This window comes from Ahaetulla prasina, chromosome 10 (assembly GCF_028640845.1).
Source record: "Ahaetulla prasina isolate Xishuangbanna chromosome 10, ASM2864084v1, whole genome shotgun sequence".
In the NCBI taxonomy this organism is placed as follows: Eukaryota; Metazoa; Chordata; class Lepidosauria; order Squamata; family Colubridae; genus Ahaetulla; species Ahaetulla prasina.
The window spans coordinates 21,870,571-22,014,292 of NC_080548.1; the positions used below are offsets into that span (position 1 = coordinate 21,870,571).

Sequence of the window (143,722 nt, forward strand, 5' to 3'; positions counted from 1 at the left end):
GAATAAATACATCAGTATGCACCAGAAAGCATTTAGCAAGGTCTGCAACTGACCTAATCCAGTTATTCCTGCTGGGAATTCAGACTTTTCATTAATACCTACAGGTAGTCCTTGATTTAACAAGCATTGTAATTGAGCTAAAACTGTCGAGGTTTGTCAGCTGTGGTTTATGGCTTCCTATTCCACGGACCTATCTCTATTTATCTGTATCTCTATATATACATTCTGTATATATATATATATATATATGTGGCTGTGGTGCAAAAGGTGGCTATATATATATATATATATAGCCACCTTTTGCACCACAGCCACATATGCAAAAAAAAAACAACTTTGCCTCAATGCAAGGGGGGGGAAAAAGTCCCACCTGTCAATGACTACTTCAGCTTCAACCACAACAATACACAAGCAAATAATAGATACAAACTCAAGGTAAACCGCTTCAAACTCGATTGCAGAAAATATGACTTCAGCAACAGAGTGGTCAATGCCTAGAATGCACTCCCTGACTCTAGTTTTTTCCCCAAACCCCCAAAACTTTAAGCTGAAACTGTCTACTGTTGACCCCACCCCATTCCATGCCCATAAGGGGCATGCATAAGTGCACCCACGTGCCTACCGTCCCTGTCCTAATATTCCTTTTTTTACTTACCCTTTTCATGTATCCGAATTATGTTTATACTTTTACCTGTTATCTTATATATGATTGACAAATAAATAAAATAAAAATAAAATTAAGGGGTGTGTGTAAGTGCACCCGCGTGCCTTCCGTCCCTGTCCTAATATTCCTTTTTTTTATTTACCCTTTTCATGTATCCAAATTACGTTTATACTTTTACCTGTTACATACGATTGACAAATAAAATAAATAAAAAAAAATAAAAAAAAGTCATCCGGCTCAATGCAAAACCAAAAGGAAAAAACCTCTGTCAACTTTGGCATGTGGTGTGCCAAGACAACCTCAGGGGTGTGAAAGGTGTGTTGATTCAGCCTCCATGCTCCCTTTGCAAGATAGTCCCGGCCAACCAGTCTCGAAGTAAACAGACCGGAGGAGGAGGTGGAGGAGGGCAGGCTATCCTTTTTTTGCTTATTTGTAGCCTATGATTATCATTAAGTGCTGTATCATTAAGTGTTAAATTTGTACCCTATGACCATCATTAAGTGTTGTAAGTGTTGTACCTTGATGAAGGTATCTTTTCTTTTATGTACACTGAGAGCCTATGCACCAAAGACAAATTCCTTATGTATCCAATCACACTTGGCCAATAAAAAATTCTATTCTATTCTATTCTATTCTATTCTATTCTATTCTATTCTATCCTTTTGGCCTGTTCCTCCCAAGCAGAGAAGGGAGGCCCGCTTCCGAGCCGGGCGGGTTACGGGCTGCGCCTTCTCTCCCACCGGGTGAGTCCCGCCTCTCCTCCGGGGAAAGCAGGCCCGGCGGCGGGAGAAGCGAAGTGGGTGGGTTGGGGAGGCCATGCAGAGCCCGGGGCCGCTGCCGAGCCGCTGCCGTCGAGGAAGCGAGTTGGAGCCCCGCTTTCCTCGCTCCCTCCAGGTCGGAGGGGGAAGGCGCGCGGACCGGCTCCCCGCAAGAAGGGCCGGGAGTGAGTCCTTCCCCGGGGCGGGGAAGGGGCGTTTGCAAGGCCGGAGGAAGAGCCGCTTCGGAAGGGAAGCCTGAGGGGAGGGAATCCCGGCGAACTTTCCTACTTTGCGCTTCTTTAGCGGACGGCGGAGCTTGACTCCTGCCGGCAACCCGCGGGAGGTGAGGCGAGGCGAGCTTCTGCAAGGGGCAGCAACTGCTCCGGAGGAGCCAAAGCGGGCGGGCGGGTGGGCGGACGGACGGACTGCCCGCGCCCGGAGGAACCTCCTCCGGCCCTCCCGAGGCCCTTTTCCCTGCCGTCCAACCGGGACGACCATGGCTAGGAGCGGCTGCGCTCCCGGCTGCAGCCTTCCCCAGCCGCCGCCGTTTCGCTTTCTGGACCTGGCCTTCGCCCTGGTGGGCACCCTGGCTTTCCTGCTGGACTTAGTGGCCGATGTCTGGGTGGCTGCCAGCTACCTCCGAGCCGGCCGCTTCCACTGGGGCGGGTTGGTGCTGGGGCTGCTGCTCCTCTCCTCCCTGACGACCCAGTTCTTTAGTTGGGCTTGGTTCCGGAGCGACTCGGGCAAAGAAGGCCTCGCCCAGCCATCCGCCCGGATTTCGAACCTGCTCCATGTCCTACAGCTCGGCTACCTGTACAGGTAAGGCAGCGGCGAAAAGCAAAGGTTTTTTTTTAAACTACCGGTTCGGTGGGCGTGGCAGGGGAAGGATACTGCAAAATCCCCATTCCCTCCCCACTCTTGGGGGAAGGATACTGCAAAATCCCCATTCCCACCCACTCCAGGGGAAGGATATTGCAAAATCTCCATTCCCACCCCACTCTGGGGTCAGCCAGAGGTGGTATTTGCCGGTTCTCCGAACTACTCAAAATTTTTGCTACCGGTTCTCCAGAACCGGTCAGAACCTGGTGGATTTCACCCCTGAGGTAAGAGCAAGCTGGGAATGCTGCTGTTCATTGACTCGGGCAATTGCACGCAGCGCACTCTTTCCCTTGAGTACTTTACACACCGTATGTAAACAAGCACTCCTTTGTGTGTTTCACCCTGCCAACCGGACTGAACTCCAGCGCTTTTTATCCACATGCCAGAGTCCACATCACAGCACCAGACTCTCAACTAACTTGGTTGGCTGTGTTGTAGAAGGATGGACGCGGGCCTGAGTCATAAAATTGCAAGGATGGGAGCTGGGGGCATTTGGCCAAAGGAAGCAAAACACGAATTAGCCTAGTGGGTTAAGCTACAGTTGGCTGCAGGAACAGTAATGCTTAGAAGCCCTTGAGGCTGCATTATGTGTGAAATTTAATGATCCGGTTAATTACACTTATCTTGCATATTTCCTAGAATGAGAAGAAAAGTGAAGTTTGTTAGAATTTAGAATGACAGACTTGGAAGGGATCTTGGAGGTCTTCTAGTCCAACCCTATAAATGATTATTCAATCTCTTCTTAAAAACTTCCAGTGTTGGAGCATTCACAACTTCTGGAGGCAAGTTGTTCCACTGATTAATTGTTCTGTCAGGAAATTTCTCCTTAGTTCTAAGTTGTTTAAGTTGCTAAGACAGGTTGTAAGTAAAGGACTAACTGTAGATAAGTCTCCCAGGGCTGCCATTTGGGAAATGTTCCCACAGCATGCTTTCATAATTTTAAATCTTGCCTCCTGTGTTGCCTTGCACAGGTGTCTCTATGTCCTGAAGGTAGGTTTTCAGGCGTGCAAGATGGAAGATGCAACAGCAACTCATCAGGCCTTTGCCATTTTCCTGTCACACGATGTCAGTCTCTTGCGCCTCTTCGAAACCTTTCTGGAAAGCGCACCTCAGCTCATCCTGGTGATCTACATCATCCTACACACCAACCAAGCTGAGATATTTCAAGGTGAGCGCCGGTTGGGAGGGGCCGGTTTTGGAGGAATGTGAGCTTCTGCCAGCATAAATGCCTGCTATTTGCAGTATCCATTTTATTTGTCAGCCACTCAGTCACGTAAGGGAGAAGGGCGATGGAGAAATTTGATAAATAAATAAAATCCAGCAATGGATGTCAGCATTTTTGTAGCCAGATCTTTAGCCTCTTAGGAATTCAGGGTTTGTAGAGATACAAAAACAATGTGGAAAAATAACAACATCGGTTAAACCTTGTTAATTTGTTCAGTGAATTGGAAAAGGATGTTCAAAATCAAATCAAAATCTATCCATCCATCCACGCACAAAGTAACAATTCAATGGAGATCTTAATATTAATTTAAGATTGAATCTTCAAACTTTTCTCAAGCAATCAGTCCTAAGTCAAAGACTACATGTAGGTTCCTCCTTGGTTTTACTGTCAATGTGTAGAGCAGGGCTGCAAACTTGTGGCCTGCAGATCAGATGCGTCATGTACTGGCCCCGCCCATGCCTGGTTTAGCGGAGGGGGAAAGAGTCATGATATGTCATGTGACAACGCCGTGATAATGCGAACTTGATACCCCTGGTGATGGAAGATTGCATAACACTTCAAAGAAATAGGAAATTCACTAGAAATTACAATAATTTAAATAACTGAATGATTCCTGAGTTAACAAAGGATAGAATTTATTATTTATTTATTTATTTATTTTGTCAAGCATGTATAAGTATAAACATGATTATGAATACAGGAAATGGATACAAATAAATGGGGAAATTAGGACAGGGACTGTAGGTACGTTGGTGTGCTTATGCAACCCCCTTAGAGACCTCTTAGGAATGGGGTGAGGTCAACAGTAGACAGTCTAAGGTTAAAGTTATGGGGGGGTTGGGGAAGAAACCAGTCAGGGTAGTGCATTCCAGGCATTCATTCTGTTGCTGAAGTCGTATTTTCGGCAATCGAGTTTGGAGCGGTTTACCTTAAATTTGTATCTATTGTGTGCTTGTGTATTATTGCGATTGAAGCTGAAGTAGTCATTGACAGGTAGGACGTTGTAGCAGATAATTTTGTGTACCTTTTCGAATTTTGCAATGTGGGAGGTTCTTCCTCCACCTGATCTCTGTTTCCACTGCCTTCTCCCTTGTTTTCCTTGCAGTACTTGGGATTTGCACATCTTTTCTGTGTATCACCTGGGCCCTCTTGGATTATCACCAGACTCTGCGCAGCTTCCTGTGGGACAAACACAAGTTGGCCTTCCTGTCTTCGGTCCTCTACTTCCTGTGGAACTTCCTATTGATGTGTCCTCGCATTTTCTCGTTGGCGCTCTTTGCAGTAGTCTTCTCAAGCTTCATTTTCCTCCACTTCCTAGTCATCTGGTTGGCCATGCTTCTCTGGGTCTCCTTGCAAGGGACAGACTTGATGGAACATACCACCTTTGAGTGGTTTTATCGAGCTACGGTAGCCGTTATCCTCTATTTCTGCTGGTTCAATGTGGCCGAGGGAAAAACGCGCCACCGCTCAGCTATTTACCACATCTTCCTAATTCTGGATAGCATTATCCTGAGCGTCTCTTGGTGGTGGTACAGAATTCCCTCGAGCTGGGATTCCCAAGTGTGCCCTGCACTCCTGGCTGCCCTGGCCTGTTACGCTCTTGGCATTTTCTTGAAATGCGTCTACTACAAGTGTTTTCATCCTGCTATGAAAACTACACTCGTTACGGATTACGATGAAGTAGACAGCAATGAGCCTGGGAATGGAGATGCTGTAGTGTTCCGGCAAATGGTTATAGAAACCCCCGTCATCAACCATCGGACTTACAGACTCTCTCAGAACTTCTTTGCTGGCTCTTTGGCAGAGGAGACTCGGTACCAACAGAATGGGACTGTCAGTGATATGTATCTATGAGGCATGTTTAGGACAGCCAGGACAAAACTATGGTTGAATTAGATTCAGAAAACATTTGTACCTGTTTCCCTGTTGAATTCATGTTTATGTTTCTTCCAGAATTATTAATTAGCCATATAAGCTAAACCAAATAAGCTAGGAAGGAAGGATTGTGCTGCTGTCCTCTTCAAAGACAATCTTTCGCAGGGGATGGAAGATATGAAGCAACACCAGCAGATATGGCCAAATAGGGCCTAAGTTGAAGAATGCTAGGAAATGTAGTTAGCAAATTCAGATGTTCATAGGTACATCATTATTGTTTTTGATGTCTCTAATTCTGGATTTTATGACTTGCACCTTTTTGTGGATTGCAATACTTCTTAGTTCTGGCGCACTTTTCAAACTTTATACCTTTAATCTTAAATGCAGGCCTTCAGTTCTCTGTACTTGACTGTCCACCTGCCTGTGTTCTGATGTTACATGAGAAAAAAATTAGTTGAAATGGCCCTTGATCACATCACATGCTTCCCCTTTTCTTTGATGTGACCATCGGAAGGGTTCCAAACTGTCTTTTAACTAGTTCTTGCCATAGTAGCTGAACTATGACATCAAGGTTTCTATGGATGTCATAGTTTATCTGGGAAAACACATAATCCTTAAGCTATAAACTGACTTTAACATACCATTTTGAAGATGCACTATAATTTAGATTGAATTTGGTGTAGTGCTATAGTTCATGGTGCTGAGACTTTTCCAATCTCATTGAGATGAGGAAGTTTGTAAACCTGGTAGTTCACTGTAATTATCTATGGTTTGATATGTGGACTGATGGAAATTGAATTCCAAAATACCTGGAAGACATTAGACTTTGCTTTAATGCAACATCTGGGTTAGGTAGAGTAGCTTCAGCCCTTCTCCTCTGTTCTTGATTTTGGCCACCTGTGCCCAAATAGTTTATATTTCAAGAGTTTTGACAGTTTATATTTCAAGAGTTTTGAGAGGACAGTCCTTATTCCAATTTCCAAGTTATCTTGAAGGGAAGCTTAGAAAATATGCCTAACACTTCTTTCTGGATTTGGCTCTCTTCCGATGCCTTATATGGCTAATTTTAAAACATCAGTGTTACTTTAGGTTTTCACTATGATTCAGATTGACTGGAATCAGCAAAAATATGCATGGCAGAGATGTGCATATTCAACTTATTCAAGCCTCCAATACAGAAGAGTGCAAGTTGGAGTGGAAGGAATAGCAAAGCTCTAGGAAAGGATTTAGTATACATACTTAAGTATTTTAAAAAATTCAAATCCTCTCCTGCTTTTCAATTCAGAAAGTAGATACACTAGTCTTAACCTCTCTCCCTCCTTTCACTAAACTGTCTCCCAGTTCATTTATTTTTTTTTTACTTATAGCAATGCCAAATTCAGTGCAATTGTTAATTTATTGCCACTTCTGAAATATTTAGACTGAATAAAGTATTTCAGTTCCCGTTCATCTGTGTTATAGTATGGGGGTTTTTTTTTGCATATAGTAATGCCAAATTCAGTGGGAATTCACTGCAACAATTTATTGTCACTTCTGAAATAATTAGGCTGAATAAAGTATTTCATTTCCTGTTCATCTGTGCTATAGAACTGGTATAGGTCACCTGGTATAGGTCACCCAATGGGTTTACTAGTATGTCCCCAACATACTAGGGCCTGAGATAACTGCCTTACTCTGCTGAGTGTGTCTTCTTAGTACTGAGATGTCAGTTAAAATGCAAAGCCAAAAAATATGGCTACAGGTAACTGAGGGTCCTGATAAGAATTTAATCTTGTGCAAAATCCAGTCATTTCTTTGTGGGCAAATACACGAGGCCACCAAAAGGTCTGAAAAGCAAGATATATTCTTATCTGTTCCTGTACTTCAATCGTATGAGATTTCATGATTTAAGTATGTTAGATATATTCTGAGTGAAGCTTAGTCTAGAAGCGTGTGGGATCACTATTGAATTCCCAGATTCTGCATAATTGGCCACCTTGGCAGGAAGTACTGTGAGACACATTTGAAAGGCCGTAGGTCACTCATTGCTGCTGTTACTAAAGCCTTAACAACATTTTTAAACAAATGTGATCAAACTGTACATGTTTGTTTGGGAACAAGGAAGCATTATGTAGAGCAGGAGTCTCCAACCTTGACAACTTTAAGACTTGTGGATTTCAACTCCCAGAATTCCTCAGCCAACAAAGCTGGCTGAGGAATTCTGGGAGTTGAAGTCCAAAAGTCATAAAGTTGCCAAGGTTGGAGACCCATTTTAGAATCCAAATCTTAATTCTTGTGTGGTATTCAATATAAAAAGGAAATCACACCCATCTAGCTTTTGATGCCTATATTTATGGCTAACAAAATATTTGGAGGCAAAAAAAGTAAAAGAAAATAAAAACAGGCAGAATACCTGTCTCTTGGTAATCTCGGATATTGATATATATTTAAAAACAGAAAAAAACTTTACCTCAAAAAAAAAGTAATCTTGGACTGATGAGGTAACTTTTGCTGGGGAGAATAAGGGCAAAGCCAAGTATAAAAGCCCAAGATCCCACTGACACCACTTAAGAAAAGCAAGAGATTTAGATTTATTTTCTGTCTTACAGAAAACACCTTGAATAAGCCCTGGGGATCAAGTAGGGCAAAAGACAGCAAGATTTCCGATCTTCACTTATTTGAGAGAAATCACAATCCCCCAGCTATCCAAACTTGAGAGCAATTCTGAGAAGAATCTCCAAGAAAAGGGGAAACTAAATAAAAGAACAATCGAGGGGTTGTATAGAAAATAAAAGACTTTATTTTTTTTCCAGTTCACAGGACAGTTGCCATTACATAGAACATGATGTTTAAGGAATCTATATAGCCATTTAATGCCCTCCAATCACTACCGTATCATAAGCACAGCTGACACCAGGATGTTGACAGGATCCTGAAGGAGAATCCGCAACTGTCATTTACTTTTGCTTACAGCATGCAATTGCAGTTGCAGCCTATTTCTCACACTTGGTGGGAGATGAGAGACTTCCACCTACTTCAGATGATGCCAGTCCATCCACCTTTGCATTAGAAGGGGGGGAAAAAAACCAGGCATGCTTAAAAGCTAAACAGTGGGAAGGAAGGTGGCAACACACTGGTTTCCAAGTTCTATGAAGCCCCAAGAGAAAAGCAGCCAGCAAAGTCAGTGGTGCAAGAGCCGAATCGACTTTTGTAAAAGTTAATGCAGAAAATGTACCATCACCCTGAGTGGTTTAGGGAAACAAATTGGCCCATGTATATTGGAGAGGAGGCGTTACAAAGATCAGAACCTGATGCCAAAAGCTGCTCACATGGCCAAAGGTGTTTCCAAAACCTGCCAAGGGGCTTCTTTCTAGGAAAACCCCCACACACACACACACCTCTGAGCCAGTTTCCTGGGGGCTCAACATTCACTGGCTATGCTGACTGAGATTGCTTAAAAAAATAGAATCAAAAGATTAACTTTCAACACGGAAGGGGCTCTTCCATGCAAGGGTTGACGTTTCCAGGACTCCGGGAAGAAGTTAAGGCACAAGAGTTATTTCCAAAGTCAAGCAAGGGCCCCTCAAGGCAAATGACTTCCACACTTTTGCTGAGAAATAAAAATCTGCAGGAAAGCGATTGAACAGAACAGAGGCCCCTTCTATTCTGTATCTGAGAGGTGGGGGCAGATCTGGGAGGGAGAATATATTTTCATCCAATAAAACACTGCTAGGCCTGTCTTTTAAAGTATTTGTAAAAGACACCGGGCAACAAGGAGACTATGTATCTCCTCGAGCAAGGAAACAGGAACCTTTTTTTCTAACAACCGAATGTCACAGCATCTGCACCATCAACGTTTACCATGCGCTTACACCAAAAGGAATCGCCCCACTGCCTCCCTAACAAGGAGCCACCGTACTGGTCTGCCATTTAGTAACCTAAGGGTGACTTCCATTTCTGTTTACTATTTCAACAGCTTCCAGGTTGACAACCGAAAGAAAGGGGTAGGGGAGGGCACTTAGAAGTTGCAGGGGTGTGTGTGTGCAAAGTTGCTATCCAGCTACAGCCGAGATGACAGTACTGAAGAAAATTAGGTGCCATTGTCAAGTGGAAATAAGAAACTGGAGAACTACAGGAGGCATCTCTTAAAACATTAGCAGGCTGCTATCTCTACCGTCAACTTCTGCAAAGGAGCTGAAGGGATCTCTTTTGCCCTGGGGTTGAAAAAAATATATATATATTGCAGCGCTGTAGTCCACCCTCACCCTCACCCGCTCCTTGGTACCTTGTTCTACCCAAATCCTTGCCTCAGAAAAAGTTGCAGCGCAAGTAATCGGAACAAAAAGGACACTATCCTTGGCGCATGGGAAGTTGGCAACTGAAGGGGACTCCTAGGGTGGATGGGCAGGGTGTCATCTTCGATCTAAGAAAAGGCGCTTTCTGGTTCCCCAATTATGCAGGTGCTGAAAAGTGGGATGGCATGGGACAATTAGATTCTAGAGTCTTGTCCTCACTTTAAAAAATATACCATGCTAGTCAACTGGGTGTATGTGCTAGAAAAAGAATTGGGGACAGCCATGGTGCCTCAAGGGAATGGTTGGATATTTTCGGTCCCTGGCTTACTAGGAAAAAGTAGAAAACTCCCCTTCATCCAACACACTTTATTTGTTATTTCCCACCCACCCACCCAACATACAAACAGTGCTATTTCTGAGCTTTGCAAGAAGGGAGACATGCCTGGACCCCTTTCTGTAAAAAAAAAAAATACAATAAAAACAATCCATTTGCCTTCCTTTCCCATTGAACAGCTTGAAAGAAGTCTGCAGGGGGCAAAAGTATTCTACCAAACTGAACTGCTTTTCTCTTTAGTATAATACCACAGAGGGCTACACAGGGAGAAAGGCCTTTGCTGCTGGAGATTCTGCACCTGGAAGTTTCCCAAAGTTCCCTTTGCCAAAAAAAAAACAACCAACCAAAAAAAAAACAACCAACCCCACAGAGAACCATTCGAGCACCGGCGTTGCATTGCCAAGGCTTTGTCGGCTCTCCCGGGAAAGCAGCGATGAGGAGAAGAACCTCTTGCTGTACACTTCCGCTGGCTGCATTACTTTGTCTGGATGAAAGAGAAAAGTCCCCAGACTGGATCCTGTTTAAGCCACGAGGTGACTGTTGGGAGCAGGGCCAAGATGCTTTGCACCCAGGTCCTCACAGAAAGTCTAATTCGAGGGCCTGGTGAAGGGACACCAGATCCGCATGATTTGTGATTCTCCAGAATGGCATGTTGTGCTGCAAAAGAAGAGAAACCGTCCTGTGAGGAATGGGGCGATCTCCCTGCCAAGGGGGACAAGGTGGGGTGCAAAGGAAGTGGCATAATTAACGCACTTTTCGGCACAAAAGAGGGCATTCTGGGTGGTATGAAATTCTGCATGCTGGCTTTTTTTCCTTCTTTCTCCTTTTTGGGGCGGGGGGGCGGAGCAGGGGAGACTTTGTAATTTTGGGGAAGTTGCACTACAATTTACAGCAACTGTTGCTGAAGGAGTGTGATGTACTTTGGATTCTCAAGATGGAGAAAATGTATCCCGAGAGTAGCAAGAGACAGCAAAGTTTAGTGCAGGAGGAAGAGTTAAGGCAACTCATCCCTACCAGATCTCTGTATTAAATGGTGCAAATTAGTCTGCTTTAGTTTGGCAAGGTTTTTGTCCATAGGTGGGAAACAATAAAGGAATTATTAGTGCACTGATGATGTTACCTACTGTATTTTTCAGAGTATTAAGACACACCTTTTTCCCCCCTAAAAGGGGGTAAAACTTTGGGTGCATCTTATACTCCAAATGTAGCCCCACCCACCCACTGGCCCCCACCCTTTGGCCTCTGCCTCCCAGCAATTTACCTCCTTGCAGCAAGCAGCAAGAAGAAACAGCCCATTTCAGCTTCAGCACAGCCTAATTAGCACAAGTTGATTGTCCCTTGGATCGGCCTCCCGACTCTCAGCTGTTTCAGGCTGCAGGGATTGCCATGGCCTATTGCTGCGCAGGCCTCTGCTGCTTGCTGCAAGGAGGTTAATTGCTGGGAGGCAGAGGCAGATTTCTTTTTCTTGTTTTCTTCACCAAAAAAGGTAGGTATGCCTTACAGTCCGGAGCATCTTATACTCCGAAAAATACAGTAATTTGGAAATAAAACACCTGCAAGAAAACCACCAAACTCAGAGAGCATCAAGGATTCCACAGATCAACCCTGAGCTACAAATATTCTCTTCTATCAGTCAATCAAGATGGACAGTGATTAATATTTATATGTATTTATATGTTAGGGTGTAGGTATATACGTATATATGTATATAATGTATCTCTATGTGTGTTACATATGTGTACACTTTTGAAAGCAGGCAACAGAATTTCATTTTTAATGTGTGCCAGTGTGCCCACAGAAAAAAAAATGACAATAAAGGTTATCTTAATAAAGGAGATTGCTTAGAACTACTTCGGTGTTTTTTCTTAATTTTTGAAGCCTGACAAGGAGTCCCAATGTTGAAAAAAAAAAGTTTGGGGGGTGGGGAGGGAGGCACACAAAACATTCAGATCCCAGACTACCTATTATTCCATTATTATTTATTGCCACTGTTATCATCATCACTATATCCCTATACAGTATAAAAACTGGTCACGAACGCTTCTGACCACAACCAAATCGGGTTCCGACCAAAGAATTCACAATTTATTTATTTATTGTGGCCAATTTCTCCTTCTGCGCAATTTTTTTTTTGTAAGTGTCAAATTTCCAAAATTAGGATCGGGTCACAACCAAATTGGTTTGTGACCAAAGTTATGGAACGAATTATGGTCATGACCAGAGGTTCTACTGTATCTCCGGTAGATCCGCAGCTCCCCAAACACGACAACCCTCTGATGTGAACTCAAAAGATTCCTTTATTAGGAATGCTGGCAGCCCCAGCAAAAAGACCTGGGGGCTGTTGACTCTCCATCTGAGGGGCTGACGGACGGCCCGGGCTCTGCCTCTGTCTCTCTTTCCGCCAGTTCCATTCCCTCTTCCCCACTTGGAGCTCCCAGGTTGCCCTGATACTGACCCTGACTCCTACCTCCTCCTCTGATTCGGCTGCTGGAGGGGCCGGCGGCTGACAGGCCACACCACCACCATCCTTCTGGAAACTCAAGATTCTCTGCTCGTTTTTAGTGCATATCAACCCAGTGAAATAAATTATGTATGACTAGCCCAATGTTAGCTGCTTGAACCAAGGGCAACATTTTAGCTACCACGCTCAGCCATCTTCATGCAGCAAGAATACACGCCCCTAATCTGAATGGTGCTGACTAATATGGGCAAATGTAATACTGTACTTTCCAAGAGTTGGAGTCAGTCAACAAAGCAAAGTTTAATAGCCCATCAGTCATGAAGGTATTTTCAGATCTATGGATGAGGGGTGGCCAAGGCACTAAATAGCTCTGATGTCGGGCCTGGAAGCCATCTTTTTCATTGGATCTTCAGGCCTGCCACATTTACTACTGTGGGAAACTGGGAGGGGGGATTGTATGGAGCCAGGGTGATATGTAGTCATAATAACATTCCTTTCTCAGAGAGTCAAGGACATCTTACCCTGCACCTGGAAGGCTGGAACTGGGAGGCATCTCCAGTTGGGGCGGTGTTTTGATTGGACCATGAAGGACTTGTAGGTGTGGGCAGGGACTTGAACTTGCCTTTGGATGGGGAAAACCTGGAAATTTTCAGATTCAGGTTTTCCCAGATGTGCCAATATGACATCTCTAATAAAATGGAACTTTGAGGAAACTCAAGCCTTGGAGTTTTCTTTCCTTGGGGGTGTTACTTAAAACCCTGACATATGAAGCAGAAGCTGCAGTCAAAGAGCTGGCAGAAACAGTCAACAGACCATCCTGGGTGCTAAGAGGAGCAAAAGAATGAAGCCCACAGTCACCTGCTTGGCTGCCAATTCTTCATCACGGCCATCACCAATCACCACATAGGTCACCTTCTTTCCAAATCGAGAGATAATTCGTTCAAAACAGCTCTCTTTACCTGCCAGGAAGGGACACATTTTTGTGATTAAAACAAAGAAATACTTGACTATGATGATTTCACACATTAAAGTCAGTCTTTCTTTCTTTCTTTCTTTCTTTCTTTCTTTTTTTCTTTCTCTCTCCCTCCTGCTTTCTCTCTCCTCTTTCCATAAAATTTCCAAAAAATTTTGCCCATGCTATCAATTTCTTTTACTTCTTCATCTTCTAATCTAATCTACAATAGATAAGAAATGATAATTTCTTAATCATTTTTTCATCTGTTCCTGTCAGTATCTCATCCAATTCTGATTTCCCCAAGTTAAAACCATATTGCCTACGACCTGCTTCAAACCTTGATTGTATTTGCAATCTTGTATACCAATCTGTCTCAATACCTTGACTCTCTAATTCTTGCCTTTGTTTCAGTTCTCCCCATTCTGTTAAAATATCCTTGTATCTAACAATATTCCCCATATTAACAATATTTGGATATGTCAATTCTTCTATTGTAGAAAGCCACATTGGTATTTTCAAATAATGTTCTTCTTTCACTCTTTCCCACATTGATAACAAACCATTTCTTACATAATGTCTCTGGAAATATCCGTGTATCCTTTGTTTCCACCCAAAAGAATCTGATGTAATTCACTTACCTATTTTTGTAGCACTATAAATATTCTCAATGGGGAACACTTCCCCAAGTCCATAAAGCAGGACTTTGGCCAGCGCTGGCACTAGCTGAGTGGTTGTTATCAGGACATTCACACAATTTTTTCTAAAAGAAAAGAAGAAGAAGGAAAAGAAGATATATGTGGGATGTATATATTTGCCTTCGTTCTGTAAAATATCTTGTTTACACAAACAACAACAATAAAAAATCTCCAAACCGATATCTAGATGCAGCAGGAAAAGAATAACAAAAAGGGAAGCTCAATTTAAATGTACATGTATTGCTTCTCCTTGCAAAGCCTAGAGCAGTGATGGCTAACCTTTTTGCCATCGCATGCCAAAAACGGGGGGAGTGCTGGGGGGTTGTGCGCATGCATGCCCACATCCATAATTCTATGCGCTCCACCCGCCCGTGCATGCCCGCATGACTCCCCCCCCACGTCCCCCCTGCTTTTGGCACGTGGTGGCATGGTGGACCTGGTAGGCCTGTTTTTCACTATCCCCAGGCTCCAGAGCCTTTCTAGGAGCTTGGGGAGGGCGAAAACAGCCTTCCCCAACCCCTCAGAGGTCCTCCAGAGGCCAGAAACAGTGTGTTTCCTGACTTCCGGTGAGCCCAGAAGGCTCGAAAATCAGCTATCCAGAGCTGAGCTCGCGTGCCCACCAATATGGCTCCACGTGCCACCTGTGGCACGCGTGCCATAAGTTCGCCATCACGGGCTTTGAGGTTTGAAAAAATTAGACAATGTTATATGCTAACCTGGAATTCTTGTTTGCTCTTTTAATAAGCTATGGACAAACCATAGCTGGCTTACTAGAGCAGAATTCTAAATAGCCATTCCAGAATTGTTCCCAGAAGAACAAACAAGAGGGTATCATCAGAAGGGTCCTCCATGATTATATCAATATTCTAAACAATTCTGGCTGATCTTGCTCAGATGCGGCCTTTAAGTTTGGGTTGCTCAATTATAAGGTTCTCCACTAAGACATGACCATCTCTTTAGAATTCAGGTTGGACGCTTCTAACACTATGCTGTTTATGAGACACTTCATCACACACCAATGTGGTAGCAGGCGCTATACCAAAATTATTCTGCTACAGGGGAGTCTCGTTTTTGTACCTGGACTGAATGAGCAGGAGGGATTTTAACGCTGTTCCCAACCAAGAATCTGTTAACACTTCTATATCTTCCCTTAATCGCTGTAGTGCTTCTTTCTTCTCAGGACTGAGGAGAGCTAGAGGGGGAAAATAATAAATGAAGTTGATCAGGAAATAGAAATGTTATTAGTTTCAGGCACCAACTTTGATTTCTGCATTCAATAAATTGTTTTTTTTCCCCCAATTCGGAGATGTCTTTATGAAAAGAGCAGAAAGTACAATTTTCACATACTCAATTAGATTATCAAGTTTTTAAACATTTTCTTTTCCAAACTGTCTTTCTGCGATAAGTCAAAACCAAGTTCAAATTCATAAACAGATGCATATAAAATATCTCCTATTACTCCAGTTGGCCTTACCCTTCTCTAAAAAAATTCTTTGTGAAATGACTTTCACAAATTCATGACATACGAATAGGGCTAGTGGTGGAAGTGGGGAGAGACAGATAGATAGATAGATAGATAGATAGATAGATAGATAGATAGATAGATAGATAGATAGATAGATAGATAGATAGATAGACAGACAGACAGACAGACAGATAGATATATTTACATGGGGAGAAAATAACATTTATAAAAAAAAGAGGATAGTTTTGGTGTGGTTAAAACACTCTGTGTGAAAGTAAACCCTCTGAAGGCACTGCACAAAAAATGGAATTCTGCATTTCCTGGACAAATCTGTGTAATGTGTGAACTTCAATTCCCAGAACTCTATAGCCAGCAAGGCCATGGGGAGTCCATTGGGAGTGGACTCAATCAAAGAGCTGAAGAGGACTGTGCTGGAAAAGATTTTTTATTTTATTTATTTATATTTCATGTTTCTAGACCACCACCTCCCTCAAGGAGAAGCATGTTATACCAAGGTTGTGATATATCCTGAGGGGTGTTAGAGGTGTCTTACCCCCACAGTATTTTTATCCAGACAGTAGGTCATTTGTGTACCAAGTTTGGTTAAAAGTGCTTGCGGCGTTCCAAAGTTATGCACACACACACACACACATATTCGTAGGTTTTCACGGGTATATGTATGCAGGTTTTGGTATGTTCGGGTCTTTTCCCATGTAAGATTGGAAGTATTTAGGCAACGCTTTGATGAGATCTTACTCATCATCTTCAGGCTTTGGCTTTGTTCTTATGTGAGCAAAGAACACATAAATATAAATAATTTCATGTTTCTAGACCACCACCTCCCTCAAGGAAAAGTGTGTCACACCAAGGTTGTGATATATCCCTTAGTTGCATTCCAGATGACTGTGCATGTCAAGTGTGAACATTTCAATGCAGTTACATCAATGCCAATAACCTTTCAAGAGGTTATCGAAGTCCTGCCAAAATTGCATGGACGGACTTATTTGAATAATATAGTTGAGCTGAAACCTACATACGTGGTTTGACTGGGATAAATGGTAGTTGGAGTGATATACTGACATATAATTTGCATTTTTATTTTATTCTTTTTATTTAGTCTGTTTCTTTTATTCCATTTCTGTCTTATTAATGATCTGTGTTTTATATTTTACATTTTGATATGGCAAAATGACTAATCAATAATAGAGTAACTATTGGCTGGCTGGCTGATTCTGGTTCTTTCCAAAAGATAACAATGTTTAATAGAAGAGTCTTGCCTGCTGTAGGAAGAGTGTAAGAAACCTGCTGATACTCACCAACAACATTGTTTTTGTATTTATCATAGACCTCGCGTACTTTCCGGTAGCGAAATGCCAGCTTCCTCATCCAGTCCACTCCTCCCTGGACTCCTGTTGAACCATGATTGGCATTACTTCCTGAGCCACTGAAGCCATCAGTGGAAAAATTGTAGTTGCTGGAATAGGGAAGGAAAGCTTTGGGTTATATGTATCTCACAAACTGGATTTTAGTAGTTATTGTTCAAAGATTCTAGATCAGGGGTATCAAACTCAATTTCACTGAGGGCTGCATCAGGGTTGTGTTTGACCTCGGCGGGCTGGGGTGGGCATGGCCAGGCCACCGTCACTCATGTTGGGAGCACCTGTGGTGGCCCAAGTGCTCTGCCAGCAAAAACAGGCTCCTGAGCTCCGTTTTTGGCTGCCATGGCCTCCTGCAACCCTCTGCCAGCAAAAATGGAGTTCATTTTCCCTGGCAGAAGCACCATGGGCAGTCCTTTGCTGTTTTCAGGCCAGCCCTGTAGGCCAAATCTAAGTAACCCGCAGGCCAGATCTGGCCCCCAGGCCTTGAATTTGACACCCCTGTTCTAGATCGCTTGCCCTATTTTCAGGGGATGTCCTTAGCTTGAACACCACACTTCCTATTTTTAGCATCCTGCTGAATTGTTTGTTTGTAAGCATTGCCTTGGTGCTGCCGATCAAGTGTTTTGAGGCTCTAAAACACCCTTATTCACAAGGAGGAATTAGATGTTGCTGAATACTCATGGTTACTCTGCTATCTTTCCGTCCCTTTTTAGTAAGAAAATCCAAAGGTCATACTAACGAACAGTATCTTAATTTGTAAATATTCAACATTGATATATTTTGCCTTTAGCATTATATATGAATATCAATATTATCCATATTAATCTGTGAGATCCCAACCTTAAATCCTGGCCATTGTCATCTGATGCAACATCTTCTACATGTACTTGGTCACATTCCTGTAATGAAAGAATAGAAAGAAATCTAGGATGCCCAGTCATGATCTCTGCTAACTGGCAATAGCATTCCATGTACTTTTCCCTGATCAGATGCCTGCTTAATGGATTAAAATTCCTAGCCAGTTAGCTTTGTCTCTGTGGATTAATATAAATCTTTACAGTGATGGAAGATGTCCGTTTGATCTCTATGCTCATTAAAGATAACATGATCAATGATAAAACAATAAGCCATGACACCCCTCAAAATTATACTTTAAAGCAATTTAGGGGACTGAAGCAAGACAAATCAGATCGGAGTTTAATGCTCTTTTTATCTCTAATAATAGAGAGGAGGATATCAGTCTACTGATTACAATTCTATGAAAAAAGGGAACTAAGATTGTAATAACACAGGTCTCCTACTGTTAATATTGACTAATTTGGAAGTTCAGACTTGCAACTTGGTTTCATTTCCTATTGCAGTCCTGACTAACAGAGATAAACAGCTTCGGGATGTGTTTTGTTAATAGATTTCATTATGACATTCCAAGATATGTAAGGTCAGAATTTGCCTACCTCCAAGTCATTGAAAAACAAATGTGTGTCAGCCACTTCAAAAATCATTTCTTCCATTGTTAATCCAAAACCAACAACTAAACTGGGATCCTAAAAGTTAGAACAGAGAGTTTTTCTGAAGGGATAAAGAGACATCAGAAATTCTAATGCAAAAAACACATTTATAGAAATTTGCAGCAAGTACAAATGTTATCCAGGTGAATTATTTGTTTTATTTTTATTAATCTACAGGTAGTTCTCAACTTATGACTGCAATTGAGCCCAAAATTTCCACTGCTAAGCAAGACAGTTCAGTGAGTTTGGCTCCATTTTATGGCTTTTCTTGTTGTTAAGTGAATCACTGCAGTTGTTCTGTTAGTAACACAATTGATAAGTGATTCTGACTTCTCTGTTGACTTTGCTTGCCAGAAGGTTGCAAAAAGTGATCACATGTCCCCAGGATGCTGTAACTGTCATAACTATGAGCAAATTGCCAATTAACTGCCTCCGAATTTTGATCATGTGACTGCGGGCATGCCGCAATGGTCATAAGTCTGAAAAACAATCATAAGTCAAAGACTACCTGTATATAAAAATACTTTTAGGCAGCTCTGAGGGACAGGACCAGTAATATCCAAGGGGATGGGATAAAAGAAGGCAAGATGGCATCCATAATCATCCAATCAAAGCCCACCATTTTTTTCATTTATTGTGACACAAAAAAGGGTGGGGCTTTGACTGCCACTCCCCTCCCCTTCACTTCCCCCTCCATACCTTCCCCCCCTGCAGACACTCTCGGATGGAACCTTTCAGGTTTGTATATATCATAAAAATTCTACTGCTATTTGCTGGCATTCTAAGATAGGTTGCTGAATATGGCAAAGTCAGAAATATACTCATACAAGGGAACCTCCAAATCAGAGGTGGGCAGCACATGAATTAACAACCAGTTCGCCCAGCACCGAAAATGTGGGCGCAGCCTTCTGTGCATGCGCTTTGCTCACACATGCAACTTGCATGCATGTGTGCGGCTTAAAAAATGCAGCTAAATGTGACAGCATAGTGCCGGGGCGGGCCCACCCCACCCACAGGTCGCAACTACCAGGTCACCCGAACCAGTCTGAACCGGCTAAATCCCACCCCTGCTCCAAATTCTATACATGCTGTCATGCACGGCCACAAGGTACTCTTGAGGGAGGCAGTGGTATCACTCCTCCCAAAGGAGCCCTTCCTTGACCCAGAGGGACTCACCAATTTTCACCTGGTTGCTAACTTTTTCTTTGGGGAGAATATAGCATTAATCATTCCTCTGGATCCGTGTTTCCCAACTTTTAGAAATTCACAAAGTCTGGACTTCAAATTCCAGACTTAACCTTTCGATGGCTTAACTTAAAGAATAGATGAAATCATCTATACATTCTACAGTAAATATAACAGCAGCAAAAATCAATACCTTCCCATATTTTTGGGCATATGAGCCTGTCAGAAGGGAATGAAATATTATGATGGTTTCATCCAAGTCCCACAGAAATACTCGCTGAGGAAAGAAGCAGAAAGGTAATAAGTTAATTTTGGTGGTGGTTGGTTGTTCCCCGCCCCCCAAGTGCCTCAAAAGCACCCCATCCCATCCTTCCTATTGTGTAAAAAAAAAAAAAAAGGCAGTTCAAAATTACAACAGTCTTAATTTTTGACAAGGGAAGGCATTTGTTTCTGGAATACATCCCCACCAAACTCTATTTTATTCTGTTAGAGGACACTGAGTCATTTGGGGGACTAGATTATGAACTTCAGAAATGCAAATGAACCACCGAAGAGATTGAGACAAATTTGTATTACATCAGCTCTAATCTCTATACTGCAATGTGACACCTGCAGATTGATGGTCTCCATTTTGAGGGAAACACTGGCATTTCTTATTCAACAGATGTTTCCCTCATCCTTATTGAGAATTTTCAAATCCTTTTAGTATCACAAAACTTCATTTGACATTCATGCCCCTCAAGTAACAATCTCGTGTTTCTATTTTAAGTCCCACTTATCTATTTCTCATCTTTTATAGCGATAAAGTTAAACAGACCAATTTTCCCATTAGATTATTCAGCTCGCAGACTACAATTGCCTAACTTTACTATCTTTCCATTAATTCAAATTTCCAAGACTTAAAAAAGAGTGAGAGAAGGAGAAAGAAACAGAGGGAGAGAAATAGCAAACACAAACTTCAAGCTCATTGTCCTGTGGTGAAGAAGCGTCTGATTTCCTCTTGCCTCTGTTTTTGGGAGTCATGTTTCTCCTAGATTGCTCATCTACATGTTTACTTGCAGTCGCTCTTGGCAATGATGGACTGGTAGATGGATCACCTAAAAGAAAAAGAACAGCAATTTTTATATATCATGTGCCTTCAATACGTATTCCAGTGCAGCTTATATAATTCAAATGAACAACCTTTAAATAAAAACTAATAAATAAAATGAAAGAAAACAAGCAAACAACCATGTAAACCTGGAAAAAAGATAATAAAAAGGGGCTTGAAATTAATGAAAGCATAAAAGGAAGTTTTAAAGACATTTTAGCAATAGCTCTTAGACTTCATAGTGATTTTCAGCCCTCTCTAAGCAGGTTTACAGAGTCAGCATGTTGACCCCAACAATCTGGATCCTCATTTTACCAACTTCGGAAGGATAGAAGGCCGAGTCGCCCTTGAGCCAGTCAGGATTGAACTCCTGGAAGTGGGCAGGGCTTGTCTGCAATACTGCATTCTAATTTTTCACATGAAAAATCCAGAAAAAGCACCTAGACTGCCCATTGGGAAAATATTTTTAGAATGAGATGCCATCTAAGGAGGCATTTTCCTTACTTTCCAGCTTTGGCATCTGCAGCACTTTCTAGATTTTGCTCTAACAGTGTAATTGCCTTCCTTAAAAGTACACCCACCCCCTCCTTTTCTAAAATGTTATCTTGTAATATTGCAAAGTAGCATGGAGAAACTTTAATCTTCTGGACTTCAGAACGAGCGCAGATGACAACCCATTTGGTCTGTGGAACAAGTCTGCAATGAACATCAAAATAATCTATCCTAATGGGGCCTCTGGGCAACACAATGACGGAAAGCAGTGCTAACTTTGAATCAGAACCTGAGTTAAAATTCTTGCTGGTTAACTCAATGGGAAACTCAATCTAGTCTCTCAATTTGAGGGGCCCTCTGACAGGAGAACTTTTCTTCCTGGTTCACTTCCAAATCATCAATAAAAAGAATAGGCACTGCTAGGAGCAACATAAATGCACTTCTATGGTACAATATAATATATAGTTGAGTCCCTATAGCCGTGAAGGTGAACCTATGTGTGCCAGAGGTGGCACGCAATATATGCAGTGTTATCTTCATTTTAGCTGTCAAAAGGGTTTGGGGGCTCCTGGTGTTTTCTTTTCTGAGGGAAACAGGTCCAAATGGCTCTTTGAGTGTTTAAGGTTGCCAACCCCCGCTCTAGCTCCAGGATATTGGCTGGGGGGGAATTCTGGAAGTTATAGTTCACAAATCTTAAAAGTTAATGAGGTTAAGAAATACCGATCTGAAAAGCATTTACAAATCCATTCCCACCACCATCACCACCACCCGAGTTTACCAGAGGAATGTTTCTGCACCGTCTGGGTAGGCACCATGGCATTTGATTTTTCAGAAGGATAAGTGGCAGATGTCAACGTGTTGGTCTCTGTGCTGCTGTCTGCTGGTGCTATCACGCCAAAACTTGAACTGGGATAATACGGCTGGTACTGACTTTGGCCAAGGATGGTGTATGTAGGATACTCCTTTAAGAAAAAAATTAAGAACTGAAAGAGGGCAAAGAATGGCGGAAAACATGCTAAAAGAATCTTAATGCCAGTCTGTATTAGGTAGCCTTCTCTATCTTGGTGCATCCCAACAATGGCAATTACAACTCTCAACAGCCTATATAGGATGATGCCAGGTTAGCTAAAGTGAGGGAGGAGTATATTGGTATATTGGACAACAACTCTTATGCCCAGCAAGGTTGTGGAAAGTAGCTGAATTGGAACACTTAAGGCTGAATCAAACAGGCCCGCCAGAGTCAAATTGCCGCGGCCAACTCACCATGGGACAAGAGTTACATTAGTATCAAAGAAATGGTGGAATAGAATCATTAAAAAAAAGGATGCAAAAGGAGGAACAGAATGAAATGTGAATGACAATGGTGAGTTGTCCTATGGCGAGTTGGCCATGGCAAATTGGCTACAGCAAGTTGTTCCATTGTGAAATCAAGCTAATGCTTCTCGATTCTTTTTTTCTGAAAATCTGAACTGGTCAGCATTGTGGCAAAAAACACAGGAAAAGACAGTGAAATCCATGTCTCAGGTTGGAGACTTACACATTTCATAAAATCAAATTATTGTCTCATATCATCCAGCTGCTAAATATACTGGAGCATGGGATGAAATATATTACAATGAACAGGGTAACTGATACTGGAGGATTATGTACCTGTTGAGAGATGCTGGCGGTGGCTGCTGAAATATTGACAGCAGGTGAGGAAGTGGAAATTGAGTTGGCATTGGTACTTGAAGCTGTAGGAAATTCAGAAGAAGACTGTTTATTAATCCTTGTCTTTAAAATGCAGAGGATTGTTAAAACTACCTAATTTTTTGGGGGGTGGGATGGGATGGAACATTGCCAGGATCTTTAGTTCAACCTATGTTTTCCTTCATCAAAGGAATTCACAGAAACATTGGACAAAATGTTGACACCACCATGCAGCTGTTCTTCCTTTTCAAAATAATTAAATGCCTTTTGAGTTTACATTTAAAAAGCACTATATGAATGTAATTTGCTCTTCTCACAAATACATACCAAAAAACCACAGCATAACCCACTAGTTGTATTAAATTCTGACATTTAAGTGTACAAATTTATACAAGTTAAACTAAGAATGACTGATGTATAAGTCAATGAAAACTACCTCAGCACAGACATCAATGGGAAACCTTTTCTAATTTTTGCTAAATGTCAGGCGATGTATTTTCTAAAGCATGGTGGAGATTTAAGTCTAAAATATGTAGAGGGCATCAGTTTAGGACATTATAATGTGTAGGATTGCACTGGTACTTGAAGCTGCAATCAGTCGCATTACTAATTTGTCCCATTGGTTTCAGTGGGACCCAGTGTGGCCGGTTTTGCTTTGATCAACCTCATTACCATTCTGCCTGCTTCTAAAAGGCCTGGAATTTAAAAGAGGGCCACTGAAAACAGGCGAGCAATGTCACTTTATGAGTAGGTCTTTTCAGAACTACTACCCCCCGAAATAAATCAACAGGGCACCCAAATCAGAAATGGCCTTAGGAAAACCAAGTGTGCTTAATAATCGTATCAGCTGGAAAAGAAAAATGGAATCCAGAAGACAGCTGAGAGATTAGTATGAAGGGAACCCTTTTAATAGGACAACTTTCCTCGTTAGGGTACAAAGATGCACTATGGTACACGTTGTTCCAGGTTGCACATCATGCTGGTTATTACGATTGCAACACACAACAGATTTGTTATATTTGTTCCATTCCAGATCCATGCCAGAGTTTGGGGAGCTCAAATCCACTGAAAGCAAAAGCACTTAAAAGATGGTCCACTCTGGATCAGATAAAATAAACGAATAAAAAACCCATCTCTTTGTGAAGAAGTTCAGTGCTGAAGTGGTTGTAAGATGGATACTAATGGAAACTGCCTCTTCATCCCAAACAACAGCCATTCGCAACTCACAAGAGGACTCTGAAGTAAACAATTTAATCCTTAAAATGGATGACCTACTTCAATGCAATATAGAATGACTTTTGTTTCATCAAAGCTATATCCCACTGATATCTCGAAACTTACAGTTCTTAATCAACTAATGAAAAACAAACATGCACGCACACACACTGTTGTTCCTGTCATTCTGCAAACTGACACAATCCACTTAGGGATGCTCCTCCTTTCAGGTAAGATGTACTACAGCAATCTGACTGCATTTCCTTCCTATTTTTGCATATTCAGAGTTGCTTGGGTGTTTAGTATAATGCCACAATGTCATAGAATCTGTCTGGAAAACACTCCAGTTTTTTCCTTGCCTGCAATTAGTCAAAGAGATCTGCTCAGTGATAGTTAAAATCACTTACTGCTATGTTGTATTTTTAAATGCAATGTACCATCACGTATATCTGAATCATATTCAGCCCATTCAATGAGCTGAGGTGGGTTTTTTTCTTTTTTTAATGACAATTGCTTATTAGAAACCTAAAGCACATTCTATTCCTTGCAATTTAATGGCAGGTTGAGTAAAGGATCTGAATAGTTCCGTCGCAACTTTGAAAACTTCTGATGGACTTTAATGTTGATTAAAAAGGGACTTGCAGATGCTTATTTGTTGAGCGAAATCAATGGTTACTGCAGGTTGATAAAGCTACAGTAACCTTTATATGCATTTCTGGTAACCTAAGCACAGGGCAAAAACCACTGCATGCTGAATAAGGAGGTTATTATCACCACTGGTTTTTTTTTTTACCATTTGTATACATGCACGTGTCCCATACTCCCGGATGGTTTCTCCCCATTTCTATAAGGGTTTTGAAAGCAGAGCATGGTAAAATTCACCTGGTAGAGAGCAGAGAAAGCAGGCAAACGGTGAGCAAGAGAGGTGGCAGAAGCAGAGCTCGCCAAGCAAAGAGAAGCATGCACAAAACAAGAGACAAAAACGTGCTGGCCTCTTTGTGGCTTCTTGACCAGGTTTACAGGAAGAGGTACGTAAATAAAAAACCATGCCGACCTTTACCTTGAATAGGATAAGAATAATGTGCTGGGCTGGATTGGCTTGTGGTTAACCCTGTAGTGCAGGTAAGAACACTGTGCTGACTTGGAGATGGAGTCTGAATTAAACCACTCTCAGGTTTCATACCTGGCCACAGTGCACCTGAATCAGATAAATTGCACCCATTATAAACAAAGCTGGCTGTGGTCAGCCAGGCCACCAAATCCTTCTCACCGATGTGAGCAAGTGACACAATTGCTGCTGACAGGCAGAGGAGCTGTTAAATGTGCAAGTCTGAGGTCTAAGCCTGGAGAAGCGGGGGAAGGGAGTGAAGCAGCAGGGGGTCAAGGAAGAAGAAAAAAAGAAAGCTAGACAATAAATCAGAAGAGATGCGATAAGGTTAATTCCCAAGCTTTCCTAAGAAAAGAGAATTGTGCAGGCGCTGCTGACCAGACTCTTCCTAAGCTGAATGCCTTTGGATTACTAGTGTTTTCCCTACAGCAAGCCATCGTGACTCGGTTGGGCAGTTTTACAAGACAGCTGCCTCCTTCCATAACTGCTCTGGGACAAAGAATAGGTGGGAGAGATTCTAAATTCACTCAGCTGATAATTACTGCTGCATGATATATCATAGATGAGTACACGATACTTATGTCTACAGGAGTACACCAAAGAGTACAGCCCCTAGAACAGCGGTTCTCAACCTGTGGGTCGGGACCCCGTTGGGGGTCGAATGACGATTTGCCAGGGGTTGCCTAAGACCATCGGAAATAGGGAAAGTATACTTGCGAGTTGAAGAATCGCGCTCCAATGGTTGAATTCACAAGCCAGCTGCAGGCTCTTCAAATCACTAGCTGAATTCTGCTTCAGGCGTGATCAATTAAAAAAGAGAGAAATCTTTGCTCTGATGTCTCCCTCTCAAGCCAGCTGCAATCACTCCCAATCGCTAGCCTAATCTGGCTTCAGGCGCGATAAACTTAATAGGGGAGGAGTCTCCGCTTTAATGCCTCCGTCCTCAAGGCAATCGCAAGCAGTTCAGATTGCTAGCCAATATGGCTTCAGGCGTGATAAATTCAAAACAAAAATAATTTTATGGTTGGGGGTCGCCACATCGTGGGGAATTGTATTAAAGGGGTCGCAGCACTATAAAGGTTGAGAACCACTGCCCTAGAACAAAACAGAACAAATGACACTAAATTGGCCAATTTATGCTCTATCACGTAAAATCCAACACAGCCCATTTCTCTTCTGCAATCTTCCTGAGAGCCGTGATGGCACAGTGGTTAGAGTACAGTATTCCAGGCTAACTCTGCCCACAACCAGGAGTTCGATCCTGACCAGCTCAAGGTTGACTCCACCTTCCATCCTTCCGAGGTTCGTAAAAGGAGGACCCAGATTGTTTGAGGCAGCATGCTGACTCTGTAAACTGCTTAGAAAGGGCTATAAAGCACTATGAATGAAGCGGTATATAAGTCTGAATGCTATTGCTATATAGGTTCCCTTCTATTCCTGTCATCTGTTGACAATTGTGGCTGGGTTTAGACATCAATTTATTTATTTGCTGCCATCTCAAGTGTCCCTGAGGGACTTTGGGCAACTTACACAGAAGTCGTCTGAGGAACAGGTAGCCCTCGACTTACAATGGTTCATTTAGCGACCATTCAAAGTTACAACAGCATTGAAAAAAGTGACTTATGAGTGCATTTCATGCTTATGCCCGTTGCAGCATCCCCCTAGTCACATGATCAAAATTCAGATGTTTGGCAACTGACTCATATTTATGACGGTTGCAGGTTGTCCTGGGGTCATGTGATCCAACTTTTGCCGCCTTTTGACGAGCCAAGTCCATGGGGAAGCGAGATTCGCTTAACAACGATGTCACTAACTTAGCAACCACAGCGATTCACTAAAGAACCGTAGCAAGAAAGATCATAAAATGGGACAAAACTCAATTAAGCCACGTCTTACTTAGCAACAGAAAATTTGTGGCTCAATTGCAATTGTAAGTCGAAGACTACCTGTTTCACCAATTATGCACTGCGCATGTTCTAAGCTTGTACATAATCAAAACGTACCTATTTGTAAATACAGTTATGTAAAGCACTTTAGAGAGGACACCTTACACGGAACAGCAAAACTTCTCAAGATGCCTGCAAGGCCCTATACAGATCCCGGCCAACCTTACCAAAAGGAGGTAGTCCGTAGGCTTGGGTTGTCTGGGGATAAACAGCGTATGTCTGGGACTGCGTTAGGGTTTGATATTGAGTCTGCCCAGAATAAGAGGCCATCGTCTCAGAAACAGGTACAGAAAGGACGTGTGCATATGGCCTACATAAAAAGCAAAAGAACAACAACCTTGTTGATATGTTGCCACATTAACAGGAAGAACTCTCATCTTGCAACGCAACAGTCCCTCAATTGCTATTAATCTTCTCAGCATTCCTATCACCCATCTCCTCCCACTTACGACTGTAACTCTGTTGCTGGAATCCTTGCAATTTATATTGATTGTTTTCTACTATGATTTCATTGCTTATTTGTACCCTATGACTATCATTATGATTCTTGACGAATGTATCTTGTCTTTTGATGTACACTGAGAGCATATGCACCAAAGACAAATTCCTTATGTGTCCAATCACACTTGGCCAATAAAAAATGCTACTCTATTCTATAATATTAAAACAGTAGCCATGGAAAGAACAAAGGAGAGGTGCAATCACCGTACCTCCTTTTCCTCTCAACACTTGATCTCTTGACAAGGAAGGAAACTGTAGCGGATTTGGGTAACATCACGGCTGCCAGAGAACCTAGAAATGACAACTAATGACAGGTCGCCTCCTAGATCTATTGCTGAACGCTCTGCCTTCCTTCTGGGTTCTGCAGAGACTGGTGAAGCTTTCTATATTCTGTGCCATCCCAAGCTCCATGAAGTCCAAATTACAGATTGATACCAGCTAAGAAATATTTATTAGACTCTTGCTTAGCCTTGGGTGTCTACGTACATGCAAGGCAAAGGCAGTCATGAAGGGGCACCATAACTGTTAGGTCAAATGTTCCCATCTAGTCAGAGAAGAAGGATGGAGAGGCTTCAAAGAACACAGCCAGTTCCTTTAGGGGCCTATGCATACAAATCAATGGTGGGTTTCAAATTTTTTCACTTCCAGTTCTGTGGGTGTGTCTTGGTGGGTATGGCATGGCTTGTTGGGCGTATTAGGGGAAGGATACTGTAAAATCTCCATGTCCTCCTGATCAGCTGGGATTTGGGAGGCAGAGAATAGATGGGGGTGGGGCCAGTCAGAATTTTTACTACCGGTTCTCTGAACTACTCAGAATTTCCGTTACTGGTTCTCCAGAACTGGTCAGAACCTGCTGAAACCCATCTCTAATACAAATGCCATAGAACTTAGGGGAAAAAAATTGCATTATGCAATTAAACATCTACATGAACCAAAGATCCATTAAGATTCCTGCTGTGACATTTTGGAGAAAGAAGCAACTTAGTTCAACTTACTTTGCAGAATACATCTGTGAGGTATAGTCATTTGATGACCTTGAGATGTAATCAGTGCATGGCATGACTGCAAAATACAATATTTAAAAATGACCTTAAAAGTTTATTTAACACAAACCGTGACATTAATGTGTGTGGCTGTGTTTAACTGTAATTTGCATTAGGTCTGTTGCAAACGTTCAAAAGAAAGATTTAAGGAAGACTCAAGCAAAACAACTTTTTAAAACTTCACGCAATATTTCTAAGAGCAAAACTTCCATATTCCTTTCCTTTCCTCTGCTCTGCCATGCAAAGTTTTAGAAAGTTTTGTGGCAGATATCGGTTCAACTCTTTTGGCATAGCTCACCCAAAGTTTTGGGGATTTGTGGTGATGAACACATTTCTCCAGGTAACATATGCCTGCCAAGAACTGAAGTGATATGTCCAAAATTTACACAAAAGCTTCTTCTGGCTTGAGCGGAAGAAGACTAGAAGAGGCATCTTTGCTTCAACAAAGTCAGTGGATATCTCATTACCCCAGCAAATTCAGGACACTTTGCAGAGATTTCATATGCATTCTGATGCACAGAATACATGGGGTATGCTTACACATGCTCCCACTTTGAAATTTAGGGTAACTTTTTCAATATTTTGGATCACAAGAAGACGACAACTTTAAAAACCCAGCTTATAAATATAGTTTTTAAAAATCATAAATCCATGATAATTGTAAGGATTTCCCCTCTTTTAGTCTGATTCTTCTGTTGCATGCCTTGCTTTTTATTGCATTCTTTATTTATTCTGTTTATTTTATTATGAGCTGCCCAATATTGCTCTGGAGGCAGATGATACCAAATCAAACAATCAAATAAAAGGGCTATGTTATAGACACAATTCAGGCGCCAAACGCCCATAAGTTCTCCTAAAATGTGGAAGATAAAGAAATCACTTACTTTGATTAGATATAGACAGGTTTGAAGCAAGACTTGAAGATTCAGGTTTTTGATCATTACTGTCCGAGCTGCTCACTTGCCTGAGAAATGAAGTAGAACAATGAAGTACTTATAAACTGTTGTCACATCCATTAAATATTGTTATCATCCAAAACATATGCTAATTGTCTTACAACTGTATGCAATGCCCACCTTTATAAGTATATTTTAGCCAAAAATCTTTAAAATTCTGAATAGTCATAAGAATGTTTTTCAATTTTTCTAACTGATTCCTACTGCTAGCAGAACTGGTTAAACAAATAAGAAAGTTCAAGTTATGGTTTATTCAACATTACCTATAATTTAATCATGATACTAAATGAAATTTAGGCATTTCCGAAATTCAATTCAATGTGAAAAGGCTCAAATCTTTTCTCAGTCCCTCATCCTCAGTGAAATATCAACTGAAGTACCAACTTTATAGAGCTGAGGATGATGATAAGGATTAACGGACTTGTCATGTCCAGTCCATATTAAATGAAAAAACTAAGAAAATACATTCCAAATCACAATTTGTAATTTTTTAAAAAAACCTACAGAAACCTAATTTCTTTTTTTAATTTAAAAATTGCACACCTTAATAGTTGTTCTCCTGATTCTTGCATCTTGGCCTTTTTTATCTGCAGAAATAAGTATATGAGATTATTCAATTTGACAGCAAATAAAAACTATGAGCAACAATATGAGTCACAAAAGCTGAGTTGAGACATAACAGGAATAAGGATTTATGACAACAATTTTTTAGGTCTGCACACTTCTCTCATTCATATACTCTTCCTTTTTCCTGAATGTAAAGGGACAGCTTCTATTTTTAAATTTAATTCCCAATAATATTTGTACTCGTTAGCAAGAATAAGCCAAAGTCTAACCAGGCATGTTCTTACTGACCAGGTTGCACAAATCACAATCAACAAAGTCTAGTTTCATGAAAAACTCTGCTTGTGTAAAACCCTCCAAAGGGAGGGAGTAAAGAGAATGCACTTGTCCAAGTTTTGTCATGGTTTGCTGTGATAATGGGAAACCAGAATTTCACAATGTTCAATAAAGTCAAAGCTTTCTTTGCTATTTTGGAATCTACGAAAGAAAGATCAAGATTTAGGAGGTTTCATATTCTGGCTTATGGACGACAGGTCTACTTCTATTTTGATAGGCTGCAGCTAAGGACCATTCTCTCCCATTATTTCCAATTGATTCTTAAACAAAAGCAATGCTCCACCATATGCTAAATATGGTCTCAAAAAAATCCCTGTGCTTGCATTGATATTCATATGGCCGTAATGATGAGTTGTTGCAAAGTAGGATTTTGCTCTATAGCAGGGGTCTCCAACCTTAGCAACTTTAAGACTTGTGGAATTCAACTCCCAGTTACCAAAGCTGGTTGAGGAACTCTAGGAGTTGAAGTCCACAAGTCTTAAAGTTGCTAAGGTTGGAGACCCCTGCTCTATAGTGATCAACTCAAAAGAAGGAAAACTCCCGCCAGCTTTTAACTGAAGCAGCATTTATCAACGCTGCAAAGTTCTTTTTTTGGCGATTGCATTAAAAAAAGACAGCTGTGTACCTATTTGCTCCCAAAATACTTCAGGTCCACTGCTTCTTCCTGTTCCTTTCAGAGTTGGATAAAGATCTGTTTGTTGTAAGGGGGATTTGAGGTGAAATACCAAAAGTCAAAATGTGGTTGCTATCGGTTTCCTCTTCTCCCTGGGACTTTTTACTGGGACAGCTGCATTGCTATTAACAATTGGTAAGTAAATATTAATTATGAAAATGGTTTTTCATTGGTATTTTAGATAAAATATTATCTTAATTCATCATGTTCCTTTATTATGACCAGCAGACAGGAAGAAATAGAAGCATTATTTATTTAGAAAATTTATTTTCCATTTTTCATGGTTAAATAAGATGCCAAAGAGATGATACAAAAAAGCAGTCAAAACACAAAAGTATAGATAGAATTTGCATTGCATCACTAGGGCTTTATTGATTTCATCCAAATCTTTTTCTTTTACAGAGGTTGGCAGAGATTTAGAACTCTGAGAAATTCAAATGATGGTATCAGTCAGGTAACTAGTTTTACATATGGAAATATTAGCAAGCCACTTTTTTTTCCCAATAGTATATCTGTGTTGCATTCCTTTATTTTTTACCCCTGCAAACAAAATAAGGTGCATAAGCTATTCTCTAGCAAATTCCATAGAAAGAGAAAAATCTTTTTTTCTCGCTTTTGTTGTTTCTTTTGTATACTCACTGGCTGTTCTGCTAAATCTTGTTGTACCTCTTCCATGGAGGCGAGCTTTTTCAAAAGTGCTCCAATGTGAAGAATGGGTGTCTTTCTCTCTGCCTTCAAAACCTGTAACAGAGAATATCCATGTTTTCGGTGAACTGCTTATCATTTTTGCTATCAGTCCCTTTAGCCATTTAATATGTCATTTTGTAGGTAAATGTTACAGAGAGAGAGAGAGAGAGAGAGAGAGAGAGAGGGAAATTACACTATCGTATGGAGAAAAGCAAGGATTTTCTATTAAGCCTCAAGCTACAGTGGATAAGATAATGCAAGTAAGGCTGCACCTCAATTCCATCACATTTGTTTTGTTACTTGGATTTCAAGTCACTATTCGTTTTTTTCTTTCTTTTTACTGATATTTTACTAATAAAATATCAAGGTAAAAATGAAAGCATTGAAAGGTTAAAGAAAAATAAGCCACAGATGAAATACAAATAAATGAAAATGAAGGAGTTTGGAAAACTTGTGTTTACCTAACTTTGTGCATTTAACAGCTGTTTTACAATACAAACATGACCTTAAGGAGAAATACAAACATCAGTATTTTTTCTATTTGAAAAACAGATTAACAAATAAAATATGCACCTCCAAATGTTCAAATATACAGAGAATCTCTCCTCTTCAGATTAAAAGACCAGAATCACAACAGAATAAGAATTACAAAACTGAACTCATCATGATATAACATAACCATCAGACAAACACTGCTTTTTCCATGATGGAAGGTCCTTGATAGAAGAAATGCCAGACAATACCAAGCTGCTTATTACATATCATACATATTATATACATATTATATACATATACATTATTTATATATATATATATATATATATATATATATATATATATATATATATATATATATATATATATATATATATATATATATATATATATATTCTTTTATGTACAATGAGAGCATATAAGATAAAGGTAAAGGTTCCCCTCGCACATATGTCCTAGTCGTTCCTGACTCTAGGGGTCGGTGCTCATCTCCGTTTCAAAGCCGAAGAGCCAGCGCTGTCTGAAGACGTCACCCTGGTCATGTGGCCGGCATGACTAAACTCCAAAAGCGCACGGAACGCTGTTATCTTCCCATCAAAGATAGTCCCTATTTTTCTACTTGCATTTTTTACGTGCTTTTGAATTGCTAAGTTGGCAGAAGCTGGGACAAGTAACGGGAGCTCACTTCATTACGCGGCACTAGGGATTCGAACCACTGAACTGCTGACCTTTCGATCAACAAGCTTAGCGTCTTAGCCACTGAGCCACCGCATCAAATTCCTTGTGTGTCCAATCACACTTGGCCAGTAAAAAATTCTATTCTATTCTATTCTATTCTATTCTATTCTATTCTATTCTATTCTATTCTATCATAGAGACAAACTGTTGTGGTCTGTCTGGGTCACAACACAAACTAATATTTTTACTTGGCCCTTTCTACATAAATTTATCTTTGCCTATTTCAACAACATTAAATGAAATTTAATGTCAAAATAATTTATTTCTATGACATTCTTCCTCAAGAAAATTCTAGGAAGGCTCATACAACGTAAGTTGAAAATGTAACTATAAAATGCTACAATATCAATATAATAAATGTTTAACAGCTATAAGCAAATGTGATATTACAATCCCTACTTTCAATATCTGACAAAATTGTTATAATACAGTGTCCAAAAATATTTAAGTGGGGGGGGAAATTACCTGATGCCTAAAAAAAGTAATGATTATAAGTGAACCTGCTTTCAAAATTAATGTTTCACAATAGAAGTTTTGCTCTTTTCACAAGCGTCAGCTGATGACTACAAACATTTATTAGAATAAAAGAAGACAAGAAAAATTAAAACCAAAAAAACAGCTTAATAACGTATCTGTTGAAAATCTTATTAATTTATACATTCACTTAAAATAATCCTTTCCTACCGCCAGCAGGATCGTAAGATTCCTTATCAGCAATATGCCATTGCATTAGGATCTTTACCAACAATCTACTTTTAAATTTTAATTCGAGAATACTTTTAAGCAGTTAATTTAAATCATGTTTTGTATTAAACTGTATTCAACACAACATTCAGTTTGGCTGATGCAATCCTATGCCTCTAGAATTCTTAACCCACCCCCCAAAAAAACACAATTCAAAACAAACCCAACCCAAATCCCAAAGATTCTTAACCATGAATCACCAAGGTTAATGGGATTTATTCCCAGATAACAACCTAACTGCATGTTATCACTTCTTTTACTGAGAAAGTTCTCATTAAAATAAGATTAAAAACAAATGTCTGAAAATTAATGTAGTTATCCATTCTTTGGCCTGAAAATTAAGATATTGCCTGAAATGTGATGGCAAGTAAATTCAGAGCTATTCACATTTTCATTCTTGTTTGCTTGTTTTATAATAGTCCCATGCTAACGGTTCAAAGACATAGAAAAAAAATGTGTTAGTGACTGCCATAAACAAGTTGGTAATATTTTCAAATTTTCAGTTGCCTGCACCAAATATGTGTTTCTTACTTATTCCAACATCACTGAGAAATTTCATTGAATCAATAATGCCCACCATAAAATATTCTTGAAGTTAATAAAACAGCAACCTACTCATCTAAAAGCTTGGAGTCAAAACCAATAGCAAATATTTAAAAAAATCTACTTTTCTGCTTCATGCCAACTTCCAGTTTTCTAAAAATATTTTTGTACAGGAAGATTTCAGTTCCTTAAAGCTCTGGCAGTAAGTTGAGTGGCCAAGGATAAAAGAGTATAAATTAAAAAGTCATAACAACACTACGCATCCAACATGTTTTTTACTCAATTGTTTTGATTTAAGAAGTAACAACATTGTGATGCACTAAGTGCTTTTATTCCTTCTGCTGAGACTCTGAAATCAGTACAGCCAATTTATCATTTGTATAAAAAGAAGAATACAGGTAGTCCTCGACTTACGATCGCAATTGAGCCCAAAATCTCTGTTGCTAAATGAGATATTTGTTAAATGAATTTTGCCCGATTTTATGACCTTTCTTGCCACATTTATTAAGTGGAACACTGCAGTTGTTAAATTAGCAACATGGTTGGTTAAGTGAATCTGCTTCCCCATTGACTTTGCTTTCAAAAGGTCACAAAAGGAAATCATACTGCAACCTGGGACACTGCAACCGTCATAAATACAAGTCAGTTGGCGAGCGTCTGCATTTTGATCACAGGACCATGGGAATACTGCAACAGTCACAAGTGGGAAATGGTCATAAGTCACTTTTTTCAGTGCCATTGTAATTTCGAATGGTCACTAAGCAAACTGTTTTAAGTGGAGGACTACCTGTATCTTGTTTTATTGCCTAAGACCCTGCTAACCCATAGTCATGCTTCAGTTCTAACAGACTGATAAGGTTGACTCAGCCTTCCACCCTTTATAAGGTAGGTAAAATGAGGACCCAGATTGTTGGGGGGGCAATAAGTTGACTTTGTAAAAAAATATACAAATAGAATGAGACTATTGCCTTATACATTGTAAGCCGCCCTGAGTCTTCGGAGAAGGGCTGGGTATAAATGTAAACAAAAAAAATAAAATCAGAATCTATAAAAGGGCAAATCTGACCAACTGGTCTCGGGGGGGGGGACACGATGGAGATCGGGATGAGCTCCTCAAAGGGTGGTCTGAGATACTGAAAATCTTTGCTTGCCCCTTGGCAAAGGTATCATAAAAAGATAATATAATAAATATAATAAGGTAAAGGTTCCCCTTGCACATATGTGCTAGTCGTTCCCGACTCTAGGAGGTGGTGCTCATCTTCATTTCAAAGCCGAAGAGCCAGCACTGTCCGAAGACGTCTCCGTGGTCATGTGGCCGCCATGACTCAACGCCAAAGGCGCACGGAACGCTGTTACCTTCCCACCAAAGGTGGTCCCTATTTTTCTACCTGCATTTTTTACATGCTTTCGAACTGCTAGGTTGGCAGAAGCTGGGGCAAGTAACGGGAGCTCACCCCATTATGTGGCACTAGGGATTTGAACCGCTGAACTGCTGACCTTTCGATCGACAAGCTCAGCGTCTTAGCCGCTGAGCCACCGCGTCCCCCTAAAATATATTATAAGAATAGAATAGAATAATAACTTTATTGTCACTTTGAATCGGCCTACACTGAAATGTTCGTTGCCTACACCTCTCAAAGGGCCCCCAGCTCCAATAGACGCCACAGAAACATGGCAAAATAAATAAATGCAAAATTATGTATATACTCACACATGTGACCTAACCAATTAAGCAACCCTGTTAGGCTAACAGAAGTCCAGGTTTTCACTTGAAAAAAAAACATCGCAAACAGACCTTTTCCTCCTCCATGCATTCGACTTCTCTTTTAAAGCCAGCAAAAACGGGGGGGGGGGGTTTGAGTTGACGGGGCGATCAGAAGTGTCACCGCATCACGTGGCAGTGAGTTCCACAAGTTGCGGGCACGTCCCGTGACGCGCTCCTCCTTCTCCTCCCCCTCCTCCTCCTCTTCCTCCGCCTCCTATCCCGGTGCAGCAGGAGACGAGCCCCTCCCAACTGCCCCTTCTCGTCTCCCTTCCCCCCCAATTCACGGAGGGGGGAGGGGGGATCAAACAGCCCCTGGGGGCGGGGCCGCGGCAACCGCTGCCCAGGCCACGCCCACCGGCCCGCGCGCCGATCGCGCGAGAGAAGGGGAAATGGGGGGGGGGACTCTTTTTTTCTCTTACCGTGAGGAGACCTTTGCGGAGCCGGCTTTGGCGCCGGGTGACATGGTGGAGTTGATGACGACAACCGCAGGTCCGGCGACCGGCTGGGTTCCCAAACTGGACAACAAATTTCCCCTCCCCCCCAAAAAAAAATAAGAAAAGAAAGAAAGAGAACGGAAAGGAACCCCTTTCGGCAAGCCTCCGCTTGGCTGGGACCCGGAAGCGGAAGCTCCTTGCCGGAAGTGACGGTAAAAGTGAGGCGGTATAGGATTGGTCGGTCCGTTTACCATCGGCGGTCGCCACTACCACCGCCGTAGCTTAGGCGTTCCTACCCGTGATTCAAAATGTCTGGAAAGGAGGGTGAGGGAAGGCACGAAAGGTTGGGCCCGCGCGACGAGGAACGGCCGCGCCTTTTTCTTCTTGCCATTGAACTGGCAGGTAAAAACAAAATGGGGCTGAGGCCTGAGGGCATTCTCGCTGTCTTTGCTCCTTACGAGTGCGGCCTCAGCGTAATTACTTTTCTCTGACGGTAGGGGGAGCCCGCCTCCTTTGGGAAGCCCAAATCGGCTCTGTATTAAGTTTGCCCGAACTTGTACATTGAATCATAAACTTAACTCAAACCAGGTTGGATTTGCACCCCACGGTGAAGAAGAAAAAAAAGCCACCCCCACAAAAATCAGAGTGAACGTTACTGTAATGACGCACGGCGTATTTTACAAATGCAGCTGCTGATTTTGAACTTAGGAACAAGGTGGTGTGCGGGAATAGAGCAGCTAACAGAGTTGGCTGCCTTCAAATGTAAATAGGCCAAGATATAAGAAAACCCAGTTTAAACCAGTGGTGAATTTTTTTACTACCGGTTCTGTGGGCGTGGTTCTGTGGGCATGGCACGGGAAGGATACTGCAAAATCCCCATTCCCTTCCCACTCCTGGGGGAAGGATATTGCAAAATCTCTGTTCGCACCCCACTCTGGGGCCAGCCAGAGGTGGTATTTGCTGGTTCTCCAAACTACTCAAAATTTCTGCTACTGGTTCTACAGAACCTGTCAGAACCTGCTGAATTTCACCCCTGCTTTAAACCATTTGGTTATACTATTACAATTATATGTAATACAAGTGTTATCATATTATTGTTACTGTTACTAGTTACTATTATGAGTTCATGTGTTAATCTTTTTTTTTTATTCTGGTCTTTCTGTAACTGATATACCCTGCATTCATACCCTGTATTAAAAAATGCCTATATATATATAAATAAAAGAATTGACTACCTTTGTAACACTACAGAAATGGGGTGGGTATACATAAATATATTGGAGTGGAGTCCACATTTTTTAACGGGCTTCAAAAATTAGAACCGTCATTAATTGAGACTACAAGTTTTTTGTATTTCTTCGTTCCCATCTAGTGGTTGGTTGTTTATATTATATCTCACATTTGTGGCAGCTCTAACTTATAAGTAAAATATTTTTTCTATATAGTTTATATTTACACATTGATATGAACTCTGCTTACTCAGAGTTACTTAACCTCTGATACAAAAAGATATTGAATAGATTTACACATGGTATTTAGCAAATTAAATAAGCCATAATTAATTGGGTTTCATACTACCATGACAAATTACATCTGACAATGTATGATTGGGTTTATAATTGCTACCAACTTGCCTTCCATTGAGGACCTGTATACTGCACGAATCAAGAAGAGGGCCGTGAAAATATTTGCAGATCCCTCGCATCCTGGACATAAACTGTTTCAACTCCTACCCTCAAAACGACGCTATAGAGCACTGCACACCAGAACAACTAGACACAAGAACAGTTTTTTCCCGAATGCCATCACTCTGCTAAACAAATAATTCCCTCAACACTGTCAGACTATTTACTGAATCTGCACTACTATTAATCGTTTCATAGTTCCCATCACCAATCTCTTTCCACTTATGACTGTATGACTATAACTTGTTGCTGGCAATCCTTATGATTTATATTGATATATTGACCATCAATTGTGTTGTAAATGTTGTACCTTGATGAACGTATCTTTTCTTTTATGTACACTGAGAGCATATGCACCAAGACAAATTCCTTGTGTGTCCAATCACACTTGGCCAATAAAAATTCTATTCTATTCTATTCTATTCTTTAGTTTAGTGTGATAGGAATCCAGGTCACCACTAAGATTTGTAAAGTTGCGTTTAAAATTTTAAGCAAGTTGACCTGTTCCCATAAAGATAGGTTCCACTGAATTTAGTAAAGCATTTCTGATATGCTAAATTGTTATATTTTGTTTTATTTAGAGAATAATTATTTCACTGCCCTATAGTTATCAATAAATGTTCTTCAGCTTGCAGTCTTATTTTAAATCAGCAAATAGCAGCACACAAAATACGTGCAGGAGCTTCACAATTAGAATAAAACTTCTGATGTGCTTTTAATAAATCTCAAGTTGGTACTAATTAAAAATGCAGGAGTTCCAAACTGAACTATTTGAGCACATTTTAGATAAAGATCATTTCTGGCAAGTGGAATGCAGAATCCAGACATACTCAGGGGTAACCTTACATGATAGTTGTCCGTATTATAAATAAACAATATAAGCCCAGAAAGAAAGAGATTGATGGTGGGAACCATTCCATAGCTGCTGTCAGAGAAATCAGGAGATCCAGGCAGTTTGAAAGGGTGTACAAATTTATTGCAAGCTTAAGTGGTCTACAAGAATTCGAACTAGCAGTTAAAGTAATTTGGCAGTAAATAAGGAAGTCAAGGTGGGCTGGACTTAGATCGCGTATGGGCACTAAGAGATTGATGATGCGTTTGAATCCTCCCTCAGCCTGGTCACTTTCTACAGCTGCTGAGTGTATCCTTCTGCTACCCTTCTCCCTCTGCCCATAACTCAATCACCTATTTAGCCAATTTTCTGCCAGAGGTATGATCCAAAAGGCTTTTCCAGCAACAGAGACCAAAAATTATATTAAAGTTGAAAGCCTGGAGAGCTTTAAATCTTGGATAATCTTTTCTGAAATTATGGCTCTAATAAAAGTGTTACCAGCTATACATTTCAATTTTTTTCCCTTCCCGCACCAACTAGGTTATGCTTGTCTTTTATAGTCTTTGGTACAATAATAGAGATACTGATACGTTTATATCTTTAAAAAAATGGACAGTATTTATTGGCTATAAATACTTTATTTGTCATCACTTTTTCATTAGTGAACCATACTCCTTCATTGCACAACATTATAAAAGTCATATGTCTACTAATTCAGAGATTTCATAAAACAATCATTACTACTTGTATTTTTGAACATTTTAAGGTTAGTCTATTACAAAGCAATGGATAGAAGTGAAATACTAGGCAACAGTTAGGTCTCCTAAGAAAGCCAAACATTCCTTATCATATTCAGCATTCTAAATCAAGAACAACCTTCGTGTGTACAAGAGGCTCACTCCAGAGAGCCAGTCCTGGAGTCTGGGGAAGGCTCGGACGAGGGCGAGTAGGAGGCAGAGAGGGGGCCAAGGCCATCTGGTAGTTCTTTGCTGCCTCCGGAGTCTCCAGAATCTGACAGTGAGGCAGAAGAACAGCGGGAGCCTGTTTCCAGTGTGCATGTGCGGAGAGCTGCCAGAAGACAGGAACAATTAAGAAAACAGGGTCGGCAGGAATAAGGCTTGGAGATGATTGGCCCCTCCCGTAAGACATAAAAGAAAGCTAACGGGATGTGAGCTTTTGCAGGAAGCAATTAGTTCATCTGGTCGTTAAAGCTTTGGAAAGTTCTGTTTGACTCTGCTAAGTTTAGCCTTGCCCTGCATTTGGCAATTAGTTCTCTGGCAACATTTCAAGGGAGATAGGGTGGGGGTTTGTAAACATTCCCCTGAAAGACTGTTTGAGAAGCCTTTTGGACTGTGAATGGTAATAATTCACAGCCATATGAATAAAAAAGGTTTGCTGGGACTAAGATTGTGCTGTATACTTTCTAAGGAAGCCTAGCTTAGAACAATATGTGTCAAATGATGGCCAAGAGTTTAGAAGTACTTCAGGATGAAAACAAAAAAAATACCGATTATCAAATATATATTACATCACAACTGTAACAATGTAATATCCATTTTTCAAATAAGAGATTCACAAATTCTTTCCCAAATACCCAAAGTCATCTCATTTGAGTTATGGCATCTCCTTCAGAGATCCTGCATTTGTGTTATACAGCCTCCGGTTTTTGCTGTTTTTTTAGACAAGAGTTGCAACCCTAAATTGTCAAGAAGTCTTGCTAGTCATTAACTTTTACTTGTTACTGATAAGTAAATGTTGTTCTTCTGTAAAAAAGTTATCATTTCATTCCACTTCACAATTTTCAATCAGAAGGTCTCTCAATGTAGATGTTCAGTCCATTTCCTTAGGGATGAAAAGTAGGCCCCAGAAGCTGGCCATCTTTAGTTAGCATCTGGGCAGCAAGTCAAATAGACACACAAAGTTCCCATTTATCATCTTTGCTTTTTATAAGGAAGCATATTGTATTTCCTAATTTGTATATGTATGTCCCTTAACATATGCAAATTATAACCAAATGTATGGTTTCTGGCCTTTTTTGCTGTTATGGAAGTACCTTCCTCCGTGCTGCATTCAAAATACTTCTAAGGTTTTGGGGATGCAGGAAAACAATCGTCTAATTGTACCATCCCTTCCATTCCAGTCTCAGTTGTGTGCCTGGAACATTTTCGACTGTCTTTTATGCTTTTCAAATTTTCAGAAAGATGTTTCCTGAATTTTTTTGTGAGAAAACAATAAATGATAGGATCCAAGACACAGTTGGCACCCAGAAGAACAAGGGTAACCTGGTGGATATCATTTAATAGTTTTTGCCTTTGGCAGCTTATGTCCCACATGTCCAGAACTATCAAAGTCCAGGGTAGATCCACCAAGTGGTGAGGCACGAAACAGAGAATGAAGACAGTCAAAACTGCGGTCACTAACCAAAGAGCCCGTTGCTTGACACGGGTGCTCCTCCGAGTTTGTGCTGGTTTTGAAAGCAATGTCCGGATAATGAAAGTATTGCATACCAAGACAAGCAGGAAAGCAATGAAGAAACAAATACAAATAATCACATGGAAGGCAAAAATAGGAGTTGTATTGGTGGTGATGTCATAGCGCTCAAAACAGCGAATCAGATTCCCCTCAGCGGTTGTGCCATCATCAACTAAAAAGTAGATGGAAGGAACACCTATTAGGACCCAGATAGCCAATGTAACATAAATTCCTCTTCTTCGTGTGCTGGATTGAATGGTTGAAATGGGCTTTGTGACGGCTTGGTAACGATTGTACGTTATGACTCCCAGGAAGGCCACAGAGCAGTATGTATTGACGAAAAATAAGTAGCCAGCTATATTACACAGAAAGCTGGGCATGATCCAGTTCCCTTTGTTGTTGTAATAAACAATCCACATTGGGAGTGTAACCAGGTAAAGTAAGTCAGCCATTGTTAAGTTGACTATGAATATTTTTATTTCATTTAATTTCTTCCTAGCATAAAGCCGACTGAAAAGCCAGAGCACGTAGATGTTCGCTACAAAGCCCAGAATGAAAATGATGCTATAGTACACAGTAAACAATAGATATCTGAACTCAGAATCCACATAACATGTCTTAGTTTGCTTGCGAAGTGCAAATAGGGTTCCATTTTCATCAAGTTTGGTTATCATTGAGGTAATCATGGTGTCCTCATCCTGGGAATAAAATGACAAAAGGAAATAGTTAATACAAGAGAAGAAAATGACAGGATTTCTTATGGCTAACTTGGAGCTGGCTATGTCATTAACACAATCTCATTTTCCTCACTCACACCACTTACTATGGAGCAGTCCATTGCCTTACCCTCTAGGAATCCCCTTTCCATGGATTCTCTAGGAATTGTGAGGGTTTTTAGCTAAACCTGAGAAACTATATCTTTCCATGTTTAACGACTTCCGCCTGTCAGGAGGTTGTACTTCAAGATTGCTCCTTTGGCAATTCACATTTAGCAACTGGGTTCGACAGTCCGCCCTCAACTCTTGGAATACCTCTATATCAATACCCTGCATTTATTCAGCATTTACATTAATCATCCATTTCATTCTCTCAAGCGTGACCACATTATAAGCATTCAGAATACTCCAATTTTTACCTTAGTTCAAGTAAACATATCATAAAGCTTAACAATAAGACTTTTTGCTTTTTTTAGCTTATTAAGTAAAATAATTACAGTTAAATGTCTAAAGGTTTTGGAGATCTTCCTAAGACACTGTTTACTTGGTTCTTACCATCTGTATATATATAACTCACAGAATCATCTATTGTAATGTCCTTCCTGTCAAAGACTACTTCAGCTTTAATTGCAATAATACAAGAGCAACCAATAGATTTAAACTTAATGTCAACCGCTTTAATCTAGATTGCAGAAAATATGACTTCTGTAACAGAATCATCAGTGCTTGGAATACTTTACCTGACTCTGTGGTCTCTTCCTATAATCCCAAAAGCTTTAACCAAAAACTTTCTACTATTGACCTCACCTCTTTCCTAAGAGGACCATAAGGGGCGTGCATAAGCGCACAAACGTGCCTACCGTTCCTGTCCTATTGTTTTTCTTTTCTTCTTCCTATATATATATATGCTTATACCTCCTTATATTTACTCATATAAGTGTTTATATACTATATAATCTTTTTGTATGATACCTACATATATTGTTGTGACAAATAAATAAATAAAATAAATAAATAAATAAATATCTTCAGTTTTCTCACGGTACGGCTGGATGGGGTATGAACAGAGCTGGTTCATTACCAGGAAATTACATGACTGACTTCCTTCTCCTTGCAATGTTTTCTAAAGCTCTTAAGGGGTTATAACAAGGCCATCTGTGCTCAATGGTTTCTCACTTTTTTCCACACATATATGATTTAAGGCTACTTAATCTGTTGTTTGTCTGATCTTTTTGTCTAGGAACCTGTGGCAAATGAAGGTATTCAACATTCAGCAGACTTAGGTATTGGTGTTCTCACTTCTTTTCGCTTGACTCTGTGGTTACCCTAAGAATAGTGAAAATCTGGAGCTCAAGCTGCATTAGTAGCCTGCAAGTTTTGGCAATGGGTGGAAATGAGTGGAGGGGAAGGAAGTGGAACTATATAAGAAAAGAGGAAGGAATAGGAGCTTTTACTGAGAAAAACCTGTGGTAAAGCAAAGGTTAAAGTTTAGCATAGCTTAATGCTTTTCAGTCATGGTGTCTCTGGCAAAAGCAGGCTTCAGCCTCTAGTAATAAGTTAGAAACGTTTAAGAATAGAGGTGAGCTAGGTGCAGGAGATGGTCAAGACTGGGTTTTAGAGTCGCTTCCAATGAGGGCTGGCTAAGACATATGTGTCGGCCAGGAGCTTCATCTTGAGTGTGTAGCTCTTCATTTTTATTTATTTTTTAACCTACACAAACCAGTTGTACTTCGAGATAGGAAATGGCTCTGGCTATGAAGATCTTGCAAGCTATAGGGATAAAATGATCTCCCTTCAAATAGAAAAACCTCCAGATAGCTGAGCTGAGTTGTGCAACGTTTGACAATGAGGACTAGCATTTAGATATCCTTTCCTTTTGTTTGCCGATTGAATTTTATAACTTCATGAAAATGCAAAGACTTCCGTTTTTCCTAGCTTTTCTTCTAAGTAGAAAGAACCCCAAGCTCTCTGAAAATTTAGCAATAGGGTGGTCTTTTTTTTTACTTCCCTGGGGGCAACACTTCAGTTATAATGTTCTGCTGCTTTCCTTTTACTCACTTCTTCCTCCTAGGCAAATAAGTGCATTAGAAAAGAGTTATTTAACTTTTATCAAATTAGTATCTTTAACTTCCTTATAATACAGCTTCAAGTGATATTTTCTAAATATTTTTACTGCATTTTTCTGGGTGCAGCTGCAATTATTTTATATGGAAGGAAGTGAAACTGGTGTAGGCATTCTTGAGAAATTCTACATAAACCACAAAAGGAATTGGGAAACATGAACCAAGGTTGAACATAGCTACAGATTTGTTTGTGCTTCCTTTCTCGATTTTCAATTGATTCCTGCTTTTTTAAAAAAATTCTAAAACTGTTAGGCATCTTGATTAAATCTAAGGGCAATCGTTCTCCTGTACTTGAGAATAAGCCTTACTTAATAACACCTATTCAGAACCATTGTTAAAGGTTGTGTAAAGATTATGTGGATGGGCATTTGCCAAAGTGTGGAGCCTAAGGGGCCCACTCCTGACCTGCGCCATTCCAAGCAAAGTATTTCCAAGCATCACTGATGCTTGCAAGAGGAGAGATGCCTTTGTCTATGATGGCCAAAAATTAGAGGGAGTCTGGTAGCACCTTTTCCCACTAAGTTTTTGTTACCATCACTCTGCTAAACAAATAATTCCCTCAACACTGTCAGACTATTTACTAAATCTGCACTACTATTAATCTTCTCATCATTCCCATCACCAATCTCTTTCCACTTATGACTGTATGACTGTAACTTTGTTGCTGGTAATCCTTATGATTTATATTGATATATTGACCATCATTTGTGTTGTAAATGTTGTACCTTGATGAAGGTATCTTTTCTTTTATGTACACTGAGAGCATCTGCGCCAAGACAAATTCCTTCTGTGTCCAATCACACTTGGCCAATAAAAAATTCTACTCTATTCTATTTTGTGTGGTGGTGGGTCCTTGGTGCTTTCTTAGTTTGATCGTTTTCTTGCAGATATTTCATTACCTTACCTAGTTGGTAAATGAAAGGCCTGCAAGAAAACAACTAAGCTCAGGGAGCACCAAGAACCCCACAGTTCAACCCTGATCTACAAATACTCTCTTCTATTGATACAGATTTGATTAAAAGGTGAAAGTTTTTCTGACCTGCAGTGCACTTTAACATATGCATAGAGCAACTGAGGAAGTATTGAAATTGGGGTGAAGTAAGAGAGGTGGCTGAACTAGTTTACATCAAAATATTTTCAGGCATTCTCAGAAGGTCTTAAGAAACAGACCCTTGTAATCTGTTTCATATAGAACTGCATGTGTATAACAGCTTATGTCTCCCTTCCTTTCCCTTTCAAACTACACTCCTGGCTTTCCAGAAGAGCCTAAAAATTTGGTTGTGCTTTTTGGCCTGGGGCCGCAACAGGGCCCTGCTACATTGGGGGTGGCTGACAGAGTAGAGAAGATCTGTAATGATCATCGCCACCCATCATCTTGGTTTTTAACTTCTCTAATTCAACTTTTCTAACTTTAATTTATTTTTAGCAGTTTTAACTTTTTACTGTATTGTAAGCCACCAGAGTCGCAGCTGATCAGTGAGATAGCTGGCACAGAAATTTAATAAATAAATAAACCCACTTTAAATCCTTCATCCGTCTAGCCACGCCTTGTCCCTGATGAAATAAACTGTGGCTCAAGAAAGATTACACCATTTTTATAAAGTTTGTTAGACAGGAAAAGGGGCTATTTGATTCCTGACTTCATAATTGGTGAGAACTATCAGAAAGAAAGGAACTGTGTGTCTTGAATGACTTGGTTTGCACCTCCGGAGTAATCTTCTTCTTTTCAGTTAAGGAAGGTCACTGGCTGTGTTGAAATGAAACTCAACTGCTAGTCATATTACAGGCGGAATGCTGGCTGACTTATGCAGCAAAATGCCCCAGGTATTGTGCTGATCTTTCATTTCCATCTCCTCCCACTTATGACTGCATGACTGTAACCTTGTTGCTGGTATACTTAAGATTTATATTGATTATTTCCTAGTATGATTCCATTGCTTATTTGTACCCTACGACTATCATTAAGTGCTGTACCTTATGATTCTTGATGAACGTTTCTTTTCTTTTATGTACACTGAGAGCATATGCACCAAAGACAAATTCCTTTTGTGTCCAATCACACTTGCCAATAAAAAATTCTATCCTATCCTATTATATTCTATTCCATTCCATTTTCTATTTCCCCGTGAGAGAAGTTTCTGTTGGCAGCAGAAATTTGGCACTTCTCCCAAATCATCATGAACAAACAAACAAAAAATAAATCCAGAAAAAAGATCCATGGTTAGGAGCAATTTAAATAGCTTCTTAGAGCCCCAGAGGGAGAGAAAGCGATCAAAACATAGAAAGGTGTTTATATCAGGCCCGACTGTGTTTGGCTGGCTGATGAAATAAAGCAACAAATTGTGGTGGAAGGGCAAAGAGGCAGGAAAGTATGGAGACCTTGCTTAAGAGAATGAGGCTTAAGAAGGCTCCTCCATAGTGATTCCAGAGTGTGTATGGTGGTGGGATTCTTGGTGCACTCTGTACTTGGGGTTTTTTCCCAGGGGTCGTATTCACTTACCTTCATTACCGGTTCGCAAATGGAAGCGCACGCACCAGCTCTGTGCATGCGCAGAACCTTATGCGCATGCGCATGCGCATGCGCAGAGCGTCAAAAATGGGACATGATGACATCTGGGTGAAGAGGTTGTAGAAAAAATGCTTTTAAAAGGCTCTGACGATCCCAGCTGAACCGCGCAATCATCAGAGCCTTTTTTTTTTACTTTTAAAAGCATTTTTTCGGCCGAAGAAAAAATGCTTTTAAAAGTAAAAAAAAAACCAACAACCTGATGATCGCGTGGCTCAGCTGGGCATGGGGTGAGCAGGGATTTTTGCTACTGGTTCTCCAAACCACCCGTCGCCATCACTACCAGATCGCACAATCCGGTCCGAACCGGGAGCATATATGGGTATTTATGCCCTTATGTGGCCTTTCCATGGCAGGCCTTTATTTTTTGTTTGTTTTCCTCAGTGGCTGCCTTTATTTTATTTTTTTTGTACCTTCCTTTTGATGACTAGGTGAAACAGAAACCACAAGAATGTTTCTTCTGTCGTTTTATATTCAAGAACCCTTGGTATCTTTTGCTGCAAACTTTCTATATGAAATCACTTATTCAGATAGGCTTTGTCTTTACCCAAGCTGAAGAGATCCTCTTTTCACCCTTGTGGTTTTTTGACCTTACAGCATCCTTTCCCAACCTGATGTCTTTCTGCTAATGCTGAGTTCCAGTTCTGAACATCATCAGCTTTGGTCACAGGGGATGGAAAGATGATGGAGTCCCATAATCGGCAATAGAGCAGGGCAGGATGGCTATTCTAGAGCATTGGTCCCCATTTGGTTGGCATCCAAAACAACAGTCTCAAACTGTTCAGGGCCAGTTAAATTGCAATCCCCTCCCTGATATTAATTCCCACCCAAGGTGCTGGACTCAAAATCAGATGACCATGAGTTCTAGTCCTTCTTTAGGCACTGAAGTCAGCTGTGTGACTTTCTGCCAATCAGTCACTCTTTCTCAGCCGTTGTAGCTTGTGATTGTGTGGAAAACGGGAAAAGCAAGAATTATGTACGCACTGCATTAAGTTGTAAAAAAAAATAAAGATGGTGCATAAATCTAAATAACAAATTAATAGTGTCATTCAGGGGCAGAAGGAAGAACTGTATACTAGTTCAGTTCAAGAATAAAAAACTTTGGACTGTGGAGTTTTTCGTTTTGAATGCATATCTCATACTAAGCTCTGCTTGGTTGATTTCCACATGGTAATAACATAACAGAAAAAAAGGAATGTACAGAATTTGCAACAACTAAGTGACAACACTAATGACCTTCGCTGGGCATGATCCAGCAAAATTCTTTTTTAACTTGTGAAATTGTAATTCCACATTCTTGATAGTTTCATTGGTATTAGATTCTCTATTTTTAGTATAATTCCACTGTAAATTTGCCAATTATGTAAAAAAAAAAATCAGTTACACCCTTTCCTGATCTGGTTGATTTTTCAACTTCCTGCTACTGGAAACAAGTTATTTTGAATGCTAACAGGATGCAAAATAGCAACAACTTATTGTTTGCCAAATTGAAAGAAAGATAGTGATTTAAGGCACGGCAACAAAAGTTGTGTGAATCAGATTACAATAAACTGGATCACTGCACAAACCTATAATACAATATAGGAAGCCTAATCCATTTTTGTCGTCATTTGTTTTTAGTGCCTGGTGGACTTAAGGGATGGGAATTCAAGGTTTCCGTATAATCCAGATGATTTGCTACAAACCATCTACTTCTGTCCTTTGAGACCAGTCGTTTACTGAAACTGAAAAACCCAAAGTCCCAAGACCATAGTCACAAATATAAATGAATTGAATTCTTTGAACGCCTCTCTGCAGAAGACTTGTTATTTAAGGTAACAGTGCCCTGGTAGGATTTATAGGTACTGATTAACCTTTTTTTAAATATTATTTCATATTTCTGCCTGGCCAGCTGTAATCTTGCCAAGCAGTTACGACACATGTCTGAAAAGCCCCACTGAAAATTGTCTACAATATCATGATTATTGGAGACATTGTGGATAGACACAATGGTGGACAACTCATAGCTGATCTGCCTGTTTATGATAAAAAAAAATTCTGGAGAAAGACAGCACCAATGTCAGAGGAGCCAATCAAAAGGAATTTTATCAGAAGCAATGCCATAGGTACATATCCAAATAGGAATTGTTGGATATCTATTGTGGCTCATAGATCCTCACAATCACAGCCAGCTCCTGGAGATTTCTGGCAATTTGTTTGTTTAATTAGCATCATTTAAAGCTAGAAGCAGGGGTGGGATCCTACCAGTTTAACAACCGGTTCATACACGTGCACAGTTTGGAAAAAACTCGTCTTCCGCCTTGCTGCCAGCAAGGAAAACAGCTGAGGCGTGGCAATCCACTCTGCCGCGCCGATCAGCTGGGCTTCGGAAAAAGAATCATAGGTGAGTATAACGCAGGGGCGGACGAGCGGGCCCACTTCAAAATCAGAGTGAACCAGTTCACTCATGGCTGAACTGGTCTGAACTGGTAGAATCCCACCACTGGCTAGAAGGAACAACAACTACCTTCTCATCTATGGTTATTCTAATTGTGTAGACAGAACATAATCTAAACAATGAAGCAGCAGGCAGGGAAGCCTGGATCTCCTGAGTATAGATTGACCAAGAATCTCCAAAATTTGCAACTGAGCTTATTTCTAGTATCTACTATTTCATAATCAGAATAATTATTTTTTATCAAAATACTTGTTATTGAGCCCAACCCCATGATGGATATTTCCGTACAAACAATTCATTGGCAATAAGTATATCTCTATAAAGTTCTTCTGAGTTTTTGGGATTAAAAAAGCCCTGATAACAAAAGCTAGATACATACTTAAATAATTTCATCTGCAAAAGCATCCATTCCTTACCGCAGCCATGATGGATGTTCTTGGCTGAGTCCAAGGTTTGGCCACCATGTAATAACGTGCAATGTCCATCAGTAGAAGGCCAATCTGTGGGAACGATGCCTCTTACATGCTGTGACTTGAACCGTTTTCACCGCAGGCTGAATTCCATAAACTCAACTGAAAACAACACAGGAAACCTACGTTGGGAATGAAGAAACCGTGTGTGTGTCATCCTCATTGCCAAACAGATGAAACGTTGAGCAAGTTTTGAGAGGAAGATAACTTGCTGCAAAAAGCTAGAAGACGGCACATACTATATATTTTATCCCCAACTGGAATGAGGCGGGCAATAGAATATATTTAAACGGGTGTAAATGTAGAAGTTGACGTTTCCGATCCAAGGAGCTACGGGATCAACACTGACAAATATGACACATGTGAAACTGAACGGAGTTTGGACTTGCTTTAACTTATTTACATACGGTGAGGATGTATGCAGTATGTAAAACTGAATTTAAATTCTGAATCATTGAAGGCTTACTCGGATCACAGTAGACTTGTTCATCCTGTGCATCCATTTTGGCAGTTGTCAATTGCATCATCACGAGAGCAACTGTGGCGTGGTGGTTAAATTTTCAGGCCAGAATTGGAAGGCCATGAGTTCTAGTCCTGCCTTAAGCACAAAGGCAGCTGGGTGACCTTTGGCCAGTCACTTTCTCTCAGCCCTAGAAAGGAGGCAATGGCAAACCACCTTTGGAAAAACCTTACCAAGAAAACTTCAGGGACTTTCCCGGGCAGCCCTCCCAGAACCCGTCCCAATTGAACAGAAGAAGAAAAAAATACACCACATGTTTGTTTATTTAAAAAGTGTTTGCACAGAAAGCTATGATGTCAGCTACATGATGTATAAAAAAACCAAAATGGGTGTAATGCAGTTGCCTGGATTCAGGTTGATAGAAAGCCAGGAATGGCCCTATCATTAGGCAAAAAGAAGGAAGTCACCTCAGATGGCATTTTACTTAGAAGAAAGTAAAGGCTCTCGAAGCTATCTTAATGACTTCTGGCACGTTCTATCACTAATGTTATACACACACATACAAATCACATAGTCCTTCCATTGAACATTTTGCACATATGAATGGGACCATTGGTTTGTCATGGCAGGCAGCAGAGGTGTGACCCAGCCCGGTTTCAAGGGAGTTTTATTCCGTTATGGAATAAAAGCCAAGTTAGATTTTTTTTCCCTTTTGAAAATATTAACAGGTTAGGGTTTCTCCCCTCCGCTATACATAAACAACCGATCCATCCTTTTAGGGCTGCACAGGTAAAGATCCCAGGACTATAAGCAGCCCTTTAAAAAATTGGCTCCCTTGCTTAGAAGAAAGTTAGGTTCTCTGCCTTGTTGGAGAATTCCCCAATTTCCTGACAACCCATGAATGAGACATAAAAGATTCAACTTAAAAGAGGGACAAGGTCTTGTGATAGCAACCATTGATTTTGTTACGCAGCATTATTTTCATGCTTGGTTGCTGTCACAAAGCATCAAACATAAGCGTACGAAGATCTGTTATGATTTCATTAGGCATATCCGAAAAGTATACAATCTATACAAGAAGGCAGCAAACCAAGGGCAGCCTTGAAACTACAGGATTTCAAGGCTTACTTAACATAGTTTAGATCCGAGCCATTTATCACCTACTCCCATGCAATCTATCCTGAAGTCTCAGCTCATTAGGATGGCACATTTCACAGATCCCGCTAAGGAAAGGCTTGGAATCCATGGCCAGTTTGGTCTTGTGCATGGCAGGGCCCATATTATGAGATCAATCGCTACCAAAGACGGCTGCTTCGTTGCTATAATTTATTTCCCCAAGCCTTTTAATTATATTTTGTTAGATTTTTCCCCCCTGAAAGTTTGTATCTGTAATACTTTAAATGTGTCATGGATGTTTTGTTATATAACTGTAATGATTTGGCTTTTCTCCCATGCATTGGGGCCAGGATTGTAATTTAATTTATTCTGTTAGCAAGAGGAATGCTTGTTATCAATGAATGAATGCCTGAATGCCAACTCCAGTTATGTAGGAGGTAGGTGGCTTGTAATTCTCGCAGTCAACGAAAAGCTTGTTGTCCAGGGGTTTATGTTAGGGAGGTCTATAGGATGGAGTTGAATCGGGTGAAATGTAAAATTTGTTACTACTGGTTCGGTGGGCATGGCTTGGTGGGGGGGTTAATGTGACTGGGTAGGAGTGGCCAACTTTTTTTTTTTACTTTTAAAAGCATTTTTTCTACAACCTCTTCGGCTGAAGAGGTTGTACAAAAATGCTTTTAAAAGCCTCTGACGATCCCAGTTGAGCCACATGATCATCAGAGGCTTTTTTTTTTTTACTTTTTAAAGCATTTTTTCGGCCGAAGAAAAAATGCTTTTAAAAGTAAAAAAAAAAAAAAACAACCCTCTGATGATCGTGCGGGTTAGCTGGGAATGGGGGGGGGCAGGGATTTTTGCTACCGGTTCTCCAAACCACCCGCCGCCATCGCTACTGGATCACGCGATCCAGTCCGAACCAGGAGCATTTCACCCCTGGGTTGAATGTTGTTCCTCCTATGAGATGGGTAAATGGCCAGGTGCCTCCCTTGTTGGAGGTTGGCTGGAGAATAGACAGGTAAGGCTTCCCTTAGCTGTTTCTCTCAAACATCTCAGCTCTGCCTTCCAAACGCACCCCCTGATGAGATTCAGGTGCCATCGCGCTGCCAAAATGAGTCTGGAATATGCAGAGAGCTACCATCGTGAACAACTTGCCCGAAGGGGGGAAATCCAAGAATGAAGCTTGTCGTTTCATTAATATCCCCTCCCTGCTTCTTCCACTCACATTATTTGAAATATGCCAATGTAACAAGCAGTGAACAAGTACAAAGAAATCCATATAGAGATCCTGATCTGTTCCGAAATAAAATTGAAAGGGACTTACCTCCATTCGTGGTTTTATAAATTAATCCAACTAGCAGTTGATGGGGAATGAGGACCTTTTCTTCTCATGTTTTTATCCCGCAAGTCCAGATGATCTCAATGTGGCTTCTTCAGAAGTGTCCACTGTGATTATTTTTACTCTTCTGGAGGAAAAAAGTTTCAGGACAACACTTAAGATCATACTGTATTACGTTTGTGGAAGGAGGAGTCTATTATAATATCACATGCAACAGAAGTGCTGGGAAATCCCAAAGGTCCCATATGTGTGTGCGTGTGTTCGTTCGTGTGCAATATATATATTCTGCAACTGTTTGAACTTATTTCTCAACAGCAGGAAACAGATGCTATGAGTGAGCAAGGTGTGGTCGGTCTCTCAGGTGAATGAGTCAGATTCTTAAAACAGTTTAACCTAATTTCTTTTTTCGTGGCTTATCCAGGCAAAAGCCTGATCTCCCAGCTAAGTGCATGTAATAGAAATACAGAGGAGAATACCTGGTTGCCGAAAATGATTCTGTGAAATTTGCACTGTATTCTCGGAGGAGTGGCAGCCTGAATATTTACTGTCTGAGATAAGAGAGTGCTAGTGCAATGGGAGGCGGGCAGGTATCCCGAAGTTCGGGAAATGAGAAGCAACTGGTAGGAAATTGCCATGAGGAGCAAGGAAATAAATTCAATGCTAGGAACCTGGATGTCCAGGGTTTTTTAATTACCTAAAGGCAGAACAGAGGGAAGAGGTAAAGATAAGCAAGCAGGAAATCACATAATTGGTTCATGGGGTGAGATAAAAGAGCTTATTGGTAGATAAAATGGATCTTTTAAAGAAATGGGGTGCTTATAATTCTCCATTGCTAGATAAAATTTTTAGGAATCCTGGACCTGAAGGAGAACTGGATCAGCACTGGATGAAGTAAGATCAGACTAGAACAGCGGTCTCCGATCTTGGCAACTTTAAAACTTGTGGACTTCAACTCTCAGAATTCCTTAGCCAGCTTTGCTGGCTGAGGAACTCTGGAAGTTGAAGTCCACAAGTCTTAAAGTTGCCGAGGTTGGAGACCCCTGGACTAGGAGACCTAGTGATGAAGCTGTAGCTTAAATATTTTGGATATATAATTCAAGGCAGGGCAAGGATCATTTGGAGAAGACCCAGATACTCTGGAAAACCAACCCAAGGGGATAATTTTTTTTTTTTAACAAAGATTCAAAGGAACAATTGCTGACCTACAGTAGTGTCCTGCCAAAAGTTTGTCAGCTAGGCCACAAAGGATCAAAAGTGTCTGAACAAGGTAGTATTTGCGCAAAGATGGAAAGCAGAGAAAATCCCTACAGAGGGTGAAGTAATTAAGAAAATATTGGATTGTGCAGAAATGAATAGATTGACAATCGAAGAAAGAGAGGAATCTGAATATTTTAAGATATGGAGACAAATTTTACCATTGGTTAGAGAAGAAATATATATAGGGTAATGTCATAATGAAACATGGGAAGAAGAAAGAGGAAACAGAAAATTGATAAATGTATTCATAGCAAAGTAAGAAATGTGGGAGAAATGTTACAATAAACGAAATGATGATATTATGAAATGATTTAACATTGAAGAACATGAGGAAGACACAAAAGATGTACTCAGATGAAGCACTGAACAATTGATTATCTATTGTATGTTTGTTTGTTTATAAAATAAAAAAAAGTTCAAAAAAAGTGTCTGAACAATTTGGCCATCTAGAATTTTCCAGCCCAATATGAAAATTAGTTCTCACACGTTCAAAAGTTAAGCAACTCCTACTAGGTTGGGCTCTTGGCACAAGAGACGGATGGAAATTGTATCTTCTGCCCAAAAGAAATGTATTTCTAGCTCTTCTCATAGAAGTGGGCATGTTATCAGAGAAGACTTCTTATAAACTTCTCCACAGAGAAGGTTTTGCATTCCAAGCTTTTTAGTTAAAGCCGCTCAGTTTCAATATTCAGAGACTGGAAGGCATGACGAGGCAGAAATCATGTTTGGGACTTGTTTGTAATGGCTTTTAAGCCTGTCTGGATTTCACTCTTTTTCCTGACACATACTAATGAGTTGTGTTTTACAACGTAGCCTGACTGATACTATAGGTAACAAGGAAGTTTTGTCCAAAAAATGGCAAAAGATACACTAATCAGATATATTCAGTAGATTTGGGCTATAAATATCTAGATGACCACGTTATAACAGCAAAGGGTTTTCTGTACGTGTTTGTGGGCTTTTAGGTTTTTGTTGGCCAGATCAGTTAGTCTAATAATACATATTCTTAAATAGCTTTAGATATTTTTCACTGAACCAGAGTAAAAGGCTAGAAATTCCTAACATTAATATTGCTCTTTCTAGGAATGCTTTTCAGGGGAAATAATATATTTTTTGTGTTTGTTGCTTTGTGTGGGCTGCTTTACAGAAATATGACTGGCTTTCCTTCTTGGCAATAACCATACAGTCTGACTTTGATCCATTCCATATTTATTTATTTATTAGCTATGTTTTTTTGAGTAGCTGCCTGTGGTTTTATACTTATTGGTCAGTTTAGCAGAAGTCTTAACAGAACCCATGGAATAAAGCAATGTGATCCTCTTGAGTATTAGGATTTGCCAGCCTTACAGTTCTGTGAAAGGGCTTTTTTTTATATATATAGCATGGGTGGAGAAGCTGTGATCTTTCAGATAGGCCCAAATCTCTCTTTGGGTTTTGGGGAGAGAAACAGAATTATCTGCATTATTAACACTGCGGAAGAGCAGTCTGGCTTATCCTGACCACGAGTCCCCCTCCCCCCAAAAAAATCTAGAATCAGTGTGGTTCTGCTGCTTCAGCAAAGCAAGCCACGGAAATCAACGACATCCATTTCAAATCATTATGTGCCGATGCACATGACTTTTAGCACTCCTCTTTTTGTTGAAATTCTTGTTCTATAACCAAGTATGACCATATGTAGATTGCAGAAGTTGCCCAGAAGATGGAGAGTGGGGAGAGCTGCAACTTCATTATGTTGCTGGTGCTATTCACATGTGATCTAGGTCACAGGGAATTGCACAATGCCTTTGGACAGAGCGATTGGTGCTTTAAATGTTTCTCAAAATGTTCAAAACCTCCACTTGCAATTCCATCAGTATATCTTCAAGTGTCTAGAAAAGCTATCGATAAATATCAGATCAAAAGGGTGGCTCAGGAGCTAGGACGTTGAGCTTGTCGATCGAAGCTCAGCAGCTCAGCGTTTCGAATCCCTAGTGCTGCCGTGTAACGGGGTGAGCTCCCGTTACTTGCCCCAGCTTATGCCAACCTAGCAGTTTCGAAAGCACGTAAAAATGCAAGTAGGAAAAATAGGGACCACCTTTGGTGGGAAGGTAACAGCATTCTGTGCGCCTTTGGCGTTGAGTCATGCCGGCCACATGACCACGGAGACGTCTTTGGACAGCGCTGGCTCTTCGGCTTTGAAACGGAGATGAGCACCGCCCCCCTAGAGTCAGCAACAACTAGCACATATGTGCAAGGGGAACCTTTAACCTTTACCTAAATATCAGGTCAATTTGTAATATGACTGACTTCATCTACAATTAAGTGATGGGCAAGAAAAAGGACGTACTAAAACTAGTTGGGCAAAAGAGATATCCTGCCCTGTTAAAAATATATGCTCCTAGGTTCTTCCTCAGCCATGATCCTCTGGGAAACCTTTTAAAAAAGTTTTATTAAGGACTTTTATTAAGGATTTTAACTATAACACAAACTGAAATAAGAAAAAGCGAAAAGAATAGAAAAAGGGAACTATACAGCGCAAAGAAAAAAGGAAAAGAAAGAAGGAAATAGGAAAAAATATTTAAAGAATGGCTTCTGATCTTCATCACAAGTACAAACAAACTTAATATTTATCCACCCTCTAAAAGGTTATATACACATATCACTTCTTCCCATAGCCTTCTCCTTAGTCAGTCACAAATTGATAAATTATTAATGTTTCTGTCCAGTGTCCAGATATCAGCAAAAAGTCGGTAAAGAGTTTCTAGAATTTTATATGTCTTATTTTGACCCTGATCATACAAACTGACTTCTGTATTCCTTCACTTTCCTTCTAACAGTTTTGATCCTTAGTTCATTTAGAGACTATCATAGGATTTAATGGTCCTTTAGTTTTTCTTTCTCTCATCTATAAAACTTTAAGTTTCCCTGGGTGCAGGTCCTGAGGGATATCAGTTTTCATTCTGTTTGGGGAAAGGCTCAAAATTTAATGGAGGCAAGACTTCTAATAGGGAATGTCTGCCCTGGCTCTCTACATGTGCTGACATGTTCAATCTGGCTTTGAATCAGAGCTTCAGTGTCTGGCAATATGCATGGCAAACGAGGGGAAAATGACAAAAACACTCAGCATTGCAATTACATATAGCAGCATTGAAGTGATGTCATCATTACACCTTCATTACATCTTCATACTACATCTACATACACATTACATCTTCACCCTCCTCTCCATAGTTGCCCAGGAATGCGCTACTTACATTAAAGGATTAATGCCCCACTGCCATTAATAGAACACCCATGACAACTTATAAGATTGTGTTCATGCAACAAATGAAGAAATGATTGTGAGTTGCTCACTAAGCATCCCAGTTACATTCAATTGAATTAAAGATTGATTTTCCAGGTTGTGAGTTCAGGCTTCTAAACAAATAAACATTAATAAGTTTCTGTTTAAGGCTTGGGAGCTCTTGAGAACATTCCATCTGTATCACTTGAGAGGGGCTGGATGCCAAAATCTTCAGCTTTTGGCTGGTGTTGCTTCCATCCAAACTTTCCTGCTTTGTAAATTATTATTTTTATGGCTTAAGCTAAACCACAGTTTATTATGCCACCTCAATCCAGTTTATTATGCTATCATTAAATGATATGTTCATTCTGAATTTGGAAACAGGCTGTCAGTCTCAGCTTTCTTTTGCTAGAGAAATTGTTGATTGAAAGGGAAACCAATGGTTGTTTTCTTAATAGTAACTGAACATACTGAATCTACAGTAGTTTCCTGATTATTGGAACTATCTCAATAACGCATTGAGTTACTTAAACATGTTTTCAATTAGCGAATAAACTTAAGTTTGGCCAGGAATTATCAGCACAAATCAATCAGCTGCAGAATGAAGTCTTATAAATTGAAGGTTATGGATCATTGGCCAGGTATGGGTAATAGGGAGATATTTTTTGCTCTCCCAATTTAGGGCCAAGAGTGATTTGCCCAAAGTCATCCAGTGAGTTTTCATGCTTAAGAGAGGACTAGAGTTTAGATATTCCTGCTCCCAATCCTGAGCAAATACACTGGCTTTTATAGAAACTGCTAACTTATAATATCATGGTTTAGAGATCATGGTGGCTAGGTTCATGCCACATGCTAATCCAAAACCCAGACATTACGCAAATGCATTATGCAAATGCAACTGTTTTCTTGATTTTGGGGACATTTGGTTAATTGGAGAGAAGGGAAACAAGCAAGTTAACTGCTGAAGCTGGGAAAACTGGGATTCTTTGCTGCCTTGAACAAAACCCTCTTTAACTTTATTTATACTTCATGTTCCTGATCCTTTTTCTACCAAAGGAAACTAAATTCTGTAATGCCCTTTTCCCACTTGGGAAGATGGTTCGGTCACAAGTTCTTCTATTAACGGTGTGTTGCTGCTGTGAAAAGCAAAAAAAAAAGTGCATTTTAAGGCTCCACAGAAGTCGTCTAAATATTACCTACAATCTCAAGTTTTGCAGCTATCTGCCGAATCAGTGAATTTAATGTCTTTTTCAAAAGATTCCAGTTGAATTCTGATATGGCTGCACAAGGAAAATGGCACTTAAAAATGGGAAAACAGGTATTTTCAATAAGGAGTAGCTTGGAAAAGATCAGAGCAATTCAGTGGTTATAGATTTTTAATTGCACTTTGGAGCGATCCAGAAATAGATCCCCTTTACCTACCCTTTGATACACAATAAGGTACCGTATGTTGAATTCATCACCTTGTTGAGACCGATTTTAGATCATATGAAGAAAACTTCAAAAGGCTAAACTATTACTGATTTTATTGTCAGTAGAAAAAACGAGAGTTCTATTTCCCCATAGTGACAGCAGAGTTTCTCCAGACTTATAAAAAACAAGCAAGCTGTCAAATGATGTAAAAGAAAACTTCCACCAACCCCTTTATAAATAGCATGACATTAAAAAGACAAAATGGTGCAGAGGCTGCGGAGAGAAAAATCAGGACAGGAAAGCCTATTAAGACTAGGGGGAAAAAAGCAAGCTTGAGTTATAACTTCTCAGAAAGCCATGTGGTTTGCAAATTACAGTGGTGAGTCTTAGCACATTGTGGCTTAGCATGTTGGGCAAAACACAGACAGTTGTGATTTAGTCAGTCAGAATTAACCAAGCCACAGCATAAGCCGATGACTCTGAATCCATTCAAATCAGGCAGGTAGCTATGCAGAGCTGGCAAACTTATAGATCAGGGGTCTCCAACCTTGGCAACTTTAAGACTTGTGGACTTCAACTCCCAGAATTCCTCAGCCAGCAAAGCTGCAGAGACCCCTGTTAGAGATGGCAACCTGGGTTCCCCTCCCCATTGAAATATGATTTATCCTAGATAGAGCAGGGTGGAAAAACAGCAACATCCTTAGCTGTGTTATTATGACACACTGAGCCATAGGCATTGGACTTTGCACAAAATGCTTGCTAAAATGTGACTTGCTGGTTTGTGGCTCAGGGTGTTGTGCAAACCCACTTTTCTAGTTACCATGTAAAAATAAGAGTGCAGACGGATTCGTCCTACTCCTTCCTTCAGATTGGCAGACAGCTCATTATCTTGCTCCGAAATCTTATATAGCCACATTATGTACCTTGTCGTATTAGCAGAAAATGAAAATCCCCCAAGTCTAGCAAATCGTAATGGGTGAATCATACATAACTTCCAGTCTCTTCTAGATACTTCAGATGCTTGCAAAAGGCGGCTCTCTTGTGGCATGTTGGTTAATGGCTAAAAGATCTGTGGCATTCCAAGAAAGCATGATGGGCGCATAAATACTTGGCAGCTATTTTTAGATATGCTTTAGCATTCTATTGCTGGTCTGATGGCGACTCTCGGCATTTGTCTTAGTATGAAGAGCTTGAAGTGTGATACAAACTAGAATTCCAGCAAACTTTTGTTTTCATCCTGAAAAGCATCAACATTCAATCAGTACAATATCCTCTTTGTCAGAACAGCAATTTTTAGAATAAGCATTTGAGAATTAAGCCTCATCTTTGTGATACCTGAACTAATAGTGTTCTTCTAGTGGGAATATCACAGAGTAGACCAGGGGTCTGCAAACTTGGCTCTTTTAAGATTTGTGGACTTCAATTCCCAGAGTTCCTCAGCCAGCTTTGCTGGATGAGGAACTCTGGGAGTTGAAGTCCACAAGTCTTAAAAGAGCCAAGTTTGCAGACTCCTGGAGTAGACCATAGGCCAAACTGTAATTAAGGTCATGCTTTTGTGTCTTCACTTTATAAAACCTTATAAACCTTGTTTTTTGTGACATCCAGACTCAGATAGGAACTTCACCGTAATTCCATTCCAGCTTCCGAACACAATGGGAGGCTAGGGTGGCTGAAAAGATCAGTCTTGGAGATTGGGGATTTATTCAGAATAAGGAAAGCTTGGTTTTATTTTACAGGAAGGTTAAAACAGGTGGCACCCCCCAGGAAAGGTTCACTCCGAGGCCATCGCAGAAGCCACAAATGCCAAAATGGACATCAATCAACAAATACGTATTACTCTTAATTTGCTGTGCTGTGATGATAGATCAAAGACTGTTTCCCCGAAAATAAGACATCCCCTGATAATAAACTCAATCAGGCTTTTGAGTGCATGCGCTAAAATAAGCCTTCCCCCTGAAAATAAGCCCTCCCAGAAAATATTAAAATCAGGTAGGACAGCAAGAGGAGCCCCATCTTGCTCCACGGGCTCCGAAATAATAACACCTCCTAGAAAATAAGGTTAAGCGCTTATTTCGGGGTTCAAAAAAATATAGGACAGGGTCTTATTTTCAGGGAAACACGGTAATTCGTATATGATGCAGTTAAAGCTCTACGAATAATATTAACCTACATAATTAATCATTAACACAGCACAACAACAGAATGTTGCTAGTTTCTGGATAAGATCCGTTTTATTTGTATATATTTCAATCTTGTATTTTATATTTTAAAAGTTACGTCATGGACTATGCCTTATTTTAACTGTAATGCTCCTGACAAGAATAAACAAACGTTGGCATGTTGAGATACAGAGAAAATGCGTTTCTTTCAACCAGAAAGATGAACCGCCAAGTTTTGTTTTGAATAATTGAGCCACTGTCATGAAAAACTTTTTGGGTAAAAATTTATTTTACATAGAGAACATTGCCACTAACTGCATATACAGTGCAAGGTATTCATTACTTTATTTACAGAGGGCGGGGGGTGGTGTGTGGTGATGATTCTAGTAATCAGGCGATCTGCTCACCAAGTTGCAATCCTGGATCACAGTTGGAAATTAGAGCGGGGGATGGGGGGGGGGAGAAACATCAGCTCCATGCAGCTGACTTTGAAAACCTCTTAACTAGGCAACTCAGTTCTAGGTTCCAGACTTCACCACTAGCAATTGGCGAAAGAGATGAAAAATGGTCTGCTGGATGAGGTGAGCAGGAAGAGACACCAGGCCCTGTTTCCGTATTTGCCTTATGGAGATACTGAACGGATGCTTCCACAAGTTACGGGCCTGGTGGCCATTTGAACAGCAATACCCTTGAAAATACAGAACATTAAATTACGGGGATTACAACTATGTGTGATGGTGGCGTCTCAGTTTCTAAGTTAGCCAAGGATTCTAAAAGCAGCAGGAGGTTTGGCCTGGAAATTCAACCACCAACCTCAGGGAATCAAGCAGAGGTTAGGATATTCTGATCTTCAATCAATCGTACTGAAAACAAAGATTCTACTGGAAAAGCAAGGAGAGACTTAAACATGGTAATACACAAGTGTCCACAGGAGCCTAGAATAGCCAGATCATTCACGCTGCTCCATCTTCACTTTGGGTGGTCTCAAAAAGGTCCTATTTTTCTTTTCTTTCTTCCCTTTTGTATTTGCCTGAAAGTTCCTCCAGCTGTCCACACGTCCATCCCGACTCTCCTGGATACAAAGATGATAAGCAGGAAGACAGTCAAGAACAACTATGAGAGCACACAGCTATCACTTCCTGTCAATATCCTAACAGAAAATGCCTCTGCAAGAAGACTGGTGGGAGGAGGGGGCAGAGGTTCAAATTAAAAGCACCTAAACCAACTCTGCTTCCCCAGGGAAACTGTCAGTTCAGCCATAAACATTTAGAAGACCAAATAAAGTTGATAAAATATTGGGAGATAAGCAGAGCTCTGTGAAAGCAACACAAAGTAATTATCTAGAGCAGGCATCTCCAACCTTGGCAACTTTAAGACTTGTGGGCTTCAACTCCCAGAATTCTGGGAGTTGAAGTCCACAAGTCTTAATGTTGCCAAGGTTGGAGACCCCAGCTCTAGAGATACATTATTTTCATGGTGCCTCTTTATTCTTTGAAAACACTATCTTTATAGTCCTGCCCCATTATACATACAGTAGTTAGTCTAATTGCCTCTCCTATATCATTAGAAGGGGATGTGGTGGCTCAGTAGTTAAGACACTGAGCTTGTCGATCGATTGGACCCGGCTATTTTGGGAAATTATCGGCCAGTCTCCAACCTTCGCTTTGTTGCGAAGGTTGTAGAGAGTGCTGTGGCGCGTCAGCTACCCCAATACCTGGAAGAATCCGTCTATCTAGACCCGTTCCAGTCCGGCTTCCGACCCGGTTACAGCACGGAGACAGCTTTGGTCGCATTGGTGGATGATCTCTGGAGGGCCAGGGACAGGGGTTATTCCTCTGCCCTGGTCCTATTAGACCTCTCAGCGGCTTTTGATACCATCGACCATGGTATCTTGCTGCGCCGGCTGGGGGGATTGGGAGTGGGAGGCACCGTTTATCGGTGGTCCTCCTCCTATCTCTCCGACCGGCCGCAGACGGTGTTGACAGGGGGGCAGAGGTCGACCGCGAGGGCCCTCACTTGTGGGGTGCCGCAGGGGTCGATTCTCTCGCCTCTTCTGTTCAACATCTACATGAAGCCGTTGGGTGAGATCATCAGTGGCTTTGGGGTGAAGTACCATCAGTACGCTGATGACACTCAGCTGTACTTCCACCCCAGGTCACCCCAATGAAGTTGTTGAAGTGCTGTCCCGGTGTTTGGAAGCCGTAGGGGTCTGGAGGGGGAGAAACAGGCTCAAGCCCAATCCCCCCAAGACGGGGTGGCTGTGGATGCCGGCATCTCGATTCAGTCAGCTGCAGCTGCAGCTGACTGTTGGAGGCGAGTTATTGGCCCCAAAGGATAGGGTGCGCAACTTAGGTGTCCTCCTGGATGAGCGGCTGTCGTTTGAAGACCATTTGACGGCCGTCTCCAGGGGGGGCTTCCACCAGGTCCGCCTGGTTCGGCAGTTGCGCCTTCCTTGATCGGGATGCCTTGTGCACAGTCACTCACACTCGTTACCTCTCGCTTGGATTATTGTAATGCTCTCACATGGGGCTCCCTTGAGATGCACTCGAAGGCTTCAGCTAGTCCAGAATGCAGCTGCGCTGGTGATAGAGGGAGTGTCGCGTACCTCCCACGTAACACCCCTCCTCCGCAGACTGCACTGGCTATCTGTCGCTTTTCGGGTGCACTTTAAGGTTTTGGTTATGACCTTTAAAGCGCGCCATGGCTTAGGGCCTGGGTACTTACGGGACCGCCTACTGTTACCATATGCCTCCCACTGACCCGCACGCCTCACAGAGAGGGACTTCTCAGGGTGCCGTCCGCCAAGCAATGTCGGTTGGCGGCCCCCAGGGAAGGTCCTTCTGTGGGGCTCCCACACTCTGGAACGAACTTCCCTGGGTTTACGCCAAATACCTGACCTTCGACCTTTCGCGAACTGAAGACACATCTTTTATTCGCGGGGCTGGCTTAAATTTTATGGATTTTATAGTTTTTATTATTAATTTTAAACGGGGTTTTAATTTCTATATATTTTAAATTTTTAGGCAAATTATAATAAGTTTTTTAATCTTGCATTTTATAGAATATTGTCTTGTCTGTTTTTTATTTGCCTGTACACCGCCCTGAGTCCTTCGGGAGAAGGGCGGTATAAAAATCAAATAAATGAAATGAATGAATGAATGAAAGGTCGGCAGTTCAGCGGTTTGAATCCCTAGTGCCGCGTAACGGGGTGAGCTCCCGTGACTTGTCCCAGCTTCTGCCAACCTAGCAGTTCGAAAGCACGTAAAAAATGCAAGTAGAAAAATAGGGACCACATTTGGTGGGAAGGTAATAGCGTTCCATGCGCCTTCGGCATTTAGTCATGCTGACCACATGACCACGGAGACGTCTTTGGACAGCGCTGGCTCTTCGGCTTTGAAACGGAGATGAGCACCACCCCCTAGAGTCTGGAACGACTAGCACATATGTGGAGGGGAACCTTTACCTTTATATCACTAGACAGGCACAAGTTTTCTTCTCCAATCAAATGCCTTTATGCCCAATCACATATCTAGTTGCATACATTTAGAGGGACTGTAACCAAAAACCAATCTGTGTTTTAGTGTCATGCGTCCTTTCTCTGGTTCAAAAGTACTGGTAGTCCTCGACTTGCAACCACAATTAAGCCCAAAATTTCTGTTGCTAAGCGAGGCTGTTGTTAAGTCAGTTTTGCCCCATTTTACAACCTTTCTTGCCATAGTTATTCAGCAAATCACTATTAATAATATTGTTAAGTGAATCTGATTTCCCCACTGACTTTGCTTGTCAGATGGGATCACAAGACTCTAGGGCACTGCAATCTTCGTAAGTATGAAGCAGTTGCCAAACATCCAAATTTTGATCACATGACCATGGGGATGTTGCAACTTTCGCAAGTGTGAAAAATGGTCATACGCCATTTTTTTTCAGTGCTCTTGCACTGAAATGAATGGTTCTAGGTCAAGTACTACTTGTATTCCTTGTGAACCACAAATAATATTCGACAGCGAAGAGATGTTTTTGTCTACCTTAGTAACAAGCTTGTTGAAAGAAAATTCCTATATCCCCAGAACAAAATTGCTACTTTTGACCTCTTGTCTCAAAATGGACAAGTCCCTGAGACAATCAGTACTCTGCCCATTTTCTCCACATCTGTTTAAAATCACTCCATCCGTATCAGTTAACTTTCTCCTGAAATAACAACTGAGTAGCATTAGTCTATAAGCATTTTCTTTACATACCAGGCTCGATAACCAATTTTCTTAACCTTTTTCATACGAGTTTAAGGATACATTAGACCTCTAGCACTTGGTTAAAAATGTTCAATGTGAGCTGGAGATAGCTGGATAGCCGCAGAAGCTTCTGTTAAGCTTCTTCCATTAAGAACTAAACAGACACTTCCTACTGCTGCTACAAAAATTGCCAGTTAGTTTTACTAAGAGCATCCATGTTGAGTCAAAGTATTTTTCGGACTATAAGACACACTTTTTTGTCCCAAAAGGGGGCAAAAATGTCTGTGCGTCTTATAGACCAAATATCACTAAAGTCCCACCCATCAGCCAGCCATTTTTTTTACTTCCGCGCACCCTGTTACTGTCCCTTTTTTCAGGTCTTTTTTTGGCCTGTTTTTGAGGCTTTTTTCGGCCCGTTTTTTTCTGAAAATACGGGCTGAAAAAATCCTCGAAAATGGGCCAAAAAAAACAAAAAAAAAGCCCCAGAAACAGGCCGAAAAAAGACTGAAAAAGGCCCAAAAAATGTATGCCAAAAACTTTTTTTTGTTTGTTTTCCTCTTCTAAATTAGGGTGCATCTTATAGTCTGAAAAATATGGTATGTGTGCTTTGGCATTTCTGCTTCAGACGCTACCACTGCATTTATGGCCAAGTTTTCTCAACCGTATCAGCTTATGAAAGAAAATTGACATGTAATTCAGGACCTGCTTCTGCTTTGCATTAAATTCCTGGACACATCCCTTTTCTTTTACCTTTATTTTTATTCGTTACATTTTTATGCCACATATCTCTGTATATGGCAACTCCTTACCAGACTGGCTTTTGCAATCAGGATGTTTGTGGCCGCCTGACTGTGCAAAAGATGAGCAATCCCCACTTCCCGATGTGAGCTGGCAATGCACGATCATAACTGAAAATAGGCATAATGATCCCCAAGTTTTGGCAACCTCAATCACCTCAGCCCATTTTACTCAGGCAAAGTTTGACTTATTACACAATGCAGTCATTGCTCGGCACTTGATTGCTTTGAAACTCGTTGAATTTGCTATTCAATGCATTTTGAAGCAGAAATCTTGTCCTGGCATTCATCTTTCTCCCGGTAGTTGATGGGCAAGGAAGAACTTGGTGATGTCAGCTGCCTTGTGACTCGCTATTTCTTCCAGCTGAAATAGCAGGTCACGTGGTTCTCTCGGTACCCATTGGTTTTTACCCAGCGTATCTTTTGGAACAAATTACCGATGAAGACTGAGGTGCCCACTCTGTATGTTTTAAAATTAGACTGCTGAAACTCCAATTTGAACCCCAAAGGATGCACAGCTGTAGTTACCTCAAAATTTTTCTGCCATTCTCGCTCACGCTTGGCTTTCTCCTGGGCCTCGATTTCCTCTTCTCTCTGTCTTTTTCTAGAGCAAAAGCCCAGGGAGGAAAAGTTAGCATTTATGTTTGTTGGACAGAGCAGAAGAGATCACAAGTCAATTTAAACTAGTGTTCCCTAATCTGGTGCCCATGTTTTAGATTACAACTGTCATGTCAGCTGGCAGATAATGGCTTTTTGGGCTTCCCTGGTTGGTTTTGGCCAAAGAAGACAGGATGAATTTAAGAATTTAAGAAGAGCATAAAACAAAGGTTTTGGGAACTGAAACTAAGAATTCTCTCCTCCCAGGGCTAAAGACACAGATCACCCCCTGGAGCCGATATTTGGATGCTGCAATGTGAACACATTTAAGAGAAGTATTTTTCTCCTATTCATCCCTCCCTCAGCTGTTATTACTATATTTTTCAACATACAGCTACGGTTTAAAAATAGAGGAGATCACAATTCAATATACCTTTCCAAGCCCTTGTTCAGTGGGCTCTAAAGAAAGTTTCTACTCCTTAAAGGAACTTGCATTACACGAATGAAATAGTCTTAGGTTGCCTTAAGCCTCAATAAATTCCTTAAGTCAAAATTTGCCCACAATAAAGGAAGGAAATTACCAAACACCTTACAACACACAAGAGGCACAATGCTATACACAAACCTGCCCGAGAGAGAATCTATACAACTACATTTGTCACTCACAATGTATCAGCAATAAATGATCACAAGCTTTGTATTACACAAGTGAGCTGGCAACTCTGTGCTATATTTATTCTTACTGTAATGTAAATGGTCACTTTGCTTATCTGGCACTTTGTAGCTATTTGATCTCACGGCTTGCTAGGTGGCTTGATTCTGGCAGTTTCAAGTTTGACCTAGAATAATTTCTCACATGCGCTAGAAAGTGAGTATAAGTAGACCTCATGGTTACAACATGATTGGACCGGAATTTTCCATCACTAAGTGAAGCAATTGTAAAGTACAATGTCACGTGACATTGCTTAGTGACAGCAAACCCCAATCCAAGCCATTCACAGCTTGTTCCATAACAGCCCAAAGCCCTCAGTAGTGTTGTGGCCCGCCAGCAGCCAGCAGAGCTGGTAGCAGATTTGGATAGTGAGGAGGTGGGGTAGGAACATGGGCCAGTGCTGGAGTCTGGAGAAGGCTCGGACGATGGCTCTGAGTTGGAGGCAGAGCGGGGACCAAGGCCATCTGATAGATCTTTGCTGCCTCCGGAGTCCGACATCAGCGAGGCAGAAGAACTGCGTGAGCCTGTTCCCAGTGTGCGCATGCACAGAGCTGCCAGGAGACAGGAACAATTAAGGAAACAGGGTTGACTTGGGAGTAAGGCTTGGAGATGTTTGGCCCCTCCCATAAGACATAAAAGAGAAGTGAATGGGATGTGAGTTTTTGCAGGAAGCAATTAGTTCATCTGGCCAATTCAAGATTTGAAAATTCTTGTTTGTGACTCTGTGCCAAGTTTGGCCTCATTCTGTGTCTGGAAATTAGCTCTTCGGCAGCGTTCCACATGAGATAGGTGGGTGTTGAATAACTTTCCTCTGAAAAACTGTTTATCGAGCCTTGCGGACTGTAAATGAAAGTAATTTACAGCCGTATGAATTAAAGAGGTTTGCCGGGACGAAGTTTGTGCTCTTTAATCTCTAAGGAAGCCTAGGTCAGAACAAGTAAGAGACTGCCCCCCCCCCAGATACTTCACTGTGTAGGTTTATGTTTTAGCATTGTGATAAAGAACTCCATTTAAGTGGTCTTCTGTCACTGTCAATAATCAAGCCTTTTTATGTACATCAGAATGTCTAACCTCAAAGTTTTCAATACAAGCCGCAAGAATCCAGCACTCTTTCCTACCTTTCGTGCATTTCCTTTGCTTCCCTTTCTTTCCTTTTAATTTCAAGCTCTGCGAAGAGTTTCATTGTCTGTTTGTATACTGCCTGCTTGAACTGTAAGAAACAGAGATTCAGCACCAATCTTGTGGCTCAGTTACAGTTCAATAAAACATTAATCCTGAGGCTAATTAAAAAGACCAGCTGTCTTCCAGGAACACATCACAATAAACTAATATTTTAATCCAGAAACTGAGCTTGAGGTTATATACCAGATGTAATCACACTACCATGAATCAAGTGGGAACTGCTAGAGTAAGTCTAGAACACCACAGCTCTAGACTTTATGATATCACTAGGACCATGATGGTGAACCTATGGCACGCGTGCCACAGGTGGCACACAAGTGCCCTCTCTGTGGGCATGCAAGCTGTTGCCCCAGTTCAGCTCTGCCATGCATGTGTGCGCACCTCCCGCTGGCCAGATGGTCCTCGGGTCTCTGCTGAGCATGCAGGGAGGCAGAACGCGTGGAGGGGGTGAAGTGGGGAGAGCCGTGCACATGCGGGGGGAATGGGGTGCATGCACGGGGCCACATGCTCATTGTATTTTGGGGGTTCGGGCATGCACGTGTTTGCATTTGCACGCTTTCGCCACTCGGTTCGGAAAAGGTTAGCCATCACTGCACTAGGACCTTGTATCACTAAATGTCTATGAAGATTCTCAGTCATCCAGGATATGGTTGTCCCAAAGATGCTTTTCCAAAAGGCCACTGGACTTCTTCGTTTTTTTCTTAAAGACATTTCGCTTCTCATCCAAGAAGCTTGGGACGTTAAATCACTAGCACATCCCAGAATAACTTACATAAATATTGTATAAATATTTGCAGGATTGTTAATATTAAGAATACAAACATGTTCTAGTTTGGCACCGATACCTAAATGTGTAATCAAATATAATAAAAAGAATGCAAGAGAGGAGGAGTAACAGATATATTTATGGGTCTGGAAACAAACCAAAACCCCGCAAAATGTGGTGCAGATATTGATCCAAATAAAGGAAGGTATTGTCTAGAACAGGGGTCTGCAAACTTGGCTCTTTTAAGACTTGTGGACTTCAACTCCCAGAGTTCCTCAGCCAGCTTTGCTTGTTGAAGTCCGCAAGTCTTAAAAGAGCCAAGTTTGCAGACCCCTGGTCTAGGACTAGGTGAATTTCATTCCTGGAAAGATGAACTGGTCAACTTACCACTTGTGGATCATCTTCTTCTACATTGGTTGCCTTGCCATCTTTCTTCAGCTGTTTCTTTTTCTCTTTTACCTAAAAGAGATTTCACAAATAAGGAACAAAGAAGCTGGAGAGCATGTGAGAACATCATAGTATAGTATTGTGCTGGCTCATTCTAATAGCAAAAGTCTTGGTCAAATCACTGTTATTATCATAAGCATAATTTTTGCTAGTCTATTTACTTGTTAGGATCTGAATGCCTGGAGAAAGAAATACATTACATGATCATTTGACCTTAATTCTACCCAGATGTGTATGTCTATCAAGGGTGTCAAACTTGCGGCATCATGTTGTCGTCACGTGACATATAGCAACTTCCCCCCCCCTTCCCTAAACCAGGGGTGGGCGTGACGCATCTGGCCCATGGGCCACAAGTTTGACAACCTGATATATATTCATACTTACATGTATATATGATGTAAGTAAGCAACTTAAAATCTGAAGTAAAAAAGCATCAAGTTTTGTGTCATTTGTTTATTGTTTTAACCACTCCTCCATCTATAATCTTTGGATTACTGAAGGCTTTGGAAGATAATGAAGACATCTGCCACAGTGTAACATCAGTTGTCATTCTTCAGAAACTGAAAAGGGATGCAAACAAGGGAGCACTGGAAGACCAGTAGTGTTGTGAACCAGGCCCAAGTAGGTAGTAGGAAACTCAGTCAGTGTAAAAACAAACAAACTTTATTAGAACAGCTGAGAATTAACTCATTCTCAGCGTAATCCAAACTAAATCAAAGCAAATTCTTCCCCACACAATTCTTCAGTCTTATCACCAACCTTGGTCTAATTAGGCAAACTGCCAAAGGCCTTTCTTGGCAAAAGTCCAAAAGCAGAAGACACCGACAAGAAATAAATGCAGCAAGACAAGGAGCAAGTCTATCAACATTGTTTTCCGACAAAGAGCCTAAGAGCCATTGCTGGTCTTTTACGCCTTATGGGAGGGGCCAATCATCTCTTGGGCCTACTCCTGAGTCGTCCTCTTTGCTTTAGCTGCTCTTATCTTCTGGCAGCTCTTCTCATGCGTGCATTAGGAACAGGCTCCTCCTGTTCCTCTGCCTCACTACTATCAACCTCTGGAGGCTCTGGAGTCCGCACCTCACTCCCCGATGGCCCTGGCCCCACCTCTGCCTTAGACGCAGAGCCCTCATCCGGGCCTTCCACAGCTTCTAGGACTGGCCCATGTTCTTCCACAGCCTCATCGCTGTCTGACTCTATCGCCAGCTCCGCAGGCTGCTGGCGGACCACAAGTACCTTTATTTCTTCCATGTGAATAGCAAGAAAGTGAACAGCATTGCTAAGTCACTTTCCTGCTGGAAACACCACCAACAAAAAGATGCAGGCAAACCAAATTGAAGCTACAGATATATAAACATTTAATAACTTCCAAGATTAATAGTTTGTATGAAATATATTAAAATTCTGAAAATGTATTTATTTTCTTCCAAATTCCCATCTCCATTTCTTTCTTAACAGAATTTTAAGAGAAAGCTTTGAATAAGTTTACATTATTGGACCAATTACTTTATGAATCCTTCAGATATCTTCCAATCTAAATTCACTGAATTCTGAAAAGTTTAGAAGCAGATATTAACATTCACAACATATTCTTTACAATGTGCAATTCTCTTTCTAATCACAGTTAATCTTCATCAAAGTTGTGGTGCAATAAAACATATGTAAGCTGTGGAATAATTTAAACATACCATATTTTTCTGAGTATAAGATGCACCTTTCCCCCCCAAAAAAGAGGGTGAAAATCTGGGTGCGTCTTATACTCCAAATGTAGCCCTGCCCAACTTCTCAAACAGAGCTTTATTGAATAAGAAACAAAACATCAGAAAAAAAGCCCCAAACAGAGCTTCAGAAAAAAAGCCCCAAACAGAGCATCAGAGGCTTTTTTTCTGAAGCTGTTTCAGAGGCTTTCAGAGGCAGAAAAAAGTTTTTTCTGAAACAGAGTTTCAGAGGCAGAAAAACAAAGCAAAACAAAACAAAACACCAAAAACAAGGCACAGAGCTCACAACCAAGGAACCTGTTGCTAAAATTCACCTCTGGGAACAGCTGGTTGGGGGTATTCCGGAAGGCCAATCCACCTGCCAATCAGCTTTTTTCTTATTTTCCTCCCCAAAAACTAAGGCGAGTCTTATACTCCAAAAAAATACGGTATATAATTTTCAGTCGAAGCAATACGTGGACAGATGCCAACTGCAGTAGTTCACACCTCTCCCCCTGGATCACAGGCTGGCTGCCACGTGCGATACTTACAATGTGCTCCACGTATTCCTTTCCAGCCTGTATCACGTCCAAGGCTCTCTTCTTTTGCTCCTGGTCTAGCAATAGCTTGTATGCTTTGTCAACAGCTGACAAACAAAACATTTCTATCAGCACATACATACAACTTGAAAAAGCTATACTACTAGAGAAAACATAAGAGCATATTTGTTTTTAGGGATCCAGCAAAAAAGGTAACATGTAATTTATTTTTACATGCTAACATCAGAATTGCCTATTACCTATTGGATACACTGCTAATGCCTGAAATCTTGAACCCAGAAAAAACAGGGAAGTACCTTCAAAGGCCTTTTGCGCTCTGTCAGGATCATCTTGGTTTTTGTCAGGATGGACCAATATGGATAACTGTATAATTAAAGAACACAGACATCAAAAAATATGAAATAATCACATAAACCAAGCCCTTATTTGCAGTTACCTACTTCTTTCTGGGACAAGACCTCCCTAAATTCTCAGTCTCATTGTGCCAATTTCTTCAATGCTATATAGCTAGGAAAGCATAGCAAGTATTTTTCAGAGATATTGACATCATGCTAATTTCTTAAAGGACACAAAAGTTTTGGTCATCTGTGTGATTTATTCAATATTACAATATGAATATTCTAGCAATCTAGCAATCATTTTAAGGTAATAAAAACACAGTGATAAAAACACCAACCTATAAAATGTATTTAGGTGCTCATATTTTTGATTTCTGTACAAAATATCCAAATTCAGACACAAGTTTCTAGATTGCACGACTGTGGAGGAAATTTTGTCAACAAAAACAAATATCTCAAGAAAACTATCAGGACAGTGTTGCTAACTGTTTGGGAAATGGAATGAGAAGTGGGGGGAGTTTGCATATGTATTTTTTTGTGCTGGTCTGTGACCATAATAAAGATTGAATTGAATTGAATGGGATATTTATTTATAGGCACTCCAATTGGTTACTACTTTGGGAATTTTATAAAATACACAGTAAAAATACAATAGAAATAAACAAAAACTCTGCAACATAGTTACCGAACATAATTCTTTACCAAGTCATAACCTGGTGAACTATTCTTTGGTTTCCTCTTTCATTACATGCTTGATGCTTATCTATCTAACCTTCTGCTAGTCATACTGCATTGATTACTGAATAATCTTTTAAAGTAATGAAACAATTTAATCCCTCAAATAAGAGCAATTGGGGATAACTCCAAATACATGCATTTTTATATAACATTACAAAGCACTTTGTAAACTTAGTTAAGGTAAAGGTAAAGGTTCCCCTCGCATGTACGTGCTAGTTGTTCCCGACTCTAGGGGGCGGTGCTCATCTCCGTTTCAAAGCCGAAGAGCCAGTGCTGTCCGAAAACATCTCCATGGTCATGTGGCCAGCATGACTCAATGCCAAAGGCGCACAGAACGCTGTTACCTTCCCACCAAAGAGGGTCCCTATTTTTCTACTTGCATTTTTTACGTGCTTTCGAACTGCTAGGTTGGCAGAAGCTGGGACAAGTAACGAGAGCTTACCCCATTACGCAGCACTAGGGATTCGAACCGCTGAACTGCCGACCTTTCAATCGACAAGCTCAGCGTCTTACTCACTAAGCCATGGCGTCCCTCCTTAGTAAGTTAGCATGCTGCATATGTTCAATGAAACAGTGAGCTGCAGTTCTCAAATAACTGTATCAATCCCTACAATTGGCAAGAGGGTCTCTTCCATGTTAAGCTGAAATTGTAGAAGCCACATACCTGACGGAATCTTTTCTTTATTTCTTCATCAGTGATTTCAGGATCCAATTGCAGTACCTGGAAAAGCCCAAAAGTGACTTTTTAAAAAATTATAAAGGTACTGCTTAGAAAATACACAAAACAGCACTATTCATGAAATGAGTTATCTCCATGCTCCAGAAACTTTAAGATCATCATCAAGAAATTAGAAAGCCAAAATCCTTCAGAACGGAAATTCTTCAAGGAGTAATCTCAAAAAGCCATCCAGCAACAATTAGGCATGCTCAGTGGTGATCAAATACTGAAATGAGATGGAAAACTAGCAAATTTCTATTCTTTTGCTGTTTCATATGTATTATATATTTTCTGTTGTTTTATTGGCTGTGAACCACCCTGAGTCCTTCGGGAGATGGGCGGTATACAAATATAATTAATTAATTAATTAATTAATTAATTAATAAATAAATAAATAAATAAATAAATAAATAAATAAATAGGGTAAAGGACTAGAGAACATGGTTCTTGGCACTTTCAAGAGTATCATTTTATACTGCCACTTGTTACAATTCCATGTGTCCTTCCAGCAGACTTAACAACTGAAAAATAAGTGTAGTGAACCAGCAAGACACAAATGCAAGAGTGTATGAATTTTAATGGGTAGGGTGGATTCTTATTCTGCAGCAAAACATACTTCATATCTAGAGTGAATGCCTAAATAACTAGGTTTACTTCTTGCTAGTTCACTGATTCATTTCTAAAGGGGATCAAGAGTAGTGCCATTTGTGATATAAAAGAACGAGTAAACCTTAGGTTCAAAAATAAAATGTTATCGGGTTCTCAAATATTTTAAAGAAATGATCCACTGTGACAGCAAGCAACTAAAACATGCCAATATAAAAGTTTACCACACGTGAATGTTATGACACAAGCAAATAATTAGCTGTGTGCAAAACCAAATGGAACATATCCAGAATGTTCCAGGAATGGACCATGCTAGTTTGCATATCTCTTTCAAGTAACTGGATCTATAAAAAAAAACCTGCAGTGATAGGACAATGAATAAAGAAAACAAATTTAAACATACCTCAAAGGGATTCAGATTAAAATAGGAGGACCCAGGCCTAGTGAGCCTTTCAATCTGATTTTTTGAAGTTAAAACAGAATCTCGCCTTTCAATTTGCTTTACCTGTAGAAATTAGCACATCATTAATAACCAGAACTGTACCAGTTAATTGTGGGGAAAATAGGAGGCAGAAGATGTGTTGGGTAATAAAGTGCTAATAAAGGTGGTAATAAAAGATACAAAAAATAATAATTTGGTTAATCCAAAAAGCCTCAATTAATTGTGACAATATATCTTGTGAACTGAGCGAAAGTCAGCTAGATTAGGGCACAACATTGACATAAACAGCTAAAACTGCATAGGAAAATGTTGGGAATAATAGGAGCTATTGCTCAACCCATTTGGAAGAGACTGTTAGGGAAGACTATGATATACATTTCATTGCGAGTGACTCAATGAATTAAATATGCTGAATAAACCCAACTGAATTAAATCGTTGAATAAACATAACATAGAATTATATAAACGTGTCCAATTATATTACTTTCAATTTATTTCATATTTCAATAGGGATGTCATTATCTATATCAGAGAATCACTAGATGGCAGCAGAGAGACAGATAACCTAACTCTTTGCTACCATCTATTGGTTTCCAAACCCAGTTATGATCATATATACAACAGGATAAAATATGTTGGTTATTACAGTTGTGGCCTTTCTCCTTTTCTGAAGTTCTCTAAGAGGCCATGCCGGTTGAACTTGGTATAATGTTTAATACAAAGAAACATAAAGAAGATAGGGCAAAATTTAACAGAAAGGCAATTTACATTTAGCTCCATGCACGTTTTCCAAGATTTAAAAATCCACCATTTTTACAGAATGGGGAGCGATCGCAAAAGCAAACAACCTGGACACTGTTCTCTTACTACCGTCACTGTAATAGTCAATGGAGTGATTAGATTACAAGCCAATTATATTATAATCCCAAAGTTCTACTACCTATCAAATGAGATTTGATTTGAAAGAAAGACTGAACCAATATCAACAGGAAAGGATGTGTGAGAGATCAGCAGAAAACAGAAAAGGAAGAAGTGAAGGAGCAGGAAGATCAGTATTTTGCAGTTGGGAACCACTGAAAACATTACAGACCACAGTGGTTTGGGCCAAAGTCCCCAGGACACAGCAGAACTTCCACAGGTGACTACTGTAGAGCAAATGTTAATGTGTCATCACATCAGGGGTGAAATCCAGCAGGTTCTGACAGGTTCTGGAGAACTGGCAGTAGAAATTTTGAGTAGTTTGGACAACCGGCAAATACCATCTCTGGCTGGCTCCAGAGTGGGGTGGGAATGGGGATTTTGCAATATCCATCCCCCAGGAGTGGGGAGGGAATGGGGATTTTGCAGTATTCTTCCCCGGAGTGAGGTGGGAATGGAGATTTTGCAGTATCCTTCCCCTGGAGTGGGGTGGGAATGGAGATTTTGCAGTATCCTTCCCCTGCCACGCCCACCAAGCCACGCCCACCGAACCGTTAGTAAAACAAATTGGATTTCACCACTGCATCGCATATATGTGACTTATACATTCCCGATCGGATGCCTCTCTTACGTGCAGTGAAAGAATAGGAATCCGAATTAAACCTGTGGCTCCAAGAAAAGAATTTGATGTAAAATAAAGAACACTGGCTGGCAAGCAGTGGCTCTGTTCCTCCCCTACACTCAAGTGACGGGATTCCCTTGTCCTTTTCTCGTTTTCTATCTCATTTTTTTCGTTAATATGCTCCTCGCCAACTGTATTCACGGCCCCGAGCGCCCTTCAGACTACAACTTCCATCCGCCCCAGCCAGGGTAACGAATGGCGACCAGGGGCTGGAAGGCAAAACCCCTGAGAGGTGAACAAGGCAGCTTGTTCGGGCCCGGCAACAGACCGCGCCTTGAAAAGGCTCCTTCACCCTACCACGTCTCCGCCTGCAGCGAGCACAACGCTCCTCTCAACCCGAAGGGGCCGGAAAAGAAGACCCGAGCGGGGAAGGAAGGAACGACCGGCAGATAACCGGCATCTTTATACAAGCAATCAACCCGAAGGGTGAAGTCCAGCCCGGGCTAGAGGAAACCCACTACAGCCCCAGCCTTCTGGGACCTGCCGAAGCGGGCCCGAAGGACAAAGCCGTCCCTTCGGGCTCCGGGGACGGAGACGGGCTCGCGATACCTCGGTGTAGAAGGTGAGAAACGCCTCCTCAGCCGAACCCTCCGCTTCTCGCTCGCCCGGAGCCGCCATTTTTGGTACCACGTGACCCGCCGTGCGGCCTTTCCACCTGATCGGGACCAGACTCCGCCTGGCCACCGTCACGTGACGCACAACGTCTGCCTTTCCGAGGATTTTGTTGGGGGGGGGGCATCTCTTAAAGGGCCAGAGCGCCGAGGCTGGGATGCCACTTGGCCCGGCGTCGTTTATTTTTTATTTTATTTTATTTCATTTCATTTCATTTCATTCATTCATTTTCCTTACTATTTATATTGATGTTGTTTCCTGATTGCTTATTTGTAGCCTATGACTATCATTAAGTGTTGTAAGTGTTGTATCTTGATGAACGTATCTTTTCTTTTATGTACACTGACAGCATATGCACGGACAAATTCCTTGTGTGTCCAATTACACTTGGCCAATAAAAAATTCTATTCTATTCTATTCCGACTATCATTCAGTGTTGTACCTTATGATTCTTGATGAACGTATCTTTTCTTTTATGTACACTGAGAGCATATGCACCAAGACAAATTCCTTGTGTGTCCAATCACACTTGGCCAATAAAAAATTCTATTCTATTCTATTTATTTTATTTTATTTTACTTATTTAGTCTAACATATACAAGATAACAGGAATAAGTTTAAACGTGGATATTAATATAGGAAATGGGTACCAATAAATGAGGACAGTAGGACAGGGATAGAAGGCTACTACAGACTGTAGGTTCAACTACAGACTGCATACTTTTCCTACTACAAACGTTTCCTGTAGTCCTACTTCCGCTCGCTTAGGCACAACGGAACCATTTGTTTGTTTTAATTTTTCATCGCTTTTTTGGGGGGAAATTAAATATTTCTCACAAGGACTCCTAATCATTTCCCTTCTCTCCTTTTATCCTCCGCGCTGGTGTTTCTCAAGCCTTCTCAACTTTGAGCTGTGTGGACTCAAATTCCCAGAATGCCGTGTTTCAGAGTTCAAGGAAAAACAAAAAAGTCTAGTTGCCTTTTGAAAAAACATCTTTGGAACAATCGTGACCTGGGTGATTGGGGGATCTCCGCAGACACACAGTTTAAAGATGCTGAGGTTGAGAAACTCTGTTCCGCACAATCCTGTGGGGTGGGGTAAACTTAATAGAATTTTTTATTGGCCAAGTGTGATTGGACACACAAGGAATTTGTCTTTGGTGCATAGGCTCTCAGTGTACATAAAAGAAAAGATACGTTTGTCAAGAATCATAGGTCAACACTTAGCAATAGTCATAGGGTACAAATAAGAATATCAGTATAAACGTAAGGATACAAGCAACAAATTTGCATCATGCAGTCATAAGTGGGAGGAGATGGGTGATAGGAACGATGAGAAGACTAACAGTAATAGTAGTGCAGACTTAGTAAATAGTTTGACAGTGTTGAGGGAATTATTTGTTTAGCAGAGTGATGGCGTTGGGGGGGGAACTGTTCTTGTGTTAATCCCCCCACCCCCAGTTTAACTAGCTAAGAATTTCAAGCTGGATCTCTTTGGTTAAAAAAACCCTCAAAAGTATTGTTGTTCAATAGAAGCGCCACTACACGCAGAATATTTTCAATCTGCATTTTGCAGTTTAAAAAACAGTGGTCTGTATAGTTGTCCTATTATATTACTGAAAATACATGCTAGGCATATATTGACATGGACTGATGACCCATTATTTACTGAAAAAAACCATTTCAGCAGTGTGGATTGTTGAAAAAAACTGGCTTAAATCTTGGAGTCTTCCACACTGGGGTATAATGCAGCCAGCTTGTGTGGTGTACTTACTCTATGCACAGAGACAACTCTGGGGAAAAAAATAAAAGCAAATTATAAGACAGTTGTGATAAACCATTTGATATACACACATCAATATCCCTCCCGGGCTTTTTTTTTTTTTTTTGCACCATATGCTTACCCACTGACTGTAGTTAATTCAGCTGTTTGATCAGATTATCCCAGTTCTCCAGATGGCATAACACTGATCCATAAACTAGCCATACAGATTCCCGCCACATAATAAGCTAAAAAGGGCTTGATGCACTTGTAACTCAGTCTGTTGCATTGTATCTCAGCCACAGCTTCAGTTTTTTCTTTACTGCTTGATAAAAACGCAGGACCCCCAAAAACGAATAAAGATCGACTTGCTAACAGAAAGACAACCCCTTGCAAGCTGACCACCCAAGCCTAATTTTATTATTTTTCAAGGATTGAAAACAATCTCATCGTTCAAAAACGAGGAAAGATTAAGATCCTCTAATAGGGGGAAAAAATACTCAGAGCTACCGATGAGTAGGTCTTAAGTCCACACCTTACATATTTCTATGTTTACAGTCAATGTCAGAAAATTATCCCGGAAAAGCCAAGAATAGGGGGCGGATCCTTTTAGGTCACGCCTCTCCATAGACAAACGTGCTCTAGAGCAGCTCCCTAGGACGACGGAAGTTCGAAATGTGAACGACTTGGCCTCTATAGTTCCTGCGTTGGCTCTGATTGGACTCATTCTTTCCCTCTTCTCCTCCGATTGGTCTGCGCTTCACTTCGCCCCTCCTTTTCCTCCAGCAGGCAAACAAACACCCAACCCACCCACCTCCAAGGACAGAACTGAGATGGCTGCTGTTGGTGCGATATTCAGGTCCGGGTTGCGGGGAGCGATGGCTTTACCTCAGCAGCAGCGGGCCTGGAGCTCCGGCTCCGATCAGGTACCGTCGGCGTCGGTGGTCCAGCTGCAAGGCCTCCGGGGCAGCAGGGCCTGTGGAAGGTCTGCGCTGAGAAGGGGAGGCGGGCGGGTCTGAATTGGCGCTGGAGGCAAAGGCGGAGGCGTCTAACGTAGGCCTCCATTTTTCCCCCCCTTCCTGAGCTGGGTGAGCTCGGCAAAGGTGCTGGAAAAGGCGGGGGAGGCGGTGGAGCCATCCGTGAAGCTGGCGGCGCGTTTGGAAAACGGGAAGCGGCTGCGGAGGAGCGCTACTTCAAGTATGGTTCTGCCTGGATTCACACATTATAACACGAACTTATAACACGGGTTAGCGTGGAATGTCACGTCAGAACAAGAAAAACAGATCGGGGTTGAACATAAGACCCAATTCACACGGGCTGAAACAATGGTTGGGCTTCCATTTTACCCTCATCTAGCGATTCTGCAGATTCACCCATCCTGTGCCCCCCTCGCCTCTTTTTTTTTAAGATTTAGTGACACATTTTTAATTTCTGACCTGCTTTTCCTTTAGAAATTCAAGATGGTATGCAATGCATTTCCGCTTCTGATTTTTCATAGTGATAAAGGATTGTGGGGGTGGGGAGGCTGAGAAAGTTTGTCCCAAACTCACTCAAGGATGCTTCTGTGGCCGATAGCACGTTTGAACCTGGGTGTCTCTCCCTTTATCCACAACTGCATTTCCCCTCTCGTTGCACAAGAATCTGATATATAAATATTATGGGTGACAAGGCAAGTTGGAAGACGCTGGATCCAAAGTCAAGTTAGGTCTTCCTTTAGTAATGGTGATATGCAGATACAGCCATATTCCTTTGGCTATGAACTTGAGAAAGATTAGCTCTGAAACACTAAATAAAGATATTAAACTAATTCCATGTTGTTGCCAAGAAAATATGGATGTGTCCAGGTAGCCAACAGATAATTCATCTCAAGGGGACACAACTTTATTTTGGAGCCAAACATCTTCCAGTCAACCCTATCTCAAAGTTGTGATAAAATTAGGATTGGGAGATATATAGACTGGCTTCATCTTTTGGGAGAAAAAAATCAATTATTCCTGTAATTACTTATATGATACCTAAACTCATAAACCACTAATTCTGAATCTGGTTTCTGCTATAAAAAGTTGTAGGCATCTTATTCTCAGTACTCACTTTTGTAATATGGAAGATAACATTTTATTTGTATGGATTTATTTTAAGGATAAAATCTAAAATATGCATGTGAACTGTTTTAAACACCTGAACATAGTGAAAGATCTAAAGAGAACTATTAACTATTCATTCTACTTTATCAAATGGGAACATATTTTCCCAATTTGTTTCTCCTTTGCTCATTCAGAGGGCAATATAGCTGGGCATCTCGTACAAATTTAGTGTTATATAGATTTGGAGGTCTCCTTATGCTCCAATTATTACATTTCATCATGTCCATCCGGCCAGATATTCCCCCAGCTAAATCCCTGAATGCTTGATATGCTGAAAAAGCAATTCTACTTAAAGCAGAATATTTCATGAAATTTTGAACAGCAAACTTGAACCAAAATGTTTTGCAAGCCTAAATTATGAGGACTGGGTTTGTAAAAGGCCTTGAGTTTGTAAAAGGAAAGGTGGAATATTCAATAGCAAATCACTTAAATCAAGTTATTACCTTTCTAAATGAGTCAGGCCACTTTTATATTAATGTGTTTGCTGATTAGCAATGGGATAACTTGTGAGGTAGAGAAGTCATTAGTAAATGTTGTAAGGACTGGAATTTGAAGTGAAGAATTCTGCCATTATTTTTCATGACATTTTAGCTGAAGTTTTGAATGGACAATAATATATATTATTTATCCTATTATTTTTGCAGGGAGAAAGAGAGAGAACAGTTGTCAAATCTAAAGAAATATCATGAAGAGGAAATAAGTCACCATAAGAAAGAAATAGAGCGTCTGCAGAAAGAAATTGAACGTCATAAGTACAAGATCAAGGATCTTAAAGATGATGATTAAGTTGCTGCAATTATTGATGTGGTTCTGGTCCCTGTGAATACTGAGGATTTGGTTCTTATCATAGTGTGAAATAAACAATTCACTCTATCTTCATAGTCAGTGTCTTCTCCAGAAATTATTTAGTCCTTATGTAATAATTATGGATATGTATTTCTTGAATCACGATTTTTGAGAGGAAGAAGTGTATGATTAAAAATTTGCCAGCTAAGTTTCAGAAGGACCACTATTTTTTCCTATTGCTTTAAGGTATATTCTTATAGTGTCTTCTCCCCAAGGATGGATAATTGTTCTTGTCCAAAGCAATTTGAGGGAATTGAGAGATGGGTGGGAGGGGGAAGAGAATTACATAAACTTTTTTCTAGTTCTTTAGGAATTTCTTAGAGGACTAGGGAATGATGTTGTAATTTAACAAAAATGGCAGATCATTTAACTATCTGAAATAATGAATTTTAATACTAGTCTAGTTCATGTACAAAGTAAAGCTTAAAAATATTCTTGACTATATAGAGCAGAGGTCTCCAACCTTGGTCCCTTTAAGACTTGTGGACTTCAACTCCCAGATTCCCTCAGCCAGCAAATCTTAAAGGGACCAAGGTTGGAGACCCCTGATATAGAGTCTTGTATTCTGTTCTGATAAAAATATTTAACAATATTATGTTCAAATATTATTCAAAATAATATTTTGTTATCAAATCTGAATTTTAAGAGTGACTTCTGAGCACATTTATCATCTTCAAGGCTGTATAATTCTAGAAGCAGAGTGATATTTCATGTTACAGAAACTATTACTTGTATATGTGGAAATAGTAATCATTTATTGAGGCAGAATAACCTTCAAGCATTATTAGCAGTTATACTTAGTTTATCAACCTAGAGGTGAAGAAATGAAAAAAAAATATGCATCCTTCTCGTAGTGCGACTTCAAGAGAAGAAAGGTGATGAAAAGTCTTAAGGTTTCTAGAAAAGATGGGCAGCACAAAAATCTAATATCTAAATAAATTCAGAGGAAAAATTAACTACAATATCTTATATTTTAAAGCCAAAAATCTGGAAAAATGATAATCCAAAATGAAGGCTACAGATAAGACTTGTTTATTTTACAGATAAAACAGTCAACAAAATGCACAGTGATTATGAAAAATTGATCAGAAACACTACCTACAGTATTTTAATATAATCAATAAATTAAAACATGAATCTAATCTGTCATTAGATACACCAATGAACACAGCATCATTGAGGAAAAATACCAAGTTTACATTGCAGCCTCTTAGATTTTATCCCACCCTCCTCTCTCTCCCTTTGTACACACACACAACTCAAAGCAGTGAACATACAGTATTTAATAATCCTGTTTTGTAATTTCCCACAACAACTTTATAAACTAGGTTGGACCAAGAGATAATTCCCAACTGGTTTTCATGGGAGGCCTAAAATTCAGTCTCCTGGCATTTTGGTCAGCACCTCCATCAATAATTCATCGAGACTGTCCAGTGGGGTTTATTTCCTAATAAATGTATTTAGGACTGCAGTTTCAATTTAAACTGGGTTAACAAAATCACAAACAAGGTGATAAGCCGCCTAGGAGAGCCAAGGAAAATAATCAAAGCCATTAAAAATCGAAAGTTAGAATATTTTGGACGTGTGATACAACACCCAGAAAAATATGGCATCCTTCACTTAATCCTCCAGGAAAAGATTGAAGGCAAGTGAGGTTCAGGCAGAAGAACATCATTCACCCCATTCCTATGAGGTCTGTAAGGGGCATGCATAAGAGCACCAGGGTGCCTACCATCCCTGTCCTAATGTTCCCTTTAACTGTATTCATTTTATGTATTCAATTCATGCTTATATATATTATCTAATATGTACTCAACAAAATAAAATAAAATCGTGGCTTCAAAACCTAAGGGACTGGTTTGGACAAAACTCAGCAGCACTTTTTCATGCGGCTGTTGACAAAAACAGGATTGCCAACGTGATCGCCAACATCCGATATATATATATTTATTTATATTTATATTTATTTATTTAAATATGGCACAAATAGTCGTTTCAATTTTTCCAGAATAAAAACGCAGGATTCCCTTGCCGAAGTGAGAGACTATTGCACAGAACAATAGAAGTATTTTTTTTTTTTAATTTTTGGGGTATTCTGTCTTCTCTGCAAATAGAAGGCTAGCTTGTCAAGAACTCTCGGTCTTTTGGCCGTGAAAGGCTAGCTTTCTCCCTTGAAGGAGACATTTTGGTAGCCAATTAAGGCTGAAGCCGTTAAAGCCGGGTAACTCTCAGGGATGGATTCGAGCTACGTTCGGAGCGGGATAATGAAAAGAGGGGGGGCGGGGAAATCCCGGCTTTTTCTTTCCTTCTCACCGTTTCGACCTTACCGGCGCGCCATAGTTTTTATCGCTTGAGCGGATTGGCCAGACGGGCGCCCTCGACCCGATTGGCTACAAAAATCACCGTCGGGCCCAGCCTCCCGGCTTCGATAGGAACGCTGCTCCTGTCCTTCTGAAACCCTGCCTTCCGATTGGCCCGCCGAACTCCAGTCCCTGGAAACAGTTCCGGGAAACCCCTCGCGTTGCCGGGATCGCTCTTGGCTGTCCATGAGGGGAGGGAAGAGGAGGAGCGCGCGCCATTTGCAGCCGCTGCTCCAGCCGCGCCGCGCAGGTCCCGCTCCGGTGAGTCTTGCCAAGGACGCGCCCGGCCGAGCCAACCCGGCGGCGGCGACGGAGGCGGAGGAGGAGGCGGTGGCAGCAGCAGCGACGGCAGCCGCGCGTGTGTCTTGCGTCGGATGGGGAGGAGAAGGATGAGAGGGTGGGCGGGGAAGCGGCCGGCAGGGCGAGGCCCAGGCGGCGCTGCGACGGCGCTCGAGGAGCCTTTTGTGGCCGCATCGCGCCTGCCGGGTGCGCCCGGTGAGAGGAAAGGCCCCGCTTTCGCCGGGGGGTGGGGAGGGCCCGTTGAGGGTCGATCTCCTTCATCCGCGCGCGCTGGGCCTTGGCTGCGACCGGGAAGCGAAGAGAGAATGAGCGGCCGGCCTCCTTTCCCGCCTGGGCCTCAGCCGGCTCTTCACCTCGATCTGAGAAAGCGGGGCGACCCCGCACCACCTTTTGAGGCACCTGCTTCTGGCGGGGCCCGTCCCGTTAACCGCCGAGGGAAACAAATCTCGGCCTTTTTTTTTTTCCCCCTCGTTCTCCCTTTTCCCGCGGGTGAAAGGCCAGGTTTAAGCCTTGCCGCCCGGAGGCTGCAGTTACCGGATTGCTTTCCTTAAGGAGGAAGCCCGGGGTGGAAAATCAGCGGGCCGAATCGTAAATCATAAAAACACGCGAGGGATGGACGGGGTAATAAATATGACGGCAAGTCTGATAGGCGCCGGGGCTTGAGATCGGTGGGGCTCGCTGGCCGGTAAAACCTGCGGTGTGGATCCGAGCTCCTCTGCGCTCTTGTTAGGACGGCGGCGTTGTGAAGCACCGATTTCCGGAAAAAAAAACACCATACAAAAATAAACAGTTGCTGCAACGTGCTATTATTATTTTTTTCCTCTGTTGGGAATCTCTGAAGCGGCTTTCAAAAAATTTTTTTTTAAAAAAAGGCTGCGGGATATAGTTTTCCAGTTACTTTTCTACACGCCCATTTCTGGTAATGAATAATCTGAAGTTATTTCAGTGGGTGGTGGTTTTTGTTTTTTTCATGCTGTCAAATTGGGAATGGACAGAAGGGAAACCGATGATAATTCTGGTTCTTGAAGAAACGGTGAGGCTGTTTAGAATAGAATAGGAATTGGATTGAATTGAATTCTTTATTGTCAAAGTGTGATTGGACACACAAGGAATTAATTTGTCTTTGGTGCATACACTCTCAGTGAACATAAGGAGAATAAAATACATTCATCAAGAATAAAAAGATACAGCACTTAGTGATAGTCAAGGTTACTGATAAGCTTGAAAGTTGTTTCCAAAAAATGGAAAGCTAATAATGCTTCTCCTTGGGACAGCAGTGCGCTATTTGGCATAGCAATTCTGAGCCAGTTGAGTTTCTTCTGTGTGTAATATTGCAGTTCTGTGGTACATTAAGAGGTGTTGGATGTTCTAAGTTTATATTACTGTTTCACTCAGGTTAGTGGTACTGTAGAAGTTAAAGATGATACCGTAGAATGCTTTGAAGGCTGTATATTTGTAGGAAATAAGATTACACCTCTGTAAATGGTTTGATGAGAGTTTCCATTCCTGATTAATCCTGCCATTTTAAAGTGGAGTATAATGACATAGTTTTTGAAATTCTTGTCAACTTGAAATTTTAAGACCCTCTATAAATCTTGAATTATGCAGTATTCTTTTGGGTTCTAAACTTTCCATTTGGGAAATTTGAATAACTGAACAACTTTCTGCTGCCAAAATATTCCATATGTATTTTTTTTGGCAATATAGCTTATGCTTCTGCAGTTAATAGCATATACAGTACTTCTTATTTGGAAATTTTATGTGTGTTGGCAAAGCTGCAGCGGTTCCACTTTTAATTTAAATTTCCTTCATCATTTCTTCAAGCTTTGTTGTCTTATGAGGATAAGTTAAATCATGATTTTTAAAATTAGTATTGATTGATAACTATTTGGCATTCTGTGGACAAAATAAGGACTTGTGGTATGCTTGCAACTTTATTGACCTTAATGCTGTTGATTAAATTTTGAGGTAATTTAATGAAGCAGGGTTTTTGCTAGCTTTTAAAAAGATAAACTTTGTGTTACTTCCATTGTCTTAGGTCTTAGGTTACTTCCATGCATTCATTTTTTAAAATCAAAATCAAGCCATGCCAAGAAGCAGTTGAGCTGGATAAGATAGCAATTAGGGGTGTAGTTCAGATAATTGAGAATGTATTTTGAATAGATATGGTTATGGTTATGCAGTCTTGCACGGATGCAGACAGAATCCCTGTTCTTACATCAGGACAAGCAACCAAGCAATCAGACTGCACGTGTACAACTGAAATAGTATGGCTAGAGCATCAATGTTTTAGGGTGGGTTGACATTCTCCATGTAACAATAAAATACAGAAGACATTCTTTAATAATAGATCTTTCAGGTGGCCTTGCAAAACGGAATTCATCTTGCAAACATCTCTTCACTATGCCACCAATTTTGTAGGATATAGTAGCACATAGATTTTGCTGAAGGATTTTAATAAGTGCAAATGCGGAAACAGAAGTGGAAAGCAGAATGAGAACTAGAACTAGAATGGAAGATAGGATTAGTTTGCTGATTAGTTTGCACAGGTGAAAGAAATGTAAAGTTTGGTATTATAAATGAAGCATTCTCAGTTTTCTTCAGTGTCCTGCTTATGCATGTCATTTCTGACATTGCACTGTACTCTTTTAAGTACTCTGTCAAGTGTGACACAAAGTGCAATAATTAAGTTTAGAACTTGGGTGAGACATGAGAGGCAAAATAGTGCCTGTCAAACGCAGTGAAAGAAAAGTCAGAGGTCTTGTCTGCATCTTGCCTAATTTCCAGACTTGGGAGGGAAAAACCAGATCATCCTCTAGCTACTTGTCTTGGGTGTTGCCAAAAGCATAATGTCAAAAGTTTATGGAGAAGAGACAAGTAGGATAACAGAAAGTTATATGAGGTCTGATAGCAACTGCTGTAGTTGGTGCAAGCCCTGTTCTTCAGTAGCAAAAGGCTGAAAAACTATTGTTGTATGTGTATATCTGCAGCTTCTCTAGATCTTTTATTAATCACATTTATATACCGCCCTATCTCCCGAAGGACTCAGGGCGGTTCACAGGCAAATAAAAAACATATAAATACAATTAAAATAACAATTAAAAAACTTATTCTAAAAGGCCGAATTATTAAAAACAGTATAAATAATAAAACCCATTTAAAACCAATAAATTTAAAATCTAATCCAGTCCTGCGCAGATAAATAAGTGTGTTTTAAGCTCGCGACGGAAGGTTCGGAGGTCCGGAAGTTCCTGGGGGTAGATCGTTCCAGAGGGTGGGAGCCCCCACAGAGAAGGCCCTTCCCCTGGGCGTCGCCAGACGACACTGCCTCGCTGACGGCACCCTGAGGAGTCCCTCTCTGTGAGAGCGCACGGGTCGGTGAGAGGTATTCGGTAGCAGTAGGCGGTCCCGAATTCAATCTTAATTGAATGAGATTATTTAATTCTGATGGGTTAACATGATGCACTAATCAATATTTCTTTAGTTTTGGCATAGCATGCTATATAAATTCAGGTGTAGTAGTTTGTAAACCATGATTATTATTTAGCATAATGTGTGTACTTAGTTTATTTAATATCGATTAGTGGAGGGACATGTTAATTGGCAATACTTAGTTTATTTAATATCGATTAGTGGAGGGACATGTTAATTGGCAGTACTTAGTTTATTTAATATCGATTAGTGGAGGGACTTGTTAATTGGCAGAATGGTTCAAGACGTTTACGTGGCTTTTAATGGTATATTACAGATCAATTCCAATGGCGCAGGCAAAAATTAAACTTGATTTCTCTACATTTGCATTTCTTTAAAATTAAGTAGAATTAATATTATTCCTCTGCAATCACTGGGGCTGCATGAGGTACTGTATCAAAAAGGTTCTGTTACAAAACACAAATAATCTGGGCTGTATTTATATTTATTGGAAACAGCACTGCAATTTAAACGTTTGAAGAATACTCTTAGTTTTCTGTTTTTTTTTTCTTCCGTTCAATTGTGTCCTATTCTCAGAGACTGCTGGACAAATCCCTGCAGCAGTTTTCTTGGCAAAGTTTTCAGAAGTAGTCTCCTTGCTAGAACTGAGAGAGAGGGACTGGCCCAAGGTCACCCAACTGGCTTTGTGCCTAAGGCCGGGTTAGAAAAGACAGTATCCCAGTTTCTATCCTAATGCCTTAACCACCACATCAAATTGGCACTCTTGTTGTACTTGAAGACAAATTGTATTTTCTAATATAATGTGGCATCTGTAAGCCAAAGTGATAGTGAATTCCTACATATTCCTACACAGTGATAGTGAATTCCTACACACATTCTGTGTGAAGCTGATAATTCAGTGAACCTTAGATTTTTGGCACCTTCTGTTACCATGAGAACTAGTGTATTATGCGATTAAGATAGTGTTTCTTAACTTGGACAACTTTAAGATGTGTGGACAGTTCTGGGAGTTGAAGTCCATCCATGTTAAAGTTGCCAGTGTTGAGGAACACTGGATTAAAATGTTGGATGAAGGGTGGGAGGCTTCTGATCAAGGGGTCTCCAACCTTGGCAACTTCAAGCCTGGTGGACTTTGACTCCCAGAATTCCCCAGCCAGCAAATCTGGCTGGGGAATTCTGGGAGTTGAAGTCCGCCAGGCTTAAAGTTGCCAAGGTTGGAGACACCTGGAATAGTCTACCCTCAGTCAAAGAAACTGAGTGATTTGGGCCAGTCATTCTCATTCAGCTCCACCTACTTCACAGACTTGGGAAAAATAGCAGAAGAAACTATGTTCATTGCTGGAGCTTCTGTGACAAAAAGTGAGATATCAATTAAATATATAAGGTTTTGCTAATACAGTATAATGATGAAGATAGTGCATATTTGTTAAGAGACCATTCTTGAGTTGCTTATTGCTGATATTCTTTGCAAATTTGCTTTGATTATTTATTTAGATATTTGTTTTTCCCATTTAAAAGAATGTTTTTATAGCGAGAATAGTGGGATCATGAGTTATTTCCTGGTAAACCTGTATTCATATTGTAACTCTTCATACCAGTAAAACTTTGTAGACTTATTTGAATCTTCTAAATCTTTTTACATTGAGGAAGTGTAATGTGAATTGAGTGCACCGATAATCTTTTGGTACTTATTAGTTGGGTAAAACTGTCACTTCTGTCATAATGAGAGTTGTACTTCACATCTAGACAGCACCAGTTTGATGAAGATATATTTAGAAAAAATACTTGCTCTTGTTCTTTTTTGTTCTCCAAATATTTTCTTCTTTACTTTGGTAGCATTGCTGTTTTGTTGTGGAAGAGACTTTAAAGGGCATTTCTGTCATTAGAACAACAAAAATATCTAGAAGAAATGTATATTGTTTAAGTTGATCAAATTCACACCACTATTTGTTGGATAATAGTCTTGCTGTTATCTCTATAAAACTATTTAATTTTTGTTCATCTTGAATTATGTTCCTCATTTAAGGTATGTGAAGCCGTACACAAGTTATAAATCAAAATAATTCTGTCAGAAGGTTGGAAAAGCTTCTTTTGAGGCACCATAAGAGGGTACAGTGCTACTGAGTAGAAGTGGGCGCAAAACAGAAAATGTGTTACATTTATAAGACAAACACTTTGTAATGTGGGAGTTAAGGGACATTCCCGGATAGGATGTGGTCCAGCCTCATCCAAGCTCAAAATTAGATCTTTTTGACTGTTCTGTGTTTTAACTTAGGAAAAAAAATGCAGAGATGTCTTATAAGGTGAATAAGGCAAAACTTCTCTTCCCTTCTTCTCCTTCTTTTTGAGTAGTTGCCACAGGGCTTGAATTTAAGCACAGTCAGTTTATCTTGCTTTCTCCCCATTTTTCTTTTCCAATAGCTGCTGTTGATGGCCTTGCTTTTCCCCCACTATGGAAGACCTCATGCCTCTCTTGCCTCTGGGTACCCAAGAGGGTATCCATCCTTTGCATATCCCTATTACTGTGCTGTTACAAGAAATAACCTTAATTATTTGTGAGAAATTGTTTTTCAGTTAGATACCCTCAAACTAATGGGATTCAGATGTTATCTTAGGAGGTGATGGGAATTGTACTCCAACACATCTGCAGAGCATCAAGTTGGGGGTGCTTTGTATAAGACCGGCTTATACCATTGGTATTTCGTTGGGGATGTTATTTGGAACCTTGACACTCAGTAAGCTTTTGTTGTATAAATACACTGATTTTGGGTGACATGAAGTTTTATAAAAATAGGGCTGTGATTTAAAACTTAATGCTGCAGCTTGAAAGAAATGTAAGATTTATTGGACATTTTGCAAAAATAGTAGAAATTAATGATATTTAATATGCTCACAGTAGTATAGTATACATATCTGCAACCAAAATTCATCTTGTAATGCAAGTTCTGCAGTTTTATGATTATGGCTTGCTAAATGGTTTCTTGACATTGATGTAGTGGTTGTTTTAAAGCAAGCTGGAGTATGGGTTAATTTTTTATTTTGACTTGCTTCTAATTATAATGAATGCTTCTGTTTGGAGGGATGCCTTTAAGTTTCATGAGGTATATGAAGAGCTAGTTATAGTATTCATAATTTAAAAGTCATAACCTTCATTTTGTATCTTTTAAATTGAATTGAATGTTTTAGTAAATTCAAGGTTGTTTATCTTTCTGCTAATATGACCCAGTCAATCTTTATCTTTAGCAGGGTTTATATTGCCTGTCTGTTGTGGCCGAATAACAAACTCCAGATCAATACCATCAAATAGGAATTAGAAAACTTCACAAAAATCATTTGAAAAGATAGCGGGGTTTTTTAATTGGTATTTGCCATCTTACTGACTTTTGCATCAAATCTTACCTATTGATACTAAAAATTGAAAGTGCAGTCTTTCCTTTAATCTCTAATATGTGACATGCAGAGTTTAATACAAGTTCATCTTGTTGGTATGTGATGTGCAATTTGTTTATTGACTGTTCTACTTGTGCAAACTTAATGTGGCATATTCTTTTTTTCAAAAAAAGTTCCGGAAATCAGTGTGTGTTGAAGCTGTATGGTGTCTCTTATGTAACAAAATATTGATTTTGAGCATGGAAGGAAGCCAGAAAAATATGGGAAAGATGGAAAGCAAGTATTGATTGACATTTGTATATTTAGCTGGCCTTGTAGAACTTTATACTGAATACACTGATCAAAAATTTCTGTGAGGCCAAGGGAATAATGGCAGATATTTGTGCATTCCAGTATCCTTCCCCCCCTTACGATAACATAAATTAATCACACAAAAATAAAAAGTAGATTCTTTGTACATGAAGTGTACTTCATGAAGTACACTTAAAATTGCTCATTTTTCCATGTACATGCTCCACAGTATTTCAGGACTGTATTTTCTGTTGAAATTAGGCGAGCTGTATTATAAAGGCTTTAAATAAACAATTAATGCAAGTCACTGGCAGTATGTTTACAGTTAGTTTAGATAAATGCATTGTCCTTCAAATTAGTTATTTCTGGCTTTATGTAATATAGCTCCTGAATTTTTTCCAGCAGCATAATAAAATGGCTAATCAGGTGAATGGTAATGCGGTACAGTTAAAAGAAGAGGAAGAACCAATGGATACTTCCAGTGTTACTCACACAGAACACTACAAGACACTGATAGAGGCAGGCCTCCCACAGAAGGTGGCAGAAAGACTTGATGAAATATTTCAGACAGGTATAATATGCATTTCTTGTTTCTGATTGGTTATAAAAGTGAAGGCAAAAAAAAGCAAATTTTTTAGGCTTTAAAAGATGAAAACTGCTGTATTTTGCACTGTGTAGCTATGAATGTACTGCTGCTTTCACTTTGAGGTTGAATATATTGACGGTACCTTAGGTCTTTAGGACACTGTAACTGTTTCATAGACTCTCCCAAATAAAAGAGGACATTGCTGCCTACTGAACTGTATTTTTTTCCCCAACATTATAATAATTTGCTTCTACTTTGCTACCATCACCAATTTATGGTGCTTAGACTAAACATAGTATTTCAGTAGGTGGTTTAAGGAGGGGAAGTAGCTTGCTTGGCTTGTTTTGAGTCTATATGTTTGTCTATATCCTAGTGAATAGTATTAATTTATTTAAGTCATCATACTGAAGTATTTAGTTTTATGATAATTGCTTGAATCATATTTATCTTACTTGGAACAAGTGGCTTGTGTATTTTAAAAAGAGAACACAAAAGAATTTTAGGATGCACCTACCCTTTTGCTGTGAAAAGAGACAATTTCTCTTCTTTAGTTTGTGTGTGGCGAATATAGTTAGATAAGTAAATAGAATTCCTTCATGCCCTTGCCTCAGATATTTCAGAGAGAAGATTTAACCTGTCTTCTTTTTCTAAAGTCCTAGAATGTTTTTTTTTTTTTTTGCAAGTTTAAGATAATTCAAAAGAATACCATGTCTGTCTTTATTATGATGGTATTTTGACTCAGGTGATAATCTGTCTCCAAAGACAGTGCCAATGAATGTCTGATATGGTAGTGCTGTCTCCTTAGAGAGATACTTCTGTAGGGTTGAACTAAGCTGATATTCACATAGTGGCTTGAGTATAGTTGTTCGAAAAGGGAATGTAAAGATACAAGTTCATACTAAAACGTTACTGCCTGGCTTCAATATATTTGTAGAGATGTATCTCCATGTGTAAAATTTAACATTTTAACCCATTTGGGTCTGTTAATGCAGTTGGATACTTCTCATTTCATGCCTAGATAATTAAAAATATTTTCATGATTTTTAATCATCTTGAGTTTTGTCCATGTACAAGCGATGCAGGGCCTTTCCACCATTGCAGGATCAACTCTGAAATTGCAATCTCATGACTCTGCTTCTGTATTTTGTGCTTTAGAGTAGGGTGTGTCAGTATTAAAAACTTTAAATATTAAAAACACATACATTATATTTCTTGAAAGATTGTACCAATATCTGACATTACACCATTTAAATGCAACTTTAATGGAACTTGCAATGCTCTACATTTTTATAATGTGTACTTTTAAGTCTTTCATTATAGAGAAGAAACCGTATCCAAAGCTTTCAGCGTATGTGTATCAGGGCTAGTCCTACTGTATGTAGTAGGTCTGTACCTGTGCGCTCAAAATTAAGGTATTGAAAGTGCATAACAGGGCTCGAAATAATGGAAAGGAAAGGGATGGCAAAAAAGAAAAAAATGTAATTGTAATACCTACTTTTTGTAGACATGGGGGAAAAAATAATGTTTTCTGATGAAGAGTGGGAGGTGGGCTATATAAATTATTCCAAGTAACTGGCGCAGCACATTGTGGTGAAATGATGGAATTGTTTCCTTATCTATGACTTGTAATGGCTCCATTTGAAAGAAATTAAAAGCTGTGAAAACCGATTTTGTTTTTAGAAATCTGAGCCAGAGCCTGTTATTTCAAACCCTGATATGTAAGATTATTTTGCTTCCGAAAGTATTCCAAAATTTGTGGGAAAATTAACTTTTAACCTGTAGTATGACATTATTAATTAGTTAAATAATATTATTTTGATTTTAGCAAAGCGCAGTAGGTTTTTTGAAACTAACTTGTCTTTATATAGTTAAATAGGAATCTGTAATGTTTTTCTATTTTTAATTTTTTTAGGATTGGTATCTTATATTGATCTTGATGAGAGAGCAATAGATGCTCTCAGGGAATTTAACGAAGAAGGCGCCCTCTCTGTATTACAGCAATTTAAGGAAAGTGACCTGTCGCATGTACAGGTAAGGTAAGAGCTTCTGTGGTGTGAACAAATAAGCCCACAGTGTAGTGTGGTGCAGCAAATATGAACAAATGTGCCTGAATTCAGATTTAATTTTTTTTTCCACAGCAAGACTGTGTTTCCATTCAAATATTAAAAGTAAAATATAGCATTGCATGTGAGTATTAGTGCCTTGTATTAGCCTGGTAATTGAACTGCTGATTTGTTTTAATATTATCAAGTGATTTAATATATCAAGTGATGTTATATTCAAGATACTGGTTGGTTCTCAGGACATAACTAAGCATTATTCAACCTTCAGTGACTTCAGATTATTTTTAATGCCTTCTGCTTCACTTCTTTCATTAATTATATCCACAGAACAAAAGTGCATTTTTATGTGGAGTTATGAAGACTTATAGACAGAGAGAGAAACAAGGAAGCAAAGTACAAGAATCAACAAAAGGGCCAGACGAAGCAAAAATTAAGGTAATATATACACAGGTATTAATAGGAAACCAAATAAAAGTGGAACTTATTCTCAGGAGTAAAGAACTGTATCACAAAATGAATTCCTCCATTAGTTCCTTTTATAATAAACTCTTACTATTACAAATGTAGATTGGCAGAAATATCTAAAATATAAGACAATGTTGCCTTCTAACGTAAATTTTGCAAATTTTAAGATTTTATAGGGAAAAAAATGGGTACTGAGAAAAGTTACCGAAATCTTGGTGGTTGTTTTTTAATTTTCAGTTTCTAGCAGCTGTATATTTGGCATGACATATGTAGCTGTTTTATTACATGCACTATTTTAATGCCTGATAATAAAGATTGAAAATCCCCTCTCTTGCATTTTTTCCAATTTGGAGAGCATGACAAGGCTATTTACTATACTAAGACAGTTTATTGTCTATTGTTAGCCACCTTCCCCTTAGTGAAGATTTTGTGTCTTCAGCACAGTGCATATGATAGAGGTAAAGTTTCAACCTGCCACGGAAAAATAACTGGCAAGCTTAATAGAAAATACTAAATACTACATCTTGGGGGCACTGGGGTGGGGGAGTATCATCTGGCACCCCATAACTGATCTCACAAAGGCCACAAAATTGCCCAAAGAACATTAGAAAAGGATTTTGTTCACATTTTATTTACTTGGCTTTGCTATCATTACTATATTCTTCTTGTAGTGGGAAATGAAAGGCCTGCAAAGGGGTCAAAGCCTGATTACAGCCTTGCATGGGAGACACAGAGGCCCACATACCCCCCCATGTGTATTAATCACTGTTAATCTCTCTGTCTTGGGGAGTTTTCACCTTTTGAAATTTTATAATGTTATCTTTAAAACCTTAATCTTTTTAAAATCTGAAAATATGTTGATTTAAATGTTAATTTTATTAATTATATTGTATACTGCCCAGAGCCTTTTTCTGAGGGAGATGATCAGTTAAGAAATATGAATGAATTAATGAATTAATAATAATAATAATAATAATAATAATAATAATAATAATAATAATAATAATAATAATAATAATAATTATTTAATTTTTATACCACCCTTCTCCTGAAGGACTTAGGGCGGTTCACAGCCAAGTAAAAACAACAATGAGTAAATACAATACAGATAAAATCAATAATTAAAAAAACTTATTCAATATTCAATGAATGAATGAATGGAATAAGACATGAAATGCAATTCCACTAAGCATGATTGTGATGTTAGCATGTTAGAAACTCTTCAGTGGCATGTTAAGAAGAAATTTATCAGATAGATAAAATTCCGTTACTAGCAAAAATGACGGGTTTTACCATCCTTAGTTGATGTTCTGTATTTCTCTTGCAAATGAATTCTAGAACAGGAGTCTCCAACCTTGGCAACTTTAAGAGTTGTGGAATTCAACTCCCAGAATTCCTCTCTGTGAGTTGTAGTCCACAACTCTTAAAAGTTGCCATGATTGGAGACCCGTGTTCTAGAACAGAGGTCTCCAACCTTGGTCCCTTTAAGACAGTCAGCCAACAAAGCTGACTGAGGAACTCTGGGAGTTGAAGTCCACAAGTCTTAAAGGGACCAAGGTTGGAAACCTCTGTTCTAGAATATGAAGCAGTGGGGAAAATGTTCTATTGAAAGAGTTCCTTGAGTTGAAGTGTTGCTTTTCCCCTATTGACATTAAAAGCCCCTTGCTCTCTCTTTTTTTTTCTTTTAAAAATTCAGGCTTTGTTAGAACGAACTAGTTATACTTTGGATGTGACCACAGGACAACGGAAATATGGTGGCCCTCCCCCAGATACTGTCTACTCAGGATCTCAGCCTGGCATTGGAACAGAGGTTTGCATATGCAGTTTATATGTCTAAATTATTTTGACCTTAATTATACTAAATAAACAAATTGGAATGATTACAGATAGTCCTCAATTTACAACTACAATGGAACCCCAAATGTCCGTTGCTAAGCAAGACAGTTGTTAAGTGATTTGTGTCCCATTTTTACGGCCTCTGAATCATTGTGGTTGTTAAATGAATAATGTGGTCATTAAGTGAATCTGGTTTTCCCCATTGACTTTGCTCATCAGAAGCCAGCTGGGAAGGTCGCAAATGGCGATCACGTGATCCTGGGATACCGCAACTGAAATAAACACATGCCAGTTGCCAAGCGCTCAAATTTTGATCATGTGATCACTGAGGCGCTGCAACAGTCTTAAGCGCAAAAATTGGTCATAAGTCACTTTTTTCAGTGGTGGTATAACGTTGAACAGTTATTAAACAAATGGCTATAAATTGAGAACTACCTGTATTTTATCAATTAAGAGACAAGTAAATCATTAAGTTAAATTTAGCTTTATCAAAAGATACCATTGCGAACTTTAAAGTTCCACAGACTGATGGAAATTGCAAAATAATTTTCTCTAGGAGGTGGAGGTGGATTATTGTTGAATAGTAATAACCTGCTTTTAGCAGTAGTGATTATCAGAGTTAAAATATGTGTGTAGTGGTAGAAATGATTTTGAAAGCTCTTTTCTTTTGTAAGACAGATGACTATGGTTTATGATACTTGAAGCAGTTCATATTTATGACTGTTTTCAGTTACCTTTCTGTGCAAAGGTGCAAGTTTCATAATGAGGACTGTACTGTGATAATGGACATACTGGAAATGGCCTATGAAAGCACTGACTACAGCTCCCAGGGAACCCCCAAATTAGGTGTAATTTGATAGGAGGAATAAATTAGCAATTGGAGAGAGAGAAACTCATATGAACTACCTCTAATTAACTCATTATAATGTTTCCAAGAACACTGCATGTTCATGACCAGATTAAAAGCTCTAAAAGTACCTTTTAGTTCTTGTTAATAAATATGAATTCTCCTTCAGGTTTTTGTTGGAAAAATTCCTAGAGACTTATACGAAGATGAATTGGTGCCACTCTTTGAAAAGGCAGGCCCGATTTGGGACTTGCGACTCATGATGGATCCACTTTCTGGACAGAACCGAGGCTATGCTTTTATCACATTTTGTACCAAAGATGCAGCACAGGAAGCTGTTAAGTTGGTGAGTGTTCTGCCATACCAAGTATGGTGCCAATTAAAAAGTAAGTGCTCACCTTACAATTTAGAAACTTAGAGCAAGATACACTGTATAGTCTCACCTTTCTCTCTGTTTTTTCTCAGTTAAACTGATCCTTTTTGGGTGTTTTGTATTTATAGATAATATTGGCTGCAATATATAAGTTGCTTTTTGATGAGATGGGTGGCATAGATTTTAAATAAATAGCAAAATATATTTTATTGGAAACTCTAAATCTTAGAGTTTCTAAAACTAAAGTTTGGGTATGCAAAGATGGAAATCCTACTAAATAGTGTAAACATTTAATTAATATAGGCCAGTAGAGTTTACTGGTACCTGTATTTTAATAAGCTGAAAGTTCATGGGAAATGTTTAATTGTTTTTCTTTCAGTGTGATAATTATGAAATCCGGCCTGGAAAACACCTTGGTGTATGCATCTCAGTAGCAAATAATAGGCTATTTGTTGGATCAATTCCAAAAAACAAAACAAAGGAGAATATACTAGAAGAATTCAGCAAAGTCACAGGTAAGGAGATGCAGGCATGTGCTTCTGTAAAAAATGGCTTCACTTTAGGTAAAGGTAAAGAGCCAGCACTGTCCAAAGACGTCTCCATGGTCATGTGGCCGGCATGACTCAACGCTAAAGGCACATGGAACGCTGTTACCTTCCAGCCAAAGGTGGTCCCTATTTTTCTACTTGCATTTTTTACGTGCTTTTGAACTGCTAGGTTGGCAGAAGCTGGGACAAGTAACAGGAGCTCATCCCCTTACACGGCACTCGGGATTCGAACCACTGAACTGCTGACCTTTTGATCGACAAGCTCAGTGTCTTAGCCACTGAGCCACCACGTCACTTTAATGTAGCTTAATTTCTAAATTTAGAGGCCACCAGATTTCCGGGTGAGTGCAAGAGGCTTTCAGATTAAAAAAAAAATGCCAATAAAAATATGTATATAAAAAAGAAACCTGCCTGACAGGAAAATAATACACTAGACTATAACAACTTAAATCATGTCTAAAAATAATGAAATGCTAAATAAGCATGCAACCTTCATAAGGTTTCATAAAGCAAAAGATTTAGGGGAATAATTATGATTCTGAATTTAATTTCAGGTTATATGTAGGTTTTCATATGAAAGTCTCATTAATTTGGCAGAAGATGAGCTACTTTCATTTGTGAATTTTCAATCCACCCACCAATCACAATATATTATTCTGTCTTTCTGTTTTCACTTTTTACTATTATTATTGTTTTTTAATGCTTTTATTTGCTGGTCTGTGACTATAATAAAAATTGATTGATTTTCATTTTGGCATAATGGCAAAATGAATAAATTGCCCGTGCATTGTTCATACCAAGAACAATAATAGTTAAAATAGAGGTGTACACAAAACAGCAAACAAAGCAGCTGTGCTTGAATCATTCTGCTGAACAACCTTGGTTGTTCTCTGTCATGCTGACAGGATAATACAATTTGTGGGTGTTCCTCTGCTTCCTTGCTTTGAGGCCGAGTCAATCATTTCTTTAGTCCCGCCTTCGACTGCGCATGCCCAGTTTTGACTCAGCCTTCATGCAAAGAAGAGGTACGGAGTGGTGCTCCAGAGGAAAAGTTGTTTTAGACCACAGAATCCAACTAATAGAAGGAAAATTAATGGTAGCAGAACCGTGAGTAAAAACTGGGCTGTCTCTACGGGTCGACAGAGCAGCCACGGGGGTGAGGTGGGGGAGCTGTCCGGCAGTAAGCACTTAAAAGCACCAGCTCACCAGCCATAACCTAAAGGAACAGAGTTCGTGGTGCCCGATCTGAGGCGGGGAGCCGCAGAGGGACAATTTATGGTGAAGGGTGCATAGGAGAGGCTTTCAGCCTACTGCAGCTTTAAACTGAAAAGCCGAGGCCCCAGGACATCATCTGAATAATAAAGAGACTAGAGTCACTGCTCAGTTTCGGCTGAGCACGCTCCTTAACAGCCAGAGAAACAAGGGTGGGTGAGTCTGCCTATCTCCCAGAAACATGGGGGATTACTCCGAGACAGGGCAAGTGGGGAAGAGCAGGGATCCCCTGCCCTAAGCCCAGCCCGAGAAATGAGCTCACAGGGGCCCAGAGCAGCTGCAAGACTAGCAACACTTGAGATGAGAGGAAAGCCTCTATTTTCCAACAAGTCCTCCAAAGCTGAGGAGAAAGACGCTTTGAGGAGGCAGAAAGCCATTGATAAAAAGCTTTGCAAGAGCTGAAAAGGAGGCGGAGCGGAATGGAATTTCCCGCGCCTCATTATTTCAGCCAATAGAGATGAAGCAGCTAGGAATTAGTGCCAGAGCTGAAACACCAGAGGGAGCCGGTGAGCAATCAAACCAAACACTCCTTTGTTTGGGAGAGGATGAATCCTTGTCTGAATTACAAGGAAAGTTTCAGGACTTTGGAAATCAGTGGCAACCTCATCTGAAGAGGAGGAGACTGGCGCAGGTGGCTACGTACACTCCCACAACTGCAGGAGCTAGATCACCTGCACTTAACGAATAAGATGAAAGCTCTTATATCAGAGGCTTTAACACAGATCATGTCTGAGCAAGAGGATCAAACCAGCCCTGTAGATGTTGAGAGAATATCAGAACAGGATCATCCTTTTCCAGCAAGGAGGCAAAAAAAGGGCCTGGCGTTACACAGGTTTAACTCTGGCATCTCATTCGCTCCAAGTGAGGCTTCAGTTTCAGGAGAGAAGGGACAAAGGGAGACAGAATTCTCTGATGAAGAGGAAACTCCAGCATTTAATGGTCTGTTTCGAACAAGTCTGTTCAAGCTCTTGCTAACGCCAAGGCAGCAACTGACATGGGCATTGACCCTGTGACAACTAGGGCAAAACCATCCATGACAAATCCAAAGGATAGACTTTTTGCAAGACCAACGGTGGAATGCGAGATGGTTCCCTCTCCCAAACTGTTCAGAGAGGTGGTGCATGGACAAATGGTCCAACCAGTGATTTTCCCAACCCCAGGTTGGGAATGAAAAGAAGATCTATAATGTAGAGCCGGAATTTGCAGAGTCTGCCTCAACATCTTCAACCATCCTAGCCAATGAGGCAGAGGAGGGCTTGAAAGGAGAGGACAGGAAGGAGGAGCAGGCCCTTCACAAGGTCCACCAAGCAGCAGCATGGGCAGTCAGAGCTACCACAACCGCCTCATTTTTCAGCAGAGCTGCTCTGGTCTGGCTTTGTGAAATGCAGGACAAGGCACCACCTGGTGATCTCCGTTCACAACTGGATTTTAACAAAGTAATAGCTACGCTGGAACTTATAGCAGACACCACTCTCAATGGTGCTAAGTACGCTTCCAAAGCTATTGCAGCTGTAAGATGCTTGGTTTGCCTCTGCCATTGGCAGGTGGATTAAAACATAAATGGAAGCTAGCTTCTGCCCCAGTCAAAGGGAACAAGCTGTTTGGTGTGTCCATAGAATCTATATTGGTGGAAACCAGGGACAAGAGAAAAAATTTGCCTAAAATATATGGGCACGGCCAGCGGCACTCTTCTCCCTATACACGCAGGCAGCCCTTTCCAGTCACAGATGGCAGTTTTGGTCACCAGCAGAACCAGAGGCTCCATGCATACGGCCAGACCTGTCAGCTGGACAGAGCTGGATTTAAAGACAAGACAGGACAATGGTTTCCTGGGAGAGGTCCATCCAGGGCTCAACCAGTAGGTCCTTCCGATGCAACAAGTGTCGGAAACCTTTAAATCTTTAAACTATCAAGGTTTACTCTGAAAAACATGGCACGGTTTTTGAACTAGAGACGCTTTTCATGCTTTTAATTTAAAACACTTCAGTTTTTTTAGGGCAGATGGAAACAGCAAGGACAGCAGCTCCATTTTCCAAAGAATTGATACATTGCACCAGAACTGCAAGCAATTGCATCTTTCATGATGTAGTCTACAAATAGTGATGGAATCAGTAACCTTTTCATATTTCCTGTAGGAGAAAAGCTTGGAAAAATGGTTCAAAATAATATATCAAAATCTAGCCAAGCCACTTGAAATAGAATTCCTACAAGTGATTCAGAAGAATATTTCCTTATTCTGAATACCTGATATCAGCTAGGTAGCAGTCAAGGCTATGAGTCTGTTTTTGCCACTTTATAAAAATGACAAGTCATGAGCTCTGATTTTTCCATTTTTGTGCTGGGTCAGGGAGCATCACTTTTTTATCTCTGCCAGAAGCAAAGGTTGTATTGCAACAGTAAATAGAGTAAAAAGAGTAGAATCTTAAGAATTCCCTTTATGCTCCCCAAAAGGTGTATTTTCACAGTGCATTAGTTAAGCAAATCAAGTCTCCAGCATACTTAGTAGTCTTATCTTGAAACCTCTTTTTTTAATTAGCTTTTCAAATGAGAAAAGTTTCATTTAAGTCTTCCGTAATTTATCAGGTGTTTTGTTCTCAACAGAGGGCTTAGTTGACGTAATCCTGTATCATCAACCCGATGATAAAAAGAAGAATCGGGGGTTCTGCTTCCTTGAATATGAAGATCACAAATCAGCAGCTCAAGCACGACGCCGGTTGATGAGTGGGAAAGTGAAAGTCTGGGGAAATGTTGTGACGGTTGAATGGGCTGACCCGGTAGAGGAGCCGGATCCGGAAGTCATGGCAAAGGTAGGAAAGTAGTAGCTAAATTGGCACAATCTGAATTAAACTTCACCAACAGATTTATTTTTTTCCCTTTCTGATTACCGTATTTTTCGGAGTATAAGATGCACCCGAGTATAAGACGCACCTTAGTTTTGGGGGAGGAAAATAAGAAAAAAGCTGATTGGCAGGTGGATTGGCCTCCAGGAATATTTATTTGAATTTTAGCAACAGGTTCCTTGGTTGTGAGCTCTGCGCCTTGCTTTTTTTCCCCCGCCTCTGAAACTCTGTTTCAGAAAAAACTTTTTTCTGCCTCTGAAAGCCTCCGAAACAGAGCTTCAGAAAAAAAGCCTTTGAAGCTCTGTTTGGGGGCTTCGTTTTTGAAGTTTCTTTCAGCCTCTGAAACCTCCATTTGAGAAGCTGAGCGGGGCTACATTCAGAGTATAAGACGCATCCAGATTTTCACCCTCTTTTTTGGGGGGAAAAGGTGAGTCTTATACTCTAAAAATACGGTATCTCTAGAATACCTGTTTACCTGGGGGTGTGGGGGGGTGGTTAGGCCATTTGCACTCAGAAAGGATAAACTTAAAAGAGTGCCATTATGTATGTGTGTATTTTTATGCATATAAACAATATAAGATTTGTATGTGGTAAGAAGTAATTTCTAGGTGTTTTCAAAGATGATTATTCTAAGCATCATGGATCCTTTTTCTCTGGGTTACATTCTGAAGCTCACCGTTTCAGCAGCTCTCTATGTTCTTCATTAGTTTGATAGCTGAGTTAGAAAGGAGAATATTTGCTAATCAATGCCTATTGTTTAGAAATTAGAAAATGAGGAAAGGGAAATGTTATCTTCCACATGGAATCTCAAGAGGGAGGGGTGAAGTGTTTTACTGAACAATTTCTATAGAGCAAACATCGTTTGTTAACTACTCTTTCAGTTGCCACTGTTCATAATGAAGGTAAAGATAAAGAGTTGAAAAAACTCTTATGATCAAGGTAGCTAGAAACCTTTAGGCCCTACTGTTCTCTGGGCAATTTTGCATGACTGAATGTCCTGAATGAATGTGGGGATTCTTTTCCAGAGCAGCATGACTGGAAACCATTATTCCAAGGTTTTTTTTAGGGCTCCCATGACTTCTTCCCACCTGAACAAGGTAGAGAAGGAAGCAAGGTTTTTTCCCCTGGTATCTTACAGTTTAGAAAAACTGTCAATCCTCACTAATGACACAGTAATCTCAAAACAGTTTATGGCACTGCAAAAGTTGCTGTGGTTTCTGTAGCTTAATAATTGTGTCTTGGCTGTTTTATCTAAGGATAATCTCAAGCACAAGGGGGATTTGGCCTTGCAGACAGCTTAAAAATATTTTAAATAAATGCCAGTTTTCTTGACAGGTGAAAGTTCTATTTGTGAGGAATTTGGCCACAACAGTGACAGAGGAAATATTGGAGAAATCATTTTCAGAGTTTGGAAAACTGGAAAGAGTGAAGAAATTAAAAGATTATGCTTTTGTTCATTTTGAAGATAGGGGAGCAGCAGTTAAGGTAGGTAATAACATTGTTATTAAGCAAAATTAGGTCACCCAGAATTTAACAGATTATCTTCTCAAAAGCAGACTTTTTTCTCATATGAAGCAAGTTATAATTAGGTGTCCCCTTGTACATAGTTGTACTACCATTTCCTGTCCGTTCCTATAATTTATTCCTTAACTTTCTAAACAAGAAATATGTTTCTACTACTGTTCTGTCTTTATTGCAAAAATAGTTACAGTCCATAGATCTTCCCGTGGAGCAGTCTGAGCCTTCCTTTACTTGCTTAGTAAGAAAAGTTAATGCTAATACAGCTTTTATCTTTTACACAGTTTCTCTGAGGGTAACCTCTATCCACTTCCCGCATTGAACTCAGATTTATTCTGACAAAATGTACCATATGGTTGCATAGTAATGGTCTTTTGGCAACTTCCATTTTCCATTTTTATTCCAATAATCAAAGTAATAACTGACTTCTGTATTGTACTGATAGAAAAGAATATTTTAATGGATTAAGATAACTCTGGATTTCATGATTTCTCCCTTTCATTGCAGATTAAGATTTGCTAATTCCCCACTTGCAGAGGGGGGGGTTGCTCTGTCAGTAGTGAAAGATCAGGTTCTGAAAAGTCCAATTAAAGTGAATTATTACTAATCATGTCTAGGCACAAGAATCTCCTTAACTAACAGTTAGCACCTGCTTGAAATTAGATAAGGGTCAACAGAATTCCAGGAAGGTTGGACTTAGTTCACTTATGGCTACGTAGGGATTCGAGGTTGATCCCTCTTTTAATTCCATCTCCAGGTTTTGCCACTCCTGCTACAGGTGCTGGGGGATATGTAGGGGCTAATTTGGGAAGAAAGGACAAACTATGTTAAGTTCTTTGTGCATTAAAAGATAGTACAGTGGTAATACTGTTGGGGAGCCCCAGGTTTAAATCTACAGTCATCTACAGAAGCTCAGATGGACATTTAGAGTTTATGACTGTTTGGGGGGGAAATCAGTGAGGGAGAGATATTGAGCATCTATATGGAATGTGGAATATATTAATATTACAGTTTTTTGTTTCTTTGTTTTTAAAAACTATTCTTTCTCACAATATGTTTTAAAATTTTTATAAAGCAAATGTTACAGCTGCAAAATAGCATTTAGAACCTTGCAACTTCAAATTCTAGGAGAAGGCTTCCATCTCCTGCGCTACTTGTCCGTTTGCCCCAAAGTTTCTCTTTCCTCTCAGCTTGTATGCACCCAAAGGCAAAGCAAGAATTGCGAGCTTTCCTGTTGCATTGTTTCTTCCAAGGGTCCTCATGTATTGCATTTTCCTCCCAGGAAAGGTTTGCCGTGTTATTTTGAAACAAAAGAGCTAAAATGAGAAATGCAATATGTAAAAGTTGGGATTGTGTAGGATGGAAAATACTTGGCCTTGGGAACTGAAAGGTGGGAAACGCTGAAGTGACATTATGCTCTCAAATACAATTTAAATGTCTTTTTTTTTCCCCCTCTCAAAACAGGCCATGAATGAAATGAACGGAAAAGAGATAGAGGGGGAAGAAATTGAAATAGTGTTAGCCAAGCCTCCAGATAAGAAAAGAAAAGAACGCCAAGCTGCCAGACAAGCCTCTAGAAGCACTGCGTAAGTGTTAAAACTTCAATAAACTGAAATGTAGCTGTAAAGGCACGATCAGATTATTACCCCTTCCTCCAGATGGAACACTTAATTTGCTCAGTCCCATCTACTGAAATTTACTCTGACTTGTAACAAGGCCGGAGAACGGTACAGGTTAAGGTGCACTAATTGGTATACGTCCGTGCCAACAAGAACAAAAATATCCACGCTTTCTGCTCCTCCCATGGGCTGGAGACGTGGAGGCCAATTTTGTCAGATGGCTTAGAGCTGCGGATGGCCTAGAGCAAATCTGTCAGTATGTTTAAAAATAATTGCTCCCCTAGCAAAACTAGTGTGGTCTTCCTGGGGAGTTAAGTGGAGAAAGCAATAGTCCAGGATCCTTTTCCTTTGTCCTCATCCGCTTAATTCCGAAAAGTTTCTAAACTCTTCCTAAACTGGATTCTTTAAACTAGAAAAAGACTTGAGACCGATGTTGTTGAAAAAAACACACAACAAATGTGCTATTATTTTTCCCCCTCCTCACTAGGTATGAAGACTATTATTACTATCCTCCACCTCGTATGCCACCTCCTATTAGAGGCCGAGGTCGTGGAGGCAGAGGCGGCTATGGCTATCCCCCAGATTACTATGGCTATGAAGATTATTACGATGATTATTATGGCTATGACTATCATGACTACCGTGGTGGCTACGAAGATCCTTACTATGGCTATGATGATGGCTATGCTATAAGAGGAAGAGGAGGAGGAGGAAGGGGTGGGCGAGGCGCACCTCCACCACCTAGGGGGCGGGGAGCACCACCACCAAGAGGTAGAGCTGGCTATTCCCAGAGGGGGGCACCCATGGGACCGCCAAGAGGAGCCAGGGGCGGGAGAGGGGGCCCTGCTCAGCAACAGAGAGGACGTGGTGCTCGTGGAGCCAGGGGCAATCGTGGGGGCAACGTGGGAGGCAAGAGAAAAGCAGATGGGTACAACCAACCTGATTCCAAGCGCCGTCAGACCAACAACCAGCAGAACTGGGGCTCGCAGCCTATCGCTCAGCAGCCGCTTCAACAAGGTGGAGACTATGCCGGTAACTATGGTTACAATAATGACAACCAGGAATTTTATCAGGATACATATGGGCAGCAGTGGAAGTAAGACCAATAAGGAGGGCATGGGAATATTGACAAGATAAGAATTTGGCTATAGTTCTACATCCTTCCAAAAAAATTGGCTTATTGTTTCATCCTTCAATAGTGATTGGCTGCCATGTGTATTGGGCTGAAGAATCACTCTATTATGTATATATTCAAGTCTTTTTTTCCCTCCTTTTCTCATAAATGCACTTGGACATTACTGAGCTTGCAGATTTCCCAAACATAGTTTGGGGATAACAATGCTTTTTATCGTTTTAGGCTTCATTTTAGCAGTTTATTAGCAAGGATGGGCAACACTGTTAAATCATGATTTTTGCAAACCTTCTGTTTTTGGACAGTTTCTTTTCTTTCTTTTTCCCTCTTTTCTTTTTGGATTTGGGATAGATTACGTAGGCTTCTGCTGTACATACAATAAAGCTAGTACTTTTGTCTCCGTAGTTTTAAGGAATTTTAAAAAAAAATTAAGTTTTCTTGTATTGAAAAATAACATGATTGTATGTTTTGCATTCCTAGAAGTAGGTTAACTGTGTTTTTAAATTGTTATGACTTCACACCTTTTTGAAAATCTGCCCTACAAATTTGTTTGGCCTAAACGTCAAATCCGTGGCAATTTGTTCCTTGATGTGATTGTATTTCCAATTTCTTGTTCATGTAAGATTTCAATAAAACTCAAAAACCTATTCAAAACATTACCTATTTCAAATTCCATTGTGTCCTAAAAGATTATTTTATTGGTAATCCTTGCAAGAAACATTTTTAAAAAACTGCCTATGTGAGTGATCAAATTCATGAAAAATTCTTGCGATTTCCAACATCTGGCATTGGTGGCATGTGAGTCAGTGTTAGGTCCAGTAAAATCAAATTGAAATGTATTAATTGGTACTGTAATCTGGTTGCATTTAACAGTGAATTGGTTGCTTTCTTAACAGCTTTAAGTATATTTGAAAACTTGCATTTAAGCCCTTTTTCAGTCAGTTCCGAAAGATATACTGTGAATGAAGACAGTCCATAAATTTAACCTATCTCACATTATTCATATGGATCATATCCAATAACTCCAGCACAATTGGATAATTCTCAACCGTAAAACAACAATAACATGGTCAGTTTAAAGAGACTGATTTGAACAAAGATATGAATTAGGTTGTAAATTTTTAAGCAAATGTAAAATCTTGATGCTAGAGATAACCAATATTATTAAAAACAGATTTCACATCTTGTCAAAGGAATGATTTCAAATGCAAATTTCCATTAATTTGGGATATTGCTAGTTTTATTCTACTCAGGCTATTCCATTCATTTTTTGTGTGAACCATTTTGTATTGACTTTTAACATACGTTTGATTCTCATCTCATGCTTGTTTCATCTGTTGTCTTTGCACTTTTCTATGTTACTGTGATGTGCATTTGGGATTTTTGGGGGGAAAATCAACCATTTGAAATTTATAAGATTGGCCATCCTGAATTTTCTTAATAAATAACCCCTTATTGATGGATTTGCATTTGATTGGATCATAAAGAAAAAAACTTGTCTGACCCTCTTTCAGGTTTTTTCTGATGGGAAAAATTAGTAGTTTTCTTCCTACATTTTGTTGAGGCTCAGGAAGATAATTTCTTGGGTTTATAATTCATTGTCTAGGGAGAAAATAATTTTTGAAAGTTATTTTTTGAAAGCCAGCCAGTTAGAGTGGGGAGGCCTTTTTTAAAAAAACAAATCTAAGTCTATGGTTTTTTTCTAATAGAAACTGACCAATATTATGATCAAATGAAATATTGTAGCTGCTAGTCCTATTATAGATATATTTATTTTTGTCCGAATAAAGTTACAGGATGTACATATTGAGGCTTTTATACGGCTTCATGGCTGGCTTTTTAATAATTTTTAAAGTCTTTTTTTATAGAATGGTTTATCAGTTGTTTAGCAGTCAGCCCCTCTTCCCCCCTCCCCAGTTGAATGGTATGCTGATCTATGAAACAAACTCTGAGCTTTAAATATATGCCTCAATGAAAAAAGTCATTAGAAGTTATTATTATTATTATGGATCATAAAGACTTTCTAGAAAAATAAGCAGCAATTTTGTATTGATATGAAAACATCCGAATCAGAATTTAGAAAGAATTGGACTTTTAATACACACATGTTGTTCTGTAATGAGAAATCTTGTGATGTGTTTGTTATTCTTACCAAAATGCTAAGTTGTAAAAATCCTCAAAGCAAATGCAATTTTCTGTACTGTATTTTTAACCTCTGGTAGCCCTTTCCAAGTAGCATAACATACATACTTGGCCTAACTTGATTGGTAACACAAACTGCAGTTCCACCTATCCAGTAAATATCATTTTATATTTTAAAGACAGAAGTATATTGTCTAAATATTTCAGTGGTATCCATATTCAGTCAAGAGGTGCTAAAGGCTTTTCAGTTTTTCAATTATATACCATGCACTATGGCCTAAAGAAATGCACATTTTAGATCCTCTTCTACTAATAACTAAAAATTCAAGTGCAATCCAAAATATATTTTGCTGATCTGTGTCTTGACCTTTGTTCATCAAAGCAATCCGAGGGAAGAAAACTCCTATTATACAAGAATCTCATGCCTTTTTGTCCTCAAGATGGGGGAGGAATCATGAAATGGGATATTTGATCACTCATTTATAGCAGTTGCTTCAATGTCATTATTGACACCAAGGTGATTTTGGAAAAAAAAAAACCTGATGCCAGAGTTTTGGTACTTCAAAAACTTTTATCCAAAGATTTATACAAATTCTTAATTGTTCAGATCCCACATTGCCTTGTTAAATGAGTTTCAACTCAAAAGTTAACCAATTTCCTGAGAACCATTCTTCATGAAAGGAAATGTCTAAAAACGTTTAAAGGTTTAATCATTGTTCTAGGCTTATAGTTTCTTTGGTAGATTTGGTGTTTTTTTTCCCTAAGTGATGATACCAACTTTAGTAACATAAACTGTTTTGAAAATATTTCTTCAGAATTTCTGTTAAAATCCAATAGAATTGGAAGAACATTTAAGTTTAACAATCCACTGTGAATGACTGCCTCATTTATCAAAGCCTGTTTATATTTTCACCCTCTGCATCTGTATGCCTTTCTTTGAACTCATTTGCATTTTAAACATTAAAAAACATGCTTATAAGTAGAGCTATAATGAGCAAAGTGAGGAAATATCTTCATATACAAGGGAGATCTTACAATTGGAGTCTTTATGCAAAAACAAACCTTGGGACTTCGTTATGGCTTTTTTTGCCTTGGCTGTGCATGATTTGGTTTCTTGTAATTGCGAACAAATGAGCCAGAATTTTTCAAAGTTTGCATATAATCTCTCGATTTAAATTTGGATAGTTTGTGCAGGAAGTATTTCATAAAATATTAACATAGACAAAACTAAGGTTTGTCTCTGAATTGGATTCTTAATGCCTCAAAAGTTTTGTAAGGCCAGAATTACAGGCTGTGATTCTCATTTCTCTCAAAACGGAGGTTTCTCTTAACTTAGGTCAAACATGTTGAGCTGTTTTACATAGCAAATTTGATGTCTAACCAAATACAGACTGGCTCATCAAGAGGCAGGTGATTTTTTGTCCCAAGAGGCATACCGTTGGAATGGAAAAACTATTAAGACTGTAAAAAGGAGGTTACCAGAAGCTCTGAATGACCATTCGGAATATATTGCTCTATCTACATTTTCTAATGTTATCCAGAAATCTGCCAGTGTAACTTCTGTTTTAACTCCTTCCTTTTATTACCTGACTATCAGGGAAGCGTGGTTGAGGCTGCCCTGACTTGACATGTCACGATGTCGACTTGCTAGGTGGGGTTCGCAGGGACAGTAACCATTGGAGTTATCGGTAAGATAATTTTCTTTCTCATTTTTATTTCAAAATAAGAGCCTGCCCTCCCTCCGCCCCCTGGGGTGGGGGTGTGATGGTATTGCTGCTCCCCTCTCCTTCAGGGATTTTTAAATCATTTTGTGGGGAAGGGGTCTTTTTCTTTCTTTCTTTTTATAGATGCCTGGCTAATTGTACGTGAGAGAGGTGAGTTTGAATATGATCCTGCCAATTATGTCAGATGCATAGATTTGAGTAAGTGCCTCAGAGCATAAGGGGAAGATTCTTCAGGGGTCTCTGCTTCATGTGAAAAGAGTTATTTTTTGTAAAACTCAGCTAAGGTTTGACATTTGTAGTTAAAATGTCCTGAAGTGTACTGTGCTGACAGATGTTTACCTTTTTCCCAATAAAGTGGCCAAACCTTTTTGAAATATCGATGGAGAGCTGACATCACGTTAACCTCTTCTCTTAGTGGGATTGTTTCATAATAGTCCCATTGTTCCAATAACACAAAATCCAATTACAGGTTGTCCTTGACTTATGACCCCAATGTTTTCCGTTGCTAAGCAAGACAGTTAAATGAGTTTTGCCTCCATTTTACGACCTTTCTTGCCACAAGTTGTCACGGGAATCACTGCAGTGGTTAAATTAATCTGGCTTCTCCATTGTCGTTGCTTGTCAGAAGGTCAGAAAAAGTGATCACATGACCCCGGGACACTACAGCTGTCATAAATATGAAACCAGTTGTCGAGCATCCGAATTTTGGTCATAAATGCAACAGTCATAAATGTGAAAACTGATCATGTCACTTTTTTCAATGCCATAATAACTTCAACCAGTCACTGAACAAATGTTTGTAAGTCAAGGACTACCTGTATGAAAAGCCTGTTTATGGTACTTTTTGAATAGTGAGAAATATGAAACACATCTGAAATAATACTGCACAAACCTATAATACCACTATCCCTCCCCCCTCTTTATTTTGTCATGTTTTGAATATAACTTAGTCACGAACACCATTACTCTCAGTTAGATAGTTAAACATTCTTAAAACAGTTATAAAACGAATACACTGTACTTTTCAAAAGTGACCTTGGTTTTTAAAAAACCACCGGGGGGGGGGAGGGGCTGATGATTGCAACACTGATACTATATCAAGAATGATAGTAACAGTTTTTAAGTCAGTAATGTTTTTTATTTTTATTTATTAACACTCTTTCCTTCTCCTATTTGCCCCTTGACAACAACCCTTTGAGTTGATTTGGGCTGCTTTATATTTTTCTAGTGGATTTTGAGTATGTCTTATGTATAAGGTTTCTTTTTATTCTAATGAAAGATGGGCTGTATCTCTCGCATTGCACCAAGCTATGATTATACTAAAATATAGTTGATTAAATGAAGCATAATCAGTGGGGCTACTATATTACCTCAGGTACATAAACCATGATTTACAAATCAGAGTGGCTGTTTTTAATCAAGTGTCCTACGTCACAATGAATCAAACCATAGTTTTGTAATGTGATGTATAATTCCGTTGAGTCAAATAGTTCAAGCTTTGGCATTTCTAGCATATATATTTTTTTGCCTCTTTGCCTATTTCAGCAGAAACATTCCTGAATTGTCTTCTCTGGGGATGGGACCAGAGGTGGGTTTCATCAGGTTCTGACCGGTTCTGAAGAACTGGTAGTAAAAATTCTGACTGGCCCTGCCCCCATCTATTCTTTGCCTCCCGAGTCCCAGCTGATCGGTAGGAAATGGGGATTTTGCAGTAACCTTCCCCCGGAGTGCGGTGGGAATGGAGATTTTACAGTATCCTTCCCCTGCCACGCCCACCAAGCCACACCCACAGAACCGGTTGCAAAAAAAAAATTTGAAACCCACCACTGGATGGGACCACTGAACATGTTTGTGCTGAGGCATTTCAGAAATACTTGTCATATGACACAAGTGTTCTATCTGAAAACAAAAACAAAATCTCTGGAGGATCACTGGTCTGACTTCCAGATATTCAAGTACCTCTTCTCCCCAAAATAAAATGAATGCTTACATAACCGTAGTAAATTGTTGTTGCAGAAATTGATAAATCTGGGCGGAAGACACAGAGACTCTCCAAGGGCTGATGAATTGCATTCTGAGTTACCAACCACCAATGAGGAATATTAGGAATTGCAATTTTGCAGCAACGCCTAGAGGACTGCATAGTCCTAATCCTGGAGATAAGCACATTTCAGAATGAATCAATTATTTTTAAATAATTTGGAATAAATTATTTTGTTTTATCTTGGTGGCGGGTAATCACTTGATTTTCTCTGCTATTTTTATTTTCACTTTCAGGCAATTATTTAAAAACGTTCTTTGCATATGGACTAAATGGCTAAATTATCAACTACAATTTCTGGTTACTTCAGAAATCAGAGACATGCAAACAGAAAGACCAAGTACAAGTGGCTTTTCCGCCTTAAAAACTGTGACCTTTTTAATTAAGTTCTCCCAAATAAACTGAAAATTACAATTCGTATGAGCACCTTTCATCTGACCTTTTCATTTCAGCTTATTTAATAAAGTCTGGAAAAAATATATAAATGGGCCATTAAAATTTCCATGTTCATTTGGCATGGTGTTCTTCACCTATTGGAAATATTTCCAGGACAAATGGTTTCCCTAATTCCTTCTGACTTAAATACTTTGTATATAATACTTGGAAATTCTGAAGGTATCATCAATGCTAATTCACAGTAATTCTTATCCAATACAAGTTTCTGGAGCTTTCAAAGATTTTAATATATCCTGTGTTTGCCTTTTTGAAAGCAGTTGCACCTTATCCCCCTTGGTAATTGTCCAGAACTAGGATTAAGGTTTTTAATACATGATAGAAATTCCAAAAAATTCCAAAACTTACTGGGTTGATAGCTACTAATGTAATTTCTAGATTACATTTTGGAACCTGATGGTATTTTTTTTCAAATAGCTCACGGAAACCCGAGTAAAGCAAATTTAGTCTTAATATTTAATCAAGCTTCTGTAGTCCAGCAGTTATTAGAAAACAAGAAAAGATTGCATCTCTACAAAGTGACACATCATTGTATTAATGGTGATACCAAATGTGGTTAATTGTGCAGTCCATTGTGAAATACAAACATTGCTAATATTACAAGATATGTTTGCTTGGCAGTATTGCTTTTGCATTTCTAGTATCCAAAGACAAATTACATCTTTTCATCAGCACACTGTTTTTTGTTGATGATTAATCATTTGTGTACTAATTTGTCACCAAATTCTGAATTTCAAATGTTTAACTACCTTACTAAACGTACCTTAAGATTCTCTTTTACATGGCCATGAACAAGCCTCTTTTTAGTTATGCTTAGTTCTACCCATTGAGATTTATTTATAGAGTCAATTCAACCCTTGAAGAACTCACCTCACCCTAACTGCTTGGTACCCAGCTGGTCAAAGTTGCTGTCTCTCTGAGAGGAAGAGATCAGCAAATCAATGGAGCATCTCGCATTAAAAGGTAAAAAAGAAGTTATTATAAAACTATGTTATGCAACTGGAAGAGATTTGATAAATGGGGAAGAAGATGCCAATCCCCCCCTCAACACCATAAGGAAATCATGCTTTATTCTGCTACCAAAAAACCCCACTAAAACATTTCCAGAACAAATGGAATTATTTTTCTCTAAAATCTGTATTAAAAGGATTTCTGTTGTTCAAATTCAGTAGGACTTGTTCAGTGGGATTACGTCTCAGGTTCTGTCCTTGGTATCTGTAGGTAAAGTATTTTAATTCGACCGGGAAACAACAACTGCTGCTGCTGAGATACCAGAATACTATCACCAGTCATTAAATAAATAATGCTAAACTTGGTGGTTCACAAGGTCAGACTCATTAGAATTTGTTTCACAGGTTTATATTCAGTGGGGTTATGTTTTGTTTAAGGAAAAGTAAATAAGTATCATTTCATTTCCCCTAGAATATATTCTCACAATACAGTTTTTGCTGGTTATAGTCCCCATGAGTTGATTAGGGTTGGCATTTTCCTACTGAATGTCAATAATTTCACTGCTTTCAGCAATTTGCATAAGCAGGTTGAAATTCTCAAACGACAAGCTTTCTGTGAGAAAAATCAAAACCCTTTTCAGCTAAGGCAATTAATGCTGCTGATTTTCAAATCTGAGCAAATCATAGATGATTAACATTTATGAGTAACGTATCCATATAGAATAAAACTACATTTCTGGAACAGTCATATTTTATAAATAAAATACAGTGTTCAGCAGCTGGTTATTTGAAATGCAGCCTCAAAACCAAGAATAAAACCAGACCAAACAAGAGTTGGAAAAAACAGGCAAAGCATGTCAACTTATAGGTAGTCCTCAACTTACGATCACAATTGAGCCCAAAATTATCTTTAAGTGAGACATTTGTTAAGTGACTTTTGCCCCAGACTTCTTGTCACCGTTGTTAAGTGAATCACTGCAGTTGTTATATTAGTAATACGGGTAAGTGAATCTGGCGTCCCTGTTGATTTTGTTTGTCAAAAGGTTGCAAAAGGGGATCACATGACCCCGAGACACTGCAACCATCATAAATATGAGCCAGTTGCCAAGAGTTAAATGTTGATCACATGACCAGGGGAGTGCTGCAATGGTCATAAGTGACTAAAACGGTCATAAGACACTTTTTTCAGGGCCATTGTAATTTTGAACGGCCACTAAATGAACTGTTGTAAGTCGAGGACTACCTTTTATTAGCAATCGCGCTTAGACTTGTATACCGCTTCATCATGCTTTACAGAACTCTCTGAGTGTTTTACAATGTCAGCGTATTGCTCCCAACAATCCGGGTCCTCATTTTACCGACCTTGGAAGGATGGAAGGCTGAGTCAACCTTGAGCTGGTGGGGATCGAACCTCTGGCACTCGGCAGAATTAGCCTGCAATAATTGGGAGATATGAAATTGCCGTTTTCAGTCTTCTATGGCTCTCTTGCCTTCATTTAACAACATTCTAGGACAGGGGTCTCCAGCCTTGGCAACTTTAAGCCTGGAGGACTTCGACTCCCAGAATTCCCCAGCCAGCAAAGCTGGCTGGGGCATTCTGGGAGTTGAAGTCCTCCAGGCTTAAAGTTGCCAAGGTTGGAGACACCTGTTCTAGGATGTCCTAGAAATTGTCCCTAGTGTAAGAGCTCCCCCCCCAACCCCCCGAATATTGATGTGGGTACATGTGTGCATTCAGACACACACTCTACCCTCAAGTACTTTATATTCCTATTCATGTAACAGTGAAAGTGAAAAGTATATAAGGCAAACATGTAAAAATATGTGATTTGGTGTCATCACAAAAAACAGTTCGTGCTTCCTTTTGTCTCATGTTTCAGATTGGGTTTGTTTTTTTAAAAAATTTCTCCCAGACAGCTACAATATGACACAGAATATTTATTTATTTATTTTCTTGCATTTATTATTTTTTATCAATTAGTCAAGGTAGCAAATCTAATGCTCTTTCCTCTTCCTGTTTTCCCCACCACAACAACTCCATGAGGTGGATTAGAATTACCTGTATAAATGTTTTCAATATGAATGATATGCATTTTTTTTACAAACGTACAGAACATTACAGGTAACAAGCACACAATCTAGCAGGAAGAGAAAGCAGGCAAGAAAAACAAGAAGGTAAGGATTAGGAGGAGCAAACGTTTAAAAATAACAAAAGACAAATGCAATTAGAGCAGCATATATATTTCACCTTAAGCGATGCATTAAAGACTCAAAAGCCTCTCTCCTCTGATAAAACCATTATAAGAGCATTGAAACGGCATATAACACTACATTAGCTCCATATTGAATCCTGGTGGCTTCAGTTAGTGAGATCGTAGCAGATACCTTCTTGAAAACTCTTGTGTTTTAGTTATGAAAAAAGGAAGACCCCGTGAGTTATTAGGAAGCGGGTAGAAATAATTGGATATGTAGAACGCCTTCTCATAGATTTATAGAGAACACATTTATGGAGTAGCATTTTTTTTCCTGGTAATTTTTATTTTCTTAAGAATATCAGGCAGCTGGAAAGATTCAAAATTAAAAGTGGGGTGGCTTTTGTTGGAAATGGAAAGCTGGACTAAATAGATCTTTCATTGGATCCAGCTGGCTGTTCTTACATTATCATTAAGGCTCAAGCATCTGTGCTTCATATTATAAATAGAAAGTTAGAAGGGTGATAGATTTTGTGTTAGGCGTTGCTTCCATGGAGAAGAAGTGGAGTTCTTAAACTCAAAATAGGAAACAATGCACAGAGAATCTACTAGTGAACTACAACTCTCATCATCGATTACTATTGGCTGTAGTGATTGGGGCTGCTGGGAGGTAAAAACAGTTATCTGGTATAAACCCACTTGTGGTTTTTTTTTAAATGGAATTTTATATATGAAGAACATGACAGATGAAACTCTTAGCTCTTTTTTGGCTTCCTTCATATTCTCAAGTCATTGCACAGAACAATATTTTTGACCTTGCTGTGTTGGTTGCGACATATCTTTGTAAAGGGATAGCAAATAGTTTTGGAAGAACACAAATTTAGCTAACATATTTCTGACCACTCCAACTTCTGACTTGACGCCTCATGCGAAGAAACCACTGATGAAGAGTAATCCCATTACCACCACAATTTACATCTGGAAGGGAAGATTGAACATAACAGTTCTCAAAGGAAAGCAAATAGTTTAATTAAAAGCTGGCTGATACCACACGTACTTTTATCCTGCATCAGAGTAAGGCTTCATTCTCCATTTAGCTCATTCAAGTCCAATCTTTTGATGAGGATCTAAAGAATAAATAATGGCCATGGCCTCTAGGGAAAAACCTGGTGGTGTTTCTTGTCTAGCATTATTATTTTTTTCTTCCTGGTAAGGAAGAAAACGTCCATGTTAGCAAAATGAGATACTCTACACCAGGGGTGTCCAAACTTGGCAACTTTTAAGACTTGAAGTCCACAAGTCTTAAAAGTTGCCAAGTATGGACACCCCTCCTCTACACCATCAGTTGTGTGAATTGCTATTCTCTCCAACTAACTGAATAATACAGCTAATATTTTAGGAGGAATAGGTTTGAATTTTTTTTTGCTTAAATATATATTTAAAAAATCCCCATTTAATTGTGTTCTGAGTCTTGAAGACTGCCTGGAAAAGTCCTTGTAGTTTTCTTTGCAAAGTTTTTCAAAAGTGGTTTGCCGTTGCCTCCTTCCTAGGACTGATGAAGTGACTGGCTCAAGTCATCGATCCTCAAGGCAGGACTAGAACTCGCAATATCCTGTTAACCTTAATGGCTTCGCTGCTACACCAAACTGACTATCCAATTTGGTGAGCTTCTTTTGTTTCTATGATAAATTTTCACATTATAAAGCTGCTTTTGTTTCAATTAACTTTTAGATTTTTTTTAATGTGTAAGGAAGGGGAAATGACTTATTAAACAAGTAGTGAATGTTCATACTAAATGTTTGCAGTGAATTACTCTGGGTTTTTTGGAGCTTAGTCCCAATATACCACTCAAGAAAAAAGCAAGCATGAATCCTGGCACTTAAAATTATGCTTCCTATTGTAATGGTTATTTGTATAATAAGTTTATTTTTAATGAAAGAGTTCACTTCTATGGAATTTGCATGCTGTGAAAAAAGCCCAGTAAATGCCTTGCAGACTTGGACAAGTAGAGCAGCACTTGCAGGTAAGGAGAGATATTACGGTATGTGGTTTTTGTTCCTTTTGTGTTTTCTTTCATGCACACGTATATATATATTAATCTGTAATGTATCAAGTGATGCATTAAATTTGTATTTAATGGAACTGCCCCATATATGGTAGGAAAGTATTAGATACTGGCTGATAAACTCTATGCTTGTTTCAGACAAAAACCAATTGGCATCTCGTTAAATGATAGCAATCACTTTATCCTATTATCTGGCTACTTAAAGAAAAATAAAAGCATGCAAAATAACTCACATTTTAAAATGCACATGCCTTTGTGATAGAATCAGAATTTCAAATATCCTGTCAAGATCAGAGGGTCTAGGACGACTCAAGGTGCCCATCTTGTCGCAGGAAAATCCGTGTGGGATAACAATGCAATAAATATTATCCGCCACTGTTTCTTCTACATTATTTCCATTTTTGTCAATGGAAATGTCAAAGAAACAGTGGTGGATAATATTTATCACATTTGAGTTATTCCACATGTATTGTCTTGTGGCAAGATGGCTGAGTTATTCCGCGAGGAATTGTCCGATGGCGAGTCGGCCATTCCGGTCAAGAGAATCGGTAACATAGTGCGTTCTAGATCTTTGGGAGTTTTTTGCGGGCTCAGGAATTCTGGGAGTTGGAGTCCACAGGTCATAAAGGGACCATAATTTCCCACTCCTGCCCTAGAACAATTGCCATGCAAGCTAGGTTTTATGACAGCTATTCCCCAATGATGCTCATCATTGTTGGAAGAGTGGAAAAGAAGGTAGGAACTGTCCCTCCATCAAAGGTGTGTCTTAGGCAGCTGGGGAAAACCTCCAGTGAGATAAGGGTGCACGAGTGTTAGAACATCACCCGCATCTCTCAAACCCAGAGGGTGCTCCTTCCGTTTGCCCTTGGTGGAACTTCTTCCATCTTAGATAGAATTGATAAGAGACAGGTTCAGTCTGCCTGACCAACCAAAATTAACAGAAGCCAGCTGTTTAGAAAAAGTGCCACTTTTTCTAAACAGCTGGCTTCTGTTAACTTAATCTTCTCCTGGGGTTCCTCAGTCTCCTCCTCCTACCCCTGGGTTCCCAATCCCTTTTCCCACCCTCTGAAAATCCTAAATGTTGGATTAGAGCTTGTGCCAGGTAAAGCTTCAAGAAAACTTGCAGTGTTCACACTGTGGTGTTTTCATATCCCAAAATTGTTTTATGACTTGCAAAATAAGCTTGGCATATTTAGGCCATAGAGCTCATTGACCTTGTCAGTTATTTATAAAGAGACAATATGCACAGTATCATGTACTTTCTAATGAGATAGGATTGATCAATAGAGCTCATTGTTGCAATGTCTTGGTTAACCCCTTCCAAACCTGGTGCTATGTAATCAAATAGAGGACAATACATGGAGAAGTCTACAGATTTGTCATAAAGCAAATTCAGCACAAATACATTTTATTAAAGGTAGAAAATATTATTTTAAAAAGTCAAGACGCTTTATATGGTGCATTTGGCTTCTGTTCCTGCATTACCTATTTATGTTTTCCAAGTAATGCATTTAAAAGTTGAGTGGAATATAAATTTGTTTTCAAGTTAGCTAGCATTTAATTCTTGTACCAAATGGAGGACTTTCTAAAAACTATGAACCTTTCCAGACCGTTCAGGCTTTCTTGGGTACTAAGCAAATATATTGAAATAGAAAATATTATCATTTTCTGATGCAGTAAAATAAACTCAACAATATAACATTTTTTTTGTAATGTTGTAATATAATCTCATTAATCTTGCTTTCCTACTGAGCATTCATTGGAATTAAATGTACTTCTGGATATATATTTTTTAAATCCACGTTTTCGAAGGTTAGGTTCCAATGTTAAAAATACTTAGGTTTTGCAGTTTCCCGCATTTCCACCTAACAACAAAAATATAAGTATATCCAATTAACTTTCCTAAGCATTCTGGAAAATAAATAGAACATCAGCACATTTTTGTTTAAAGTTGTATGAGAGGCTGTTAAAATTATTCTCTGTATAGAGTTGGAGTAAGATCTTGGATCAGGTTTCTTTCTGTAATGGTAACAACGATGATAATTCCTTGCTTATGTTGTGAAATGTCCTGACATTTCAGAAGACCCAAAAGGGGTAGCCAGAAGGACCCCCTTGGGGATGCGATGCTGTGGTGAAAACAGCTTCCTTTCATTTGGGATAATGGCAGCGCCAGAATGATGACATCATCATCCAGACCTGGGAAAACCAGTGGTGAGTTAGCCTATTCAGCTGACCTCCTCCCTCCCCTTTCCTAAGTGATTATAGAGTCCAGAAATCTGAGGGACAAGGACAATCCATCTATGAGCAACCACCTTTCCAGCCATGAAATCAAAGCTAGTTTGGGGCAAGGCAGAAGAATTACGATGCAGAAGTGCTAAGGCCCCCCTGAAAGCCAATTTGCAAAATCCCCCACCTTAAAAGTCAAGAGCTTGCTGCTGAAAACTATTTGACTGCTCTTTTCAGACACATGAATAATGTAGCAGATAGCCTTCACAAATATTTTGTGAATACTGTTTTAGAGGTAAAGAATAGGCACAGAAATTAGGAAGAGTTAGGGCTTTGGGAGGTTAAGAACAACTTGCTTAAGCGTCCCCTCTTCCAAGAGATTCTTTCCCAGCCTGGTGTTTTCTGAATATGTTAGACTTCAACTCTTGGTCAGCTAACTCAGTGGTCTCAATATTTATGGAAATTGCCAGTCTGGCAAACTTAGTCTGATCAGTATTAATCTAATGCATTATAGCAGTGGACAGATGAGGACAAATATATTGGAAGACTTACTCATCCTCACTTAAAGGCACATCCTGCATAATCGCATTTGTTTTCCATACAAATATACGTTATTTGTATCCAAAGCAGGCTTTGGACTTTCCTGATCTTGCTCTGTAGCTGAACAAGATTAGAAAAATACACCTATGCAGCTGTTACGGAAGGAAAAACTTGAACAGGTTTAAGCTAACTGGTACAACAAGGGTATGTAAAGCAGATGTGAAGCATCTTTGTCTAATTTGGATCCACGTCTTGCAATTGTCCAGCATACAATCATGCAGTTGGGATTCTGGATGGTTTGGGGTAACTTGTGGTCTCTTAGGATCAGCTTCCTGTTAGAATAATAATCACGTGTCTCGCAAATGTGGGAAATGTGCCAGCCTACTTGGGTTGCAGAATGCTTTGCACCTGTTCGAAAGTTGCCAAGTGGAAAGGTGAGAACTCCCCTCTTGCATATGTAGTCGAACACTTGGAGGTAGACAAGTACTTTTCTCCCTGATTGTACAGGCAGAGAAGGCATTTTTATCTTTTTTTTTTAAGGGAATTTACCCTGAAGTGGTATGATCCCCACTCTCCACCATTTATCCTATGTATCTTCTGAACAATCTTGTCAGTCCTCCAAGAATGAGATGTGTGTCCTGTGATAGTTGAAGGGAAAAGCATTGCGTCACTAGTCCTAGCTAGAAGTTAATTATGATCAACTGCAAAAGAGCAGCAATTCCCTTGCCAAATGCCATCTCCTGCCAGACTTGTAGATCCATGTGTTACGATGATGGTGGAGGTGATACATACGGTAGGTGCCAGAACCTGTTTTATGGACTCACAGATTATGTAGAGCAGTCTGTAGATAGACTGCTATTACTGTCTTCCCATAAATTTTGCCCTTGAGCTTATTTAGGGATTTTTTTTCTCCCCTTGTTTTTATTTTGGGTTCAAAAAGAGCACATAACTTATTTTTAAAATGCAGGAGTTGGAGAATTAATGATACAAACAGGACATGTAAGTGTCCTTCCTCAACATATTACCATTTGAGTTGCCTATTAATTTATAGCCCAATAGATATTTGCCACAATGCCAGGTAGGTAGAATTAACTACAACAAAGAAAGTAACTTGGGAAAACACTGCTTTTTTATTGGTTTATTTTATGTCCTTTTATGTTGTAAATGGCTAGTTTCCCTTTAAATAAATATTGTTTTTGAAATGTCTATGCTGTTTGTGTGGGTTTTTCTTCCTTCGAGTTTGCTCAGAGGACATTGCAAAGGTACACAATGTTTTTCTACTGCTGATGCTCAGTTATTGTGACATAATAAGCTTCCTGGATTAAAACAACGGCAACAAGCTGTGCATAAAGCAGAGGACTCCTCAGAGAAAGAGGAAGATGTAGTGACATGTGCCGCATTTTTGTGAAGAATTGTACAATCACCTCTTAAAGCTTAGGTCTCATCTGTGTTCTCGGTAGAAGATACAAAGTTTTCTTACATTAGCCACAGAAGTGGCAGTGGCCCAGAAATTATGCCAGGAGATAGCTATGTGTATTATCCCAAAAAATGTGGGGAGACAAAAATTTGTGGCACCTTAATCTGAAGTATACACTTTTTTGAATTGTGGTCCACTTCATCAGATTGTCAATAAGCAGAAGCCAGTTCAATTGCACGTCAATTGCTTTGCATCTGTTTCTGTTATCCTTTTCTCTAGCAGCTTGAGGTTTGATTTCTCTCTTTTTCTCCTCACATTGTATCCCCACCAAAACCACTCCGGGAACTTCAGCTGAAGAATAGCTAATAAATATAAAGAAATCTCACTCTTGAGCTGTACAAAACTAGAGAGATTTTCATTTCCTTTTTCATATCTAGGGAGAATGCAGTAAGAATACATTTTGTTTCTCCAGTAAGTTAAATTGGGGAAGGAGGGGGGGCTGTTCCTTTTAGAGCAGTTTAATTTTCAGAAAAGAAATGGAACTTGCACAATTCTGTACAAGGTGAAAAGGAATTAATTTCCCCCCTTCTGAGAATATTTTCTTAAAGCTCTAATGTGGCGCCACCAAAGAGATACAATTCATTTTTTCCTTGGGTGTTGTTTTATTTAAGCAAACATTCCTATATTACTCTGACACTGATGTTCCTGGTTTAAATTACAGTCCTTCTTTAGAAAACTTAATTAAAAAATTGTTAAAGTCTTTGTATAGTGGGTTTTTTTTTTAATAGCCATAGCCAAATACTCAATGACTTTGAGATGAGAATGACTTTTGTTCTTGTGCAATTGGGCAGGAAGGAGACAGAGATCATTGAGGCAGCAAAATTGCTCATGACTTGCTGTCAGAATCTGGAAACAGGATCTTTTGTGCTGGTGAAATGTCCTTTTCTGCACTAAAAGATGAGAATATCACAAATTCTGTGTTCAATGTGAAAGGAACAGCATGCTCCTTCTAAAAACCAAGTCTTGTTTTCCCCAAGGGTAGAAAACAGAAACATTTCACAGTACGTTTTAACTTTTCTGGACATCAAAATAAAAAAAAAAGTTTTACTATAAAGTAAAAGATATAGAACAGATGGTAGCCATTCAGAAATGCCATCCCTTGGGCCACTAGGTGGCATTATAGTGCGGATAAAATGCTGCTTTTTCTCCTGAATAATTCAGGGATAGAATAATTCATCCCTTTCAACCATTTCTGCATATGGTGGGAGTCTATAAATCTTCATACTGAAAGCAGGCCTTTTATTTTTAAGCAAACATAGTCATCTGTGCACGCTTCTCCCTATTAGTTTCTGTCAATTGTCTGCCAGAAGAGTTCACAAGCAGCTGTTTATAAAAAGAATCGTCAATTAGGCCACTGCAGGAAAGTTAATTGAAATCAATACATTTGCTGGGGCTTGTTCTGTTTTCATTAGCTGTGTTGGAACAGCAGTCTTCCACTACTTGCAGTCCCGTCCCCCTTAAAATCTGCCCTAGAGGAAAAACCATATTTGAACGGACTTGAATTCAAACGAAGAAGTCTGATCGAAATAATATTTAAGTGTAGATTTAATGGTGTGACTATCACATATGTAAAATATGTGATAGTCATATGCCACGATGTAAAAAACATATGCCACGATGTAAAAAACATATGCCACGATGTAAAAAAGATGTTGAGACTCTAGAAAGAGTGCAGAGAAGAGCAACAAAGATGATTAGGGGACTGGAGGATAAAACATATGAAGAACGGTTGCAGGAACTGGGTATGTCTAGTTTAACAAAAAGAAGGACTAGGGGAGACATGATAGCTGTGTTCCAATATCTTAGGGGCTGCCACAAAGAAGAGGGAGTCAGGCTGTTCACCAAAGCACCTGAGGGTAGAACAAGAAGCAATGGGTGGAAACTGGTCAAAGAAAGAAGCAACTTAGAACTAAGGAGAAATTTCCTGACAGTTAGAACAATTAATAAGTGGAACGACTTGCCTTCAGAAGTTGTGAATGCTCCAACACTGGAAATTTTTAAGAAAATGTTGGATAACCATCTGACTGAGATGGTATAGGGTTTCCTGCCTGGGCAGGGGGTTGGACTAGAAGGCCTCCAAGGTCCCTTCCAACTCTGATGTTATGTTATGTTATGTTATGTTATGTTATGTTATATGTTCAAAGAGACCCAAGTGAATAGCAGATATGAAGAATGAATCTCCAGTGTGCCCCCAGTGTGCTCGGTTTGTGCCATCTTTACGAATAAATACATTTGAGCGTTCTGCACTTTGTGCTCCAGTTATTTAACTTGGGGTCTACAAGTAGGTTTCAGATGGGGAAAAAAACTTCAGTTTCACTAACCTATAACCAAAATTCAACATGGAAAAGATCCATGACACAAAAAGATTAAGAACTGATTTAAACAGTGAGGGTGAATTATAAAGTTAACACGCCAGGTTATAAAATTGCTACCTGCTAAAATGAGCCCCTCGCCTGATGTGAAGTGTCCAAAAAGTCTTGTTGCGTGCACTTAACCTTCACCGATGAAATGGGAATTTTCTTTACACCAAATTGGGGCAATCGTGGGTGGGATGGGGGCAGGGCTGAGCAATGAATTGGGAGGAATTGGGAGTTTTGAATTTTTGTTCTTTGTTTTTATCACACATTAATCCTACTCCCATCCTTCCTCTCTCAAAATGACAGGAACATTCATCAGTAATGTTTGGCAATTATCAGAGGAGGCTTTGAAGGCCATAAGAAATACATTTGGGGCATCAACCTTAGGTCATTGGATGTGCTGACCTAGTTCTATAACCTTAGCATCAAGGGTTGCCATCACAGCCACTTAGCTTTTTAGATAAATATTAGCAAGGACTAATCACCATTTGAAAAATCAAGAATAGCTAGCACTTAAATGAAACCCGGCTGACCTTAGTATTTTCTCAAAAAAGGCTTTGTTGGCCTATGATACGGGGAAAACCGAGTGTGCCTGGGTGCTTGTGGTTTGAGCACATAGCTTTGGAGAAAAGAGATATGGGTGTCTTCTACTTGTTAAAAATAGCTAGGTGCTGCCAACGTTCCGCTTATAATCTTCAGTTGTCAGAAAGTACCTTTCTTGTACTAAATAGCTATTTGAGGTGTTTTTAAAACAAGTGCAAGTTTCTGGGGGTTGCTGTGTCATCATTCATTTACCCTTTCTGCTTCCTAAAACAAAAACGGAATTTACCTGAAGAAGGCATACAAAATTAATGGAAAGCTAGTACTTTCATGGGCCTTGCTTAATCTCCGGTTCGGTCAATTCAATATTTAATATTGGTGAGAGGGGAAGGCAGGTCTGAGAACCTCTTTAAATAGACACATTACATATTTGCTGACAATGGATTTAGGAAGGGAATGTTCATCAAAGTTTGTTTTTTTGGGGGAAAATTTTTTTTTAGTACTGATTGGTGTAGGAAAATGACAGGAAACTGCTCTCTGTGTTCAGCAGTCACTATGGATAAGTAAGGCCTCTGAGATTTGGGGATCGTGTCTCCAAAGCTTTCATGGCAGGCTTAAAAAAAATAAAACTGAAAGAAAGCAACCAGCCGTTTTGGCTCCAAAATAATATATTAAAAGTCTAGTGATGGATAAAAAATGTTAAAAGTCTCAGATCAAATTGCCTGGACTGGACTGAATGTTGATAGGATTAATTCAGACTGATAATTTCTCTACCCTCAAAAGAATTTGTTGCAAGTTTAGCATCAATCTGCTTTATTTTTAGCAAGCTCTCTTTGTTTTTGTTTAAAAAAAAAAGCTTGTTCCAACATAACACAGTATGTGTGATTTTCCGCCTTTCTTTAGTATGATAATTTCTGTGCCCAAAATGTACATAACCAGCTCACTGTGAGCACAAGCCATGCTGATAAATTCCAAAATTAAGCTGATGGATGTGTTCACAAGAACAAAGGCAAAATTACACTGAATTCTCCTTGAAAACATTGTTTAGAGTAAAGCTTTTGAGTTGAGTGGAACATAAAGGAACATTTATTTCTGATGCTGTCTTGTTTAAAAATATTTTAAGATGCATGTATCTCTGTAGAAGAAGATGACAGAGTGAACAGCCTGTCAAAACATATATTTCTTCATCCCATATATCATTTCTTATTTATAAAAAAAAATCCATAAAATATCTTTTCAGTCCCAGTGTCAGCAGAAAGCCTATTAACAGTTGCCAGAAGTAATATCTTTTCTTTAACCTTGATCAAATAAACCAATTTTATATTCTTTCCTTCCACTTCTAACAGTCTTAATCTTTAGTTCATTCAAATAATATTGGAGGGTTTTATTTCATTTCTTCTTTGTCCTACGGCACAGAGTTATTCAAGACTTTGATAAGTAAATCCGCTTGCCAAATTAGCCTTTCTTTTCCAGCACCTGGCAGTTGCTCTAGAACAGGGGTCTGCAACCTTAAGCACTCAAAGAGCCATTTGGATCCGTTTCCCATAGAAAAGAAAACACCGGGAGCCACAAAACCCTTTCTGTGTCTGACTATTTCTTGAGCGGTCACAAAACTAGCATATGTAGTTGAATTAAACGTTCTGTTTTCTTCTGAAACTTTTTTCTTTTTTTGAATTATCCATGGTTGGCCTACCGGGGATTGAAAAGCTCAATAAATTGCGTGCCAGCGGGTGTTGCACATTGGCAGTTGTGATGCATATTTTGAGTGATGGAGCCGCAGCAGAAGGGTGAAAGAGCCACATGCGGCTCCAGAGCTGCAGGTTGCTAACCCCTGGTCTAGAAGAATTTTATTTTTTATTTATTTTATTTTGTTTACATTTATATCCCGCCCTTCTCCGAAGACTCAGGGCGGCTTACAGTGTGTAAGGCAATAGTCTCATTCTATTGGTATATTTACAAAGTCAACTTATTGCCCCCCCCCAACAATCTGGGTCCTCATTTTACCTACCTTATAAAGGATGGAAGGCTGAGTCAACCTTGGACCTGATGGGACTAGAACCTGCAGTAATTGCAGGCAGCTGTGTTTTAATAACAGGCTTCTTACAGCCTGAGCCACCACGGCCCTTATTTATTTACCTAATTTATGCTGCAGTTGCCCCCAATGCAATCATTTTTGAAGTGTTTGTATTCCAGGGGGGCAGAATCTTGCACAAGATTGCCCAAGGACACCTGGACCCTAAAACGATCCCCAGCCATTGAATTAGGTTTAGGTTCTTAAAAAACACACACACACACAAAAGAAACCCTCTGAAACTTAACACAAAGAAGGGCAGTTTGATGCCCAAGCATGTCAAAAAGAAATAAATTGAATGACCTGTCTTCCTTTGGAAAACATTTGCACCTTAACAGAAGCTTCTGAATATAAATAGTTTTATAGTCAAACTCCACCATGCCACATGCAGCCCGGAAAACATCTTCATTCGATCACAGTGGCCCATTTGGTTCAGTCTGTGTGACTTGGTAAGAAAGGAGCACCAGAGAAAATTGGAAAACTTTCCATGTTGAATTCATGGGAGAAGATTCCATGCTCCGGTTCAACTCGCCTCTAAAACCTAGCAACGTTCAACTTGCCTTTCTTACCTATAGCACATGACACCTTGGAAAATCTACCTGTGCTTAGGATTCCGTAAGGCCGCTGGGCAAATAAGACTTCAGAGTTGAGATTTTACTAGCTGTTGCCAAGTACTGGTAAGTTGTGGAGAATGGTGATGATTGCACATTCGGCTCCCTTCACCCGTGTAATCATTCATACAGAATTTTGCACACTTGCCTACAACAACTTAAACACTACGTAACTTAGGAGTTCAGAACTGGCCATATTTTCCCAAATCTATAAAACTGGCATTTTTAGCACTTAATGTGTTTCTTTAAAACGCCCTGTACTGAACCTGTTTTCCCTGTGGATTTGTTCCCACCTGTTTATAACTCACCTGTCAATAAAAAAGAATCTTTTCCCCCCACTCAGTGCCACCAAAATATATTCATCGGATCTTATGAAAGTGTCCCTGCCATGTGATTGAAGTAAATCTGCAACCCAAAGTGCCTTCTTAGCAAACTCTCCACACAGGTGGGTTTTGTTTTTACTCCCAACTCCTTGTCAGAAGTTGTTTTCTGGATAGCACCACCTGCCTTCCTTCTCAGTTACGTAAATTGGAATAAAAGATATCTACATCAATACATGAAAACAGTTGAATAGGAGGATATGAGCTACTCTTGACTGTTCCTAAGCAATTTCATATTTCAAGAAATAGTGTGACAGCTTCAACCTCATAAAACAATATTGTGCCACACTGACTGAACAATTTAATGGCTGATGAAACTCTTCAAGGTTGCAATTCCATTGTTTCCCACATTCTTGGATTGAAGGGGTAGGTAGAACGGAAGAGATCAAAATGTTCCTTTGATCATTGCTGAAGAACATTCATTATGCTAAACTATTATTTATTGAGTACAAGATCTTGTATTCCCTTTTCAATCAGTCCTCTTTTTAACTATGATGATACCGATTTAACTATTAGCATACCGATTTAAATAAAAACTAGGCAATCTGACCCCTGGGGTCATCATTTCAGATAACTTTCTTATCAGATTCCTCAATGCTTTAAATCAGGGGTGTGAAACTCAAGGCCCAAAGGCCGGATTCGGCTACGGGGTGCTTAGATCTGGCTCCTGGGCCTGGAAACAGCAAAGGACAAGCCCGCAGTACCTCTGTTAGCAAAAATGGAGCTTGTAAGGACCATGCGCATCCCCCCCCAGCTCCATTTTCGCTGGCAGAGGGCTATCAAAACAAACTAAAAACAAAAAGTAGAAACGTTTCCTCTTTTGCATTTGAGCATGCAAGAAGGGACAGGAAAGGAGAAAGAGAAAGGAAAGACAAAGAAAAAGAAGAGAAGATGGGAAGAGAGCAAGGAAGGAAAATAAGGAAAGGGGAAGGAAGAAGAAAGAATAAAGTGGGAAGGAAAAAGAAAAGGAAGGAAGGAAGATTATAATGAGAGCGAGGGAGAATCTCAGGAGAGTTCTGCCTTAGCACTTGGCCACCATAGGTGCCCCCCCCCCCGACACAAGTCCTGGGTCACACCCACCACGGCCACACCCCAAGCCACGCCCCATCCCCCTGGTCCTCCAAGGTCAAACACAACCCTGATGCAGCCCTCAATGGAATTGAGTTTGATACCCCTGCTTTAAATAGTGGCAGAACTTCTGAAAAATTCTTAATACAGTGAGATATTTAGAGATGTACCTAACTGCCTTGAAAGTAGCCCACGTGGAACTGAATAGCACAGTGAAACATGACAAACTGACCACAGGAAATGTTTTATGACACTTTTGGATTATATCATGAAATGTTTTGTGATGATTTTTATGTCCTAAAATGTTTTATAAAACTAGCCAAATTTCAATTCCACAGAGTCAATGGACCCCAGATTTTGGATGCATTGTGTAAGTTAGCCCATTTGAGATTCCTTGATACAAAAAGATGTGCCCTACAATTGCACTGTCTTGCCCAGTTAAATGTTACATACATGAGAGTTTTAGTAGTAACAATAACAGTAGATAAAAATGTGGCAAAGTTAATATCGGGTGAAATCCAGCAGGTTCTGAAAGTTTCTGGAGAACCGGTAGCAGAAATTTTGAGCAGTTCAGAGAACCGGTAAATACCACCTCTGGCCCCAGAGTGGGATGGAAATGGAGATTTTGCAATATCCTTCCCCCAGGAGTGGGGAGGGAATGGGGGTTTTGCAGTATCCTTCCCCTGCCATGCCTAACCAAGCCGCGTCCAGAGAACCAGTAGTAAAAAAAAATTGGATTTCACCACTGGTTTTATTTATTTATTGATCAAATTTATATACCGCCCTATCTCCCGAAGGACTCAGGGCGGTGTACAGGCATTTAAAAACACATAAATACAATATAAAGAATATAAAAACAATTAAAAAACTTATTCTAAAAGCCTGTTAATTTAAAATTAAAAATATAGAATAAAAGCCAATTTAAAAGCCAGTAATTTAAAATTTAGCTCAGCCCTGCACAATTAAATAAATATGTTTTAAGCCAGCGGAAGGTCCGGAGGTCCAGCTGGCGAAGACCGGGGTAGTTCATTCCAGAGGGTGGGGCCCCACAGAAGGCCCTTCCTGGGCGTCGCCAGGCGACATTGCAGCGCTGACGGCACCCTGAGGAGACCTCTCTGTGAGGCGCCGGGTCGGTGAGAGATATTCGATGGCAGTAGGCGGTCCCGTAAGTAACCCGGCCCGATGCCATGGGCGCTTTAAAGGTGGTCACCAACACCTTGAAGCGCACCCGAAAGCCACAGGTAGCCAGTGCAGCCTGCGCAGGATGGGTGTTATCACGGGAGCCACGGGGCTCCTCTATCACCCGCGCAGCCGCATTCTGGACTAACTGCAGCCTCCGGATGCCCTTCAAGGGAGCCCCATGTAGAGAGCATTGCAGTAATCCAGGCGAGGCGTCACGAGTGCGTGAGTGACCGTGCATAGGGCATCCCGGTCCAGAAAGGCGCAACTGGCGTACCAGGCGAACCTGGTAGAACGCTCTCCTGGAGCGGCCGTCAAATGATCTTCTAGAGACAGCCGTTCATCCAGGAGGCGCCTAAGTTGCGGACCCTTTCCATCGGGGCCAATGACTCGCCACCGATGGTCAGCCGCGGATTTAGCTGACTGTACCGGGATGCCGGCACCCCACAGCCACTCTGTCTTGGAGGATTGAGCTTGAGCCTATTTCTCCCCATCCAGACCCGTCGGCCTCCAGGCACCGGGACAGCACTTGAAAGCTTCGTTGGGGTGGTCCGGTGTGAAAAGTACAGCTGGGTGTCATCCGCATACAGCTGGTACTTCACACGAAACCACTGATGATCTCACCCAGCGGCTTCATGTAGATGTTAAACAGAAGGCGAGAGAATCGACCCTGCGGCACCCACAAGTGAGGCGCCTCGGGGCCGACCTCTGCCCCCGTCAACACCGACTGCGACCGGTCGGAGAGATAGGAGGAGAACCACCGATAAACGGTGCCTCCACTCCCAATCCCTCCAACCGGCGCAGCAGGATACCATGGTCGATGGTATCGAAAGCCGCTGAGAGGTCTAATAGGACCAGGGCAGAGGAGCAACCCCTATCCTGGCCTCCAGAGATCATCCACCAACGCGACCAAAGCCGTCTCCGTGCTGTAACCGGGCCGAAAACCGGACTGGAACGGGTCTAGATAGACAGTTTCATCCAGGTGCAAGGAAATTGATATGCCACCATATTCTCTACAACCTTCGCATGAGCGGGTTGGAGACCGACGATAATTACCTAAAACAGCCGGGTCCAGGGGCAGCTTCTTAAGGAGGGGCCTCACCACCGCCTCTTTCAAGGCAGGCGGGAAGACACCCTCCACCAAAGAAGCGGTCGTAATCGCCTGGAGCCAGCCTCGTGTCACCTCTCGAGTGGCCAGCACCAGCCAAGAGGGGCACGGGTCCAGTAAACACGTGGTGGCATTCAACCTACCCAACAACCTGTCCATGTCCTCGGGAGCCACAGGGTCAAACTCATCCCAAACAATGTCACCAAGACCGCCCTCGAGCATCTCACCCGCATCACCGCAATCTTGGTCCAAACCATCCCGAAGCTGAACGATTTTATCGTATAGATAACCGTTAAACTCCTCAGCACGTCCCTGCAACGGGTCGTCCCGCTCCCCCTGGTGTAGGAGGGAGCGAGTCACCCGAAACAGGGCGGCTGGGCGGTTATCTGCCGATGCAATGAGGGAGGAGGCGTAGCTACGCCTCGCTTCCCTCAATGCCACTAGGTAAGTCCTAGTATAGGACTTCACTAGTGTCCGATCAGCTTCCGAACGGCTAGACCTCCAGGAACTCTCTAGGCGTCTTCTCCGGCGCTTCATCCCTCTCAGCTCCTCGGAGAACCAAGGAGCCGGTTGGGACCTGCGCCGGGTCAGAGGCCGCAAAGGCACGACACGGTCTAAGGCCCCCGCCGCGGCCCGTTCCCAGGCCGCAACAAGTTCCTCAGCCGAGCCGTGAGCCAGACCCTCAGGAAATGGCCCAAGCTCCGTCCGGAACCCATCCGGGTCCATCAGGCGCCTGGGGCGGAACCAACGTATCGGCTCCGCCTCCCTGCGGTGGTGAATGGCGGTCAGAAAGTCCAGGCGAAGAAGAGAGTGATCTGACCATGACAAAGGTTCAATGACTATTTCCTTTAAGTCCAGATCTCTCAACCACTGACCAGAGAGAAAAATCAAATCCAGAGTGCCACCCCCAATGTGAGTAGGGCCATCAACTACTTGAGTCAGGTCCAAGGCCGTCATGGAAGCCGTGAACTCCCGAGCTGCCGTCGATGATGAGCCGGAAGATGGCAAGTTAAAGTCCCCCATGACTAGAAGTCTGGGGGTCTCAACTGCCACCCCAGCCAGCATCTCCAGAAGCTCGGGCAGGGCGGCTGTCACGCAGCAAGGAGCCAGGTACGTGATCAGCAAACCCATCTGACACCTACGACCCCATCTCACAAAGAGGGATTCGCACCCGGCAATCTGAGGTACAGTGGTCTCCCTCGGCTCTAGACTCTCTCTAATCACAACCGCCACCCCCCCACCCCTACCCTGGGCCCTCGGCTGATGGAACGCACGGAAACCCGGTGGGCACATCTCAACAAGGGGCACGCCCCCTTCAGTGCCCAACCAGGTCTCCGTAATGCCCATAAGGTCCGCGGTACCCCCCTGTATAAGGTCACAGACAAGGGGGGCTTTGTTCACCACGGACCGGGCATTGCACAACATCAACCGAAGGCCCAAGCTCTGAGGATCCTGACCATCCGGGGAACGGGAGAAGTCCAAGGGGTCTTGGTTAATATGTCGTGATTAGTAATAAACCATGACTGACATTTCACAAAGATTGGAGCCATGTTTCATGTGAAGGCATTTATATCTTTTATGCTATCTGGAATCCATTGGGGTAGAGGCAATTAACAAATTAAATAAATAAATTAAATTAAATAAATAAATAAAACAAATACATTTAGTTTTGGCTTAATATATTGTTTGACCTATTTTGGATGATAAGATGAATGTGTTGTGCTAATGATAATTCATTAAATAAACAATGGCTTAGCATGATGAACACCGGTAGAAGAGAATGCAAAAGAATTGAGGGTCCCACGTTCTCACCCTGGATTGATAATAGTAACATGTGAAAGATAATTGGAACTATTTTATTATTATTATTATTATTATTATTATTATTATTATTATTATTATTATTATTATTATTATTTACACAAAATGACAGTATACACAGCAAACGAGATAATTATGCTGGATTTCGTATCACAGATCACTAGTCGAACACTTCCCAAGCGTTTAGGACTGCGTGATGTAGCGGCGAATTATGCGAGCAGATCCCAGTAAGGTGGCCTTCTGCAGCTGACCAATTGTGATCTTGTCAGCGCCAATTGCTTTTAAGTGCTTGCCTAGGTCTTTATGCACAGCTCCCAGTGTGCCGAGTACCACCTGCACTGGTTTATGCCAGAGTCTCTGCAATTCGATTCTCAGATCTTGATATCTGGTGACTTTTTCAAGTTGTTTCTCATCAATTCTGCTGTCACCAGGTATAGCAATGTCGACTATCCACACTTTTTTCTTTTCTGCAATTGTGATATCTGGGGTATTGTGTTCCAAAACTATCAGTCTGTATTTGGAAATCCCACAGTAGTTTTGCATGCTCATTTTCAATCACTTTTTCAGGCTTATGATCCCACCAGGTTCTTTGCTATATTATTATTATTATTATTATTATTATTATTATTATTATTATTATTATTATTATTATTATTATTATTATTATTATTATTATTATTTCTCCGAATGCAAAAAGACTGCTGCGCTTCTCCAGAGTTCTAGGTCTTGCTCGGAGAACTAAATCTTGGTTTTATTTGATTGATTGAGCCTCTTCCCCAAAGCTCTCACCACCCACCCACCCCCAATATGTATATTCATTATCCTTATTTGCTAAATTGTAATCCTAACAGGGCAGAACTAAGTTTCCTCTTCATCACACTTCCCAGAGACTCTTGCTTCCTAACAGGAACATCATCATTTTTCATTTCCTTTTGATGAAAGGGGGAAAAGTTATGCCTCTCTCCACAGAGATCAGATACGATTTTATTAGCTGCTGCCTGAACAGAGATTTCAAAAGAGGAGGAACAGTACTCTGTTACTTTGGAAAAGGTGGTTTGTTGACAGGATCGCAGCATAGATTTCTGAAGCTGTGCTTTTAACATCACTTATATCAGTAATCTGGCTTTTTCATATCCAGGCAAAGAAAAATCCACCAGCTCTCGCCTGCACGTTAGATTTCCCCATAGTGAAATGTTTAGTTATGGCTCATTGAATAAACCTCAACTGGTTAGAGTCACACAATGCATTAACCCTGCAAATCAGGATTCCCAACAACACCAGTTGGAATCACACAGTACAAACACACAGACATGCACACCAACCGTCTTGGGACAATTTATGAAATGGGAAAATACAGAAAAAGGAACATAACATGAACAAAAGATAACCTAACAATGTAGCTAAGGCCTGTATCAAAAGGTAAAGGGGGGGATGTTTAAACCGTAGGCAAGAAATTTCCATAACGTGGGGCCACCACTAAGAAGACATGGCTCTGGGATCCTGCTCTAGTCACCTCACAAATACATCACTTTAATTTTACCTCTTCTTTGGAACCACTGCTAAGCTTGTTTCCTGCTTCGATCTGGCAATCTCACCTTAACACTCCATTAGTGGGACAATCGTATGGTTGTACCTGTACCTTTGCTTTAAAAAGGGGTGATGACCAGTTCTCTAATAGCAACAGCAATAGCACTTAGACTTATATTGCTACCAACCTGCCTTCCATTGAGGACCTATATACTGCAAGAGTCAAAAAGAGGGCTGTGAAAATATTTACAGACACCTCACATCCTGGACATAAACGGTTTCAACTCCTACCCTCAAAATAACGCTATAGAGCACTGCACACCAGAACAACTAGATACAAGAACAGTTTTTCCCCAAACGCCATCACTCTGCTAAACAAATAATTCCCTCAACACTGTCGAACTATTCACTAAATCTGCACTACTATTAATCTTCTCATTGTTCCCATCATCCATCTCCTTCCACTTATGACTATAAGACTGTAACCTTGTTGATTGCATTCTTACGCTTTATATTGATATTGTTTCCTGATTGCTTATTTGTACCCTATGACTATCATTAAGTGTTGTAAGTGTTGTACCTTGATGAAGGTATCTTTTCTTTTATGTACACTGAGAGCATATGCACCAAGACAAATTCCTTGTGTGTCCTATCACACTTGGCCAATAAAAAAATTCTATTCTATTCTATTCTATTCTATTCTATTCTATTCTATTCTATTCTATTCTATTCTATTCTATTCTATTCTATTCTATTCTATATACTGCTGCACAGTGCTTTACAGCCCTCTCTAAGCGGTTTACGGAGTCAGCGTCCTGTTCCCAACAATCTGGGTCCTCATTTTACCCACCTCGGAAGGATGGAAGGCTGAGTCAACCTTGAGCCTGGTGAGATTCAAACTGCCAAACTGCAGTCAGCCGGCAGTCAGCAGAAGTAGCCTGCAGTACTGCATTCTAACCACTGTGCCACCATGGCTCTAAGATGCAGCATCTTAGCAGTAATTTCCTGACAGTGTCTAAGAAGTGGGAACACATCATACTAAATGTGGTTAATTGTTTGGCGGCTGTGAAGCCAATTTAGGCTGTGATTTCTGTTAAGTATATCATGAATGCATCCCTGACATATGTTGGGGGCAATGCATGTTATGTGACTCCAGCAGAGAGAGAGGATTTGTCAAACAAAGTTTGGATTTAGCAGGTTGTGTAAGAAAGTTAGACATCTTTATGGAACAGTGGGCTTTGGCTGTTTGTCATGTTGACTAAATAATCTTCTCCCACCAGCAGTTGCTCAAGAGAAGCAAATTGACAGATCTGCTCCTCCGTTTTTCTCATTATCATCCAAACTTCACATCAAAAGAACATTATTGCCAAATTACTTGAATGCCTTCCAGCAGTGAATTGGGCAGCCTTAACAGAATTCAAGCATCATGCAAAGCCTTTACCAGCCACAATGGCGGGCTGCGCATATTTTGCTAGACTAAGAAACAAAAAATACATCAGACAGACATAGAAATTTTTTTTTAAAAAAAAAAGCAAAACTAGATCACCAGCCTCATACAGTGTCTTTTGAGTAACTTCTAAAATTGATTGAGTTGGAACTTTCCTCAGCTATGGCTGACTACATCCAAAAGACTTTCTGGTTAGTAAATACTTTTTCACCCTACATTATTAAACTATGGGATCTGTTGTCAGCAGTCATAATGGCAGCCAATTTGGATAGTTTTTATAAAGGTATTGGATGGTTTCCCGAAGGATCAGGCCATCATTAACTGTCATATTTAGAAAGCAGCCATTTCCCCACAGAGGGACCCTGTTAAAAGTGTATTAAAAATTAAAGCCGATGATGGTTCATTGCCTTCTGAAGCATAGCTGCATACCTTAAATACACTTTACTTGAAAGTTAGAGTGAAAGAGACCAGTTCTGTGGGCATGGCTTGGTGGGCGTGGCATGGCTTGGTGGACATGGCAGGGGAAGGTTACTGCAAAATCCCCATTCCCTCCCCACTCCTGGAGGAAGGATACTGCAAAATCTCCATTCCCTCCCCACTCCGGGGGAAGGATCAGTGGTGAAATTCAAAACTTTTACTACCGGTTCTGTGGGCGTGGCTTGGTGGGCATGGTGCGGCTTGGTGGGCATCGTGTGGCTTGGTGGGTGTGCCGTGGTTTGGTCAGCATGGTTTGGTGACAATGGGAGGGGAAGAATACTGCAAAATTTCCATTCCCTCCCCACTCCTGGGGGAAGAATATCGCAAAATCTCCATTCCCACCCCACTCTGTGGCAGCCAGAGATGGTATTTGCCAGTTCTCCGAACTACTCAAAATTGCCACTACCGGAACCTGCTGAATACCACCTCTGAAAGAGAGATATACATATCCCAGATAGATATAACTGGCCATGGAGCCCTGTATTAAATGGTTGATCTGGTTGGCCTCTTCTTGTGGTCCCTGTCACATCTACCTATGGAAAGAAGATACAGTGACTAGAACGAAAATCAAAAGGGCTTGTTAACTTTAGGTAGTTGGATAGATGAGCTAATTTCAGAATTTCTGCTTGTATGCATAATTTATAATACAGAGGCCCTATCCTCTTCTTTATTGGAAAACTATAGTAGCCAGTTGTCGTGTCCCACTCCTCCGCTGACGGCCGGGTCAGGGAAATCCGAATCAGGCTTGCCTCTGCAGCTCTGCCCAAAGTCCTAGCAAAGTCCTCAGAGCAGGCAGGAGACCAGAAAGTGACTTCAGCAAGATAAGTTCGATTTTGCCTGACTCAGAGACTGCCAGAAAGCAGATCCTTTATATAGGCCATGGGGTGTGGCTCCATGACTCAGCACTCATTAAGGCCTGCCCCTCCCTTCCTTCTGTTGCCTCCGCCTATCCAGTCTTCTGATGCGAGGGTCACTCCAATCAGCAGCTGTTGGAAATAAACTTTCCTCAGGCTCACATGCTGTGGAGGAGGGGGAGGGGTCTACCTGCTCCGTTTGCCTGGGCATGGAGCCAGGGCTGGGGCCGGGGGGTGCTCCCTCCTCTGCAGCCTGCTTGGGCATGGAGCCAGGGCTGGGACCGGGAGGTGCCCCCTCCTCTTCAGCTTGTCTGGGCATGGAGCCAGGACTGGGGCCGGGAGGCATACATTCCTCCGTGTTCGGGAGCAGATAAGCAGGCCCCGGCTGCTGTGAGAGCGGGCAAGACACAACACCAGTAGCAGTTAGATGGGTTTGGAGCAGGGGCGGGTTCTACTTACCTTTACTACCGGTTCGCATTGTGCCCGTGCGCACGCTCCACTCACACACATACACACTCTTCTCATGTGCAGATCACTTTTGATGATGTTCGGGTCAGTGGGCAAAGCCTTCTGCCGGTTTTACTATCGGTTCTATAGAACCGGTCCGAACCGGGGGCAACCCACTACTGGTTTGGAGGATGTTTTAAAGATAAGCACCTAAATTGTGATCAGATTAGATGGAAAATCACTAGGAAATTAGAAAGACTGGGAAGCTGAAAAAGAATCCCAGAAAAGCATTGTGGCTTGATGCTTCGACATGGTCTCCAAGAAAACTGTATGGAAATGTCCATGAAGCCTAAAAGAGTTCAACTGGACATAAGGGAGAATTTACTTACTTTTACTGCATTAAGAGGAAAATCTGGCACTGTAGCGTGGTCAAGAAGTTGGACTGGGGCTGGGACAAGTGGGATGGTCCAGTTTCAAGTTCACCATCAGCTACAGAAGCTTTCAGAAGGACTTTGGGACCATCATTCTTTATCAGCCTAACCTACATCAAAAGTCTGTCAATGTGGGCCAGTCAAAGGAAGAGCTCAAGAGTGTCCACATTACATACATCAAAAAAAAAAAGTCAAAATGTTAACCATGATGATGCAATCAAAACTGCACCCATTTTTAAATGTGACAAAAGATCTCTAGATCAACCACAGTTGAGCTCTGGACAAAAAAAAAAGTGTATGAATCTCAGAAACAACACAAGAAGCCTGGGAAAAGTGCATCCCCAATAACTTCCTAAAGCCCTGGGAGTTGGGGGAACAGAATGAAGAGGCCGCCATTTTGCATTGTTTAGTTACCATGGCAAATATACCTACTGAGCAAGCACAGACCTAAAGCTTTTCTGCATTCTTATTAAGACATAGAACAAGGGGTGGGCGGGATGGGGGGAATGGAGATGCGTTAAAGAAAAACTTTGAAGAACTCCCTCAGCCTCCCTCGGAATAATTCCCTTCCTCCTGTAGAAACCGCAATCCCAATTTCACAGGATGTTGGCAGTCTTACTTAGGGGAAATCTTCCTTCCACACCTGCAACCATCAGAAATTGCATCCACAAGTTAGAATGTGGCATTTTACGACTGGTTTGTCTACAATATTTACCTCTAATTTGAACATTTGAACACTCAAGAGTCACTTTTTATAAGATGGCCAGATATACAAATTTGATTGACTGATTGATTGATTGATTAAATAAGCAAGTAAGTAAGTAAGTAAGTAAGTAAGTAAATAAGTAAATAAATAAATAAATAAGATAAATAAGATAAATAAGATAAAATATAGGCTGGAAAACTGCTGCTCTTCAGTTTATAATGATTTTCTCTTACATTTTCTTTTCCCTAAATGGAGTCCTGTAATCCTACACCAGCAGTCTCCAAACTTGGCAACTTGAAGACTTGTGGACTTCATCTCCCAGAATTCCCCAGCCATCACATCCACAAGTCTTAAAAGTTGCCAAGTTTGGAAAGCCCTGCACTAGATAGATTGGAGAAACCTGGCTAGTTTCTAATGGGATGGATTCAAATTCATCCGTCTGGGGAATTCTGGGAGTTGAAGTCCACACATCAGAGGTTGAGAAACCCTGCTCAAACTAAATTGCTAGCACAAAGACGCATCTGTCAAATGTTACCCTGCCGTGTGCTGCTGTCAATCAGATCAATCCTCTACTGGGAATAAATAACAAGTGGCAATCCTTAATTGTGGCTTTGGTCTGCTACACAATCATGGAAATGATATTCAAATGGTTTTAATTGCTTGCCACTAAAAGTAGCTCATGCTCTCGCTCTCCATCTTACAAGGAAACCAGCCAGTCGCTCATTCTTGCATGGCAAGATAACTTTGAGTTTGCTCCTGTTCTCAGCTTGACGGAGCCACCTGGAATTTCTCCGATTTGCATATCATCCACTCAGTTCCACTCCTCAGTCTTATGGGCACAGCGATGTTCAATAAAACAAATGACTTTGGAATTAATTTACATCTAAATAAGCGTAGTGAGAGAAACTTAAAGCTGAGTGGTACTTCTTGAGTCAGAAGAACTTGGTAAACGAGGACAGCTGTGCTCGGTGGGAGCATATTAAATCCGGGACCTGCGACGAAGTCAGCGCTGTTGGGATTTTTACACTTTAGGTTATTAAAAAGTGTAAACAATAAAACTGTTCTAGAAGGTCAAAACTGAAACTTGTAATGAACAACCAAGCAATTTATCGGTAAGTATTTGTGCAAACCTTGAGCTTAGTTGGAATACAATTTAGAGCAGGGTTCAACAAAGCATGTAAAACAGAGTAGTCAACCTTTTTATACCTACCGCCCACTTTTGTATCTCTGTTAGTAGTAAAATTTTCTAACCGCCTACCGGTTCCACAGTAATGGTGATTTATAACGTGTATCGTAGTCTGCGCATGCCTCTCGTGCATCATGGATTGGGTTGGGGGGGGCCACTGGCTACCAGCTCTGCTTGTCTGTTACAGCTGGGTGGTGTGGGGGGAGATATGTGAGCTATTCTGGGACGAGGCTCTTTTGTTTATTTATTTATTTATTTATTTATTTATTTATTTATTTATTTATTTATTTATTTATTTATTTATTTATTTGATTTTTATACCGCCCTTCTCCCGAAGGACTCAGGGCGGTGTACAGGCAAAATAAAACAATACAATATACAGATTAAAATACCATTTAAAAAACTTATTTAAATTAGCCTGAGATTAAAAACCCCATTTAAAAATTAATAAAATTTCCCATTAAAACTAATTTAAGCCAGCCCCGCGCGGATAAAGAGATGTGTTTTTAGTTCGCGACGAAATGTCCGAAGGTCAGGAATTTGTGGTTTGTGGTCGCACTATAGCGCCGTTTAGTTTCACTTACGTAACGTGAACTAAACTTATGCGCAGGCGATACAAATAGTATATTTTCAGAAATGTAAATTGTTCACGGGGAATTTTATGAAAACCTAATGAAAATGTATTATATCTGAAGCTAGTGGATACAAATGAGTCCACACAGAGGTTGTAACGAACGCAACCTTTATTCAACTCAACTGTGGCTAACAACGAGATAACGTATGGAACAGCAGAGACAGAAACCTCCAGTGACAGCCCTTATATACTGGCTGCCTCAGAAGCTTCACCAATGACAGGACTTCCAAACTCCCGCTTTTTCCTCTAGGCGTGTCTTAGCCAATCAGGGACCGCCCTGGCTGTTGTCAAGGCTCAAGCGCGTCGTAACCCCGAGGATTTTGTCAGACATAACAAAATGTTTTTAAATAATGCTATGAATTTTTTTTTTAAAGTCAATTAAATTAAAGAAAAGGAAAGTGCTTCAGTATCGGACAAAACCCCTACTGCCCACCATGAAAGCTGGAACGCCCACTAGTGGGCGGGAGGGACCAGGTTGACTACCATTGATGTAAAAGGTGTACAGGGGGTCCTCGACTTACAACCACAATTGAAGCCAAAATTTCTGTTGCTAGGTGAGAAAGTTGTTAAGTGAATTTTGCCCCATTTTACGATCTTTCTTGCCACGGTGCTCAAGTGAATCGCTGCAATTGTTAAGTTAGTAACACGGTTGTTAAGTGAACCTGGCTTCTCCATTGGCTTTGATTGTCAGAAGGTCACAAAAAGTGCAACTGTCATAAAGCTGGACAAGAGGTGTGTGTTGTGCCTTTCGTTGTTTGATTATCTTTCCAAACGGATGCAGCCTTCCTGGCTTTCCACATTGACATTAAATCCCAAGGCATTCACATAAAGATGCAATAGATTTCTCAGAAATAGGACATTGATTTGTAAAATATTATGGTCTGGAACATCTGCAAGTTATTTATAATCAGGAAAATGGGTAGCCCCTCCTTATTGCATCAATGGATGTTTAACAAGAAGATCCAATGAATGTAGACAAGGAATAATGGATGGAAACTGACCAAGGAAGAACTTTCTGACAGTGAGAACAATCAACCAATGAAACAGAAGTTGCCTTCGGAAGTTGTGGGAGCTTCATCCCTGGAAGCTTTCAAGAAAAGATTGGACTGCCATTTGTCAGAAATTGTGTAGAGCCGTGATGGCGAACCTATGGCACCCGTGCCACATGTGGCACAGTGTAGCCATGTCAGTGCTCAGCTCTGCCCACCAGAAGTTGGGAAACAGGCTGTTTCCTGCCTCCAGAGGGCCTGGGAGTGGTGGGGAAGGCCTGTTTTTCTCTCTCACCTGGCTTCAAAGCCTCTCTCTCTAGGAGTCTCTGGAGGCTGGGGACAGTAAAAAACGTCCCTACCTGTCCAACCAGAAGTTGGGAAACGGGACGTTTCTGGCCTCTGGAGGGCCTCCAGTGGGGTGAGGAAGGCCGCTTTTGCCCTCCCCAGACTCATAGAGAGGCTCTGGAGCCAAGTGAGAGAGAAAAACAGGCCTACTGGGCCATTGTGTGCCAGGTGCAGGGGGGGCGCGCGCATGCACAGGAGTGGGGCGCATAAAATTATGGGTGTGAGCACACATGCATGCGACCCCTCCCCCTTCTGGCATACGATGGCAAAAACGTTAGTCATCACGGGTGTAGGGTCTCCTGCTTGAGCGGGGGGGTTGGACTAGATGACCTATAATGTCCCTTCCAACTCTGTTAGTCTGTTATCTGTAGAGAAGAATGGATTGCTCAGGTAAACGTATCCAGTTGCACGATATCTGCAAGATTTTGGGTTAGGGTTAGATTGCTAGGGTTCAATTATTCCCTTTCAATAAAGACAGTTAGTAAGATTCTCTGGGATCTAAGTTCTGCAAAAGCAGAGCTCTTGTCACTGTGAAGAAGGATTCTGTCCTTGAAAAATTGTCAGAGCATTTCTTGTTCTCTTGGAGAAATGTCTAGAAGCCCAGTCTTCCTTTATCAGCTGTGGTCTCTCTCCAAACTGGTCGACCACTTTCTTCTTTCAACAGTTTTTTTTTTCCTTAACATCTGCTCTTCCCTTCAGGACTCTTGATAAATATGCATGCGTTATTGAGACCGAGAAGCAGCAAAATTCCTTAAACGTTGATGGGTATAATTCAGATTCCTCCACTGTCGGGAAACCATCTGCTAAGGTCCTGGAGACGCGTGAGATGGCTTGCATCAAATTTTTGTTTGGTTAAAAAAAAACCAAGCATAGGGAGGCACGAGTTGAACCTAAACCAGAGCAGAAGGTGAGAGCTTTAACTCTCCCCTGTAATTGTGTGGAAGGAAAGAGCATCTTTCTCCAGCATTTCAATATTAGTGTTCTGACCCAGCTCCCCAAACACCACAAACCAGTGATGGGATTCAAGTAATTTAACAACAGGTTCTCTGCCCTAATGATTTCTTCCAACAACCAGTTTGCCAAACTGCTCAGAAAGTT

The 143,722-nt window shown here is 40.3% G+C and overlaps 6 protein-coding genes across 20 annotated transcripts; 3 read left to right on the forward strand and 3 right to left on the reverse strand.

The window, feature by feature from the left end:
- The first annotated feature begins 1,414 nt into the window (after positions 1 to 1,414).
- XKR8 (XK related 8) lies at positions 1,415 to 7,493 on the forward strand. The gene is made up of 3 exons (XM_058196297.1): positions 1,415 to 2,241; positions 3,273 to 3,469; positions 4,632 to 7,493. Exons 1-3 carry the CDS (start codon positions 1,919 to 1,921, stop codon positions 5,378 to 5,380), a joined length of 1,269 nt encoding a protein of 422 aa, XP_058052280.1. The 5' UTR covers positions 1,415 to 1,918; the 3' UTR covers positions 5,381 to 7,493.
- A 664-nt stretch (positions 7,494 to 8,157) lies between these two features.
- On the reverse strand, positions 8,158 to 38,687 carry EYA3 (EYA transcriptional coactivator and phosphatase 3). 6 transcript variants are annotated; one of them, XM_058195802.1, is made up of 18 exons: positions 36,662 to 38,687; positions 31,910 to 32,011; positions 30,241 to 30,284; positions 29,626 to 29,705; positions 28,694 to 28,760; positions 27,365 to 27,507; positions 25,204 to 25,341; positions 22,890 to 22,972; positions 22,018 to 22,201; positions 20,615 to 20,754; positions 19,851 to 19,934; positions 18,419 to 18,508; positions 17,805 to 17,863; positions 16,902 to 17,059; positions 15,198 to 15,312; positions 14,064 to 14,185; positions 13,329 to 13,429; positions 8,158 to 10,666 (listed from the first exon to the last, which is right to left on the reverse strand). In XM_058195802.1, the coding sequence occupies exons 2-18, from the start codon at positions 31,943 to 31,945 to the stop codon at positions 10,586 to 10,588; spliced, it is 1,725 nt and encodes a 574-aa protein (XP_058051785.1). In that variant the 5' UTR covers positions 31,946 to 32,011; positions 36,662 to 38,687; the 3' UTR covers positions 8,158 to 10,585. The 6 variants fall into 6 exon arrangements, with proteins under 6 accessions (XP_058051785.1, XP_058051784.1, XP_058051786.1 ...); XM_058195801.1 differs by lacking the exon at positions 36,662 to 38,687 and adding an exon at positions 36,273 to 36,543; XM_058195803.1 differs by lacking the exon at positions 36,662 to 38,687 and adding an exon at positions 36,189 to 36,543.
- A 641-nt stretch (positions 38,688 to 39,328) lies between these two features.
- Positions 39,329 to 53,231, reverse strand: PTAFR (platelet activating factor receptor). 3 transcript variants are annotated; one of them, XM_058196192.1, is made up of 3 exons: positions 52,872 to 53,231; positions 49,924 to 50,079; positions 39,330 to 42,363 (listed from the first exon to the last, which is right to left on the reverse strand). In XM_058196192.1, the coding sequence occupies exons 2-3, from the start codon at positions 49,990 to 49,992 to the stop codon at positions 41,275 to 41,277; spliced, it is 1,158 nt and encodes a 385-aa protein (XP_058052175.1). In that variant the 5' UTR covers positions 49,993 to 50,079; positions 52,872 to 53,231; the 3' UTR covers positions 39,330 to 41,274. The 3 variants fall into 3 exon arrangements, with proteins under 3 accessions (XP_058052176.1, XP_058052175.1, XP_058052174.1); XM_058196191.1 differs by having other exon boundaries at positions 49,924 to 50,099; positions 52,872 to 53,230; XM_058196193.1 differs by lacking the exon at positions 52,872 to 53,231 and having other exon boundaries at positions 39,329 to 42,363; positions 49,887 to 50,021.
- An 8,013-nt stretch (positions 53,232 to 61,244) lies between these two features.
- On the reverse strand, positions 61,245 to 77,074 carry DNAJC8 (DnaJ heat shock protein family (Hsp40) member C8). Its single transcript, XM_058196150.1, has 9 exons — positions 76,953 to 77,074; positions 74,765 to 74,866; positions 73,702 to 73,758; positions 72,258 to 72,324; positions 71,953 to 72,047; positions 69,648 to 69,719; positions 68,431 to 68,522; positions 66,532 to 66,607; positions 61,245 to 62,049 (listed from the first exon to the last, which is right to left on the reverse strand). The coding sequence occupies exons 1-9, from the start codon at positions 77,019 to 77,021 to the stop codon at positions 61,927 to 61,929; spliced, it is 753 nt and encodes a 250-aa protein (XP_058052133.1). The 5' UTR covers positions 77,022 to 77,074; the 3' UTR covers positions 61,245 to 61,926.
- Positions 77,075 to 79,545: 2,471 nt separating this feature from the next.
- On the forward strand, positions 79,546 to 81,802 carry ATP5IF1 (ATP synthase inhibitory factor subunit 1). Its single transcript, XM_058196294.1, has 3 exons — positions 79,546 to 79,703; positions 79,862 to 79,974; positions 81,566 to 81,802. Exons 1-3 carry the CDS (start codon positions 79,611 to 79,613, stop codon positions 81,705 to 81,707), a joined length of 348 nt encoding a protein of 115 aa, XP_058052277.1. The 5' UTR covers positions 79,546 to 79,610; the 3' UTR covers positions 81,708 to 81,802.
- Positions 81,803 to 84,278: 2,476 nt separating this feature from the next.
- On the forward strand, positions 84,279 to 122,175 carry HNRNPR (heterogeneous nuclear ribonucleoprotein R). 8 transcript variants are annotated; one of them, XR_009156570.1, is made up of 13 exons: positions 84,309 to 84,388; positions 91,943 to 92,111; positions 94,039 to 94,157; positions 94,517 to 94,624; positions 96,351 to 96,464; positions 97,507 to 97,683; positions 98,090 to 98,225; positions 102,132 to 102,337; positions 103,706 to 103,855; positions 105,353 to 105,474; positions 105,995 to 106,539; positions 110,379 to 116,121; positions 117,689 to 122,175. XR_009156570.1 is itself a non-coding variant. In XM_058195398.1 (12 exons), exons 1-12 carry the CDS (start codon positions 84,314 to 84,316, stop codon positions 110,390 to 110,392), a joined length of 1,935 nt encoding a protein of 644 aa, XP_058051381.1. In that variant the 5' UTR covers positions 84,309 to 84,313; the 3' UTR covers positions 110,393 to 122,175. The 8 variants fall into 8 exon arrangements, 6 of the variants coding, with proteins under 6 accessions (XP_058051380.1, XP_058051381.1, XP_058051379.1 ...); XR_009156569.1 differs by having other exon boundaries at positions 110,379 to 110,469; positions 112,522 to 122,175; XM_058195398.1 differs by having other exon boundaries at positions 110,379 to 122,175.
- The last annotated feature ends 21,547 nt before the right edge of the window (positions 122,176 to 143,722 follow it).

Coding starts and splice junctions, on each gene's coding strand:
- XKR8 (XM_058196297.1), top strand. CDS start 1,919: ATGGCTAGGAGCGGCTGCGCTCCCGGCTGCAGCCTTCCCCAGCCGCCG. Junction 2,242..3,272: donor CAGCTCGGCTACCTGTACAG/GTAAGGCAGCGG, acceptor TGCCTTGCACAG/GTGTCTCTATGTCCTGAAGG. Junction 3,470..4,631: donor CCAAGCTGAGATATTTCAAG/GTGAGCGCCGGT, acceptor TTTTCCTTGCAG/TACTTGGGATTTGCACATCT.
- DNAJC8 (XM_058196150.1), bottom strand. CDS start 77,021: ATGGCGGCTCCGGGCGAGCGAGAAGCGGAGGGTTCGGCTGAGGAGGCG. Junction 72,048..72,257: donor AGCGCAAAAGGCCTTTGAAG/GTACTTCCCTGT, acceptor TTTGTTTGTCAG/CTGTTGACAAAGCATACAAG. Junction 69,720..71,952: donor AGGAATACGTGGAGCACATT/GTAAGTATCGCA, acceptor AATCTCTTTTAG/GTAAAAGAGAAAAAGAAACA.
- EYA3 (XM_058195801.1), bottom strand. Junction 30,285..31,909: donor AAGATTTAGCAGAACAGCCA/GTGAGTATACAA, acceptor TTATTTCTGCAG/ATAAAAAAGGCCAAGATGCA. Junction 17,864..18,418: donor TGTTTTTCAATGACTTGGAG/GTAGGCAAATTC, acceptor CTTTCATTACAG/GAATGTGACCAAGTACATGT.
- HNRNPR (XM_058195396.1), top strand. CDS start 84,314: ATGAGGGGAGGGAAGAGGAGGAGCGCGCGCCATTTGCAGCCGCTGCTC. Junction 94,625..96,350: donor CAGACGAAGCAAAAATTAAG/GTAATATATACA, acceptor TTAAAAATTCAG/GCTTTGTTAGAACGAACTAG. Junction 96,465..97,506: donor AGCCTGGCATTGGAACAGAG/GTTTGCATATGC, acceptor ATTCTCCTTCAG/GTTTTTGTTGGAAAAATTCC.
- ATP5IF1 (XM_058196294.1), top strand. CDS start 79,611: ATGGCTGCTGTTGGTGCGATATTCAGGTCCGGGTTGCGGGGAGCGATG. Junction 79,704..79,861: donor GGAGCTCCGGCTCCGATCAG/GTACCGTCGGCG, acceptor CCCCTTCCTGAG/CTGGGTGAGCTCGGCAAAGG. Junction 79,975..81,565: donor GCGGAGGAGCGCTACTTCAA/GTATGGTTCTGC, acceptor TTATTTTTGCAG/GGAGAAAGAGAGAGAACAGT.
- PTAFR (XM_058196192.1), bottom strand. CDS start 49,992: ATGGACATTGCACGTTATTACATGGTGGCCAAACCTTGGACTCAGCCA. Junction 42,364..49,923: donor GAACATCCATCATGGCTGCG/GTAAGGAATGGA, acceptor TTTTATTCCCAG/GATGAGGACACCATGATTAC.